The sequence below is a fragment of the Eucyclogobius newberryi genome, unplaced genomic scaffold (genome assembly GCF_026437365.1).
Source record: "Eucyclogobius newberryi isolate DKJ021-1_F unplaced genomic scaffold, fEucNew1.0.hap1 SCAF_7, whole genome shotgun sequence".
NCBI lineage: Eukaryota > Metazoa > Chordata > Actinopteri > Gobiiformes > Gobiidae > Eucyclogobius > Eucyclogobius newberryi.
In genome coordinates, this window is record NW_027316389.1 from 21,181,784 (window position 1) to 21,323,755 (window position 141,972).

Sequence of the window (141,972 nt, forward strand, 5' to 3'; positions counted from 1 at the left end):
CCATGTTTAGTCCTGACTCTGACACCAGCAGGAGGTCGGTCCATGTTTAGTCCTGACTCTGGCACCAGCAGGAGGCCGGTCCATATTTAGTCCTGAGTCTGGCACCAGCAGGAGGCCGGTCCAAATTTAGTCCTGAGTCTGGCACCAGCAGGAGGCCAGCCCATGTTTAGTCCAGACTCTGGCACCAGCAGGAGGCCGGTCCATGTTTAGACCTGACACTGGGCACCAGCAGGAGGCCGGACAATGTTTAGTCCTTACTCTGGCACCAACAGGAGGCCGGACCATGTTTAGTCCTGACTCTGGCACCAGCAGGAGGTCGGTCCATCTTTAGTCCTGACTCTGGCACCAGCAGGAGGCCGGTCCATGTTTAGACCTGACTCTGGCACCAGCAGGAGGTCGGTCCATCTTTGGTCCTGACTCTGGCACCAGCAGGAGGCCGGTCCATGTTTAGACCTGACTCTGGGCACCAGCAGGAGGCCGGACCATGTTTAGTCCTGACTCTGGCACCAGCAGGAGGACGGTCCATGTTTAGTCCTGACTCTGGCACCAGCAGGAGGCCGGTCCATGTTTAGTCCTGACTCTGGCACCAGCAGGAGTCCGGCCCATGTTTAGACCTGACTCTGGCACCAGCAGGAGGCCGGTCCATTTTTAGTCCTGACTCTGGCACCAGCAGGAGGCCGGTCCATATTTAGTCCTGAGTCTGGCACCAGCAGGAGGCCGGTCCATGTTTAGTCCTGACTCTGACACCAGCAGGAGGCCAGCCCATGTTTAGTCCTGACCCTGGCACCAGCAGGAGGCCGGTCCATGTTTAGACCTGACTCTGGGCACCAGCAGGAGGCCGGACCATGTTTAGTCCTGACTCTGGCACCAGCAGGAGGTCGGTCCATCTTTAGTCCTGACTCTGGCACCAGCAGGAGGCCGGTCCATGTTTAGTCCTGACTCTGACACCAGCAGGAGGCCGGTCCATGTTTAGTCCTGACTCTGGCACCAGCAGGAGGCCGGTCCATATTTAGTCCTGAGTCTGGCACCAGCTGGAGGCCGGTTCATGTTTAGTCCTGACTCTGACACCAGCAGGAGGCCAGTCAATGTTTAGACCTGACTCTGGCCACCAACAGGAGGCCGGACCATGTTTAGTCCTGACTCTGGCACCAGCAGGAGGTCGGCCCATGTTTAGTCCTGACTCTGGCACCAGCAGGAGGCCAGTCCATGTTTAGTCCTGACTCTGGCACCAGCAGGAGGCCGGTCCATATTTAGTCCTGAGTCTGGCACCAGCAGGAGGCCGGTCCATATTTAGTCCTGAGTCTGGCACCAGCAGGAGGCCAGCCCATGTTTAGTCCTGACTCTGGCACCAGCAGGAGGCCGGTACATATTTTGTCCTGAGTCTGGGCACCATCAGGAGGCCGGACCATGTTTAGTCCTGACTCTGGGCACCAGAAGGAGGCCGGACCATGTTTAGTCCTGAGTCTGGCACCAGCAGGAGGCCGGTCCATGTTTAGTCCTGACTCTGACACCAGCAGGAGGCCAGTCCATGTTTAGACCTGACTATGGCCACCAACAGGAGGCCGGACCATGTTTAGTCCTGACTCTGGCACCAGCAGGAGGTCGGTCCATCTTTAGTCCTGACTCTGGCACCAGCAGGAGGCCGGTCCATGTTTAGTCCTGACTCTGGCACCAGCAGGAGGCCGGTCCATATTTAGTCCTGAGTCTGGCACCAGCAGGAGGCCAGCCCATGTTTAGTCCTGACTCTGGCACCAGCAGGAGGCCGGTCCATATTTAGTCCTGAGTCTGGCACTAGCAGGAGGCCGGTCCATGTTTAGTCCTGACTCTGGCACCAGCAGGAGGCCGGTCCATATTTAGTCCTGAGTCTGGCACCAGCTGGAGGCCGGTTCATGTTTAGTCCTGACTCTGACACCAGCAGGAGGCCAGTCAATGTTTAGACCTGACTCTGGCCACCAACAGGAGGCCGGACCATGTTTAGTCCTGACTCTGGCACCAGCAGGAGGTCGGCCCATGTTTAGTCCTGACTCTGGCACCAGCAGGAGGCCAGTCCATGTTTAGTCCTGACTCTGGCACCAGCAGGAGGCCGGTCCATATTTAGTCCTGAGTCTGGCACCAGCAGGAGGCCGGTCCATATTTAGTCCTGAGTCTGGCACCAGCAGGAGGCCAGCCCATGTTTAGTCCTGACTCTGGCACCAGCAGGAGGCCGGTACATATTTAGTCCTGAGTCTGGGCACCATCAGGAGGCCAGCCCATGTTTAGTCCTGACTCTGGCACCAGCAGGAGGCCGGTCCATATTTAGTCCTGAGTCTGGCACCAGCAGGAGGCCAGCCCATGTTTAGTCCTGAATCTGACACCAGCAGGAGGCTAGCCCATGTTTAGTCCTGACTCTGGCACCAGCAGGAGGCCGTTCCATATTTAGTCCTGAGTCTGGCACCAGCAGGAGGCCAGCCCATGTTTAGTTCTGACTCTGACACCAGCAGGAGGCCAGCCCATGTTTAGTCCTGACTCTGGCACCAGCAGGAGGCCGGTCCATATTTAGTCCTGAGTCTGGGCACCAGCAGGAGGCCGGACCATGTTTAGTCCTGACTCTGGCACCAGCAGGAGGCCGGTCCATGTTTAGTCCTGACTCTGGCACTAGCAGGAGGCCGGTCCATATTTAGTCCTGAGTCTGGCACCAGCAGGAGGCCGGTCCAAATTTAGTCCTCAGTCTGGCACCAGCAGGAGGCCAGCCCATGTTTAGTCCTGACTCTGGCACCAGCAGGAGGCCGGACCATATTTAGTCCTGAGTCTGGCACCAGCAGGAGGCCAGCCCATGTTTAGTCCTGACTCTGACACCAGCAGGAGGCCAGCCCATGTTTAGTCCTGACTCTGGCACCAGCAGGAGGCCGGTCCATATTTATTCCTGAGTCTGGGCACCAGCAGGAGGCCAGACTATGTTTAGTCCTGACTCTGGCACCAGCAGGAGGCCGGTCCATATTTAGTCCTGAGTCTGGCACCAGCAGGAGGCCGGTCCATGTTTAAACCTGACTTTGACACTAACAGGAGGGCAGCCCATGTTTAGTCCTGACTCTGGCACCAGCAGGAGGCCAGCCCATGTTTAGTCCTGACTCTGGCACCAGCAGGAGGCCGGTCCATATTTAGTCCTGAGTCTGGCACCAGCAGGAGGCCGGTCCATATTTAGTCCTGAGTCTGGCACCAGCAGGAGGCCAGCCCATGTTTAGTCCTGACTCTGACACCAGCAGGAGGCCGGACCATGTTTAGTCCTGACTTTGGCACCAGCAGGAGGCCGGTCCATATTTAGTCCTGAGTCTGGTACCAGCAGGAGGCCGGTCCATGTTTTGTCCTGACTCTGACACCAGCAGGAGGCCAGCCCATGTTTAGTCCTGACTCTGGCACCAGCAGGAGGCCGGTCCATGTTTAGACCTGACTCTGGGCACCAGCAGGAGGCCGGACCATGTTTAGTCCTGACTTTGGCACCAGCAGTAGACTGGTCCATGTTTAGTCCTGACTCTGGCACCAGCAGGAGGCCGGTCCATGTTTAAACCTGACTCTCGCACCAGCAGGAGGCTTGTCCATGTTTAGTACTGAGTCTGGCACCAGCAGGAGGCCGGTCCATGTTTAGTCCTGACTCTGGCACCAGCAGGAGGCCGGTCCATGATTAGACCTTACTCTGGGCACCAGCAGGAGGCCGGACCATGTTTAGTCCTGACTCTGGCACCAGCAGGAGGCCGGTCCATTTTTAGTCCTGACTCTGGCACCAGCAGGAGGCCGGTCCATGTTTAGTCCTGACTCTCGCACCAGCAGGAGGCTAGTCCATGTTTAGTCCTGAGTCTGGCACCAGCAGGAGGCCGGTCCATGTTTAGTCCTGACTCTGGCACCAGCAGGAGGCCGGTCCATCTTTAGTCCTGACTCTGGCACCAGCAGGAGGCCAGTCCATGTTTAGACCTGAGTCTGGGCACCAGCAGGAGGCCGGACTATGTTTAGTCCTGACTCTGGCACCAGCAGGAGGCCGGTCCATATTTAGTCCTGAGTCTGGCACCAGCAGGAGGCCAGCCCATGTTTAGTCCTGACTCTGACACCAGCAGGAGGCAAGCCCATGTTTAGTCCTGAGTCTGGCACTAGCAGGAGGCCAGTCCAGATTTAGTCCTGAGTCTGGCACCAGCAGGAGGCCGGTCCATATTTAGTCCTGAGTCTGGCACCAGCAGGAGGCCGGTCCAAATTTAGTCCTGAGTCTGGCACCAGCAGGAGGCCAGCCCATGTTTAGTCCTGACTCTGGCACCAGCAGGAGGCCGGTCCATATTTAGTCCTGAGTCTGGCACCAGCAGGAGGCTAGCCCATGTTTAGTCCTGAATCTGACACCAGCAGGAGGCCAGCCCATGTTTAGTCCTGACTCTGGCACCAGCAGGAGGCCGTTCCATATTTAGTCCTGAGTCTGGCACCAGCAGGAGGCCAGCCCATGTTTAGTTCTGACTCTGACACCAGCAGGAGGCCAGCCCATGTTTAGTCCTGACTCTGGCACCAGCAGGAGGCCGGTCCATATTTAGTCCTGAGTCTGGGCACCAGCAGGAGGCCGGACCATGTTTAGTCCTGACTCTGGCACCAGCAGGAGGCCGGTCCATGTTTAGTCCTGACTCTGGCACTAGCAGGAGGCCGGTCCATATTTAGTCCTGAGTCTGGCACCAGCAGGAGGCCGGTCCAAATTTAGTCCTCAGTCTGGCACCAGCAGGAGGCCAGCCCATGTTTAGTCCTGACTCTGACACCAGCAGGAGGCCAGCCCATGTTTAGTCCTGACTCTGGCACCAGCAGGAGGCCGGTCCATATTTATTCCTGAGTCTGGGCACCAGCAGGAGGCCGGACTATGTTTAGTCCTGACTCTGGCACCAGCAGGAGGCCGGTCCATATTTAGTCCTGACTCTGGCACCAGCAGGAGGCCGGTCCATATTTAGTCCTGAGTCTGGCACCAGCAGGAGGCCAGCCCATGTTTAGTCCTGACTCTGACACCAGCAGGAGGCAAGCCCATGTTTAGTCCTGAGTCTGGCACTAGCAGGAGGCCAGTCCAGATTTAGTCCTGAGTCTGGCACCAGCAGGAGGCCGGTCCATGTTTAGACCTGACTCTGGGCACCAGCAGGAGGCCGGACCATGTTTAGACTTACTCTGGGCACCAGCAGGAGGTCGGTCCATCTTTAGTCCTGACTCTGGCACCAGCAGGAGGCCGGTCCATGTTTAGTCCTGAGTCTGGCACCAGCAGGAGGCTGGTCCATATTTAGTCCTGAGTCTGGCACCAGCAGGAGGCCGGTCCATATTTAGTCCTGAGTCTGGCACCAGCAGGAGGCCGGTCCATATTTAGTCCTGAGTCTGGCACCAGCAGGAGGCCGGCCCATATTTAGTCCTGACTCTGGCACCAGCAGGAGGCCGGTCCATATTTAGTCCTGAGTCTGGCACCAGCAGGAGGCCGGTCCATATTTAGTCCTGACTCTGGCACCAGCAGGAGGCCGGTCCATATTTAGTCCTGAATCTGACACCAGCAGGAGGCCAGCCCATGTTTAGTCCTGACTCTGGCACCAGCAGGAGGCCGTTCCATATTTAGTCCTGAGTCTGGCACCAGCAGGAGGCCAGCCCATGTTTAGTTCTGACTCTGACACCAGCAGGAGGCCAGCCCATGTTTAGTCCTGACTCTGGCACCAGCAGGAGGCCGGTCCATATTTAGTCCTGAGTCTGGGCACCAGCAGGAGGCCGGACCATGTTTAGTCCTGACTCTGGCACCAGCAGGAGGCCGGTCCATGTTTAGTCCTGACTCTGGCACTAGCAGGAGGCCGGTCCATATTTAGTCCTGAGTCTGGCACCAGCAGGAGGCCGGTCCAAATTTAGTCCTCAGTCTGGCACCAGCAGGAGGCCAGCCCATGTTTAGTCCTGACTCTGACACCAGCAGGAGGCCAGCCCATGTTTAGTCCTGACTCTGGCACCAGCAGGAGGCCGGTCCATATTTATTCCTGAGTCTGGGCACCAGCAGGAGGCCGGACTATGTTTAGTCCTGACTCTGGCACCAGCAGGAGGCCGGTCCATATTTAGTCCTGACTCTGGCACCAGCAGGAGGCCGGTCCATATTTAGTCCTGAGTCTGGCACCAGCAGGAGGCCAGCCCATGTTTAGTCCTGACTCTGACACCAGCAGGAGGCAAGCCCATGTTTAGTCCTGAGTCTGGCACTAGCAGGAGGCCAGTCCAGATTTAGTCCTGAGTCTGGCACCAGCAGGAGGCCGGTCCATGTTTAGACCTGACTCTGGGCACCAGCAGGAGGCCGGTCCATGTTTAGACCTGACTCTGGGCACCAGCAGGAGGTCGGTCCATCTTTAGTCCTGACTCTGGCACCAGCAGGAGGCCGGTCCATGTTTAGTCCTGAGTCTGGCACCAGCAGGAGGCTGGTCCATATTTAGTCCTGAGTCTGGCACCAGCAGGAGGCCGGTCCATATTTAGTCCTGAGTCTGGCACCAGCAGGAGGCCGGTCCATATTTAGTCCTGAGTCTGGCACCAGCAGGAGGCCGGTCCAAATTTAGTCCTGAGTCTGGCACCAGCAGGAGGCCAGCCCATGTTTAGTCCTGACTCTGACACCAGCAGGAGGCAAGCCCATGTTTAGTCCTGAGTCTGGCACTAGCAGGAGGCCAGTCCAGATTTAGTCCTGAGTCTGGCACCAGCAGGAGGCCGGTCCATGTTTAGACCTGACTCTGGGCACCAGCAGGAGGCCGGTCCATGTTTAGACCTGACTCTGGCACCAGCAGGAGGCCGGTCCATGTTTAGACCTGACTCTGGGCACCAGCAGGAGGTCGGTCCATCTTTAGTCCTGACTCTGGCACCAGCAGGAGGCCGGTCCATGTTTAGTCCTGAGTCTGGCACCAGCAGGAGGCCGGTCCATATTTAGTCCTGAGTCTGGCACCAGCAGGAGGCCGGTCCAAATTTAGTCCTCAGTCTGGCACCAGCAGGAGGCCAGCCCATGTTTAGTCCTGACTCTGACACCAGCAGGAGGCCAGCCCATGTTTAGTCCTGACTCTGGCACCAGCAGGAGGCCGGTCCATATTTATTCCTGAGTCTGGGCACCAGCAGGAGGCCGGACTATGTTTAGTCCTGACTCTGGCACCAGCAGGAGGCCGGTCCATATTTAGTCCTGACTCTGGCACCAGCAGGAGGCCGGTCCATATTTAGTCCTGAGTCTGGCACCAGCAGGAGGCCAGCCCATGTTTAGTCCTGACTCTGACACCAGCAGGAGGCAAGCCCATGTTTAGTCCTGAGTCTGGCACTAGCAGGAGGCCAGTCCAGATTTAGTCCTGAGTCTGGCACCAGCAGGAGGCCGGTCCATGTTTAGACCTGACTCTGGGCACCAGCAGGAGGCCGGTCCATGTTTAGACCTGACTCTGGGCACCAGCAGGAGGTCGGTCCATCTTTAGTCCTGACTCTGGCACCAGCAGGAGGCCAGCCCATGTTTAGTCCTGACTCTGGCACCAGCAGGAGGCCGGTCCATATTTATTCCTGAGTCTGGGCACCAGCAGGAGGCCGGACTATGTTTAGTCCTGACTCTGGCACCAGCAGGAGGCCGGTCCATATTTAGTCCTGACTCTGGCACCAGCAGGAGGCCGGTCCATATTTAGTCCTGAGTCTGGCACCAGCAGGAGGCCAGCCCATGTTCAGTCCTGACTCTGACACCAGCAGGAGGCAAGCCCATGTTTAGTCCTGAGTCTGGCACTAGCAGGAGGCCAGTCCAGATTTAGTCCTGAGTCTGGCACCAGCAGGAGGCCGGTCCATGTTTAGACCTGACTCTGGGCACCAGCAGGAGGCCGGTCCATGTTTAGACCTGACTCTGGGCACCAGCAGGAGGTCGGTCCATCTTTAGTCCTGACTCTGGCACCAGCAGGAGGCCGGTCCATGTTTAGTCCTGAGTCTGGCACCAGCAGGAGGCTGGTCCATATTTAGTCCTGAGTCTGGCACCAGCAGGAGGCCGGTCCATATTTAGTCCTGAGTCTGGCACCAGCAGGAGGCCGGTCCATATTTAGTCCTGAGTCTGGCACCAGCAGGAGGCCGGCCCATATTTAGTCCTGACTCTGGCACCAGCAGGAGGCCGGTCCATATTTAGTCCTGAGTCTGGCACCAGCAGGAGGCCGGTCCATATTTAGTCCTGACTCTGGCACCAGCAGGAGGCCGGTCCATATTTAGTCCTGAGTCTGGCACCAGCAGGAGGCCGGTCCATATTTAGACCTGACTCTGGCACCAGCAGGAGGCCGGTCCATATTTAGTCCTGAGTCTGACACCAGCAGGAGGCCAGCCCATGTTTAGTCCTGACTCTGGCACCAGCAGGAGGCCGTTCCATATTTAGTCCTGAGTCTGGCACCAGCAGGAGGCCAGCCCATGTTTAGTTCTGACTCTGACACCAGCAGGAGGCCAGCCCATGTTTAGTCCTGACTCTGGCACCAGCAGGAGGCCGGTCCATATTTAGTCCTGAGTCTGGGCACCAGCAGGAGGCCGGACCATGTTTAGTCCTGACTCTGGCACCAGCAGGAGGCCGGTCCATGTTTAGTCCTGACTCTGGCACTAGCAGGAGGCCGGTCCATATTTAGTCCTGAGTCTGGCACCAGCAGGAGGCCGGTCCAAATTTAGTCCTCAGTCTGGCACCAGCAGGAGGCCAGCCCATGTTTAGTCCTGACTCTGACACCAGCAGGAGGCCAGCCCATGTTTAGTCCTGACTCTGGCACCAGCAGGAGGCCGGTCCATATTTATTCCTGAGTCTGGGCACCAGCAGGAGGCCGGACTATGTTTAGTCCTGACTCTGGCACCAGCAGGAGGCCGGTCCATATTTAGTCCTGACTCTGGCACCAGCAGGAGGCCGGTCCATATTTAGTCCTGAGTCTGGCACCAGCAGGAGGCCAGCCCATGTTTAGTCCTGACTCTGACACCAGCAGGAGGCAAGCCCATGTTTAGTCCTGAGTCTGGCACTAGCAGGAGGCCAGTCCAGATTTAGTCCTGAGTCTGGCACCAGCAGGAGGCCGGTCCATGTTTAGACCTGACTCTGGGCACCAGCAGGAGGCCGGTCCATGTTTAGACCTGACTCTGGGCACCAGCAGGAGGTCGGTCCATCTTTAGTCCTGACTCTGGCACCAGCAGGAGGCCGGTCCATGTTTAGTCCTGAGTCTGGCACCAGCAGGAGGCTGGTCCATATTTAGTCCTGAGTCTGGCACCAGCAGGAGGCCGGTCCATATTTAGTCCTGAGTCTGGCACCAGCAGGAGGCCGGTCCATATTTAGTCCTGAGTCTGGCACCAGCAGGAGGCCGGTCCATATTTAGTCCTGAGTCTGGCACCAGCAGGAGGCCAGCCCATGTTTAGTCCTGACTCTGACACCAGCAGGAGGCAAGCCCATGTTTAGTCCTGAGTCTGGCACTAGCAGGAGGCCAGTCCAGATTTAGTCCTGAGTCTGGCACCAGCAGGAGGCCGGTCCATGTTTAGACCTGACTCTGGGCACCAGCAGGAGGCCGGTCCATGTTTAGACCTGACTCTGGCACCAGCAGGAGGCCGGTCCATGTTTAGACCTGACTCTGGGCACCAGCAGGAGGTCGGTCCATCTTTAGTCCTGACTCTGGCACCAGCAGGAGGCCGGTCCATGTTTAGTCCTGAGTCTGGCACCAGCAGGAGGCCGGTCCATATTTAGTCCTGAGTCTGGCACCAGCAGGAGGCCGGTCCAAATTTAGTCCTCAGTCTGGCACCAGCAGGAGGCCAGCCCATGTTTAGTCCTGACTCTGACACCAGCAGGAGGCCAGCCCATGTTTAGTCCTGACTCTGGCACCAGCAGGAGGCCGGTCCATATTTATTCCTGAGTCTGGGCACCAGCAGGAGGCCGGACTATGTTTAGTCCTGACTCTGGCACCAGCAGGAGGCCGGTCCATATTTAGTCCTGACTCTGGCACCAGCAGGAGGCCGGTCCATATTTAGTCCTGAGTCTGGCACCAGCAGGAGGCCAGCCCATGTTTAGTCCTGACTCTGACACCAGCAGGAGGCAAGCCCATGTTTAGTCCTGAGTCTGGCACTAGCAGGAGGCCAGTCCAGATTTAGTCCTGAGTCTGGCACCAGCAGGAGGCCGGTCCATGTTTAGACCTGACTCTGGGCACCAGCAGGAGGCCGGTCCATGTTTAGACCTGACTCTGGGCACCAGCAGGAGGTCGGTCCATCTTTAGTCCTGACTCTGGCACCAGCAGGAGGCCAGCCCATGTTTAGTCCTGACTCTGGCACCAGCAGGAGGCCGGTCCATATTTATTCCTGAGTCTGGGCACCAGCAGGAGGCCGGACTATGTTTAGTCCTGACTCTGGCACCAGCAGGAGGCCGGTCCATATTTAGTCCTGACTCTGGCACCAGCAGGAGGCCGGTCCATATTTAGTCCTGAGTCTGGCACCAGCAGGAGGCCAGCCCATGTTCAGTCCTGACTCTGACACCAGCAGGAGGCAAGCCCATGTTTAGTCCTGAGTCTGGCACTAGCAGGAGGCCAGTCCAGATTTAGTCCTGAGTCTGGCACCAGCAGGAGGCCGGTCCATGTTTAGACCTGACTCTGGGCACCAGCAGGAGGCCGGTCCATGTTTAGACCTGACTCTGGGCACCAGCAGGAGGTCGGTCCATCTTTAGTCCTGACTCTGGCACCAGCAGGAGGCCGGTCCATGTTTAGTCCTGAGTCTGGCACCAGCAGGAGGCTGGTCCATATTTAGTCCTGAGTCTGGCACCAGCAGGAGGCCGGTCCATATTTAGTCCTGAGTCTGGCACCAGCAGGAGGCCGGTCCATATTTAGTCCTGAGTCTGGCACCAGCAGGAGGCCGGCCCATATTTAGTCCTGACTCTGGCACCAGCAGGAGGCCGGTCCATATTTAGTCCTGAGTCTGGCACCAGCAGGAGGCCGGTCCATATTTAGTCCTGACTCTGGCACCAGCAGGAGGCCGGTCCATATTTAGTCCTGAGTCTGGCACCAGCAGGAGGCCGGTCCATATTTAGACCTGACTCTGGCACCAGCAGGAGGCCGGTCCATATTTAGTCCTGAGTCTGACACCAGCAGGAGGCCAGCCCATGTTTAGTCCTGACTCTGGCACCAGCAGGAGGCCGGTCCATATTTAGCCCTGAGTCTGGGCACCAGCAGGAGGCCGGACCATGTTTTGTTCTGACTCTGGCACCAGCAGGAGGCCGGTCCATATTTAGTACTGAGTCTGGCACCAGCAGGAGGCCGGTCCATATTTAGTCCTGACTCTGACACCAGCAGGAGGCCAGCCCATGTTTAGTCCTGACTCTGGCACCAGCAGGAGGCCGGACCATGTTTAGTCCTGACTCTGGCACCAGCAGGAGGACGGTCCATGTTTAGTACTGACTCTGGCACCAGCAGGAGGCTGGTCCATGTTTAGTCCTGAGTCTGGCACCAGCAGGAGGCCGGTCCATGTTTAGACCTGACTCTGGGCACCAGCAGGAGGCCGGACCATGTTTAGTCCTGACTTTGGCACCAGCTGGAGACTGGTCCATGTTTAGTCCTGACTCTCGCACCAGCAGGAGGCCGGTCCATGTTTAGACCTGACTCTGGCACCAGCAGGAGGCCGGTCCATGTTTAGTCCTGACTCTCGCACCAGCAGGAGGCTGGTCCATGTTTAGTCCTGAGTCTGGCACCAGCAGGAGGACGGTCCATGTTTAGACCTGAATCTGGGCACCAGCAGGAGGCCGGACCATGTTTAGTCTGACTTTGGCACCAGCTGGAGACTGGTCCATGTTTAGTCCTGACTCTGGCACCAGCAGGAGGCCGGTCCATGTTTAGTCCTGAATCTCGCACCAGCAGGAGGCCGGCCCATGTTTAGTCCTGACTCTGGCACCAGCAGGAGGCCGGTCCATGTTTAGTCCTGACTCTCGCACCAGCAGGAGGCTGGTCCATGTTTAGACCTGACTCTGGGCACCAGCAGGAGGCCGGACCATGTTTAGTCCTGACTCTGGCACCAGCAGGAGGCCAGCCCATGTTTAGTCCTGACTCTGGCACCAGCAGGAGGCCAGCCCATGTTTAGTCCTGACTCTGGCACCGGCACCAGCAGGAGGCCGGCCCATGTTCAGTCCTGACTCTGGCACCAGCAGGAGGCCGGTCCATGTTTAGTCCTGACTCTGGCACTAGCAGGAGGCCGGCCCATATTTAGTCCTGAGTCTGGCACGAGCAGGAGGCCGGTCCAAATTTAGTCCTGAGTCTGGCACCAGCAGGAGGCCGGCTCATGTTCAGTCCTGACTCTGGCACCAGCAGGAGGCCGGTCCATGTTTAGTCCTGACTCTGGCACCAGCATGAGGCCAGTCCATGTTTAGTCCTGACTCTGGCACCAGCAGGAGGCCGGCCCATGTTCAGTCCTGACTCTGGCACCAGCAGGAGGCCGGTTCATGTTTAGTCCTGAGTCTGGCACCAGCAGGAGGCCGGTCCATGTTTAGTCCTGACTCTGACACTAACAGGAGGGCAGCCCATGTTTAGTCCTGACTCTGGCACTAGCAGGAGGCCGGTCCATATTTAGTCCTGAGTCTGGCACGAGCAGGAGGCCGGTCCAAATTTAGTCCTGAGTCTGGCACCAGCAGGAGGCCAGCCCATGTTTAGTCCTGACTCTGGCACCAGCAGGAGGTCGGTCCATGTTTAGTCCTGACTCTGGCACCAGCAGGAGGCCGGTCCATGTTTAGTCCTGACTCTGGCACCAGCATGAGGCCAGTCCATGTTTAGTCCTGACTCTGGCACCAGCAGGAGGCCGGCCCATGTTCAGTCCTGACTCTGGCACCAGCAGGAGGCCGGTCCATGTTTAGTCCTGACTCTGGCACCAGCAGGAGGCCGGTCCATGTTTAGTCCTGACTCTCGCACCAGCAGGAGGCTTGTCCATGTTTAGTCCTGAGTCTGGCACCAGCAGGAGGCCGGTCCATGTTTAGTCCTGACTCTGGCACCAGCAGGAGGCCGGTCCATGTTTAGACCTGACTCTGGGCACCAGCAGGAGGCCGGACCATGTTTAGTCCTGACTCTGGCACCAGCAGGAGGCCGGTCCATGTTTAGTCCTGAGTCTGGCACCAGCAGGAGGCCGGTCCATGTTTAGTCCTGACTCTGGCACCAGCAGGAGGCCGGTCCATCTTTAGTCCTGACTCTGGCACCAGCAGGAGGCCGGTCCATGTTTAGACCTGACTCTGGGCACCAGCAGGAGGCCGGACCATGTTTAGTCCTGACTCTGGCACCAGCAGGAGGCCAGCCCATGATTAGTCCTGAGTCTGGCACCAGCATGAGGCCGGTCCATGTTTAGTCCTGACTCTGACACCAGCAGGAGGCCGGTCCATGTTTAGTCCTGACTCTGGCACCAGCAGGAGGCCGGTCCATATTAAGCCCTGAGTCTGGGCACCAGCAGGAGGCCGGACCATGTTTTGTTCTGACTCTGGCACCAGCAGGAGGCCGGTCCATATTTAGTACTGAGTCTGACACCAGCAGGAGACCGGTCCATGTTTAGTCCTGACTCTGGCACCAGCAGGAGGCCGGACCATGTTTAGTCCTGACTCTGGCACCAGCAGGAGGACGGTCCATGTTTAGTACTGACTCTGGCACCAGCAGGAGGCTGGTCCATGTTTAGTCCTGAGTCTGGCACCAGCAGGAGGCTGGTCCATATTTAGTCCTGAGTCTGGCACCAGCAGGAGGCCGGTCCATATTTAGTCCTGAGTCTGGCACCAGCAGGAGGCCGGTCCATGTTTAGTCCTGACTCTGGCACCAGCAGGAGGCCGGTCCATATTTAGTCCTGAGTCTGGCACCAGCAGGAGGCCGGTCCATGTTTAGTCCTGACTCTGACACTAACAGGAGGGCAGCCCATGTTTAATCCTAACTCTGGCACTAGCAGGAGGCCAGTCCGTATTTAGTCCTGAGTCTGGCACGAGCAGGAGGCCAGTCCAAATTTAGTCCTGAGTCTGGCACCAGCAGGAGGCCAGCCCATGTTTAGTCCTGACTCTGGCACCAGCAGGAGGACGGTCCATGTTTAGTCCTGACTCTGGCACCAGCAGGAGGCCGGTCCATATTTATTCCTGAGTCTGGCACCAGCAGGAGGAGGCCGGTCCATGTTTAGACCTGACTCTGGGCACCAGCAGGAGGCCGGACCATGTTTAGTCCTGACTCTCGCACCAGCAGGAGGCTGGTCCATGTTTAGTCCTGACTCTGGCACCAGCAGGAGGCCGGTCCATGTTTAGTCCTGACTCTGGCACCAGCAGGAGGCCGGTCCCTCTTTAGTCCTGACTCTGACACTAACAGGAGGGTAGCCCATGTTTAGTCCTGACTCTGGCACTAGCAGGAGGCCGGTCCATATTTAGTCCTGAGTCTGGCACGAGCAGGAGGCCGGTCCAAATTTAGTCCTGAGTCTGGCACCAGCAGGAGGCCAGCCCATGTTTAGTCCTGACTCTGGCACCAGCAGGAGGACGGTCATTGTTTAGTCCTGACTCTGGCACCAGCAGGAGGCCGGTCCATGTTTAGTCCTGACTCTGGCACCAGCATGAGGCCAGTCCATGTTTAGTCCTGACTCTGGCACCAGCAGGAGGCCGGCCCATGTTCAGTCCTGACTCTGGCACCAGCAGGAGGCCGGTCCATGTTTAGTCCTGACTCTGGCACCAGCATGAGGCCAGTCCATGTTTAGTCCTGACTCTGGCACCAGCAGGAGGCCGGCCCATGTTCAGTCCTGACTCTGGCACCAGCAGGAGGCCGGTCCATGTTTAGTCCTAACTCTGGCACCAGCAGGAGGCCGGTCCATGTTTAGTCCTGACTCTGGCACCAGCAGGAGGCCGGTCCCTCTTTAGTCCTGACTCTGACACTAACAGGAGGGTAGCCCATGTTTAGTCCTGACTCTGGCACTAGCAGGAGGCCGGTCCATATTTAGTCCTGAGTCTGGCACGAGCAGGAGGCCGGTCCAAATTTAGTCCTGAGTCTGGCACCAGCAGGAGGCCAGCCCATGTTTAGTCCTAACTCTGGCACCAGCAGGAGGCCGGTCCAAATTTAGTCCTGAGTCTGGCACCAGCAGGAGGCCAGCCCATGTTTAGTCCTGACTCTGGCACCAGCAGGAGGCCGGTCCATATTTAGTCCTGAGTCTGGCACCAGCAGGAGGCCAGCCCATGTTTAGTCCTGACTCTGACACCAGCAGGAGGCCAGCCCATGTTTAGTCCTGACTCTGGCACCAGCAGGAGGCCGGTCCATATTTAGTCCTGAGTCTGGGCACCAGCAGGAGGCCGGACTATGTTAAGTCCTGACTCTGGCACCAGCAGGAGGCCGGTCCATATTTAGTCCTGAGTCTGGCACCAGCAGGAGGCCGGTCCATATTTAGTCCTGAGTCTGGCACCAGCAGGAGGCCGGTCCAAATTTAGTCCTGAGTCTGGCACCAGCAGGAGGCCAGCCCATGTTTAGTCCTGACTCTGGCACCAGCAGGAGGCCGGTCCATATTTAGTCCTGAGTCTGGCACCAGCAGGAGGCCAGCCCATGTTTAGTCCTGACTCTGACACCAGCAGGAGGCCAGCCCATGTTTAGTCCTGACTCTGGCACCAGCAGGAGGCCGGTCCATATTTAGTCCTGAGTCTGGCACCAGCAGGAGGCCAGCCCATGTTTAGTCCTGACTCTGACACCAGCAGGAGGCCAGCCCATGTTTAGTCCTGACTCTGGCACCAGCAGGAGGCCGGTCCATATTTAGTCCTGAGTCTGGCACCAGCAGGAGGCCAGCCCATGTTTAGTTCTGACTCTGACACCAGCAGGAGGCCGGACCATGTTTAGTCCTGACTCTGGCACCAGCAGGAGGATGGTCCATGTTTAGTCCTGACTCTGGCACCAGCAGGAGGCTGGTCCATGTTTAGTCCTGAGTCTGGCACCAGCAGGAGGCTGGTCCATATTTAGTCCTGACTCTGGCAGCAGCAGTAGGCCGGTCCATGTTTAATCCTGACTCTGGCACCAGCAGGAGGCAGGCCCATGTTTAGTCCTGACTCTGGCACCAGCAGGAGGCCAGCCCATGTTTAGTCCTGACTCTGGCACCAGCAGGAGGCCGGTCCATATTTAGTCCTGAGTCTGGCACCAGCAGGAGGCCAGCCCATGTTTAGTCCTGACTCAGGCACCAGCAGGAGGCCGGTCCATATTTAGTCCTGAGTCTGGCACCAGCAGGAGGCCAGCCCATGTTTAGTCCTGACTCTGGCACCAGCAGGAGGCCAGCCCATGTTTAGTCCTGACTCTGGCACCAGCAGGAGGCCGGTCCATATTTAGTCCTGAGTCTGGCACCAGCAGGAGGCCAGCCCATGTTTAGTCCTGACTCTGGCACCAGCAGGAGGCCGGTCCATATTTAGTCCTGAGTCTGGCACCAGCAGGAGGCCAGCCCATGTTTAGTCCTGACTCTGACACCAGCAGGAGGCCAGCCCATGTTTAGTCCTGACTCTGGCACCAGCAGGAGGCCGGTCCATATTTAGTCCTGAGTCTGGCACCATCAGGAGGCCAGCCAATGTTTAGTTCTGACTCTGACACCAGCAGGAGGCCAGCCCATGTTTAGTCCTGACTCTGGCACCAGCAGGAGGCCTGTCCATATTTAGTCCTGAGTCTGGGCACCAGCAGGAGGCCGGACCATGTTTAGTCCTGACTCTGGCACCAGCAGGAGGCCGGTCCATGTTTAGTCCTGACTCTGGCACCAGCAGGAGGCCGGTCCATATTTAGTCCTGAGTCTGGCACCAGCAGGAGGCCGGTCCAAATTTAGTCCTGAGTCTGGCACCAGCAGGAGGCCAGCCCATGTTTAGTCCTGACTCTGGCACCAGCAGGAGGCCGGTCCATATTTAGTCCTGAGTCTGGCACCAGCAGGAGGCCAGCCCATATTTAGTCCTGACTCTGACACCAGCAGGAGGCCAGCCCATGTTTAATCCTGACTCTGGCACCAGCAGGAGGCCGGTCCATATTTAGTCCTGAGTCTGGCACCAGCAGGAGGCCAGCCCATGTTTAGTTCTGACTCTGACACCAGCAGGAGGCCAGCCCATGTTTAGTCCTGACTCTGGCACCAGCAGGAGGCCTGTCCATATTTAGTCCTGAGTCTGGGCACCAGCAGGAGGCCGGACCATGTTTAGTCCTGACTCTGGCACCAGCAGGAGGCCGGTCCATGTTTAGTCCTGACTCTGGCACCAGCAGGAGGCCGGTCCATATTTAGTCCTAGTCTGGCACCAGCAGGAGGCCGGTCCAAATTTAGTCCTGAGTCTGGCACCAGCAGGAGGCCAGCCCATGTTAAGTCCTGACTCTGGCACCAGCAGGAGGCCGGTCCATATTTAGTCCTGAGTCTGGCACCAGCAGGAGGCCAGCCCATGTTTAGTCCTGACTCTGGCACCAGCAGGAGGCCGGTCCATATTTAGTCCTGAGTCTGGCACCAGCAGGAGGCCAGCCCATGTTTAGTCCTGACTCTGACACCAGCAGGAGGCCAGCCCATGTTTAGTCCTGACTCTGGCACCAGCAGGAGGCCGGTCCATATTTAGTCCTGAGTCTGGCACCAGCAGGAGGCCAGCCCATGTTTAGTTCTGACTCCGACACCAGCAGGAGGCCAGCCCATGTTTAGTCCTCACTCTGGCACCAGCAGGAGGCCTGTCCATATTTAGTCCTGAGTCTGGGCACCAGCAGGAGGCCGGACCATGTTTAGTCCTGACTCTGGCACCAGCAGGAGGCTGGTCCATATTTAGTCCTGACTCTGGCACCAGCAGGAGGCCGGTCAATATTTAGAACTGAGTCTGGCACCAGCAGGAGGCCAGCCCATGTTTAGTCCTGACTCTGGCACCAGCAGGAGGCCGGACCATGTTTAGTCCTGACTCTGGCACCAGCAGGAGGATGGTCCATGTTTAGTCCTGACTCTGGCACCAGCAGGAGGCCGGTCCATGTTTAGTCCTGACTCTGGCACCAGCAGGAGGCCGGTCCAAATTTAGTCCTGAGTCTGGCACCAGCAGGAGGCCAGCCCATGTTTAGTCCTGACTCTGGCACCAGCAGGAGGCCGGTCCATATTTAGTCCTGAGTCTGGCACCAGCAGGAGGCCAGCCCATGTTTAGTCCTGACTCTGGCACCAGCAGGAGGCCGGTCCATATTTAGTCCTGAGTCTGGCACCAGCAGGAGGCCAGCCCATGTTTAGTCCTGACTCTGACACCAGCAGGAGGCCAGCCCATGTTTAGTCCTGACTCTGGAACCAGCAGGAGGCCGGTCCATATTTAGTCCTGAGTCTGGCACCAGCAGGAGGCCAGCCCATGTTTAGTTCTGACTCCGACACCAGCAGGAGGCCAGCCCATGTTTAGTCCTGACTCTGGCACCAGCAGGAGGCCTGTCCATATTTAGTCCTGAGTCTGGGCACCAGCAGGAGGCCGGACCATGTTTAGTCCTGACTCTGGCACCAGCAGGAGGCTGGTCCATATTTAGTCCTGACTCTGGCACCAGCAGGAGGCCGGTCAATATTTAGAACTGGGTCTGGCACCAGCAGGAGGCCAGCCCATGTTTAGTCCTGACTCTGGCACCAGCAGGAGGATGGTCCATGTTTAGTCCTGACTCTGGCACCAGCAGGAGGCTGGTCCATGTTTAGTCCTGAGTCTGGCACCAGCAGGAGGCTGGTCCATATTTAGTCCTGACTCTGGCAGCAGCAGGAGGCCGGTCCATGTTTAATCCTGACTCTGGCACCAGCAGGAGGCCGGCCCATGTTTAGTCCTGACTCTGGCACCAGCAGGAGGCCAGCCCATGTTTAGTCCTGATTCTGGCACCAGCAGGAGGCCGGTCCATATTTAGTCCTGAGTCTGGCACCAGCAGGAAGCCGGTCCATGTTTAGTCCTGACTCTGGCACCAGCAGGAGGCCGGTCCATGTTTAGTCCTGACTCTGGCACCAGCATGAGGCTGGTCCATGTTTAGTCCTGACTCTGGCACCAGCAGGAGGCCGGTCCATGTTTAGTCCTGACTCTGACACCAGCAGGAGGCCAGCCCATGTTTAGTCCTGAGTCTGGCACCAGCAGGAGGCCGGTCCATATTTAGTCCTGAGTCTGGCACCAGCAGGAGGCCGGTCCATGTTTTGTCCTGAGTCTGGCACCAGCAGGAGGCCGGTCCATGTTTAGTCCTGACTCTGGCACCAGCAGGAGGCCGGTCCATATTTAGTCCTGAGTCTGGCACCAGCAGGAGGCCAGCCCATGTTTAGTTCTGACTCCGACACCAGCAGGAGGATAGCCCATGTTTAGTCCTGACTCTGGCACCAGCAGGAGGCCTGTCCATATTTAGTCCTGAGTCTGGGCACCAGCAGGAGGCCGGACCATGTTTAGTCCTGACTCTGGCACCAGCAGGAGGCTGGTCCATATTTAGTCCTGACTCTGGCACCAGCAGGAGGCCGGTCAATATTTAGAACTGAGTCTGGCACCAGCAGGAGGCCAGCCCATGTTTAGTCCTGACTCTGGCACCAGCATGAGGCTGGTCCATGTTTAGTCCTGACTCTGGCACCAGCAGGAGGCCGGTCCATGTTTAGTCCTGACTCTGACACCAGCAGGAGGCCAGCCCATGTTTAGTCCTGAGTCTGGCACCAGCAGGAGGCCGGTCCATATTTAGTCCTGAGTCTGGCACCAGCAGGAGGCCGGTCCATGTTTTGTCCTGAGTCTGGCACCAGCAGGAGGCCGGTCCATGTTTAGTCCTGACTCTGGCACCAGCAGGAGGCCGGTCCATATTTAGTCCTGAGTCTGGCACCAGCAGGAGGCCAGCCCATGTTTAGTTCTGACTCCGACACCAGCAGGAGGATAGCCCATGTTTAGTCCTGACTCTGGCACCAGCAGGAGGCCTGTCCATATTTAGTCCTGAGTCTGGGCACCAGCAGGAGGCCGGACCATGTTTAGTCCTGACTCTGGCACCAGCAGGAGGCTGGTCCATATTTAGTCCTGACTCTGGCACCAGCAGGAGGCCGGTCAATATTTAGAACTGAGTCTGGCACCAGCAGGAGGCCAGCCCATGTTTAGTCCTGACTCTGGCACCAGCAGGAGGCCGGACCATGTTTAGTCCTGACTCTGGCACCAGCAGGAGGATGGTCCATGTTTAGTCCTGACTCTGGCACCAGCAGGAGGCTGGTCCATGTTTAGTCCTGAGTCTGGCACCAGCAGGAGGCTGGTCCATATTTAGTCCTGACTCTGGCAGCAGCAGGAGGCCGGTCCATGTTTAATCCTGACTCTGGCACCAGCAGGAGGCCGGCCCATGTTTAGTCCTGACTCTGGCACCAGCAGGAGGCCAGCCCATGTTTAGTCCTGATTCTGGCACCAGCAGGAGGTCGGTCCATGTTTAATCCTGACTCTGGCACCAGCAGGAGGCCGGCCCATGTTTAGTCCTGACTCTGGCACCAGCAGGAGGCCAGCCCATGTTTAGTCCTGATTCTGGCACCAGCAGGAGGTCGGTCCATATTTAGTCCTGAGTCTGGCACCAGCAGGAGGCCAGCCCATGTTTAGTCCTGACTCTGGCACCAGCAGGAGGCCGGTCCATATTTAGTCCTGAGTCTGGCACCAGCAGGAAGCCAGTCCATGTTTAGTCCTGACTCTGGCACCAGCAGGAGGCCGGTCCATGTTTAGTCCTGACTCTGGCACCAGCATGAGGCTGGTCAATGTTTAGTCCTGACTCTGGCACCAGCAGGAGGCCGGTCCATGTTTAGTCCTGACTCTGACACCAGCAGGAGGCCGGTCCATGTTTAGTCCTGACTCTGGCACCAGCATGAGGCTGGTCCATGTTTAGTCCTGACTCTGGCACCAGCAGGAGGCCGGTCCATGTTTAGTCCTGACTCTGACACCAGCAGGAGGCCAGCCCATGTTTAGTCCTGAGTCTGGCACCAGCAGGAGGCCGGTCCATATTTAGTCCTGAGTCTGGCACCAGCAGGAGGCCGGTCCATGTTTTGTCCTGAGTCTGGCACCAGCAGGAGGCCGGTCCATGTTTAGTCCTGACTCTGGCACCAGCAGGAGGCCGGTCCATATTTAGTCCTGAGTCTGGCACCAGCAGGAGGCCAGCCCATGTTTAGTTCTGACTCCGACACCAGCAGGAGGATAGCCCATGTTTAGTCCTGACTCTGGCACCAGCAGGAGGCCTGTCCATATTTAGTCCTGAGTCTGGGCACCAGCAGGAGGCCGGACCATGTTTAGTCCTGACTCTGGCACCAGCAGGAGGCTGGTCCATATTTAGTCCTGACTGTGGCACCAGCAGGAGGCCGGTCAATATTTAGAACTGAGTCTGGCACCAGCAGGAGGCCAGCCCATGTTTAGTCCTGACTCTGGCACCAGCAGGAGGCCGGACCATGTTTAGTCCTGACTCTGGCACCAGCAGGAGGATGGTCCATGTTTAGTCCTGACTCTGGCACCAGCAGGAGGCTGGTCCATGTTTAGTCCTGAGTCTGGCACCAGCAGGAGGCTGGTCCATATTTAGTCCTGACTCTGGCAGCAGCAGGAGGCCGGTCCATGTTTAATCCTGACTCTGGCACCAGCAGGAGGCCGGCCCATGTTTAGTCCTGACTCTGGCACCAGCAGGAGGCCAGCCCATGTTTAGTCCTGATTCTGGCACCAGCAGGAGGTCGGTCCATGTTTAATCCTGACTCTGGCACCAGCAGGAGGCCGGCCCATGTTTAGTCCTGACTCTGGCACCAGCAGGAGGCCAGCCCATGTTTAGTCCTGATTCTGGCACCAGCAGGAGGTCGGTCCATATTTAGTCCTGAGTCTGGCACCAGCAGGAGGCCAGCCCATGTTTAGTCCTGACTCTGGCACCAGCAGGAGGCCGGTCCATATTTAGTCCTGAGTCTGGCACCAGCAGGAAGCCAGTGCATGTTTAGTCCTGACTCTGGCACCAGCAGGAGGCCGGTCCATGTTTAGTCCTGACTCTGGCACCAGCATGAGGCTGGTCAATGTTTAGTCCTGACTCTGGCACCAGCAGGAGGCCGGTCCATGTTTAATCCTGACTCTGACACCAGCAGGAGGCCAGCCCATGTTTAGTCCTGAGTCTGGCACCAGCAGGAGGCCGGTCCATATTTAGTCCTGAGTCTGGCACCAGCAGGAGGCCAGCCCCTGTTTAGTCCTAACTCTGGCACCAGCAGGAGGTCGGTCCATCTTTAGTCCTGACTCTGGCACCAGCAGGAGGCCGGTCCATGTTTAGACCTGACTCTGGGCACCAGCAGGAGGCCGGACCATGTTTAGTCCTGACTCTGGCACCAGCAGGAGGCCGGTCCATGTTTAGTCCTGAGTCTGGCACCAGCAGGAGGCCGGTCCATATTTAGTCCTGAGTCTGGCACCAGCAGGAGGCCGGTCCATATTTAGTCCTGAGTCTGGCACCAGCAGGAGGCCAGCCCCTGTTTAGTCCTGACTCTGGCACCAGCAGGAGGCCGGTCCATATTTAGTCCTGAGTCTGGCACCAGCAGGAGGCCGGTCCATATTTAGTCCTGAGTCTGGCACCAGCAGGAGGCCAGCCCATGTTTAGTCCTGACTCTGACACCAGCAGGAGGCAAGCCCATGTTTAGTCCTGACTCTGGCACTAGCAGGAGGCCGGTCCAGATTTAGTCCTTAGTCTGGCACCAGCAGGAGGCCGGTCCATGTTTAGTCCTGACTCTCGCACCAGCAGGAGGCCGGTCCATGTTTAGTCCTGACTCTGGCACCAGCAGGAGGCCGGTCCATGTTTAGACCTGACTCTGGGCACCAGCAGGAGGCCGGACCATGTTTAGTCCTGACTCTGGCACCAGCAGGAGGCCGGTCCATGTTTAGTCCTGACTCTGGCACCAGCAGGAGGCCGGTCCATGTTTAGTCCTGACTCTCGCACCAGCAGGAGGCTGGTCCATGTTTAGTCCTGAGTCTGGCACCAGCAGGAGGCCGGTCCATGTTTAGTCCTGACTCTGGCACCAGCAGGAGGCCGGTCCATCTTTAGTCCTGACTCTGGCACCAGCAGGAGGCCAGTCCATGTTTAGACCTGACTCTGGGCACCAGCAGGAGGCCGGACCATGTTTAGTCCTGACTCTGGCACCAGCAGGAGGCCAGCCCATGTTTAGTCCTGACTCTGGCACCAGCAAGAGGCCGGTCCATGTTTAGTCCTGACTCTGACACCAGCAGGAGGCCAGCCCATGTTTAGTCCTGACTCTGGCACCAGCAGGAGGCCGGTCCATGTTTAGACCTGACTCTGGGCACCAGCAGGAGGCCGGTCCATGTTTAGACCTGACTCTGGTACCAGCAGGAGGTCGGTCCATCTTTAGTCCTGACTCTGGAACCAGCAGGAGGCCGGTCCATGTTTAGACCTGACTCTGGGCACCAGCAGGAGGCCGGACCATGTTTAGTCCTGACTCTGGGCACCAGCAGGAGTCCGGACCATGTTTAGTCCTGACTCTTGCACCAGCAGGAGGACGGTCCATGTTTAGTCCTGACTCTCGCACCAGCAGGAGGCTGGTCCATGTTTAGTCCTGACTCTGACACCAGCAGGAGGCCAGCCCATGTTTAGTCCTGACTCTGGCACCAGCAGGAGGCCTGTCCATATTTAGTCCTGAGTCTGGGCACCAGCAGGAGGCCGGACCATGTTTAGTCCTGACTCTGGCACCAGCAGGAGGCCGGTCCATATTTAGTCCTGAGTCTGGCACCAGCAGGAGGCCGGTCCAAATTTAGTCCTGAGTCTGGCACCAGCAGGAGGCCAGCCCATGTTTAGTCCTGACTCTGGCACCAGCAGGAGGCCGGACCATGTTTAGTCCTGACTCTGGCACCAGCAGGAGGCCGGTCCATATTTAGTCCTGAGTCTGGCACCAGCAGGAGGCCAGCCCATGTTTAGTCCTGACTCTGACACCAGCAGGAGGCCAGCCCATGTTTAGTCCTGACTCTGGCACCAGCAGGAGGCCGGTCCATATTTAGTCCTGAGTCTGGGCACCAGCAGGAGGCCGGACCATGTTTAGTCCTGACTCTGGCACCAGCAGGAGGCCAGCCCATGTTTAGTCCTGACTCTGGCACCAGCAGGAGGCCGGTCCATGTTTAGTCCTGACTCTGACACCAGCAGGAGGCCAGCCCATGTTTAGTCCTGACTCTGGCACCAGCAGGAGGCCGGTCCATGTTTAGTCCTGACTCTGGGCACCAGCAGGAGGCCGGACCATATTTAGTCCTGACTCTGGCACCTGCAGGAGGCCAGCCCATGTTTAGTCCTGACTCTGGCACCAGCAGGAGGCCGGTCCATATTTAGTCCTGAGTCTGGGCACCAGCAGGAGGCCGGACTATGTTTAGTCCTGACTCTGGCACCAGCAGGAGGCCGGTCCATATTTAAACCTGACTCTGACACCAGCAGGAGGCCAGCCCATGTTTAGTCCTGACTCTGGCACCAGCAGGAGGCCGGACCATGTTTAGTCCTGACTCTGGCACCAGCAGGAGGACGGTCCATGTTTAGTCCTGACTCTGGCACCAGCAGGAGGCCGGTCCATATTTAGTCCTGAGTCTGGCACCAGCAGGAGGCCGGTACAAATTCTTCCTGAGTCTGGCACAAACAGGAGGCCGGTCCATGTTTAGTCCTGACTTTGACACCAACAGGAGGGCAGCCCATGTTTAGTCCTGACTCTGGCACCAGCAGGAGGCCGGTCCATATTTAGTCCTGAGTCTGGCACCAGCAGGAGGCCGGTCCAAATTTAGTCCTGAGTCTGGCACCAGCAGGAGGCCAGCCCATGTTTAGTCCTGACTCTGGCACCAGCAGGAGGCCGGTCCATATTTAGTCCTGAGTCTGGCACCAGCAGGAGGCCGGTCCATATTTAGTCCTGAGTCTGGCACCAGCAGGAGGCCAGCCCATGTTTAGTCCTGACTCTGGCACTAGCAGGAGGCCGGTCCAGATTTAGTCCTGAGTCTGGCACCAGCAGGAGGCCGGTCCATATTTAGTCCTGAGTCTGGCACCAGCAGGAGGCCGGTCCATATTAAGTCCTGTGTCTGGCACCAGCAGGAGGCCGGTCCATGTTTAGTCCTGACTCTGACACCAGCAGGAGGCCAGCCCATGTTTAGTCCTGACTCTGGCACCAGCAGGAGGCCGGTCCATGTTTAGTCCTGACTCTTGCACCAGCAGGAGGCTGGTCCATGTTTAGTCGTGAGTCTGGCACCAGCAGGAGGCCGGTCCATGTTTAGTCCTGACTCTGGCACCAGCAGGAGGACGGTCCATGTTTAGACCTGACTCTGGGCACCAGCAGGAGGCCGGACCATGTTTTGTCCTGACTCTGGCACCAGCAGGAGGCCGGTCCATGTTTAGTCCTGACTCTGGCACCAGCAGGAGGCCGGTCCATCTTTAGTCCTGACTCTGGCACCAGCAGGAGGCCAGTCCATGTTTAGACCTGACTCTGGGCACCAGCAGGAGGCCGGACCATGTTTAGTCCTGACTCTGGCACCAGCAGGAGGCCAGCCCATGTTTAGTCCTGACTCTGGCACCAGCAAGAGGCCGGTCCATGTTTAGTCCTGACTCTGACACCAGCAGGAGGCCAGCCCATGTTTAGTCCTGACTCTGGCACCAGCAGGAGGCCGGTCCATGTTTAGACCTGACTCTGGGCACCAGCAGGAGGCCGGTCCATGTTTAGACCTGACTCTGGTACCAGCAGGAGGTCGGTCCATCTTTAGTCCTGACTCTGGAACCAGCAGGAGGCCGGTCCATGTTTAGACCTGACTCTGGGCACCAGCAGGAGGCCGGACCATGTTTAGTCCTGACTCTGGGCACCAGCAGGAGTCCGGACCATGTTTAGTCCTGACTCTTGCACCAGCAGGAGGACGGTCCATGTTTAGTCCTGACTCTCGCACCAGCAGGAGGCTGGTCCATGTTTAGTCCTGACTCTGACACCAGCAGGAGGCCAGCCCATGTTTAGTCCTGACTCTGGCACCAGCAGGAGGCCTGTCCATATTTAGTCCTGAGTCTGGGCACCAGCAGGAGGCCGGACCATGTTTAGTCCTGACTCTGGCACCAGCAGGAGGCCGGTCCATATTTAGTCCTGAGTCTGGCACCAGCAGGAGGCCGGTCCAAATTTAGTCCTGAGTCTGGCACCAGCAGGAGGCCAGCCCATGTTTAGTCCTGACTCTGGCACCAGCAGGAGGCCGGACCATGTTTAGTCCTGACTCTGGCACCAGCAGGAGGCCGGTCCATATTTAGTCCTGAGTCTGGCACCAGCAGGAGGCCAGCCCATGTTTAGTCCTGACTCTGACACCAGCAGGAGGCCAGCCCATGTTTAGTCCTGACTCTGGCACCAGCAGGAGGCCGGTCCATATTTAGTCCTGAGTCTGGGCACCAGCAGGAGGCCGGACCATGTTTAGTCCTGACTCTGGCACCAGCAGGAGGCCAGCCCATGTTTAGTCCTGACTCTGGCACCAGCAGGAGGCCGGTCCATGTTTAGTCCTGACTCTGACACCAGCAGGAGGCCAGCCCATGTTTAGTCCTGACTCTGGCACCAGCAGGAGGCCGGTCCATGTTTAGTCCTGACTCTGGGCACCAGCAGGAGGCCGGACCATATTTAGTCCTGACTCTGGCACCTGCAGGAGGCCAGCCCATGTTTAGTCCTGACTCTGGCACCAGCAGGAGGCCGGTCCATATTTAGTCCTGAGTCTGGGCACCAGCAGGAGGCCGGACTATGTTTAGTCCTGACTCTGGCACCAGCAGGAGGCCGGTCCATATTTAAACCTGACTCTGACACCAGCAGGAGGCCAGCCCATGTTTAGTCCTGACTCTGGCACCAGCAGGAGGCCGGACCATGTTTAGTCCTGACTCTGGCACCAGCAGGAGGACGGTCCATGTTTAGTCCTGACTCTGGCACCAGCAGGAGGCCGGTCCATATTTAGTCCTGAGTCTGGCACCAGCAGGAGGCCGGTACAAATTCTTCCTGAGTCTGGCACAAACAGGAGGCCGGTCCATGTTTAGTCCTGACTTTGACACCAACAGGAGGGCAGCCCATGTTTAGTCCTGACTCTGGCACCAGCAGGAGGCCGGTCCATATTTAGTCCTGAGTCTGGCACCAGCAGGAGGCCGGTCCAAATTTAGTCCTGAGTCTGGCACCAGCAGGAGGCCAGCCCATGTTTAGTCCTGACTCTGGCACCAGCAGGAGGCCGGTCCATATTTAGTCCTGAGTCTGGCACCAGCAGGAGGCCGGTCCATATTTAGTCCTGAGTCTGGCACCAGCAGGAGGCCAGCCCATGTTTAGTCCTGACTCTGGCACTAGCAGGAGGCCGGTCCAGATTTAGTCCTGAGTCTGGCACCAGCAGGAGGCCGGTCCATATTTAGTCCTGAGTCTGGCACCAGCAGGAGGCCGGTCCATATTAAGTCCTGTGTCTGGCACCAGCAGGAGGCCGGTCCATGTTTAGTCCTGACTCTGACACCAGCAGGAGGCCAGCCCATGTTTAGTCCTGACTCTGGCACCAGCAGGAGGCCGGTCCATGTTTAGTCCTGACTCTTGCACCAGCAGGAGGCTGGTCCATGTTTAGTCGTGAGTCTGGCACCAGCAGGAGGCCGGTCCATGTTTAGTCCTGACTCTGGCACCAGCAGGAGGACGGTCCATGTTTAGACCTGACTCTGGGCACCAGCAGGAGGCCGGACCATGTTTTGTCCTGACTCTGGCACCAGCAGGAGGCCAGCCCATGTTTAGTCCTGACTCTGGCACCAGCAGGAGGCCGGTCCATGTTTAGTCCTGACTCTGACACCAGCAGGAGGCCAGCCCATGTTTAGTCCTGACTCTGGCACCAGCAGGAGGCCGGTCCATGTTTAGACCTGACTCTGGGCACCAACAGGAGGCCGGACCATGTTTAGTCCTGACTCTGGCACCAGCAGGAGGCCGGACCATGTTTAGTCCTTACTCTGGGCACTAGCAGGAGGCTGGTCCATGTTTAGTCCTGAGTCTGGCACCAGCAGGAGGCTGGTCCATATTTAGTCCTGAGTCTGACACCAGCAGGAGGCCGGTCAATATTTAGTCCTGAGTCTGGCACCAGCAGGAGACCGGTCCATGTTTAGTCCTGACTCGGGCACCAGCAGGAGGCCGGTCCATATTTAGTCCTGAGTCTGGCACCAGCAGGAGGCCGGTCCATGTTTAGTCCTGACTCTGACACTAACAGGAGGGCAGCCCATGTTTAGTCCTGACTCTGGCACCAGCAGGAGGCCGGACCATGTTTAGTCCTGACTCTGGCACCAGCAGGAGGACGGTCCATGTTTAGTCCTGACTCTGGCACCAGCAGGAGGCCGGTCCATATTTAGTCCTGAGTCTGGCACCAGCAGGAGGCCGGTACAAATTCTTCCTGAGTCTGGCACAAACAGGAGGCCGGTCCATGTTTAGTCCTGACTTTGACACCAACAGGAGGGCAGCCCATGTTTAGTCCTGACTCTGGCACCAGCAGGAGGCCGGTCCATATTTAGTCCTGAGTCTGGCACCAGCAGGAGGCCGGTCCAAATTTAGTCCTGAGTCTGGCACCAGCAGGAGGCCAGCCCATGTTTAGTCCTGACTCTGGCACCAGCAGGAGGCCGGTCCATATTTAGTCCTGAGTCTGGCACCAGCAGGAGGCCGGTCCATATTTAGTCCTGAGTCTGGCACCAGCAGGAGGCCAGCCCATGTTTAGTCCTGCCTCTGGCACTAGCAGGAGGCCGGTCCAGATTTAGTCCTGAGTCTGGCACCAGCAGGAGGCCGGTCCATATTTAGTCCTGAGTCTGGCACCAGCAGGAGGCCGGTCCATATTAAGTCCTGTGTCTGGCACCAGCAGGAGGCCGGTCCATGTTTAGTCCTGACTCTGACACCAGCAGGAGGCCAGCCCATGTTTAGTCCTGACTCTGGCACCAGCAGGAGGCCGGTCCATGTTTAGTCCTGACTCTTGCACCAGCAGGAGGCTGGTCCATGTTTAGTCGTGAGTCTGGCACCAGCAGGAGGCCGGTCCATGTTTAGTCCTGACTCTGGCACCAGCAGGAGGACGGTCCATGTTTAGACCTGACTCTGGGCACCAGCAGGAGGCCGGACCATGTTTTGTCCTGACTCTGGCACCAGCAGGAGGCCAGCCCATGTTTAGTCCTGACTCTGGCACCAGCAGGAGGCCGGTCCATGTTTAGTCCTGACTCTGACACCAGCAGGAGGCCAGCCCATGTTTAGTCCTGACTCTGGCACCAGCAGGAGGCCGGTCCATGTTTAGACCTGACTCTGGGCACCAACAGGAGGCCGGACCATGTTTAGTCCTGACTCTGGCACCAGCAGGAGGCCGGACCATGTTTAGTCCTTACTATGGGCACTAGCAGGAGGCTGGTCCATGTTTAGTCCTGAGTCTGGCACCAGCAGGAGGCCGGTCCATATTTAGTCCTGAGTCTGGCACCAGCAGGAGGCCGGTCCATATTAAGTCCTGTGTCTGGCACCAGCAGGAGGCCGGTCCATGTTTAGTCCTGACTCTGACACCAGCAGGAGGCCAGCCCATGTTTAGTCCTGACTCTGGCACCAGCAGGAGGCCGGTCCATGTTTAGTCCTGACTCTTGCACCAGCAGGAGGCTGGTCCATGTTTAGTCGTGAGTCTGGCACCAGCAGGAGGCCGGTCCATGTTTAGTCCTGACTCTGGCACCAGCAGGAGGACGGTCCATGTTTAGACCTGACTCTGGGCACCAGCAGGAGGCCGGACCATGTTTTGTCCTGACTCTGGCACCAGCAGGAGGCCAGCCCATGTTTAGTCCTGACTCTGGCACCAGCAGGAGGCCGGTCCATGTTTAGTCCTGACTCTGACACCAGCAGGAGGCCAGCCCATGTTTAGTCCTGACTCTGGCACCAGCAGGAGGCCGGTCCATGTTTAGACCTGACTCTGGGCACCAACAGGAGGCCGGACCATGTTTAGTCCTGACTCTGGCACCAGCAGGAGGCCGGACCATGTTTAGTCCTTACTCTGGGCACTAGCAGGAGGCTGGTCCATGTTTAGTCCTGAGTCTGGCACCAGCAGGAGGCTGGTCCATATTTAGTCCTGAGTCTGACACCAGCAGGAGGCCGGTCAATATTTAGTCCTGAGTCTGGCACCAGCAGGAGGCCGGTCCATGTTTAGTCCTGACTCGGGCACCAGCAGGAGGCCGGTCCATATTTAGTCCTGAGTCTGGCACCAGCAGGAGGCCGGTCCATGTTTAGTCCTGACTCTGACACTAACAGGAGGGCAGCCCATGTTTAGTCCTGACTCTGGCACCAGCAGGAGGCCGGTCCATATTTAGTCCTGAGTCTGGCACAGGCAGGAGGCCCGTCCAAATTTAGTCCTGAGTCTGGCACCAGCAGGAGGCCAGCCCATGTTTAGTCCTGACTCTGGCACCAGCAGGAGGACCGTCCATGTTTAGTCCTGACTCTGGCACCAGCAGGAGGCCGGTCCATGTTTAGTCCTGACTCTGGCACCAGCATGAGGCTGGTCCATGTTTAGTCCTGACTCTGGCACCAGCAGGAGGCCGGCCTATGTTCAGTCCTGACTCTGGCACCAGCAGGAGGCCGGTCCATGTTTAGTCCTGACTCTGACACCAGCAGGAGGCCAGCCCATGTTTAGTCCTGAGTCTGGCACCAGCAGGAGGCCGGTCCATATTTAGTCCTGAGTCTGGCACCAGCAGGAGGCCGGTCCATGTTTTGTCCTGAATCTGACACCAGCAGGAGGCCAGCCCATGTTTAGTCCTGACTCTGGCACCAGCAGGAGGCCTGTCCATATTTAGTCCTGAGTCTGGGCACCAGCAGGAGGCCGGACCATGTTTAGTCCTGACTCTGGAACCAGCAGGAGGCTGGTCCATATTTAGTCCTGACTCTGGCACCAGCAGGAGTCCGGTCAATATTTAGTCCTGAGTCTGGCACCAGCAGGAGGCCAGCCCATGTTTAGTCCTGACTCTGGCACCAGCAGGAGGCCGGACCATGTTTAGTCCTGACTCTGGCACCAGCAGGAGGATGGTCCATGTTTAGTCCTGACTCTGGCACCAGCAGGAGGCTGGTCCATGTTTAGTCCTGAGTCTGGCACCAGCAGGAGGCTGGTCCATATTTAGTCCTGACTCTGGCAGCAGCAGTAGGCCGGTCCATGTTTAATCCTGACTCTGGCACCAGCAGGAGGCAGGCCCATGTTTAGTCCTGACTCTGGCACCAGCAGGAGGCCAGCCCATGTTTAGTCCTGACTCTGGCACCAGCAGGAGGCCGGTCCATATTTAGTCCTGAGTCTGGCACCAGCAGGAGGCCAGCCCATGTTTAGTCCTGACTCAGGCACCAGCAGGAGGCCGGTCTATATTTAGTCCTGAGTCTGGCACCAGCAGGAGGCCAGCCCATGTTTAGTCCTGACTCTGGCACCAGCAGGAGGCCAGCCCATGTTTAGTCCTGACTCTGGCACCAGCAGGAGGCCGGTCCATATTTAGTCCTGAGTCTGGCACCAGCAGGAGGCCAGCCCATGTTTAGTCCTGACTCTGGCACCAGCAGGAGGCCGGTCCATATTTAGTCCTGAGTCTGGCACCAGCAGGAGGCCAGCCCATGTTTAGTCCTGACTCTGACACCAGCAGGAGGCCAGCCCATGTTTAGTCCTGACTCTGGCACCAGCAGGAGGCCGGTCCATATTTAGTCCTGAGTCTGGCACCATCAGGAGGCCAGCCAATGTTTAGTTCTGACTCTGACACCAGCAGGAGGCCAGCCCATGTTTAGTCCTGACTCTGGCACCAGCAGGAGGCCTGTCCATATTTAGTCCTGAGTCTGGGCACCAGCAGGAGGCCGGACCATGTTTAGTCCTGACTCTGGCACCAGCAGGAGGCCGGTCCATGTTTAGTCCTGACTCTGGCACCAGCAGGAGGCCGGTCCATATTTAGTCCTGAGTCTGGCACCAGCAGGAGGCCGGTCCAAATTTAGTCCTGAGTCTGGCACCAGCAGGAGGCCAGCCCATGTTTAGTCCTGACTCTGGCACCAGCAGGAGGCCGGTCCATATTTAGTCCTGAGTCTGGCACCAGCAGGAGGCCAGCCCATATTTAGTCCTGACTCTGACACCAGCAGGAGGCCAGCCCATGTTTAATCCTGACTCTGGCACCAGCAGGAGGCCGGTCCATATTTAGTCCTGAGTCTGGCACCAGCAGGAGGCCAGCCCATGTTTAGTTCTGACTCTGACACCAGCAGGAGGCCAGCCCATGTTTAGTCCTGACTCTGGCACCAGCTGGAGGCCTGTCCATATTTAGTCCTGAGTCTGGGCACCAGCAGGAGGCCGGACCATGTTTAGTCCTGACTCTGGCACCAGCAGGAGGCCGGTCCATGTTTAGTCCTGACTCTGGCACCAGCAGGAGGCCGGTCCATATTTAGTCCTAGTCTGGCACCAGCAGGAGGCCGGTCCAAATTTAGTCCTGAGTCTGGCACCAGCAGGAGGCCAGCCCATGTTTAGTCCTGACTCTGGCACCAGCAGGAGGCCGGTCCATATTTAGTCCTGAGTCTGGCACCAGCAGGAGGCCAGCCCATGTTTAGTCCTGACTCTGGCACCAGCAGGAGGCCGGTCCATATTTAGTCCTGAGTCTGGCACCAGCAGGAGGCCAGCCCATGTTTAGTCCTGACTCTGACACCAGCAGGAGGCCAGCCCATGTTTAGTCCTGACTCTGGCACCAGCAGGAGGCCGGTCCATATTTAGTCCTGAGTCTGGCACCAGCAGGAGGCCAGCCCATGTTTAGTTCTGACTCCGACACCAGCAGGAGGCCAGCCCATGTTTAGTCCTCACTCTGGCACCAGCAGGAGGCCTGTCCATATTTAGTCCTGAGTCTGGGCACCAGCAGGAGGCCGGACCATGTTTAGTCCTGACTCTGGCACCAGCAGGAGGCTGGTCCATATTTAGTCCTGACTCTGGCACCAGCAGGAGGCCAGCCCATGTTTAGTCCTGACTCTGGCACCAGCAGGAGGCCGGACCATGTTTAGTCCTGACTCTGGCACCAGCAGGAGGATGGTCCATGTTTAGTCCTGACTCTGGCACCAGCAGGAGGCCGGTCCATGTTTAGTCCTGACTCTGGCACCAGCAGGAGGCCGGTCCATATTTAGTCCTAGTCTGGCACCAGCAGGAGGCCGGTCCAAATTTAGTCCTGAGTCTGGCACCAGCAGGAGGCCAGCCCATGATTAGTCCTGACTCTGGCACCAGCAGGAGGCCGGTCCATATTTAGTCCTGAGTCTGGCACCAGCAGGAGGCCAGCCCATGTTTAGTCCTGACTCTGGCACCAGCAGGAGGCCGGTCCATATTTAGTCCTGAGTCTGGCACCAGCAGGAGGCCAGCCCATGTTTAGTCCTGACTCTGACACCAGCAGGAGGCCAGCCCATGTTTAGTCCTGACTCTGGCACCAGCAGGAGGCCGGTCCATATTTAGTCCTGAGTCTGGCACCAGCAGGAGGCCAGCCCATGTTTAGTTCTGACTCCGACACCAGCAGGAGGCCAGCCCATGTTTAGTCCTGACTCTGGCACCAGCAGGAGGCCTGTCCATATTTAGTCCTGAGTCTGGGCACCAGCAGGAGGCCGGACCATGTTTAGTCCTGACTCTGGCACCAGCAGGAGGCTGGTCCATATTTAGTCCTGACTCTGGCACCAGCAGGAGGCCGGTCAATATTTAGAACTGAGTCTGGCACCAGCAGGAGGCCAGCCCATGTTTAGTCCTGACTCTGGCACCAGCAGGAGGCCGGACCATGTTTAGTCCTGACTCTGGCACCAGCAGGAGGATGGTCCATGTTTAGTCCTGACTCTGGCACCAGCAGGAGGCTGGTCCATGTTTAGTCCTGAGTCTGGCACCAGCAGGAGGCTGGTCCATATTTAGTCCTGACTCTGGCAGCAGCAGGAGGCCGGTCCATGTTTAATCCTGACTCTGGCACCAGCAGGAGGCCGGCCCATGTTTAGTCCTGACTCTGGCACCAGCAGGAGGCCAGCCCATGTTTAGTCCTGATTCTGGCACCAGCAGGAGGTCGGTCCATGTTTAATCCTGACTCTGGCACCAGCAGGAGGCCGGCCCATGTTTAGTCCGGACTCTGGCACCAGCAGGAGGCCAGCCCATGTTTAGTCCTGATTCTGGCACCAGCAGGAGGTCGGTCCATATTTAGTCCTGAGTCTGGCACCAGCAGGAGGCCAGCCCATGTTTAGTCCTGACTCTGGCACCAGCAGGAGGCCGGTCCATATTTAGTCCTGAGTCTGGCACCAGCAGGAAGCCGGTCCATGTTTAGTCCTGACTCTGGCACCAGCAGGAGGCCGGTCCATGTTTAGTCCTGACTCTGGCACCAGCATGAGGCTGGTCCATGTTTAGTCCTGACTCTGGCACCAGCAGGAGGCCGGTCCATGTTTAGTCCTGACTCTGACACCAGCAGGAGGCCAGCCCATGTTTAGTCCTGAGTCTGGCACCAGCAGGAGGCCGGTCCATATTTAGTCCTGAGTCTGGCACCAGCAGGAGGCCGGTCCATGTTTTGTCCTGAGTCTGGCACCAGCAGGAGGCCGGTCCATGTTTAGTCCTGACTCTGGCACCAGCAGGAGGCCGGTCCATATTTAGTCCTGAGTCTGGCACCAGCAGGAGGCCAGCCCATGTTTAGTCCTGACTCTGGCACCAGCAGGAGGCCAGCCCATGTTTAGTCCTGATTCTGGCACCAGCAGGAGGTCGGTCCATATTTAGTCCTGAGTCTGGCACCAGCAGGAGGCCAGCCCATGTTTAGTCCTGACTCTGGCACCAGCAGGAGGCCGGTCCATATTTAGTCCTGAGTCTGGCACCAGCAGGAAGCCGGTCCATGTTTAGTCCTGACTCTGGCACCAGCAGGAGGCCGGTCCATGTTTAGTCCTGACTCTGGCACCAGCATGAGGCTGGTCCATGTTTAGTCCTGACTCTGGCACCAGCAGGAGGCCGGTCCATGTTTAGTCCTGACTCTGACACCAGCAGGAGGCCAGCCCATGTTTAGTCCTGAGTCTGGCACCAGCAGGAGGCCGGTCCATATTTAGTCCTGAGTCTGGCACCAGCAGGAGGCCGGTCCATGTTTTGTCCTGAGTCTGGCACCAGCAGGAGGCCGGTCCATGTTTAGTCCTGACTCTGGCACCAGCAGGAGGCCGGTCCATATTTAGTCCTGAGTCTGGCACCAGCAGGAGGCCAGCCCATGTTTAGTTCTGACTCCGACACCAGCAGGAGGATAGCCCATGTTTAGTCCTGACTCTGGCACCAGCAGGAGGCCTGTCCATATTTAGTCCTGAGTCTGGGCACCAGCAGGAGGCCGGACCATGTTTAGTCCTGACTCTGGCACCAGCAGGAGGCTGGTCCATATTTAGTCCTGACTCTGGCACCAGCAGGAGGCCGGTCAATATTTAGAACTGAGTCTGGCACCAGCAGGAGGCCAACCCATGTTTAGTCCTGACTCTGGCACCAGCAGTAGGCCGGTCCATGTTTAATCCTGACTCTGGCACCAGCAGGAGGCAGGCCCATGTTTAGTCCTGACTCTGGCACCAGCAGGAGGCCAGCCCATGTTTAGTCCTGATTCTGGCACCAGCAGGAGGCCGGTCCATATTTAGTCCTGAGTCTGGCACCAGCAGGAGGCCAGCCCATGTTTAGTCCTGACTCAGGCACCAGCAGGAAGCCGGTCCATATTTAGTCCTGAGTCTGGCACCAGCAGGAGGCCAGCCCATGTTTAGTCCTGACTCTGGCACCAGCAGGAGGCCAGCCCATGTTTAGTCCTGACTCTGGCACCAGCAGGAGGCCGGTCCATATTTAGTCCTGAGTCTGGCACCAGCAGGAGGCCAGCCCATGTTTAGTCCTGACTCTGGCACCAGCAGGAGGCCGGTCCATATTTAGTCCTGAGTCTGGCACCAGCAGGAGGCCAGCCCATGTTTAGTCCTGACTCTGACACCAGCAGGAGGCCAGCCCATGTTTAGTCCTGACTCTGGCACCAGCAGGAGGCCGGTCCATATTTAGTCCTGAGTCTGGCACCATCAGGAGGCCAGCCAATGTTTAGTTCTGACTCTGACACCAGCAGGAGGCCAGCCCATGTTTAGTCCTGACTCTGGCACCAGCAGGAGGCCTGTCCATATTTAGTCCTGAGTCTGGGCACCAGCAGGAGGCCGGACCATGTTTAGTCCTGACTCTGGCACCAGCAGGAGGCCGGTCCATGTTTAGTCCTGACTCTGGCACCAGCAGGAGGCCGGTCCATATTTAGTCCTGACTCTGGCACCAGCAGGAGGCCGGTCCAAATTTAGTCCTGACTCTGGCACCAGCAGGAGGCCAGCCCATGTTTAGTCCTGACTCTGGCACCAGCAGGAGGCCGGTCCATATTTAGTCCTGAGTCTGGCACCAGCAGGAGGCAAGCCCATATTTAGTCCTGACTCTGACACCAGCAGGAGGCCAGCCCATGTTTAATCCTGACTCTGGCACCAGCAGGAGGCCGGTCCATATTTAGTCCTGAGTCTGGCACCAGCAGGAGGCCAGCCCATGTTTAGTTCTGACTCTGACACCAGCAGGAGGCCAGCCCATGTTTAGTCCTGACTCTGGCACCAGCAGGAGGCCTGTCCATATTTAGTCCTGAGTCTGGGCACCAGCAGGAGGCCGGACCATGTTTAGTCCTGACTCTGGCACCAGCAGGAGGCCGGTCCATGTTTAGTCCTGACTCTGGCACCAGCAGGAGGCCGGTCCATATTTAGTCCTAGTCTGGCACCAGCAGGAGGCCGGTCCAAATTTAGTCCTGAGTCTGGCACCAGCAGGAGGCCAGCCCATGTTTAGTCCTGACTCTGGCACCAGCAGGAGGCCGGTCCATATTTAGTCCTGAGTCTGGCACCAGCAGGAGGCCAGCCCATGTTTAGTCCTGACTCTGGCACCAGCAGGAGGCCGGTCCATATTTAGTCCTGAGTCTGGCACCAGCAGGAGGCCAGCCCATGTTTAGTCCTGACTCTGACACCAGCAGGAGGCCAGCCCATGTTTAGTCCTGACTCTGGCACCAGCAGGAGGCCGGTCCATATTTAGTCCTGAGTCTGGCACCAGCAGGAGGCCAGCCCATGTTTAGTTCTGACTCCGACACCAGCAGGAGGCCAGCCCATGTTTAGTCCTCACTCTGGCACCAGCAGGAGGCCTGTCCATATTTAGTCCTGAGTCTGGGCACCAGCAGGAGGCCGGACCATGTTTAGTCCTGACTCTGGCACCAGCAGGAGGCCGGACCATGTTTAGTCCTGACTCTGGCACCAGCAGGAGGATGGTCCATGTTTAGTCCTGACTCTGGCACCAGCAGGAGGCTGGTCCATGTTTAGTCCTGAGTCTGGCACCAGCAGGAGGCTGGTCCATATTTAGTCCTGACTCTGGCAGCAGCAGGAGGCCGGTCCATGTTTAATCCTGACTCTGGCACCAGCAGGAGGCCGGCCCATGTTTAGTCCTGACTCTGGCACCAGCAGGAGGCCGGCCCATGTTTAGTCCTGATTCTGGCACCAGCAGGAGGTCGGTCCATGTTTAATCCTGACTCTGGCACCAGCAGGAGGCCGGCCCATGTTTAGTCCTGACTCTGGCACCAGCAGGAGGCCAGCCCATGTTTAGTCCTGATTCTGGCACCAGCAGGAGGTCGGTCCATATTTAGTCCTGAGTCTGGCACCAGCAGGAGGCCAGCCCATGTTTAGTCCTGACTCTGGCACCAGCAGGAGGCCGGTCCATATTTAGTCCTGAGTCTGGCACCAGCAGGAAGCCGGTCCATGTTTAGTCCTGACTCTGGCACCAGCAGGAGGCCGGTCCATGTTTAGTCCTGACTCTGACACCAGCAGGAGGCCAGCCCATGTTTAGTCCTGATTCTGGCACCAGCAGGAGGTCGGTCCATGTTTAATCCTGACTCTGGCACCAGCAGGAGGCCGGCCCATGTTTAGTCCTGACTCTGGCACCAGCAGGAGGCCAGCCCATGTTTAGTCCTGATTCTGGCACCAGCAGGAGGTCGGTCCATATTTAGTCCTGAGTCTGGCACCAGCAGGAGGCCAGCCCATGTTTAGTCCTGACTCTGGCACCAGCAGGAGGCCGGTCCATATTTAGTCCTGAGTCTGGCACCAGCAGGAAGCCGGTCCATGTTTAGTCCTGACTCTGGCACCAGCAGGAGGCCGGTCCATGTTTAGTCCTGACTCTGACACCAGCAGGAGGCCAGCCCATGTTTAGTCCTGAGTCTGGCACCAGCAGGAGGCCGGTCCATATTTAGTCCTGAGTCTGGCACCAGCAGGAGGCCGGTCCATGTTTTGTCCTGAGTCTGGCACCAGCAGGAGGCCGGTCCATGTTTAGTCCTGACTCTGGCACCAGCAGGAGGCCGGTCCATATTTAGTCCTGAGTCTGGCACCAGCAGGAGGCCAGCCCATGTTTAGTTCTGACTCCGACACCAGCAGGAGGATAGCCCATGTTTAGTCCTGACTCTGGCACCAGCAGGAGGCCTGTCCATATTTAGTCCTGAGTCTGGGCACCAGCAGGAGGCCGGACCATGTTTAGTCCTGACTCTGGCACCAGCAGGAGGCTGGTCCATATTTAGTCCTGACTCTGGCACCAGCAGGAGGCCGGTCAATATTTAGAAGTGAGTCTGGCACCAGCAGGAGGCCAGCCCATGTTTAGTCCTGACTCTGGCACCAGCAGTAGGCCGGTCCATGTTTAATCCTGACTCTGGCACCAGCAGGAGGCAGGCCCATGTTTAGTCCTGACTCTGGCACCAGCAGGAGGCCAGCCCATGTTTAGTCCTGACTCTGGCACCAGCAGGAGGCCGGTCCATATTTAGTCCTGAGTCTGGCACCAGCAGGAGGCCAGCCCATGTTTAGTCCTGACTCAGGCACCAGCAGGAGGCCGGTCCATATTTAGTCCTGAGTCTGGCACCAGCAGGAGGCCAGCCCATGTTTAGTCCTGACTCTGGCACCAGCAGGAGGCCAGCCCATGTTTAGTCCTGACTCTGGCACCAGCAGGAGGCCGGTCCATATTTAGTCCTGAGTCTGGCACCAGCAGGAGGCCAGCCCATGTTTAGTCCTGACTCTGGCACCAGCAGGAGGCCGGTCCATATTTAGTCCTGAGTCTGGCACCAGCAGGAGGCCAGCCCATGTTTAGTCCTGACTCTGACACCAGCAGGAGGCCAGCCCATGTTTAGTCCTGACTCTGGCACCAGCAGGAGGCCGGTCCATATTTAGTCCTGAGTCTGGCACCATCAGGAGGCCAGCCAATGTTTAGTTCTGACTCTGACACCAGCAGGAGGCCAGCCCATGTTTAGTCCTGACTCTGGCACCAGCAGGAGGCCTGTCCATATTTAGTCCTGAGTCTGGGCACCAGCAGGAGGCCGGACCATGTTTAGTCCTGACTCTGGCACCAGCAGGAGGCCGGTCCATGTTTAGTCCTGACTCTGGCACCAGCAGGAGGCCGGTCCATATTTAGTCCTGAGTCTGGCACCAGCAGGAGGCCGGTCCAAATTTAGTCCTGACTCTGGCACCAGCAGGAGGCCAGCCCATGTTTAGTCCTGACTCTGGCACCAGCAGGAGGCCGGTCCATATTTAGTCCTGAGTCTGGCACCAGCAGGAGGCCAGCCCATATTTAGTCCTGACTCTGACACCAGCAGGAGGCCAGCCCATGTTTAATCCTGACTCTGGCACCAGCAGGAGGCCGGTCCATATTTAGTCCTGAGTCTGGCACCAGCAGGAGGCCAGCCCATGTTTAGTCCTGACTCTGGCACCAGCAGGAGGCCGGTCCATATTTAGTCCTGAGTCTGGCACCAGCAGGAGGCCAGCCCATGTTTAGTCCTGACTCTGACACCAGCAGGAGGCCAGCCCATGTTTAGTCCTGACTCTGGCACCAGCAGGAGGCCGGTCCATATTTAGTCCTGAGTCTGGCACCAGCAGGAGGCCAGCCCATGTTTAGTTCTGACTCCGACACCAGCAGGAGGCCAGCCCATGTTTAGTCCTCACTCTGGCACCAGCAGGAGGCCTGTCCATATTTAGTCCTGAGTCTGGGCACCAGCAGGAGGCCGGACCATGTTTAGTCCTGACTCTGGCACCAGCAGGAGGCTGGTCCATATTTAGTCCTGACTCTGGCACCAGCAGGAGGCCGGTCAATATTTAGAACTGAGTCTGGCACCAGCAGGAGGCCAGCCCATGTTTAGTCCTGACTCTGGCACCAGCAGGAGGCCGGACCATGTTTAGTCCTGACTCTGGCACCAGCAGGAGGATGGTCCATGTTTAGTCCTGACTCTGGCACCAGCAGGAGGCCGGTCCATGTTTAGTCCTGACTCTGGCACCAGCAGGAGGCCGGTCCATATTTAGTCCTAGTCTGGCACCAGCAGGAGGCCGGTCCAAATTTAGTCCTGAGTCTGGCACCAGCAGGAGGCCAGCCCATGTTTAGTCCTGACTCTGGCACCAGCAGGAGGCCGGTCCATATTTAGTCCTGAGTCTGGCACCAGCAGGAGGCCAGCCCATGTTTTGTCCTGACTCTGGCACCAGCAGGAGGCCGGTCCATATTTAGTCCTGAGTCTGGCACCAGCAGGAGGCCAGCCCATGTTTAGTCCTGACTCTGACACCAGCAGGAGGCCAGCCCATGTTTAGTCCTGACTCTGGCACCAGCAGGAGGCCGGTCCATATTTAGTCCTGAGTCTGGCACCAGCAGGAGGCCAGCCCATGTTTAGTTCTGACTCCGACACCAGCAGGAGGCCAGCCCATGTTTAGTCCTGACTCTGGCACCAGCAGGAGGCCTGTCCATATTTAGTCCTGAGTCTGGGCACCAGCAGGAGGCCGGACCATGTTTAGTCCTGACTCTGGCACCAGCAGGAGGCTGGTCCATATTTAGTCCTGACTCTGGCACCAGCAGGAGGCCGGTCAATATTTAGAACTGAGTCTGGCACCAGCAGGAGGCCAGCCCATGTTTAGTCCTGACTCTGGCACCAGCAGGAGGCCGGACCATGTTTAGTCCTGACTCTGGCACCAGCAGGAGGATGGTCCATGTTTAGTCCTGACTCTGGCACCAGCAGGAGGCTGGTCCATGTTTAGTCCTGAGTCTGGCACCAGCAGGAGGCTGGTCCATATTTAGTCCTGACTCTGGCAGCAGCAGGAGGCCGGTCCATGTTTAATCCTGACTCTGGCACCAGCAGGAGGCCGGCCCATGTTTAGTCCTGACTCTGGCACCAGCAGGAGGCCGGACCATGTTTAGTCCTGACTCTGGCACCAGCAGGAGGATGGTCCATGTTTAGTCCTGACTCTGGCACCAGCAGGAGGCCGGTCCATGTTTAGTCCTGACTCTGGCACCAGCAGGAGGCCGGTCCATATTTAGTCCTAGTCTGGCACCAGCAGGAGGCCGGTCCAAATTTAGTCCTGAGTCTGGCACCAGCAGGAGGCCAGCCCATGTTTAGTCCTGACTCTGGCACCAGCAGGAGGCCGGTCCATATTTAGTCCTGAGTCTGGCACCAGCAGGAGGCCAGCCCATGTTTTGTCCTGACTCTGGCACCAGCAGGAGGCCGGTCCATATTTAGTCCTGAGTCTGGCACCAGCAGGAGGCCAGCCCATGTTTAGTCCTGACTCTGACACCAGCAGGAGGCCAGCCCATGTTTAGTCCTGACTCTGGCACCAGCAGGAGGCCGGTCCATATTTAGTCCTGAGTCTGGCACCAGCAGGAGGCCAGCCCATGTTTAGTTCTGACTCCGACACCAGCAGGAGGCCAGCCCATGTTTAGTCCTGACTCTGGCACCAGCAGGAGGCCTGTCCATATTTAGTCCTGAGTCTGGGCACCAGCAGGAGGCCGGACCATGTTTAGTCCTGACTCTGGCACCAGCAGGAGGCTGGTCCATATTTAGTCCTGACTCTGGCACCAGCAGGAGGCCGGTCAATATTTAGAACTGAGTCTGGCACCAGCAGGAGGCCAGCCCATGTTTAGTCCTGACTCTGGCACCAGCAGGAGGCCGGACCATGTTTAGTCCTGACTCTGGCACCAGCAGGAGGATGGTCCATGTTTAGTCCTGACTCTGGCACCAGCAGGAGGCTGGTCCATGTTTAGTCCTGAGTCTGGCACCAGCAGGAGGCTGGTCCATATTTAGTCCTGACTCTGGCAGCAGCAGGAGGCCGGTCCATGTTTAATCCTGACTCTGGCACCAGCAGGAGGCCGGCCCATGTTTAGTCCTGACTCTGGCACCAGCAGGAGGCCAGCCCATGTTTAGTCCTGATTCTGGCACCAGCAGGAGGTCGGTCCATGTTTAATCCTGACTCTGGCACCAGCAGGAGGCCGGCCCATGTTAGTCCTGACTCTGGCACCAGCAGGAGGCCAGCCCATGTTTAGTCCTGATTCTGGCACCAGCAGGAGGTCGGTCCATATTTAGTCCTGAGTCTGGCACCAGCAGGAGGCCAGCCCATGTTTAGTCCTGACTCTGGCACCAGCAGGAGGCCGGTCCATATTTAGTCCTGAGTCTGGCACCAGCAGGAAGCCGGTCCATGTTTAGTCCTGACTCTGGCACCAGCAGGAGGCCGGTCCATGTTTAGTCCTGTCTCCTGCACCAGCATGAGGCTGGTCCATGTTTAGTCCTGACTCTGGCACCAGCAGGAGGCCGGTCCATGTTTAGTCCTGACTCTGACACCAGCAGGAGGCCAGCCCATGTTTAGTCCTGAGTCTGGCACCAGCAGGAGGCCGGTCCATATTTAGTCCTGAGTCTGGCACCAGCAGGAGGCCGGTCCATGTTTTGTCCTGAGTCTGGCACCAGCAGGAGGCCGGTCCATGTTTAGTCCTGACTCTGGCACCAGCAGGAGGCCGGTCCATATTTAGTCCTGAGTCTGGCACCAGCAGGAGGCCAGCCCATGTTTAGTTCTGACTCCGACACCAGCAGGAGGATAGCCCATGTTTAGTCCTGACTCTGGCACCAGCAGGAGGCCTGTCCATATTTAGTCCTGAGTCTGGGCACCAGCAGGAGGCCGGACCATGTTTAGTCCTGACTCTGGCACCAGCAGGAGGCTGGTCCATATTTAGTCCTGACTCTGGCACCAGCAGGAGGCCGGTCAATATTTAGAACTGAGTCTGGCACCAGCAGGAGGCCAGCCCATGTTTAGTCCTGACTCTGGCACCAGCAGGAGGCCGGACCATGTTTAGTCCTGACTCTGGCACCAGCAGGAGGATGGTCCATGTTTAGTCCTGACTCTGGCACCAGCAGGAGGCTGGTCCATGTTTAGTCCTGAGTCTGGCACCAGCAGGAGGCTGGTCCATATTTAGTCCTGACTCTGGCACCAGCAGGAGGCCGGTCCATGTTTAGTCCTGACTCTGGCACCAGCATGAGGCTGGTCAATGTTTAGTCCTGACTCTGGCACCAGCAGGAGGCCGGTCCATGTTTAGTCCTGACTCTGACACCAGCAGGAGGCCAGCCCATGTTTAGTCCTGAGTCTGGCACCAGCAGGAGGCCGGTCCATATTTAGTCCTGAGTCTGGCACCAGCAGGAGGCCAACCCCTGTTTAGTCCTAACTCTGGCACCAGCAGGAGGTCGGTCCATCTTTAGTCCTGACTCTGGCACCAGCAGGAGGCCGGTCCATGTTTAGACCTGACTCTGGGCACCAGCAGGAGGCCGGACCATGTTTAGTCCTGACTCTGGCACCAGCAGGAGGCCGGTCCATGTTTAGTCCTGAGTCTGGCACCAGCAGGAGGCCGGTCCATATTTAGTCCTGAGTCTGGCACCAGCAGGAGGCCGGTCCATATTTAGTCCTGAGTCTGGCACCAGCAGGAGGCCAGCCCCTGTTTAGTCCTGACTCTGGCACCAGCAGGAGGCCGGTCCATATTTAGTCCTGAGTCTGGCACCAGCAGGAGGCCGGCCCATATTTAGTCCTGAGTCTGGCACCAGCAGGAGGCCAGCCCATGTTTAGTCCTGACTCTGACACCAGCAGGAGGCAAGCCCATGTTTAGTCCTGACTCTGGCACTAGCAGGAGGCCGGTCCAGATTTAGTCCTTAGTCTGGCACCAGCAGGAGGCCGGTCCATGTTTAGTCCTGACTCTCGCACCAGCAGGAGGCTGGTCCATGTTTAGTCCTGAGTCTGGCACCAGCAGGAGGCCGGTCCATGTTTAGTCCTGACTCTGGCACCAGCAGGAGGCCGGTCCATGTTTAGACCTGACTCTGGGCACCAGCAGGAGGCCGGACCATGTTTAGTCCTGACTCTGGCACCAACAGGAGGCCGGACCATGTTTAGTCCTGACTCTGGCACCAGCAGGAGGTCGGTCCATCTTTAGTCCTGACTATGGCACCAGCAGGAGGCCGGTCCATATTTAGTCCTGAGTCTGGCACCAGCAGGAGGCCGGTCCATATTTAGTCCTGACTCTGACACCAGCAGGAGGCCAGCCCATGTTTAGTCCTGACTCTGGCACCAGCAGGAGGCCGGTCCATGTTTAGACCTGACTCTGGGCACCAACAGGAGGCCGGACCATGTTTAGTCCTGACTCTGGCACCAGCAGGAGGCCGGACCATGTTTAGTCCTTACTCTGGGCACTAGCAGGAGGCTGGTCCATGTTTAGTCCTGAGTCTGGCACCAGCAGGAGGCTGGTCCATATTTAGTCCTGAGTCTGACACCAGCAGGAGGCCGGTCAATATTTAGTCCTGAGTCTGGCACCAGCAGGAGGCCGGTCCAAATTTAGTCCTGAGTCTGGCACCAGCAGGAGGCCAGCCCATGTTTAGTCCTGACTCTGGCACCAGCAGGAGGACCGTCCATGTTTAGTCCTGACTCTGGCACCAGCAGGAGGCCGGTCCATGTTTAGTCCTGACTCTGGCACCAGCATGAGGCTGGTCCATGTTTAGTCCTGACTCTGGCACCAGCAGGAGGCCGGCCTATGTTCAGTCCTGACTCTGGCACCAGCAGGAGGCCGGTCCATGTTTAGTCCTGACTCTGACACCAGCAGGAGGCCAGCCCATGTTTAGTCCTGAGTCTGGCACCAGCAGGAGGCCGGTCCATATTTAGTCCTGAGACTGGCACCAGCAGGAGGCCGGTCCATGTTTTGTCCTGAATCTGACACCAGCAGGAGGCCAGCCAATGTTTAGTCCTGACTCTGGCACCAGCAGGAGGCCGGTCCATGTTTAGACCTGACTCTGGGCACCAGCAGGAGAACGCTCCATGTTTAGTCCTGACTCTGGCACCAGCAGGAGGTCGGTCCATCTTTAGTCCTGACTCTGGCACCAGCAGGAGGTCGGTCCATGTTTAGACCTGACTCTGGGCACCAGCAGGAGGCCGGACCATGTTTAGTCCTGACTCTGGCACCAGCAGGAGGCCGGTCCATGTTTAGTCCTGACTCTGGCACCAGCAGGAGGCCGGTCCATGTTTAGTCCTGACTCTCGCACCAGCAGGAGGCTGGTCCATGTTTAGTCCTGAGTCTGGCACCAGCAGGAGGCCGGTCCATGTTTAGTCCTGACTCTGGCACCAGCAGGAGGCCGGTCCATGTTTAGACCTGACTCTGGGCACCAGCAGGAGGCCGGACCATGTTTAGTCCTGACTCTGGCACCAACAGGAGGCCGGACCATGTTTAGTCCTGACTCTGGCACCAGCAGGAGGTCGGTCCATCTTTAGTCCTGACTATGGCACCAGCAGGAGGCCGGTCCATATTTAGTCCTGAGTCTGGCACCAGCAGGAGGCCGGTCCATATTTAGTCCTGAGTCTGGCACCAGCAGGAGGCCAGCCCATGTTTAGTCCTGACTCTGGCACCAGCAGGAGGCCGGTCCATATTTAGTCCTGAGTTTGGCACCAGCAGGAGGCCGGTCCGTATTTAGTCCTGAGTTTGGCACCAGCAGGAGGCCAGCCCATGTTTAGTCCTGACTCTGACACCAGCAGGAGTCAAGCCCATGTTTAGTCCTGAGTCTGGCACCAGCAGGAGGCCGGTCCATATTAAGTCCTGTGTCTGGCACAGCAGGAGGCCGGTCCATGTTTAGTCCTGACTCTGACACCAGCAGGAGGCCAGCCCATGTTTAGTCCTGACTCTGGCACCAGCAGGAGGCCGGTCCATGTTTAGTCCTTACTCTCGCACCAGCAGGAGGCTGGTCCATGTTTAGTCGTGAGTCTGGCACCAGCAGGAGGCCGGTCCATGTTTAGTCCTGACTCTGGCACCAGCAGGAGGCCCGTCCATGTTTAGACCTGACTCTGGGAACCAGCAGGAGGCCGGACCATGTTTAGTCCTGACTCTGGCACCAGCAGGAGGCCAGCCCATGTTTAGTTCTGACTCTGGCACCAGCAGGAGGCCGGTCCATGTTTAGTCCTGACTCTGACACCAGCAGGAGGCCGGTCCATGTTTAGACCTGACTCTGGGCACCAACAGGAGGCCGGTCCATGTTTAGTCCTGACTCTGGCACCAGCAGGAGGCCGGTCCATGTTTAGACCTGACTCTGGGCACCAACAGGAGGCCGGACCATGTTTAGTCCTGACTCTGGCACCAGCAGGAGGCCGGACCATGTTTAGTCCTGACTCTGGGCACCAGCAGGAGGCTGGTCCATGTTTAGTCCTGAGTCTGGCACCAGCAGGAGGCTGGTCCATATTTAGTCCTGAGTCTGGCACCAGCAGGAGGCCGGTCAATATTTAGTCCTGACTCTGGCACCAGCAGGAGGCCGGTTCATATTTAGTCCTGAGTCTGGCACCAGCAGGAGGCCGGTTCATATTTAGTCCTGAGTCTGGCACCAGCAGGAGGCCGGTCCATGTTTAGTCCTGACTCTGACACTAACAGGAGGGCAGCCCATGTTTAGTCCTGACTCTGGCACCAGCAGGAGGCCGGTCCATATTTAGTCCTGACTCTGGCACAGGCAGGAGGCCCGTCCAAATTTAGTCCTGAGTCTGGCACCAGCAGGAGGCCAGCCCATGTTTAGTCCTGACTCTGGCACCAGCAGGAGGACCGTCCATGTTTAGTCCTGACTCTGGCACCAGCAGGAGGCCGGTCCATGTTTAGTCCTGACTCTGGCACCAGCATGAGGCTGGTCCAGGTTTAGTCCTGACTCTGGCACCAGCAGGAGGCCGGCCCATGTTCAGTCCTGACTCTGGCACCAGCAGGAGGCCGGTCCATGTTTAGTCCTGACTCTGACACCAGCAGGAGGCCAGCCCATGTTTAGTCCTGAGTCTGGCACCAGCAGGAGGCCGGTCCATATTTAGTCCTGAGTCTGGCACCAGCAGGAGGCCGGTCCATGTTTTGTCCTGAATCTGACACCAGCAGGAGGCCGGACCATGTTTAGTCCTGACTCTGGCACCAGCAGGAGGTCGGTCCATCTTTAGTCCTGACTCTGGCACCAGCAGGAGGCCGGTCCATGTTTAGACCTGACTCTGGCACCAGCAGGAGGTCGGTCCATCTTTAGTCCTGACTCTGGCAACAGCAGGAGACCGGTCCATGTTTAGACCTGACTCTGGGCACCAGCAGGAGGCTGGACCATGTTTAGTCCTGACTCTGGGCACCAGCAGGAGGCCGGACCATGTTTAGTCCTGACTCTGGCACCAGCAGGAGGACGGTCCATGTTTAGTCCTGACTCTGGCACCAGCAGGAGGCCGGTCCATGTTTAGTCCTGACTCTGGCACCAGCAGGAGGCCGTTCCATGTTTAGTCCTGACTCTGGCACCAGCAGGAGGCTAGTCCATGTTTAGTCCTGACTCTGGCACCAGCAGGAGGCCGGTCCATGTTTAGTCCTGACTCTGGGCACCAACAGGAGGCCGGACCATGTTTAGTCCTGACTCTGGCACCAGCAGGAGGCCGGACCATGTTTAATCCTGACTCTGGGCACCAGCAGGAGGCTGGTCCATGTTTAGTCCTGAGTCTGGCACCAGCAGGAGGCTGGTCCATATTTAGTCCTGAGTCTGGCACCAGCAGGAGGCCGGTCAATATTTAGTCCTGACTCTGGCACCAGCAGGAGGCCGGTTCATATTTAGTCCTGAGTCTGGCACCAGCAGGAGGCCGGTTCATATTTAGTCCTGAGTCTGGCACCAGCAGGAGGCCGGTCCATGTTTAGTCCTGACTCTGACACTAACAGGAGGGCAGCCCATGTTTAGTCCTGACTCTGGCACCAGCAGGAGGCCGGTCCATATTTAGTCCTGAGTCTGGCACAGGCAGGAGGCCCGTCCAAATTTAGTCCTGAGTCTGGCACCAGCAGGAGGCCAGCCCATGTTTAGTCCTGACTCTGGCACCAGCAGGAGGACCGTCCATGTTTAGTCCTGACTCTGGCACCAGCAGGAGGCCGGTCCATGTTTAGTCCTGACTCTGGCACCAGCATGAGGCTGGTCCATGTTTAGTCCTGACTCTGGCACCAGCAGGAGGCCGGCCCATGTTCAGTCCTGACTCTGGCACCAGCAGGAGGCCGGTCCATGTTTAGTCCTGACTCTGACACCAGCAGGAGGCCAGCCCATGTTTAGTCCTGAGTCTGGCACCAGCAGGAGGCCGGTCCATATTTAGTCCTGAGTCTGGCACCAGCAGGAGGCCGGTCCATGTTTTGTCCTGAATCTGACACCAGCAGGAGGCCGGACCATGTTTAGTCCTGACTCTGGCACCAGCAGGAGGTCGGTCCATCTTTAGTCCTGACTCTGGCACCAGCAGGAGGACGGTCCATGTTTAGTCCTGACTCTGGCACCAGCAGGAGGCCGGTCCATGTTTAGTCCTGACTCTGGCACCAGCAGGAGGCCGTTCCATGTTTAGTCCTGACTCTGGCACCAGCAGGAGGCTAGTCCATGTTTAGTCCTGACTCTGGCACCAGCAGGAGGCCAGTCCATGTTTAGTCCTGACTCTGGCACCAGCATGAGGCCGGTCCATGTTTAGTCCTGACTCTGGCACCAGCGGGAGGCCGGCCCATGTTCAGTCCTGACTCTGGCACCAGCAGGAGGCCGGTCCATGTTTAGTCCTGAGTCTGGCACCAGCAGGAGGCCGGTCCATATTTAGTCCTGAGTCTGGCACCAGCAGGAGGCCGGTCCATGTTTTGTCCTGACTCTGACACCAGCAGGAGGCCAGCCAATGTTTAGTCCTGACTCTGGCACCAGCAGGAGGCCGGTCCATGTTTAGACCTGACTCTGGGCACCAGCAGGAGGCCGGACCATGTTTAGTCCTGACTCTGGCACCAGCAGGAGGTCGGTCCATCTTTAGTCCTGACTCTGGCACCAGCAGGAGGCCGGTCCATGTTTAGACCTGACTCTGGGCACCAGCAGGAGGCCGGACCATGTTTAGTCCTGACTCTGGCACCAGCAGGAGGCCGGTCCATGTTTAGTCCTGACTCTGGCACCAGCAGGAGGCCGGTCCATGTTTAGTCCTGACTCTCGCACCAGCAGGAGGCTGGTCCATGTTTAGTCCTGAGTCTGGCACCAGCAGGAGGCCGGTCCATGTTTAGTCCTGACTCTGGCACCAGCAGGAGGCCGGTCCATGTTTAGACCTGACTCTGGGCACCAGCAGGAGGCCGGACCATGTTTAGTCCTGACTCTGGCACCAGCAGGAGGCCGGTCCATGTTTAGTCCTGACTCTGGCACCAGCAGGAGGCCGGTCCATGTTTAGTCCTGACTCTCGCACCAGCAGGAGGCTGGTCCATGTTTAGTCGTGAGTCTGGCACCAGCAGGAGGCCGGTCCATGTTTAGTCCTGACTCTGGCACCAGCAGGAGGCCGGTCCATCTTTAGTCCTGACTCTGGCACCAGCAGGAGGCCGGTCCATGTTTAGACCTGACTCTGGGCACCAGCAGGAGGCCGGACCATGTTTAGTCCTGACTCTGGCACCAGCAGGAGGCCAGCCCATGATTAGTCCTGAGTCTGGCACCAGCAGGAGGCCGGTCCATGTTTAGTCCTGACTCTGACACCAGCAGGAGGCCAGCCCATGTTTAGTCCTGAGTCTGGCACCAGCAGGAGGCCGGTCCATATTTAGTCCTGAGTCTGGCACCAGCAGGAGGCCGGTCCATGTTTTGTCCTGAATCTGACACCAGCAGGAGGCCGGACCATGTTTAGTCCTGACTCTGGCACCAGCAGGAGGTCGGTCCATCTTTAGTCCTGACTCTGGCACCAGCAGGAGGACGGTCCATGTTTAGTCCTGACTCTGGCACCAGCAGGAGGCCGGTCCATGTTTAGTCCTGACTCTGGCACCAGCAGGAGGCCGTTCCATGTTTAGTCCTGACTCTGGCACCAGCAGGAGGCTAGTCCATGTTTAGTCCTGACTCTGGCACCAGCAGGAGGCCAGTCCATGTTTAGTCCTGACTCTGGCACCAGCATGAGGCCGGTCCATGTTTAGTCCTGACTCTGGCACCAGCGGGAGGCCGGCCCATGTTCAGTCCTGACTCTGGCACCAGCAGGAGGCCGGTCCATGTTTAGTCCTGAGTCTGGCACCAGCAGGAGGCCGGTCCATATTTAGTCCTGAGTCTGGCACCAGCAGGAGGCCGGTCCATGTTTTGTCCTGACTCTGACACCAGCAGGAGGCCAGCCAATGTTTAGTCCTGACTCTGGCACCAGCAGGAGGCCGGTCCATGTTTAGACCTGACTCTGGGCACCAGCAGGAGGCCGGACCATGTTTAGTCCTGACTCTGGCACCAGCAGGAGGTCGGTCCATCTTTAGTCCTGACTCTGGCACCAGCAGGAGGCCGGTCCATGTTTAGACCTGACTCTGGGCACCAGCAGGAGGCCGGACCATGTTTAGTCCTGACTCTGGCACCAGCAGGAGGCCGGTCCATGTTTAGTCCTGACTCTGGCACCAGCAGGAGGCCGGTCCATGTTTAGTCCTGACTCTGGCACCAGCAGGAGGCCGGTCCATGTTTAGTCCTGACTCTCGCACCAGCAGGAGGCTGGTCCATGTTTAGTCCTGACTCTGGCACCAGCAGGAGGTCGGTCCATCTTTAGTCCTGACTCTGGCACCAGCAGGAGGCCGGTCCATGTTTAGACCTGACTCTGGGCACCAGCAGGAGGCCGGACCATGTTTAGTCCTGACTCTGGCACCAGCAGGAGGCCGGTCCATGTTTAGTCCTGACTCTGGCACCAGCAGGAGGCCGGTCCATGTTTAGTCCTGACTCTCGCACCAGCAGGAGGCTGGTCCATGTTTAGTCGTGAGTCTGGCACCAGCAGGAGGCCGGTCCATGTTTAGTCCTGACTCTGGCACCAGCAGGAGGCCGGTCCATCTTTAGTCCTGACTCTGGCACCAGCAGGAGGCCGGTCCATGTTTAGACCTGACTCTGGGCACCAGCAGGAGGCCGGACCATGTTTAGTCCTGACTCTGGCACCAGCAGGAGGCCAGCCCATGATTAGTCCTGAGTCTGGCACCAGCAGGAGGCCGGTCCATGTTTAGTCCTGACTCTGACACCAGCAGGAGGCCAGCCCATGTTTAGTCCTGAGTCTGGCACCAGCAGGAGGCCGGTCCATATTTAGTCCTGAGTCTGGCACCAGCAGGAGGCCGGTCCATGTTTTGTCCTGAATCTGACACCAGCAGGAGGCCGGACCATGTTTAGTCCTGACTCTGGCACCAGCAGGAGGTCGGTCCATCTTTAGTCCTGACTCTGGCACCAGCAGGAGGACGGTCCATGTTTAGTCCTGACTCTGGCACCAGCAGGAGGCCGGTCCATGTTTAGTCCTGACTCTGGCACCAGCAGGAGGCCGTTCCATGTTTAGTCCTGACTCTGGCACCAGCAGGAGGCTAGTCCATGTTTAGTCCTGACTCTGGCACCAGCAGGAGGCCAGTCCATGTTTAGTCCTGACTCTGGCACCAGCATGAGGCCGGTCCATGTTTAGTCCTGACTCTGGCACCAGCGGGAGGCCGGCCCATGTTCAGTCCTGACTCTGGCACCAGCAGGAGGCCGGTCCATGTTTAGTCCTGAGTCTGGCACCAGCAGGAGGCCGGTCCATATTTAGTCCTGAGTCTGGCACCAGCAGGAGGCCGGTCCATGTTTTGTCCTGACTCTGACACCAGCAGGAGGCCAGCCAATGTTTAGTCCTGACTCTGGCACCAGCAGGAGGCCGGTCCATGTTTAGACCTGACTCTGGGCACCAGCAGGAGGCCGGACCATGTTTAGTCCTGACTCTGGCACCAGCAGGAGGTCGGTCCATCTTTAGTCCTGACTCTGGCACCAGCAGGAGGCCGGTCCATGTTTAGACCTGACTCTGGGCACCAGCAGGAGGCCGGACCATGTTTAGTCCTGACTCTGGCACCAGCAGGAGGCCGGTCCATGTTTAGTCCTGACTCTGGCACCAGCAGGAGGCCGGTCCATGTTTAGTCCTGACTCTCGCACCAGCAGGAGGCTGGTCCATGTTTAGTCCTGAGTCTGGCACCAGCAGGAGGCCGGTCCATGTTTAGTCCTGACTCTGGCACCAGCAGGAGGCCGGTCCATGTTTAGACCTGACTCTGGGCACCAGCAGGAGGCCGGACCATGTTTAGTCCTGACTCTGGCACCAGCAGGAGGCCGGTCCATGTTTAGTCCTGACTCTGGCACCAGCAGGAGGCCGGTCCATGTTTAGTCCTGACTCTCGCACCAGCAGGAGGCTGGTCCATGTTTAGTCGTGAGTCTGGCACCAGCAGGAGGCCGGTCCATGTTTAGTCCTGACTCTGGCACCAGCAGGAGGCCGGTCCATCTTTAGTCCTGACTCTGGCACCAGCAGGAGGCCGGTCCATGTTTAGACCTGACTCTGGGCACCAGCAGGAGGCCGGACCATGTTTAGTCCTGACTCTGGCACCAGCAGGAGGCCAGCCCATGTTTAGTCCTGACTCTGACACCAGCAGGAGGCCAGCCCATGTTTAGTCCTGAGTCTGGCACCAGCAGGAGGCCGGTCCATATTTAGTCCTGAGTCTGGCACCAGCAGGAGGCCGGTCCATGTTTTGTCCTGAATCTGACACCAGCAGGAGGCCGGACCATGTTTAGTCCTGACTCTGGCACCAGCAGGAGGTCGGTCCATCTTTAGTCCTGACTCTGGCACCAGCAGGAGGACGGTCCATGTTTAGTCCTGACTCTGGCACCAGCAGGAGGCCGGTCCATGTTTAGTCCTGACTCTGGCACCAGCAGGAGGCCGTTCCATGTTTAGTCCTGACTCTGGCACCAGCAGGAGGCTAGTCCATGTTTAGTCCTGACTCTGGCACCAGCAGGAGGCCAGTCCATGTTTAGTCCTGACTCTGGCACCAGCATGAGGCCGGTCCATGTTTAGTCCTGACTCTGGCACCAGCGGGAGGCCGGCCCATGTTCAGTCCTGACTCTGGCACCAGCAGGAGGCCGGTCCATGTTTAGTCCTGAGTCTGGCACCAGCAGGAGGCCGGTCCATATTTAGTCCTGAGTCTGGCACCAGCAGGAGGCCGGTCCATGTTTTGTCCTGACTCTGACACCAGCAGGAGGCCAGCCAATGTTTAGTCCTGACTCTGGCACCAGCAGGAGGCCGGTCCATGTTTAGACCTGACTCTGGGCACCAGCAGGAGGCCGGACCATGTTTAGTCCTGACTCTGGCACCAGCAGGAGGTCGGTCCATCTTTAGTCCTGACTCTGGCACCAGCAGGAGGCCGGTCCATGTTTAGACCTGACTCTGGGCACCAGCAGGAGGCCGGACCATGTTTAGTCCTGACTCTGGCACCAGCAGGAGGCCGGTCCATGTTTAGTCCTGACTCTGGCACCAGCAGGAGGCCGGTCCATGTTTAGTCCTGACTCTCGCACCAGCAGGAGGCTGGTCCATGTTTAGTCCTGAGTCTGGCACCAGCAGGAGGCCGGTCCATGTTTAGTCCTGACTCTGGCACCAGCAGGAGGCCGGTCCATGTTTAGACCTGACTCTGGGCACCAGCAGGAGGCCGGACCATGTTTAGTCCTGACTCTGGCACCAGCAGGAGGCCGGTCCATGTTTAGTCCTGACTCTGGCACCAGCAGGAGGCCGGTCCATGTTTAGTCCTGACTCTCGCACCAGCAGGAGGCTGGTCCATGTTTAGTCGTGAGTCTGGCACCAGCAGGAGGCCGGTCCATGTTTAGTCCTGACTCTGGCACCAGCAGGAGGCCGGTCCATCTTTAGTCCTGACTCTGGCACCAGCAGGAGGCCGGTCCATGTTTAGACCTGACTCTGGGCACCAGCAGGAGGCCGGACCATGTTTAGTCCTGACTCTGGCACCAGCAGGAGGCCAGCCCATGATTAGTCCTGAGTCTGGCACCAGCAGGAGGCCGGTCCATGTTTAGTCCTGACTCTGACACCAGCAGGAGGCCAGCCCATGTTTAGTCCTGAGTCTGGCACCAGCAGGAGGCCGGTCCATATTTAGTCCTGAGTCTGGCACCAGCAGGAGGCCGGTCCATGTTTTGTCCTGAATCTGACACCAGCAGGAGGCCGGACCATGTTTAGTCCTGACTCTGGCACCAGCAGGAGGTCGGTCCATCTTTAGTCCTGACTCTGGCACCAGCAGGAGGACGGTCCATGTTTAGTCCTGACTCTGGCACCAGCAGGAGGCCGGTCCATGTTTAGTCCTGACTCTGGCACCAGCAGGAGGCCGTTCCATGTTTAGTCCTGACTCTGGCACCAGCAGGAGGCTAGTCCATGTTTAGTCCTGACTCTGGCACCAGCAGGAGGCCAGTCCATGTTTAGTCCTGACTCTGGCACCAGCATGAGGCCGGTCCATGTTTAGTCCTGACTCTGGCACCAGCGGGAGGCCGGCCCATGTTCAGTCCTGACTCTGGCACCAGCAGGAGGCCGGTCCATGTTTAGTCCTGAGTCTGGCACCAGCAGGAGGCCGGTCCATATTTAGTCCTGAGTCTGGCACCAGCAGGAGGCCGGTCCATGTTTTGTCCTGACTCTGACACCAGCAGGAGGCCAGCCAATGTTTAGTCCTGACTCTGGCACCAGCAGGAGGCCGGTCCATGTTTAGACCTGACTCTGGGCACCAGCAGGAGGCCGGACCATGTTTAGTCCTGACTCTGGCACCAGCAGGAGGTCGGTCCATCTTTAGTCCTGACTCTGGCACCAGCAGGAGGCCGGTCCATGTTTAGACCTGACTCTGGGCACCAGCAGGAGGCCGGACCATGTTTAGTCCTGACTCTGGCACCAGCAGGAGGCCGGTCCATGTTTAGTCCTGACTCTGGCACCAGCAGGAGGCCGGTCCATGTTTAGTCCTGACTCTGGCACCAGCAGGAGGCCGGTCCATGTTTAGTCCTGACTCTCGCACCAGCAGGAGGCTGGTCCATGTTTAGTCCTGACTCTGGCACCAGCAGGAGGTCGGTCCATCTTTAGTCCTGACTCTGGCACCAGCAGGAGGCCGGTCCATGTTTAGACCTGACTCTGGGCACCAGCAGGAGGCCGGACCATGTTTAGTCCTGACTCTGGCACCAGCAGGAGGCCGGTCCATGTTTAGTCCTGACTCTGGCACCAGCAGGAGGCCGGTCCATGTTTAGTCCTGACTCTCGCACCAGCAGGAGGCTGGTCCATGTTTAGTCGTGAGTCTGGCACCAGCAGGAGGCCGGTCCATGTTTAGTCCTGACTCTGGCACCAGCAGGAGGCCGGTCCATCTTTAGTCCTGACTCTGGCACCAGCAGGAGGCCGGTCCATGTTTAGACCTGACTCTGGGCACCAGCAGGAGGCCGGACCATGTTTAGTCCTGACTCTGGCACCAGCAGGAGGCCAGCCCATGATTAGTCCTGAGTCTGGCACCAGCAGGAGGCCGGTCCATGTTTAGTCCTGACTCTGACACCAGCAGGAGGCCAGCCCATGTTTAGTCCTGAGTCTGGCACCAGCAGGAGGCCGGTCCATATTTAGTCCTGAGTCTGGCACCAGCAGGAGGCCGGTCCATGTTTTGTCCTGAATCTGACACCAGCAGGAGGCCGGACCATGTTTAGTCCTGACTCTGGCACCAGCAGGAGGTCGGTCCATCTTTAGTCCTGACTCTGGCACCAGCAGGAGGACGGTCCATGTTTAGTCCTGACTCTGGCACCAGCAGGAGGCCGGTCCATGTTTAGTCCTGACTCTGGCACCAGCAGGAGGCCGTTCCATGTTTAGTCCTGACTCTGGCACCAGCAGGAGGCTAGTCCATGTTTAGTCCTGACTCTGGCACCAGCAGGAGGCCAGTCCATGTTTAGTCCTGACTCTGGCACCAGCATGAGGCCGGTCCATGTTTAGTCCTGACTCTGGCACCAGCGGGAGGCCGGCCCATGTTCAGTCCTGACTCTGGCACCAGCAGGAGGCCGGTCCATGTTTAGTCCTGAGTCTGGCACCAGCAGGAGGCCGGTCCATATTTAGTCCTGAGTCTGGCACCAGCAGGAGGCCGGTCCATGTTTTGTCCTGACTCTGACACCAGCAGGAGGCCAGCCAATGTTTAGTCCTGACTCTGGCACCAGCAGGAGGCCGGTCCATGTTTAGACCTGACTCTGGGCACCAGCAGGAGGCCGGACCATGTTTAGTCCTGACTCTGGCACCAGCAGGAGGTCGGTCCATCTTTAGTCCTGACTCTGGCACCAGCAGGAGGCCGGTCCATGTTTAGACCTGACTCTGGGCACCAGCAGGAGGCCGGACCATGTTTAGTCCTGACTCTGGCACCAGCAGGAGGCCGGTCCATGTTTAGTCCTGACTCTGGCACCAGCAGGAGGCCGGTCCATGTTTAGTCCTGACTCTCGCACCAGCAGGAGGCTGGTCCATGTTTAGTCCTGAGTCTGGCACCAGCAGGAGGCCGGTCCATGTTTAGTCCTGACTCTGGCACCAGCAGGAGGCCGGTCCATGTTTAGACCTGACTCTGGGCACCAGCAGGAGGCCGGACCATGTTTAGTCCTGACTCTGGCACCAGCAGGAGGCCGGTCCATGTTTAGTCCTGACTCTGGCACCAGCAGGAGGCCGGTCCATGTTTAGTCCTGACTCTCGCACCAGCAGGAGGCTGGTCCATGTTTAGTCGTGAGTCTGGCACCAGCAGGAGGCCGGTCCATGTTTAGTCCTGACTCTGGCACCAGCAGGAGGCCGGTCCATCTTTAGTCCTGACTCTGGCACCAGCAGGAGGCCGGTCCATGTTTAGACCTGACTCTGGGCACCAGCAGGAGGCCGGACCATGTTTAGTCCTGACTCTGGCACCAGCAGGAGGCCAGCCCATGTTTAGTCCTGACTCTGACACCAGCAGGAGGCCAGCCCATGTTTAGTCCTGAGTCTGGCACCAGCAGGAGGCCGGTCCATATTTAGTCCTGAGTCTGGCACCAGCAGGAGGCCCGTCCAAATTTAGTCCTGAGTCTGGCACCAGCAGGAGGCCAGCCCATGTTTAGTCCTGACTCTGGCACCAGCAGGAGGACCGTCCATGTTTAGTCCTGACTCTGGCACCAGCAGGAGGCCGGTCCATGTTTAGTCCTGACTCTGGCACCAGCATGAGGCTGGTCCATGTTTAGTCCTGACTCTGGCACCAGCAGGAGGCCGGCCCATGTTCAGTCCTGACTCTGGCACCAGCAGGAGGCCGGTCCATGTTTAGTCCTGACTCTGACACCAGCAGGAGGCCAGCCCATGTTTAGTCCTGAGTCTGGCACCAGCAGGAGGCCGGTCCATATTTAGTCCTGAGTCTGGCACCAGCAGGAGGCCGGTCCATGTTTTGTCCTGAATCTGACACCAGCAGGAGGCCGGACCATGTTTAGTCCTGACTCTGGCACCAGCAGGAGGTCGGTCCATCTTTAGTCCTGACTCTGGCACCAGCAGGAGGCCGGTCCATGTTTAGACCTGACTCTGGCACCAGCAGGAGGTCGGTCCATCTTTAGTCCTGACTCTGGCACCAGCAGGAGACCGGTCCATGTTTAGACCTGACTCTGGGCACCAGCAGGAGGCTGGACCATGTTTAGTCCTGACTCTGGGCACCAGCAGGAGGCCGGACCATGTTTAGTCCTGACTCTGGCACCAGCAGGAGGACGGTCCATGTTTAGTCCTGACTCTGGCACCAGCAGGAGGCCGGTCCATGTTTAGTCCTGACTCTGGCACCAGCAGGAGGCCGTTCCATGTTTAGTCCTGACTCTGGCACCAGCAGGAGGCTAGTCCATGTTTAGTCCTGACTCTGGCACCAGCAGGAGGCCAGTCCATGTTTAGTCCTGACTCTGGCACCAGCATGAGGCCGGTCCATGTTTAGTCCTGACTCTGGCACCAGCGGGAGGCCGGCCCATGTTCAGTCCTGACTCTGGCACCAGCAGGAGGCCGGTCCATGTTTAGTCCTGAGTCTGGCACCAGCAGGAGGCCGGTCCATATTTAGTCCTGAGTCTGGCACCAGCAGGAGGCCGGTCCATGTTTTGTCCTGACTCTGACACCAGCAGGAGGCCAGCCAATGTTTAGTCCTGACTCTGGCACCAGCAGGAGGCCGGTCCATGTTTAGACCTGACTCTGGGCACCAGCAGGAGGCCGGACCATGTTTAGTCCTGACTCTGGCACCAGCAGGAGGTCGGTCCATCTTTAGTCCTGACTCTGGCACCAGCAGGAGGCCGGTCCATGTTTAGACCTGACTCTGGGCACCAGCAGGAGGCCGGACCATGTTTAGTCCTGACTCTGGCACCAGCAGGAGGCCGGTCCATGTTTAGTCCTGACTCTGGCACCAGCAGGAGGCCGGTCCATGTTTAGTCCTGACTCTCGCACCAGCAGGAGGCTGGTCCATGTTTAGTCCTGAGTCTGGCACCAGCAGGAGGCCGGTCCATGTTTAGTCCTGACTCTGGCACCAGCAGGAGGCCGGTCCATGTTTAGACCTGACTCTGGGCACCAGCAGGAGGCCGGACCATGTTTAGTCCTGACTCTGGCACCAGCAGGAGGCCGGTCCATGTTTAGTCCTGACTCTGGCACCAGCAGGAGGCCGGTCCATGTTTAGTCCTGACTCTCGCACCAGCAGGAGGCTGGTCCATGTTTAGTCCTGAGTCTGGCACCAGCAGGAGGCCGGTCCATGTTTAGTCCTGACTCTGGCACCAGCAGGAGGCCGGTCCATCTTTAGTCCTGACTCTGGCACCAGCAGGAGGCCTGTCCATGTTTAGACCTGACTCTGGGCACCAGCAGGAGGCCGGACCATGTTTAGTCCTGACTCTGGCACCAGCAGGAGGCCAGCCCATGATTAGTCCTGAGTCTGGCACCAGCAGGAGGCCGGTCCATGTTTAGTCCTGACTCTGACACCAGCAGGAGGCCAGCCCATGTTTAGTCCTGACTCTGGCACCAGCAGGAGGCCGGTCCATGTTTAGACCTGACTCTGGGCACCAACAGGAGGCCGGACCATGTTTAGTCCTGACTCTGGCACCAGCAGGAGGTCGGTGCATCTTTAGTCCTGACTCTGGCACCAGCAGGAGGCCGGTCCATGTTTAGACCTGACTCTGGCACCAGCAGGAGGTCGGTCCATCTTTAGTCTTGACTCTGGCACCAGCAGGAGGCCGGTCCATGTTTAGACCTGACTCTGGGCACCAGCAGGAGGCCGGACCATGTTTAGTCCTGACTCTGGGCACCAGCAGGAGGCCGGACCATGTTTAGTCCTGACTCTGGCACCAGCAGGAGGCCGGTCCATGTTTAGTCCTGACTCTGGCACCAGCAGGAGGCCGGTCCATATTTAGTCCTGAGTCTGGCACCAGCAGGAGGCCGGTTCATATTTAGTCCTGAGTCTGGCACCAGCAGGAGGCCGGTCCATGTTTAGTCCTGACTCTGACACCAGCAGGAGGCCAGCCCATGTTTAGTCCTGACTCTGGCACCAGCAGGAGGCCGGTCCATGTTTAGACCTGACTCTGGGCACCAACCGGAGGCCGGACCATGTTTAGTCCTGAGTCTGGCACCAGCAGGAGGCCGGTCCATATTTAGTCCTGAGTCTGGCACCAGCAGGAGGCCGGTCCATGTTTAGTCCTGACTCTGGCACCAGCAGGAGGTCGGTCCATCTTTAGTCTTGACTCTGGCACCAGCAGGAGGCCGGTCCATGTTTAGACCTGACTCTGGGCACCAGCAGGAGGCCGGACCATGTTTAGTCCTGACTCTGGGCACCAGCAGGAGGCCGGACCATGTTTAGTCCTGACTCTGGCACCAGCAGGAGGACGGTCCATGTTAAGTCCTGACTCTGGCACCAGCAGGAGGCCGGTCCATGTTTAGTCCTGACTCTGGCACCAGCAGGAGGCCGTTCCATGTTTAGTCCTGACTCTGGCACCAGCAGGAGGCTGGTCCATGTTTAGTCCTGAGTCTGGCACCAGCAGGAGGCCGGTCCATATTTAGTCCTGAGTCTGGCACCAGCAGGAGGCCGGTCCATGTTTAGTCCTGACTCTGGCACCAGCAGGAGGCCGGTCCATATTTAGTCCTGAGTCTGGCACCAGCAGGAGGCCGGTTCATATTTAGTCCTGAGTCTGGCACCAGCAGGAGGCCGGTCCATGTTTAGTCCTGACTCTGACACCAGCAGGAGGCCAGCCCATGTTTAGTCCTGACTCTGGCACCAGCAGGAGGCCGGTCCATGTTTAGACCTGACTCTGGGCACCAACAGGAGGCCGGACCATGTTTAGTCCTGACTCTGGCACCAGCAGGAGGTCGGTCCATCTTTAGTCCTGACTCTGGCACCAGCAGGAGGCCGGTCCATGTTTAGACCTGACTCTGGCACCAGCAGGAGGTCGGTCCATCTTTAGTCCTGACTCTGGCACCAGCAGGAGGCCGGTCCATGTTTAGACCTGACTTTGGGCACCAGCAGGAGGCCGGACCATGTTTAGTCCTGACTCTGGCCACCAGCAGGAGGCCGGACCATGTTTAGTCCTGACTCTGGCACCAGCAGGAGGACGGTCCATGTTTAGTCCTGACTCTGGCACCAGCAGGAGGACGGTCCATGTTTAGTCCTGACTCTGGCACCAGCAGGAGGCCGTTCCATGTTTAGTCCTGACTCTGGCACCAGCAGGAGGCTGGTCCATGTTTAGTCCTGAGTCTGGCACCAGCAGGAGGCTGGTCCATATTTAGTCCTGAGTCTGGCACCAGCAGGAGGCCGGTCCATATTTAGTCCTGAGTCTGGCACCAGCAGGAGGCCGGTCCATGTTTAGTCCTGACTCTGGCACCAGCAGGAGGCCGATCCATATTTAGTCCTGAGTCTGGCACCAGCAGGAGGCCGGTTCATATTTAGTCCTGAGTCTGGCACCAGCAGGAGGCCGGTCCATGTTTAGTCCTGACTCTGGCACCAGCAGGAGGCTGGTCCATGTTTAGTCCTGAGTCTGGCACCAGCAGGTGGCCGGTCCCTGAGGTCCTCAGAGTCCGAGATGGTTCATATGGCACTGACATATCCTAGATGTACTTTGGTGCTAGGCCATGGAGAGACTTGTACACAAGCAGAGCTGCTTTAAAGTCTCTTCTCTGAGACACAGGAGCCAGTGCAGAGACCTGAGAACAGGACTAATGTGTTGTTTTGCATCCACACACTGATCTGTTGGATGCAGTGACAGAGTGAATCCACTGGTCCATATTCACCTGCCGATAGTGAAACATAGATCTGAGTGTCGTCTGCATAATTGTGATAGGACACATTTTCACTGCGTATCAACTGACCCAACGGCAGCATGTAGAGATTGAACAGAAGGGGACCCAGGATTGACCCTTGGGGCACTCCACAGGTCAGGGTCATGTGGTCTGAGACACAGGACCTTAACCAGTTTAGAGCAATGCCAGTGATGCCCACCCAGTCCTCTAGTCTCTGTAAGAGGATCCCATGATCGACAGTGTCTAAAGCAGCACTCAGATCTAACAGAATTAAGACTGAGGCTTTGCCCGTGTCAGTGTTCAGGCGGATGTCATTTGTCACCTTGACAAGAGCAGTCTCAGTGCTGTGATGAGGTCTAAAACCTGACTGAAAAACATCAAATGAGTTGGTTATTAAGAGGAAATCTGTAAGCTGTTGGTAAACAACCTTTTCAAGGACTTTGCCCCAAAATGGCAGATTAGAGATGGGCCGGTTATTACTCAGTACTGCAGCATCAAGACTGCTCTTCTTTAGGAGAGGCTTTATGACCGCAGTTTTCAAAGACATTGGGAATGTTCCAGATTGAAGCGACATGTTGACTGTGTGAGTGAGTGGTGCAAGTAAACTGTTCAGCACAGACTTTAGAAATCTGGTGGGTAACACACGGAGGCAGCATGTAGATCAGGGGTGGGCAATTAATTTTTACAAGGGGCCACATGAAAAACCTGAGTCGTCTCCGAGGGCCACACCAGCGATAACTTAAACCTGCTCAATTTTCTTCCATTGTAAAATGCACTAAATTATTAATTTTAAATAGCTGGTACTGGTAATTAGAAAAATACAATTATTCTGTTTATATTTATATTAAGCTATGTGAAATTGTGGTGTATAGGTCAAAAAAAAATCATTAATCAGTACAATTTATTCTTAACTTCTTTAACTTTTCCTCAAACTGTGAATTACAACACATTTATAGAAACACATCAATACAACAAAACATATTTTAATGTTTCCACCTGATTTTGCCAATTCAGTGAGAATAATCCAGTCTGTTCTGGGCTTGACTAAGTGCAGTAATAGAGGATCTGTGTTTGGATTTGTTGAACTTCATCACTGAGAATGTCTGTTCACATGTGTAAGTAGATCCAAAGAGTACTAGAATCCTCTGAGCATGCCTCCTCAGGTGTGGAAAGTTCTCCACTTTGAGGGAGGAGTAAAAGTCCAGCAGTGAGACTGACCTGAAGTGATCTGCCAGAAGTGTGTCAGACTGCAGGTCAATGAGTTCCATCTGAACATCACTTGGTGCATTGTCCACGGAGTTGAAGGGAGAAGAAACAATGTGCATTTCACTCTCAAGAGTTTTAAAATCTTGTAATCGCCTTGAAAACTCTCCATGCAGTGCTTCTAACATGGTTGAGTACTTGTGGAGGTGATCAGTTGACCGTGTGGCTTCCTTTAGTGTTGGCAAGTCTGTCAGAATTTTGTCCTTCACTTGGCATGAGAGAAGCTGCAGCTTTCTCATGAAAGCCTTCACCGCACTGTACATCTCATGCACAAACAGGCCCTTGCACTGCAGTTTGACATTCAGGTCGTTCATTAGTGCAGTAACATCCACAGCAAATCCGAGGTCTGCCACCCGGTCTTCATCTGAAAACTCTGGCATGTTATGTCCTTTCTTCACACAGAATTCCTGAATCTGGTCTCTGAGGTCCCAGACACTTTTCAGTACTTTGCCCAGGCTGAGCCACCTGACAGCACAGTGATAGGGTATGTTGCCACGTTCAACGTCATTTTCTTCCAAAAGTGCAACAAATTGTCTGTGATTTAGTGCTCTTGCTCTGATGAAGTTAACCGTTTTTTTTACAACATCAACAACATGGTTCAATTTTAACATTGACTTACACAACACTTCCTGATGTATAATGCAGTGCAAAAATGTCAATTTCTGCTCAGGGTTCATTTCTGTCTTTATCCTGCATTCTCTTTAAAAGTCCAACATTCTTCCCTGTCAGATTTGGACAACCGTCTGTTGTCACACCTGTCAGCTTGTCCCATTTCAGTCCTAACCTGTCCAAACATGCATTTACCTCTGTGAGCAAGTCATTACCAGTGCTTGTCCCTTTCATTGACTGCATGGCTGCCATCTCTTCCGTGATTTGAAAGTCTGCAGTCATTCCACGTAAGAAGATGAGTAGCTGAGCGGTGTCACACACATCACAGCTCTCATCCAAAGCCAGAGAAAAACAGTCAAATTTGGCGGCTCGGTTCTTCAGCTGAAGCTCCAAGTTTCCAGCGATGTCCTCAACCTGCCTTGTTACGGTACGTCGGGGGAGTGACATGTTCTCAAATGCGCTCTTTTTCTCCGGGCATATCAGTGCAACAGAGTCCAATAAGCACTCCTTTATAAACTCTCCGTCTGTAAACGGCTTACTTTTTCTGGCAATTTTGTGGGAAATGACAAAACTTGTCCTGACTGCTTCATCTCTGTGGGTGTGAAGTTTGATAAATAGTCCTTGTTGGGCTTGCAGTTGTGCTAGCAATGCATCAGCCTCTGTTGCGCGCTCTTTATCAGACAGATTTCTGTATTTTTCCTCATGCTTGATTGTGTAGTGGCGACTCATATTATATTCTTTAAACACAGCGACATGTGTACCACAAATCAGGCACACGGCTTTACCTTTAATTTCTGTAAAGACATACTTGGCAGTCCATGTCTTATTGAAAACACGGCACTCCATGTCAACTTTTCTTTTCTTAGCATCAGCACACATTTTGAGGGCGGCATCTCTTTGTGCTGTTCACCTTCACGCACAGCTTACATACACGTACGCTACACAGAAGTGCGACACCTTTCAAAATAAAAGCGGCACAGTTGTATGGCACTGATTTTTTTTTTAAATTACGTTGTAATCAAATGGAATTTATGATTGGCCTCATGCGGGCCGGACAGAGAGGCGCAAAGGGCCGGATCCGGCCCGCGGGCCGTATTTTGCCCAGGTATGATGTAGATGAACTCGGACTGGTGATGATCTCATGGACAGTTTTGTCAGTTACAGGTGCAAAGTGAGTTAGCTCTAAGTGTCCAGGTGGTTTTAGGGTAATTTTTTGCATTGTGGGATTTATAGCATTTTTAATGCCCTGAACTTGGTCATTAAAGAATAATGCAAACTCATTACACTTGGATGTGGAAATGAGTTCTAACGGCAGCTGAGCTGGAGGGTTTGTTAATCTGTTTACTGGGGCAAACAGGATAATAAAAATGTCACTCACATGCTGAGTAAGACCAAAGGTTTAAAGAACAGGATCAAGCTCTTTTCACAGAGAATATGAATAACATTTCTCAGATATGTCCGCCTAACTGGCCTTTTGTTTTGTGTGATGTGACTACGGAGATAGCATTAGGGGAGGCAGTTGTCACACAGGGTTCCGGGGTCGTTTTCACCTTTATTATGACTATAAGTCCCAGCAACGCTGAGACCCAGTGCATCCTAGGAGAGATCAATCTCAGAGGATGGGAGCGGGCAAGCAGGTGGGAGTTTGATCAATACTGAGGGGTGACAGTTTGGGTGATAGACCAGGTGAAAGGAGGATAGGTGGGGGAGCTTTTATTGGTGTAGCAGGAGAGATGAAACTCCTGTGGGCCAGTTTTTATTTTTTTGTGTGAAAATAGACAAATTATAATATGTGTTTTGAATTAAGGAAGGATAATGCGCCAGAGCCTCTAGATCATATGGTGACAGGGTAACATTGTGCAGTTCTAGTTTGTTTGGAACATGTGTTGTTGTCTTTAATCCACTTTAATTTGTTTATTTTATTTATTTATTACTCATCAAAACATTTTGTTACTGCTTCTTTGTGTCATCATTCAAAGATCACTATTATAAGTCAGGAAAGGTGAGGAGTGCTATACCAGGATAATGATAAAGGCAGGAGAGACTAAGGGCCGTATTTTGCCCTCAGTCTCAGCGTTACCTTGGGCTTATTTCCAGACATATTCCATCGGAAGTCGAAACAAGAGGTGAGAATGCCAAATATTAGGAGGAGTGAAGAAAATTGAGGGCGTGGTGCATTCTGTGAAAGGCCAGAATCGTAAGGAATAAACCATAGTCCGCTGGAGTCGTGTTTCTGTCTCTATCATAAACAGCGCAGCGCCGTTACGCTACACAATAACAGACATGACACTGTGATACAAACCTAAATGAATGTTCTTTTGAAAGGTACAGTAGCTCTGTCAACGCTATGCTAAATCAAAGCCATCTGAATATGATTGACCACCAGTCTGTGGCTGTTTCTACACTATTATATTGGACAGTAAAATGTGTAATGGAGGAAGTAAGTGACAAGAAATCCATTCTGTCTCAATTAAGTCTGAGTAAGACTCTATACATTGTTTCTTCTTAGTTTTATTAATCCTATTTTAGAGTACCTCAAAGCTACATTTACCTGTGAAATTAATCCTGATGTTCCTGAAAAATCCAAGATGCTTTAAGGACACTCTTCTTCAAGAAAGAAGATCTTTCCTGAAAACTATGTATTCAGATACTATGACTCACAACACCACATGTGTTCAGAGCAGTGGACCTACGCTCCACATCCAAATCTGTCAAAGGCTTAATCCATATTAACTAAACACTTCCTTCTCTCTATAATAGGAAGTAAATATCAGCAAATTAATTTGAACAATATGAGACATCAGGCGTTCTGCTGCCTGTATCTAGAGCCAGGGTTTTGGTCTGGTCCATCTCTGGCTCTGTTTTCGCCCACTTGATCGAGCTCAATATCCATCACCAGCCGCTTTCTCGAGGCTCCAACCTCATCCTCAACAAACCTTTGACTGACGTAATAAACTCCTCCCAGGGATCTGCATCCAAAGAACATGACTCACGGTAGTTACACCAATATGTTTTACAGCCAGAGGGACTCTGGTGCAATCTGACACCCGTAATAAACTGTTAGCGTGCCTCATTTACCACAGCAGTGATACATTACACAGGGGATGACAAGTTGATTACTCCCCCTGTGGCAGCTGTGTAAACTGGATTATACTTTAGTGAGTATAATAAAATCACCACTATTTACAAACTGTAGAGACTAATGTTACTTTAACTAAGTCTCCGTCTAACACCTGTAGTGTTTTCTAAAGCCTCTAGACATTTAGGGACTGTGGGGGCCCTCATAAGATAAGATAAGATATTCCTTTATTGTCCACACATGGGGAAATTTCATTGTTGCAACGCAGGTAGATACAGAGGAAAAGGACAGATAACTTAAAGGAAGTTTGAAAAACACTCTTAATAGAAGAACTCTTATGAACAAAACTCTTGTAAAAACACTCTTAATAGAAGAACTCTTATGAACAAAACTCTTGTAAAAACACTCTTAATAGAAGAACTCTATCTAACAAACTGAGTTATAAATTGCTAATAATATTACATTTTAGATATACCAGAATACTGAAAACTATTTAGTTTTTTGTTTGAGGGCCCCAGACTCCAATAAGGATTGGGATTTATAAAATTGTATTTACAGGTACTGTAATTATATTTAAAAATATATATACTAGTCACTTTCAGGTTGTATTACAGACATCAAACCACTATGCATTACAGTATTTATAATTTCAAAGTGGGTAGGGAGTATGGGGGCAACACTGAGCATTTCTGCTTATGACACCCAAATGTTTAGCAGCGGCCCTAATCTCATAAGCCATATATGACATTTAACTGTCATTGAAACATACTTTGTAAGAACATATTCATATGCAATTACTGTCGTGATCACATGCAATGGTATTTATGTATTTATTTATTATTTATTTGTCTATGGGAGTTTTTATTTATTTATAGGAGATCTTCTACTGAAAGTGTTTTTCAGACTTCCTATAAGTGATCTGTTCTTCTGTATCTGCCTCTGGATCTACCTGCGTTGCACCAATTTCCCCATGTGGGAAATTTCCCCATGTGGGACAATAAAGGAATATCTTATCTTATCTTATCTTAACATCAGAGCAGATATAAGGAGTCTGACAGGACCCTCAGAGTGTGTGGCTGAACTGTTCCGGCTTGTGGTGAGTTCAGCTTCTGCCATTACAAGAACACATGCTATTTTGTTTATTAACTTTAAATTATGAATTAATTGATTCAGTATTATTAGTACTAGTATTAAGTATTATTCATTATTGTATTTCAAGACTTTGCTAAATAGCTAATCACTACTTATCACTTATTACTGTCTCAACAGGACTGGAGAATAGAATATTCTTTTCTCATAGAACGTTTTAAGGTATGTACAAAACATTAAATGTTTTCTTTTTGTGTGGGTTAGCCCTAGCTCTAACATACCTACTGCACTGTGTTGGAAGGATTTTTTGTCACGTTCTATTGAATTGTTGCGTACACCAGACGGTTCTTACCGATAGGCCAATATTTAAAACATTGATAGAAAACAACAATAGTATTTTTTTTCAAAAAACAGATATTCCAAATGTTAAAATGTTAAATTTATAGGTGGATATTTTCTTGAACCTAGCTCTCTAGTCTGCAGAAGTGTTTGGATGCTTCCTTTAGACATTCAATTTCACTTTAGTTTCTATTTTTCCTCAAACATCAGGCGATCCATAGCTGATTGCAACCTTAAATCACATATTAGTACAAATGAGTACAATTATCCTATGAATGTATTCAAGACAAAGAACCATTCAATGAAAAACTTTATCTTTCAGAACTAAAACGCCACCATGAGTACGGACGCGGGGATGGCCATTTATGGCAAGGCTGCCATTTACCTCCGTAAACCAGAGAGGGAAAGAATCGAGGCTCAGAGCGCACCCTTTGATGCCAAGTCTGCCTGCTATGTTTGTGATGTCAAGGAGCTGTACCTCAAAGCAACCATCCTCAAGAAGGACGCTGGCAAAGTCGCTGTCAAGCTCTTGCTGACTGAAGAGGTTAGTGTATTTTAATGAAAATATAACTCAACAACAGAATTAACAATGCCCTACTTACACGTTCTGTCATAGGAGAGGACAGTTAAAGAAGATGAAGTCTTCCCCATGAATCCTCCCAAGTATGACAAAATTGAGGACATGGCCATGATGACCCATCTCAATGAGGCCTCTGTGCTTTATAACCTCAAAGAGCGTTATGCAGCATGGATGATCTACGTAAGACACATTTTATTTAACAGATGCTAACACATAAGCTCTGCATTAAGAACAAGTTAATTAATGTTAGTGTGCACATTTCTTCAGACCTACTCTGGGCTGTTCTGCGCCACTGTCAACCCCTACAAGTGGCTGCCAGTGTACGACCAAGAGGTTGTGACTGCCTACAGAGGCAAGAAGCGTATGGAGGCTCCACCCCACATCTTCTCCGTTTCTGACAACGCTTATCAGTTTATGCTTTGTGGTATGGCTCATTGACAGAAAAACTTAAAGTAATGTTCAAATGATACATAAATGGATAATTGTTAATATGTATTTTGGTTTATATCTTAACAGATAGGGAGAACCAGTCTGTCTTGATCACGTAGGTTTCTCATTTGTTATTGTGCTGAATTATTACATGGATTCACATATGGTTCTTACAAGTCTGTTTTCATCCTCAGTGGAGAATCTGGTGCTGGAAAAACTGTGAACACAAAGCGTGTCATTCAGTACTTTGCAACAATTGCCGTTAGTGGTGGAGAAAAGAAGCCTGAAGGAAAGATGCAGGTTTGTTTCGGTTTAAATTTACTGAAAACTTATTCAGGACAAAAAATGTGAATTCAAAAGATTTAAACGCAATCTTCATTTTCTTTGCAGGGTTCTCTTGAGGATCAGATTATTGCAGCCAACCCTCTGCTGGAGGCTTATGGTAATGCCAAGACTGTGAGAAATGACAACTCCTCTCGTTTTGTAAGTATTACAACATTAGATTTTTTTAAATTTTTTATTTAATATTAAAACATTATTTGACTTTAATCAAACAGGGTAAATTCATCAGAATTCATTTCAAAACAACTGGTAAACTGGCTAGTGCTGATATTGAAACTTGTAAGTACAGTTTTGCCATTAGAGTGGGTTGTAAAATGATTTATTGTGTTTTTTTTAACAAAGTTCCCGACTCTTCTAGATCTGCTGGAGAAGTCTAGAGTGTCATTCCAGCTTTCCGATGAGAGAGGTTACCACATCTTCTACCAGATGATGACCAATCACATGCCTGAGCTCATTGGTGAGTAAAATCCAGATAAAGCATAAATACATAGGATTTTCTTTTTTGGTCTCTAAAACATCTTGTCTGTTTCTTGAAGAAATTTCTCTCCTCACAACCAACCCATACGATTTCCCTATGTGCAGCCAGGGTCACATCACTGTTGCCAGCATTGATGACAAAGTTGAGCTGGAAGCAACTGATGTAAGTGACTCAGAAATCACAAAGACTATACAGAAAAGAATAGCATGTAATTATGGGAATTTATTGAAACCAGAATGCCATTGACATCCTGGGATTCTCCCATGAGGAGAAGATGAGCATCTTCAAAATGACTGGTGCTGTCCTCCACCACGGTAACATGAAGTTCAAGCAGAAGCAGCGTGAGGAGCAGGCTGAGCCAGATGGCACAGAGAGTAAAAGCAGCATAATGTCTTCTGAAATAGTCTTCTGAAATGATTATTATACTGGTTTGATATATATGAACACAACATATGTATATCGTTATAGATGCTGACAAAGTTGCTTACCTGCTGGGTCTGAACTCTGCTGACATGCTTAAGGCTTTGTGCTACCCCAGAGTCAAGGTCGGAAATGAGTTTGTCACCAAGGGACAGACTGTGCCTCAGGTAAAGTGAACATTTGAGAGGCAATCGATGTTACAGTTTTGTAAAGAGTTGGCTAACACAAGTTCTTTTAGGTGATGAATGCTGTCCCTGCTCTGGCCAAGTCCATCTATGAAAGGATGTTCTTGTGGATGGTCATCCGCATCAACCAGATGTTGGACACCAAGCAACAGCGAAACTACTACATTGGTGTCTTGGACATTGCTGGCTTTGAGATCTTTGATGTAAACTCAAATCTAAAATGTAAATCCATTTGGTTACGTGTGGGTGCTCATAGAAATACTTGTCTTGTCAGTACAACAGCATGGAACAGCTGTGCATTAACTTCAATGAAAAACTGCAACAGTTCTTTAACCACACCATGTTTGTCCTGGAGCAAGAGGAATACAAGAAGGAGGGTATCATCTGGGAGTTCATTGATTTTGGAATGGACTTGGCAGCCTGCATTGAGCTGATTGAAAAGGTAGGCTATTGGTTTTTTCTTTGATGCTATTCAGGGCCTTTTGTAATCCAAGTATTTCCATTTTAATATTGTAACTTCTAAGTCCAGTTCAAGTCCTAATAAAAATAACACTACAAAACAGAGGAATTTTAGTTTCTAAATAGATGTGTCTTGACTTCCTTCTAGCCCATGGGCATCTTCGCCATCCTTGAGGAGGAGTGCATGTTCCCCAAGGCTTCTGATACAACCTTCAAGAACAAGCTGTATGATCAGCATCTTGGTAAAAACAAAGCGTTTGAGAAGCCCAAGCCAGCCAAGGGCAAGGCTGAAGCCCACTTCTCCCTGGTGCACTATGCCGGTACTGTGGACTACAACATCACTGGCTGGCTGGACAAGAACAAGGATCCACTGAACGAGTCTGTGCTGGGGCTGTACCAGAAATCTTCAGTCAAACTTCTGGCTATTCTCTATCCTCCTGCTGAAGAGGGTATGATAACTGATCATTTATTCATAGTTTCATATTACTTATATCTGATCTTTAATTTTTATAAACAGAGGTTAAGGGAGCCAAGGGAGGCAAGAAGAAGGGTGGCTCTATGCAGACTGTGTCCTCACAGCTCAGGGTAAAGATTCACAAAAAAACATTAAATTGAGGTTGAGGTAAGTTTATTTATCTATTTCTGTTAAACTCTTTATATGCTTGTTTTAGGAGAACTTGGGCAAGCTGATGACTAACTTGAGGAGCACCCATCCTCACTTTGTGCGTTGCCTGATTCCCAATGAATCCAAGACTCCAGGTAAAAATAATTGTGCTGTGACACCGGATTGTCTAATTATTTCCCAAAAACTCTTTGCTGACTATTATTTTGACTCCAGGACTGATGGAGAACCACCTGGTTATCCACCAGCTTAGGTGCAATGGTGTACTGGAGGGTATTAGAATCTGCAGAAAGGGTTTCCCCAGCAGAATCCTTTATGCTGACTTCAAACAGAGGTATCAGTGAACTTTGTGAAAATATGTGTTTGTTTGAAGACAAACGAAACAAGTTATTTCCCTTAAAAGATACAAGGTGCTGAATGCCAGTGTCATCCCTGAGGGTCAGTTCATTGACAACAAGAAGGCTTCAGAGATGTTGCTGGGATCCATTGATGTTAATCATGATGAGTACCGATTAGGAACCACAAAAGTAAGAATATCAGTAAATATAGTTTCTGGCATAGGTTACTTTAGGTTTGCCATGTTAGAATCCCAAAAAATGTTGTATTGTTATACATTGTTTTCATACTATGTTGGTGTTATGTTGATAGGTGTTCTTCAAGGCTGGTCTTCTGGGTGTTCTTGAGGAGATGAGAGATGAAAAACTTGCATCACTTGTCACCATGACACAGGCTCTGTGTCGTGCTTACCTTATGAGAAGCCAGATTGCAAAGATGTCAGAGACAAGGCATGTCCAAACAATACTAAGGAATTAGCTATAATACCAGATATACATTTGGACTAATATGTTGAAATTTCACAGGGATGCCATCTTTACCATTCAGTACAACATCCGCTCATTCATGAACGTCAAACACTGGCCATGGATGAAGGTGTACTACAAGATCAAGCCCCTCCTGAAGAGTGCTGAGACTGAGAAAGAGCTTGTCCAAATGAAGGAGAACTATGGGAAGATGTCCACTGATTTGGCTGCTGCTCTTGCCAAGAAGAAGGAACTTGAGGAAAAGATGGTATCTCTTCTGCAGGAGAAGAATGATCTGCTGCTCCAAGTGGCTTCTGTGAGTACACAGGCAACTTTTACCACAAATTGATACATTATAGTAACAAACAATTGTTTTGTCCTTCAGGAATCTGAGAATCTCACAGATGCTGAGGAGAGGTGTGAAGGTCTCATTAAAAGCAAGATTCAGCTGGAGGCCAAACTGAAGGAGACAACTGAGAGCTTGGAGGATGAAGAGGAGATCAATGCTGAACTAACAGCCAAGAAAAGGAAGTTGGAAGATGAATGCTCTGAGCTTAAGAAGTATATTGATGATCTTGAGCTTACCCTGGCTAAAGTGGAGAAGGAGAAACATGCCACTGAGAACAAGGTTTGACAAGATTATTCCACACATCACACACTTCATAAACATATATGATTCTTAAAGGCGTAATGGACGATTTTTTTTGCCCAAATCTGAGTCTCATTTCCTCGTGGCGTGGATTGCCGATTAGTCCTGCGCACCTACCGCTCACCTGCAGCCGCGTTGGCTCGTCCCCAGGAGAGAAGCACGTTTCTCCGTGGCTGAGCGCATTGATCTATAGTTCAAATCAAATCATCAAATCAAATCAATTTATTTTTGTAAGGCCCAAAATCACAACAGTGAGAAATGAATCAACAATGTCTGTGGTGGCGATGGAGTCAGACAATGTCTGTGGTGGCGAGGGACGATGTCCCAGGGTCCTCTGTCCTTAGACTCTCCTTCTCGGCCAGGAAAAACTACAAAAAAAAACCTCAGTGTACGGGACAAAATTAAGACCGAGAAAGACCGTTCGAGCTGACTCAGAAGAGACGAAAAATCTACAGGAGACGAGAGATGCGATGCGATCCGTCGCGCTAATAAACAAATGCACGTGTGTGATGTATCAGTCCACATAGGGGGAGTGCGCATGTGCACTTCCACCTGAGTTCTCAAATCGCCTTTAAGTGTATATTTTTGAAAACCCAAAGGTGAAGAACCTGACTGAAGAGATGGCCTCTCAAGATGAGAGCATCGCCAAGCTGACTAAGGAGAAGAAAGCTCTCCAGGAGGCTCACCAGCAGACACTGGATGACCTGCAGGCTGAGGAGGACAAAGTCAACACTCTCACAAAGGCTAAGACCAAGCTTGAGCAGCAAGTTGATGATGTATGTTAGCTTTCTACTTGACTCATCCATTTATTAATAAGAAACTTTAAACTTTTAAATATATATATTTTTATATCAAATTGCTTTTCCCCAGCTTGAAGGGTCTTTGGAGCAGGAGAAGAAGCTCCGTATGGACCTGGAGAGAGCCAAGAGGAAGCTGGAGGGTGACCTGAAACTGGCTCAAGAATCAATCATGGATCTTGAGAATGACAAACAGCAGTCTGACGAGAAGCTGAAGAAGTAAGATAAGATAAGATATTCCTTTATTATCCACACATGGGGAAATTTCATGTTGCAACGCAGGCAGATACAGAGGAAAAGGACAGATAACTTATAGGAAGTTTAAAAAACACTCTTAATAGTAATAGAATAGTAATAGAAGAACTCTTATAAACAAAACTCTTATAAACAAAAACTCCTATAGACAAAACCTCTCATTTCTTAATAAGGAATGGAGGGGAAAAATAAAGATAAAAAAATAAAAACAGCTAGCGTAAGACAAGATAATACTACTACTACTAATAATAATAATAATGGTAAAATAAAAACTCTATTTTCATTAGTTATAAGCACATGAATGTGACATTATTGCATGTGAGTACGACAGTAATCGCACATGAATATGACGGTATTGCACATGGTTAAGTCAGTATTGCACGTGTTCAGGGCTAACAGTGTTTGTTATAAAGTCACACAGCAGTAGGTCTGAGTGAATGTATTAAATTACTCTGGCTGATGAAAAACAAACATTTTAAAACTTCTTCTCCTCCAGGAAAGACTTTGAGATCAGTCAGCTTCTTAGCAAGATTGAGGATGAGCAGTCTCTGGGAGCTCAGCTTCAGAAGAAGATTAAGGAGCCTCAGGTAACCTGTCATTTAGGCTGGTTCCAAAAAATAATAATGGATACTCTTTTATCGTGAACGCTTTGATCTGTTCACAGGCCCGCGTTGAGGAGCTGGAGGAAGAGATTGAGGCTGAGCGTGCTGCTCGTGCAAAGGTTGAGAAGCAGAGAGCAGATCTGTCCAGGGAACTTGAGGAGATCAGTGAGAGGCTGGAAGAAGCTGGTGGTGCTACTGCTGCTCAGATTGAGCTGAACAAGAAGCGTGAGGCTGAGTTCCAGAAGCTCCGTCGTGACCTTGAGGAGTCCACTCTGCAGCATGAAGCCACTGCCGCTGCTCTGCGCAAGAAGCAGGCTGACAGTGTTGCTGAGCTAGGAGAGCAGATTGATAACCTCCAGCGTGTCAAGCAGAAGCTTGAGAAGGAAAAGAGCGAGTACAAAATGGAGATTGATGACCTCTCCAGCAACATGGAGGCGGTGGCTAAAGCTAAGGTAGTGTGATGATGGTTACTATGTGAACAGACATCAAGTCATGAAAATTGCTAATAGTAAATTACAAATAAATCTTTAGGAAATCCTGGAAAAGATGTGCCGCACTCTTGAGGACCAACTAAGTGAAATTAAGACCAAGAATGATGAAAACGTTCGCCAAATGAATGACCTGGGTTCCCAGAAAGCTCGCCTCCTCACAGAGAATGGTAAGACAAATGTCAGGTAAATAATTCTGCTTTTTCTGACCAATTATTTACATCTTAGTTGAGTTTGGCCGCCAAATTGAAGAGAAGGAAGCCCTGGTCTCTCAGCTGACCAGAGGCAAACAGGCCTTCACACAACAGATTGAGGAGCTCAAGAGGCAGATTGAAGAGGAGGTTAAGGTATGAAACACATGGTTGTTTGAAACCAGACAATGGTATTGTGAAGCATCATAACATTAACTGTTCACACAGGCCAAGAACGCCCTTGCCCATGGACTCCAGTCAGCCCGTCATGACTGCGATTTGCTCAGGGAACAGTTTGAAGAGGAGCAGGAGGCCAAGGCTGAACTTCAGCGTGGCATGTCTAAGGCCAACAGCGAGGTAGCTCAGTGGAGAACAAAGTATGAGACTGATGCTATCCAGCGTACTGAGGAGCTTGAGGAATCCAAGTGAGTCTAAAATTGGTGGCACAACATTCCAATGCAGATTAATTAATGCAGATATTAATTTTTACTCATCATATTTACTCTTTAAAGAAAAAAGCTTGCCCAGCGCCTACAGGAGGCTGAGGAGCAGATTGAGGCTGTTAACTCCAAGTGTGCTTCTCTGGAGAAGACCAAACAGAGGCTGCAGAGTGAGGTGGAGGATCTCATGATTGATGTGGAGAGAGCTAATGGTCTGGCTGCCAACCTAGACAAGAAGCAGAGAAGTTTTGACAAGGTACAGACTCTTTTCTTATTTGATCAATTTGTAAATTTTCTGTTATATTTAAGACTCTTTTTTTAAATTTGTGAAATCTAGGTCTTGGCTGAATGGAAGCAGAAGTTTGAGGAGGGTCAGGCAGAGCTTGAGGGAGCTCAGAAGGAGGCCCGCTCACTGGGAACTGAACTTTTCAAGATGAAGAACTCCTATGAGGAAGCTCTTGACCAGTTGGAGACCATGAAGCGTGAAAACAAGAACTTGCAGCGTGAGTTTTAACCCAGGATTATTGACATCTATAGTGGAGATTTGAAGACAAATATGTTATTTACATTTATTACATTTATTTCCCCGTAGAGGAGATCTCTGACTTGACTGAGCAGATTGGTGGGACTGGAAAGAGCATCCATGAATTGGAGAAGTCCAAGAAGCAGGTTGAGACGGAAAAGATTGAAATTCAGACTGCCCTTGAGGAAGCTGAGGTAACACATATGTGACTGACAGTGGATAAACCAGTCACAAGTCTCCCCAGAGACATTTTGAGTAATTCAAAGCTATAAAATTATGTCTCACTCATGTAGATCTGATAATATTTTAATAAGTTGTGGTCATTTGAATGTATACACCTCTCAAAACCTTTTACTGTGAAAACGGGGCTCAAACATTCCTGACCTGAGTGAGCCCAGAGTCACAGGGGAGCTTATTTGCATCTCACTGAGATAAACCTTCCCCCTGTCACACTGACAGCACTTTCCCCCTACAGCTGTCACTAAAGACTCAAGAGGAGTGTTGTTATTGATGTAGTGTTATTTTTATTAGGACTTGAACTGGACTTAGAAGTTACAATATTAAAATGGAAATACTTGGATTACAAAAGGCCCTGAATAGCATCAAAGAATCTGAATCAGAATAGGATTTATTGCCATTTGTCGATAAACAGAATTCATCATTAACCAATTATAATTTTTTTGAACACAATGTGAAAGTTATTTTCACGTTAACAAATCACATCTCTACCATCCAGAAGTCTGAGTTGAATTTAAATATTTACTTTTGATTCAGCACCGGAGGATTAGCTAACTTTTGATTTAGCAATTCGGGGCCCGGGGCTAACAAAAGCCTGGAGCTACAGCTTAGCCCCCGGCTAGCCGGACGCAAAAGCCGGTGTAGCCTCCAAAAAGTGATGAAAAACACAAAAACTAACACCATAAAACACACCCCGAAAGACTCTCACAACCCACAAGTCAAGACATACAGAACACGCCAAAAAATACACCACAGAGGCCGGTAACAACAACAGGCTAGTAGCTAGCTAGCTCGCTAACAGCTCCGAACATGAATAGAAAACCCAAACTACTTACGCCATGAGGAACTGGCAAGTATTTCTGCAGACTTCATTCCCTCCGATGATATAGGTGGTCCTGGCAGACTTTCGCTTTGTTTGGGGCTTTTTTTGTAGAAGTCGTCATCTCTATGTCCAGCATCAATGCGGCAAGCACGCAAACAACCAGGGCGTGCCTGCCTTGCATAAGTAGCCATCTGCTCGCAGCCCATTGGCTAACTACAATAACACAGCCTGCTGCTGTGGTCCAAGTAACACCCCCAAAATTCCTGACAGAGAAGGTTGAAAACAAGCCATCTATCACGGCTTAATGTATACTTTTAATACTGCCAATACAGTTTTCTGATACATGGAGTGGCTACTTCATGACTCCAACTTCAACATTCTGCAAAAAAACGAAAATCACTAATTTGGGGGAAAAAAGCTTCTCCGTTTGGTCCGGGCCGACTTGTGGCGGTTTTACGCGCGGCGGGTCACATATACTAACACAAAAAGTTTTTTTTTTTCTGAAATTATTTGTAGCAAGAGAATAAGCTGTATTTCTATTTATGTATTTTGATTTGTTTCAGGGAACCCTTGAACATGAAGAGTCTAAGATTCTCCGTGTCCAGTTGGAACTTAACCAAGTGAAGGGTGAGATTGACAGGAAGCTGGCAGAGAAAGATGAGGAAATTGAGCAGATTAAGAGGAACAGCCAGAGGATCACTGACTCCATGGAAGGCACTCTGGACTCTGAGGTCAGAAGCAGAAATGATGCCCTCAGAATTAAGAAGAAGATGGAGGGAGACTTGAATGAGATGGAGATTCAGCTGAGCCATGCCAATCGCCAGGCTGCTGAGTCCCAGAAACAGTTAAGAAATGTGCAGACACAGCTCAAGGTATTGCATTTGTCGCAGGATGGTTATGTTGCTATAATCCATTTACAATGACTTACTCACTCTTATCCAATCAGGATGCCCAATTGCACCTTGATGATGCAGTCAGAGCTCAGGAAGACTTCAAAGAACAGGCTGCCATGATTGACCGCAGAAACGGCCTGATGGTGGCTGAAATTGAAGAACTCAGGGCTGCTCTGGAGCAGACAGAAAGAGGGCGCAAAATCGCTGAACAAGAGTTGGTTGATGCCACCGAGCGTGTTGGACTTCTGCACTCTCAGGTACAGAGATTTTACAAATTGACTCAAATGTATGACATTCATTACATAAATGTATTTCACCCTGGAGAGACAAAGAGACCACGAGAATGGACTGTTTAGCAAGCTTTATTCGTGAGTTATTTGGCGCTCAGACCCCGGTGGAAGACGTTGCGATCATGGGCACTCCATGATCTATTTGTATTAGATGTCTCCCCCCGGAGCCTGGAGACTGGTGGTGGTAGATGTGAAGAGAAGGTAGAGGATGAGGGGAATGTAGAGGAGGAGCTGGGGAGGTGGTGGGTCGCAGTACGGTTTGAGCGGCCGAGCCATCTGCCTGAGGGCTTAAATGCGACTGCCTGGGCGCTGATTGGAGCGGGGAGGAGTGACTTGAGAGCGTTGATTGGGGATGAGGAGCAGGTTCGGGGGCCATGATGCAGACGTCCCCTGACCTTTCACCCTCCTTCTTTGGCCAGGAAAAACTGCATAACCTCTTTGGGATGAGCGCAGAAACCTGGGAGAGTCCATGGTGAAGTGAGGGATCTGACTCTCACAGACGGACAGGCGGGCGCCCGCTTGAGTGCGATGATGGCGCTGGGGAGAGGGGTCCTTCCATGGTGGCCTTGACGTAGATGGGTGGAGTTAGGTCTTCCAGGCTGAATTTACGCAGGCTTCATGTGTTATACTGAGGTTCAACATGAATATTTGTTGTTTTCTTTCTTTTAATACTTCATAGAACACTAGCCTGCTGAACACCAAGAAGAAGCTTGAAACTGATCTGGTTCAGATCCAGAGCGAAGTTGATGACACTGTTCAGGAAGCAAGAAATGCTGAGGACAAGGCCAAGAAGGCCATCACTGATGTAGGTTTTTTTAGGCATAATTTTGGACTTGATTAAAAGGTAAAAGTCCATTATTAAAGTCTAATGTGTTTACCAGGCTGCCATGATGGCTGAGGAGCTGAGGAAGGAGCAGGACACTAGAAGAAAAATCTGGAAGTTGCTGTCAAAGACCTGCAGCACCGTCTGGATGAGGCTGAGAATCTGGCCATGAAGGGTGGCAAGAAGCAGCTCCAGAAACTGGAGTCCAGGGTAAGACTGACATTGTGAAAACCAAATCAAAATGTAATCAATCCTTTAACAAAACTTTTAAGAAAAACAAGACGTTTTGACTCTCTTCTTAGGGATCTTCTCAAAATAGATTGAAGCTTAAAAGTCTCTGGACCCCCTCCCCCCCTCAAAAGAAATAGGATAGACCCTACTCACCTCTAGTCCCTGAACATCCTTTGGTGTGTTTATCAGTAGAAGTAATGAACTCACGCATGTTACTTTACTCAATCCACATGGTCCACGGGCCCTACGGCACATCCCATTTAACCCAAATAGTGAGATGACTATATTGAGATAGTCTCAAGAAGATGAGAGAGTGAGAAACTAATGTTTCTTGTTAAAGCCTGTGTTTAGACCTTAGACATGTCAGAATGACAGAAGCAGTTCACGCGCTTTCATCTCAGTGAGAATCTCACGTCTTCTGTGATTGGCCGAAACCTCATGCGGGGTTTGTGTTGGTCCTTCTTCCGGTCAGTGCGTAGCACTTTTCTAGAGCCAAATCTCTTGATCATTTGCTGCGCCGCGTCTTGTCGCAAAAAAGCTTTTCCAACTTTTCTGCGACGCCCGCCGAACGAGCACCCGCCCCGCTCCCCGTACGGGCCACGGTGCGCCGTGCTCCCCCGCACGCACCCGCGTGCCTCGCCCGCACCCGCCGCCTAATGCTCGTTGCGGATAGTTTTTAAGCATTTCATAACAATTACTGCCCCAATATTGAGTATTGAAGCTTCAAAGCAACAAAAAGACGAAATGTAGGTTCAACCCCCCCAAGACGAAAAATATTAAGTCTTTTCAGCGTCAACCCATTTTGAGATGATCCCTTAGAGTCAACTCTCATTCAGCAGATTGAGAATGATGAGAGACGAAACACCTTGCTTTTCTAAAACAGTGCCAAGATGACTACAACTGTAGCTTTTTCTACAAAACTTTGAATACTATGAATCATACTTTCTAAAGGTGCGTGAGCTTGAGACAGAGGTTGAAAATGAACAGAGACGTGGAGTAGATGCTGTTAAGGGCGTCCGCAAGTATGAGAGGAGAGTCAAGGAGCTCACCTACCAGGTATGTAAGCCAAATGTAAACTGTATTTATTCTTCTTAACCTATTTTATTTTCAATTACTAACTATTGCTTTTGTGTTTAAGACTGAAGAGGACAAGAAGAACAACACCAGGCTCCAGGATCTGGTTGATAAGCTGCAGCTCAAGGTGAAAGCCTACAAGAGGCAGGCTGAGGAAGCGGTAAGAGCTCAACATTTACATTTATCTTATTCAAAAACATACAGCATTTCTTAACTATATTACATTCATGTGCTGCAGGAGGAGCAGGCCAACGTACATCTGTCCAAGTGCAGGAAGGTTCAGCATGAGATGGAGGAGGCAGAGGAGCGTGCTGACATTGCAGAGACCCAGGTTAACAAGCTGAGAGCCAAGACCCAGGACAGTGGCAAGGTAAATAATTTAGTTTTTTTGTTTTGTATATTGTGCAAAATAGACCAAACCTCCATAATTTTCTTGCAGGGAAAAGAAGCAACTGAGTAATGCCTTGTATTTACGCATTTATTGGGTTAATATTACATTTACTGTATAAAAAATGGCAATTATTCCAATAAACCTTTAAAATCAGCTCTAAATGCCATGTGTGATTGTTAACTTCAGTTTTGTGGAGATTTGTATTTATTCAATGTTTCTTTGAAAAGGATCATTGCATGCTGTGTATTTTGACACCCACTTAGAAAAAATGCCACTTATACTGCTGTGTTCAGCCCAAACATAGATTGGAAACTATACACACAATGCCAGTATCCATGGCTTCACATGAGTTATAATAGTTATAAGTCTGTAAGTAGATATATTTACTTAGATATAATTTCAATGAGATAGATATTTCTGATATATTTTCATGATATTTTTTTTCTGTGGGGCTGGATAATCTTCAAAAAAAAAACTGAAATGTAATTAGGAACAGATCTGACAATATAGGGTTTTGAGGGAAGACAATTAGGTCACTATTATTCCTAAGTTCTATTCCTTTTATTTATTTTTTACATTTTTCAAATTCATAAACATATGAAAACAAACTCAAAGATCGAGAACAAGACCAGAAAGAAAAGGCTTAAACCAAAACAAGCATCCAAGTCATCCACTAAAACAGAACCATTAAAAGAGAAATCATGACACACAGAACCCAAACAAAACGTCCCATTCAGTCTGTTGAATTTGTCTATTTTCAAATTAATTCCGAAAGTAATCTTAAACCATTTTACGAATGTCCAAAGTAATGTCTGTCCAGTCCCTGATTAACGGTGTAATATGTGTCATAAGAGTATGTTCCAGAGGTAACCGTTTATTGCGTCCATGGCAGGAGTCCTCAGGCCCAAGTACATAGTTCCAAAACCAAGTGGAATGGCAATGTAAAAAAGATAGCGGTTTGCCTCCTGCCGCCACAGTTTCTCCAACAGTCTGTATTTCCCAGTGAATAATGGGCACTTTGACATGGTGTTGAGAAAAAAATGTCATATATTCTTTGAAAAAGTCTCTCCAAAAATGTGATTTTGTAGTCCTCCACTGGGATTTATAAACATCTTCCCACTTGTAGCACGTCAAAAATAAGACCACTCTCTCTTTCCCATTTGTTTTTACTGTATTTAGTTGAGTAGCTGTCCAGATTAGTAGAGATCCAAGTATGATTCCCCTTGAAAGTTCTGATTTATAAGCCTTGAACATCTCAGTCAAAGGTCTATGATTGTCTTTCCTTGCTTGATTTCTTGCTTATAGTAACTCCTTATTTGTAAAAATCTATTAAAGTCTTGTTTCTCCAAGCCAAAGGATTCCTTCAACATATTAAAGCTTTTCCTGTGATGATCTTTTACAATCTGGTGAAAAACCTTAATATCTTTTGTAATCCAGACCTTGAATCTCACGTCAGTTCTATTTGGTACAAAACCTTGAACATAAGCCAACCAGTTTAAGATTTTAATATATTTGTGTAGTTTGTCTGTCCTGATTACCTCCTTCCATGTTGTAAGAACAGATTTTACCCAGGGATCCCTCATTTCCTCCAATTGACTCAATCGTCGGTCATCTGCCAGTAAGGCCAGTACAGGAACCTCTGGAACAACATTAATCTTTGCCATTGAGCTTCATATTTCGGGTCACACCAACAGCAACGCTCTGATTTGAGCTGAAATAAAGTATTTGTTTTAACAAGGTAAACACCCCAGCCTCCTTTTTCTTTTTATACAATTAAGGTTTTGAATCAAATTCACCAGGGGTGCCACATGTTTTCAGCTCACAAGCTACTTTTATATTAAATAAAGCCCGAAGATCTTTCTATAGATCTAAATTATTGTATAGTTTAGTATTATTTTATTGTCATTATTAAACAGGTTTTTATTTTTGTTTAACCATAATTAGGATATAAAAACACAATGTAGGCTTTTATTAATAGCCTAATATTGTTTATCATATACAAATGTGCAATATAAAAAGAGATGATCTGCTATTTAACTAGACAATATTTAATACAGCTGAGTATTTTGAAAATAAAATATACTGACCACAACTACGCTAAATGATAGACGGTTGAGCTTAACCAGAACTTCCTCTCTCCTCCTGCTTCTTTCCTTGACTCTCTTTCCTCCTCCTGCTCCTTGCTTTGACTCACTCCTCCTCCTCCTCCTCCTCCTCCTGCTGCTCCTTGACTCTCTCCTCCTCCTGCTTCTTGCCTTGACTCTCTCCTCCTTCTGCTCCTTGCCTTGACTCTCTCCTCCTCCTCCTGCTCCTTGACTCTCTCCTCCTCCTCCTCCTGCTGCTCCTTGCCTTGACTCTCTCCTCCTCCTGCTCCTTGCCTTGACTCTCTCCTCCTCCTGCTCCTTGCCTTGAGTCTCTCCTCCTCCTGCTCCTTGCCTTGACTCTCTCCTCCTTCTGCTCCTTGCTTTGACTCTCTCCTCCTCCTCCTCCTGCTGCTCCTTGACTCTCTCCTCCTCCTGCTCCTTGCCTTGACTCTCTCTTCCTCCTGCTCCTTGCCTTGACTCTCTCCTCCTTCTGCTCCTTGCCTTGACTCTCTCCTCCTCCTCCTGCTCCTTGACTCTCTCCTCCTCCTCCTCCTCCTGCTTCTTGCCTTGACTCTCTCCTCCTCCTGCTCCTTGCCTTGACTCTCTCCTCCTCCTGCTCCTTGCCTTGACTCTCTCCTCCTCCTGCTCCTTGCCTCAACTCTCTCCTCCTCCTGCTCCTTGCCTTGACTCTCTACTCCTCCTGCTTCTTGCCTTGACTCTCTCCTCCTCCTGCTCCTTGCCTCAACTCTCTCCTCCTCCTGCTCCTTGCCTTGACTCTCTACTCCTCCTGCTTCTTGCCTTGACTCTCTCCTCCTCCTGCTTCTTGCCTTGACTCTCTCCTCCTCCTGCTCCTTGCCTTGACTCTCTCCTCCTCCTGCTCCTTGCCTCAACTCTCTCCTCCTCCTGCTGCTCCTTGACTCTCTCCTCCTCCTGCTTCTTGCCTTGACTCTCTCCTCCTCCTGCTCCTTGCCTTGACTCTCTCCTCCTCCTGCTCCTTGCCTCAACTCTCTCCTCCTCCTGCTGCTCCTTGACTCTCTCCTCCTCCTGCTTCTTGCCTTGACTCTCTCCTCCTCCTGCTCCTTGCCTTGACTCTCTCCTCCTCCTGCTTCTTGCCTTGGCCACGCTCCGGCCTTGCTGCATGCGCTGTGTTTCAAGCCCACAGTTGTGTTCTTGCTGAAACTCATGGAAAAGGCCAAAATAATTATGCATGGTAAAAGATGCATAATTATTCGGCCCGCGCTCCGGCCCTCGCTGAGGCCCGCGCCCGCGCTCCGGCCCTCGCTGAGGCCCGCACTCTGGCCCGCGCTCTGGCCCGCGCCCCGGCCCGCGCTCCGGCCCACGGCCCGGCCCGCGCTCCGGCCCTCGCTGAGGCCCGCGCTCCGGCCCACGCTCCGGCCCGCGCTCAACATATGTTGTCCGGCCAACATATGCTGTACCGATGCTCTGCAGTGGAATCTTTGGAATGTGGTCATTGACATTTATGTTCAATATACAGATTCCACTGTGTCCACTGTTTTGTATTTTTGGAATAAGAGCTCATGACTCGTGTAAAAAAATTGACAATTTTGTATTACTTGGTTTTATATTAGTCAAACCTATTTTAACGACTGGAAAGAGCGTAAGATTGCGTAAGAAGCTGCTCTTCTTCTAGACATTGATCCTGAGATAAAAAAAAGATGGCCCATTGAATACAGTTAAACTCCACATGGAACAAAGTGAACAAAACTAAGGTTAATCGTTATATACTATAAAATATGTGTGCATATGAATAAACGTGGGTATTTGTAGCCATAAGTGTATAATTGAAAATGTATGTGCAAATGTATGTTAACATCCAGGAACCCACTTTTTATTATTATTATTGGCTCGAGCCATCCCATGGAATGGAATGCGACGAGTCTTTGTTCTTGCCAGGTTTATTATTAGGCCCGAGCGCCACAAGCTGGCGAGAGGCCTATTAATCTCGTAAGGCCGCGCTTGCCCACTTCCAAACACTCACTAACGCACTCCTTCATGCACGCCCCGTGCATACTAATTAGTAGTAGGAAAATGGAACATTACCGTTGTAAACGGGCGAAGCCCGTGCAAAAGTGCGCACTAAACGAGCACTTTACATTGGGATGACGACCTTCGCGGTCGTCATCCGCATATAAAGCACTCATTTGCGCTAAGTACCTCACAAATACGTTCCCCATCTCTTGCATTTTCCGTGCATATAAGCATGTAATGCAAAAATTGAACATTATTACTGTATAGAGGGCCAAAAACACAAAGTGGGCGGAACGAAAGTACCCGTCAGTGACCAGTGACCCACACCATGAGGTTAGGGTTAGGCGAGCGCTTTCCGAAAATGTATAGTTTATGATATTTGAAAAATGGGAAACATTGTTTTCGCATCGGAATATTCTTCTTCTTCTTCTTCTTCTTCTTCTTCTTCTTCTTCTTCTTCTTCTTCTTCTTCTTCTTCTTCTTCTTCTTCTCGGGACCAACCCCCCTATTTTTCACCCAGTGAACATTGACGAAAAGTCACAAAAATTTGTACACCTCTAAAAATCGTGCCTCTCTACATTCTGGCTATTTCCTTTTTCTAAAATTAAAAAATTGGCGCGTCAGCGCCCCCAAATGTACCAAAAATGCATTGAGAGATGGGAAATGACCCAAAAAAAATCTGATCGTAGAATCATGAAATTTGGCGCAGAGGTAGATTGTGACAAGAGAAGTAAAAAATATTATTACGGCAACGCCGTCCGCCCAACCAAATGTCGGCCATTTTGCTTCAAAAATGGCTAAACATGACTTCGGAGTTTTTCCAAACGTCGTACTTTTACGAACTCCTCCCAGGGCGTTGGCCCTAAAAAGCTTAAATTTGGTGAAAATGCTACTGAGGAGTGGGACATCAAAAGTTATTCAAATTACATTGATACCTGTCACGGTCTCTGTGCGGCGAAGCTGCAAACTGTAGCAAGAATTTCAGAAATCTCCCAAATTTAATATTTCTGCCGTTTGCGCAGATAAAGTCTGAATTGCGTCAAATTAGAATAAGTTGTTAAACTCTTTGCCCTAAACCTACTTGAAGTGAAATACATTAATTTGGAGCCACAGCGCCCCCTACAGATTTAATATGGAGGTTAAATATTTAGTTTTGCGAAATTATATGAAATTTGACACACAACTCAATTTTGGCCCCATCAAAAAAGTCAATGAGACCAATGTCATAATTGTTACGGCTTTGCCAACAATGACCGAAACCTCCCATGTTATTCCAATGGGGAAATTGCCAGAACATGTTTACACTTTAGACTTTCACAAACTCCTCCCAGGGCATTAGCCCTATTAACCTGAAATTTGGTGAGACTCATATTCAGGGGTAAAAGTTATACACATTTTTATTCAAAGAGTCACGGTGTCTGTGCGGCGAAGCCGCACATTTTGCCAAGAATTCAAAATAAAATTGCTTTTTGATGGTAAAACAAAGGGGAGAAGATGTGACAGCGTCACAGATTCAGCAGTAGGCATAATAAAAGGACAATTGGGGCGCGTTAGCGCCCCCCTCCTCTTGCGGCGTGGCGGCGGCGGCGTGGCGAGGGCCGATCATTGTCGCTTGCGGCTATATTTATTATTATTATTATTAGGCCCGAGCCGAAGGACGAGTATCGTCCCGGCGAGGGACTTACTATAATTGATACCGGGGAGTGGAAAAATGCAAAAATCGAGTACTAAACAAAGACGGATATGCTCGTGAGTGGTATCGAAAATTAGAACTCCGTGAGCTCTAATTTTGAGTGAAGGTTTCGTGAAAAAATATTGAAAGTCGACTCAGTAGCGCCACCTCAAAAATCAAATAACATTGGGCCAATGGGAGCCCGAAGCCAAAAAGTTGATGTAGGTGGGGGATTAGAGGTGTGCTCTTTGCGGTGGCAACTAGGGCGAGGGCCTTTGTCGCTGCGTGCGGCTTTAATTATTATTATTATTGGCTCGAGCCTTCCAGAATGGAATGGATCGAGACATTGTTCTTGCCATGGTTTCTTATTATTATTATAGTTTTGCATGGTAAAATGTTGCCACAACTCGCAACTTCCAATAAAATGGAGGTTGCGAGAACTCCCGTCGCAACAGTGCCGACTAGTTCAAAAAAGAAAAAACATGAAACGCTTAATCTTTGGCCTAGGCACATGAGACTTGGGACAGTGATAGAGCTACCTTTGACCTCTGACCTTTGACGAATAAAACACACCTGGCAGCATCGCTGTATGATAAACAGGAAGTCAGCCATGTCGAATCAAAGTGACGCCGCCACGTTTGACTTTTTTTTTTCAAAATTGTACTTGTCCTAGGTTTTTTGTCCGATCAAGCTCAAAACAACACTTTTTGCATCTAGAGACATTGAAATTTTATGAAAATTCCCAAAAATGTTGATATTCCTTACGGTCTTCGCGTCCTTCAAACTACCCCTAACCCTTAAGGACAAGTCACGCCTATTCGAATTGATCTACGGAGCTCATATTTCACTCACTAATGTGTTTTTATGGTCTGAGTGGAAATAATTAATACCCATGTAACACATTTACTCTATAGCGCCCCCTACCCATTGCGTGAAAAACTCAACATTGTCTGATTTGTTTGAAACTCATGGGTTATTTTCTCCTTAAGAAGCCATGAAAAAAAGTGCATGGCAGATATTGTATGTTTTCACAATTGGCCAGCAGGGGCGCAATAAATGCCTTCACTTCCTCTTCCTCTTTTATTTTGATGGAACATTTCCTCTCGTGCCGCCAGCATACTTGGTGCCCTAGGCAAGCTACTCCCCTGGCGCACCCCCTCCTAGCCTGTTCTGTCTATCCAGAGGTGATATCCCTGACTTGCTAGAATACGTAACGCACTGCTTTTGATTTTTCGATTTTCTCCTTTATTCTCTTGATTTATTTGTCAATTCCAAAATAGTGTTTGGATACACAGAAGGGGGCGCAAAAAACTCCGCCAAGCAAAAAAAAAAAAAAGAAATTGAAATTGAAAAAAAAAAAAATCCAGAGCGCCCCAGGCACTCGCCTATACGGCCTAGTGGAAGGGCCGGCCCTGCGTGACGCGGTCTTAGCATTAGCGTTAGCATCAGCATTAGCGGTAGAAGGTCCGAACCGAAGTCCAGCTTGTGTCGACATTTTCATATGGTTTCAATAATACTTATTGTTAATTTCCAATGCAGGAAATGAACTGGGTGCATAACTATCTTTTTTTTAAAGTACAAAGTGGAATAACTACTAGTTCTCTTAAATAACTTATAAAAACTTAAATGTGCAAACAGAGCATTGACTTAACATTCACTCATCTTTTTTCTTTTCCAGAAAAAAAGTCCACATCTTCAGAAAACAAGTGGCTTTTTAGGGGGAGAAATGCAAATAGAACTGAGTTGCAGGGTCAGTTTTCTCAAAATGCTCTCTTCGGATCAGGTTTCTCAAAATGCTCTCTTCGGATTAGGTTTCTCAAAATGCTCTCTTAATGCAGCATTTCCCTGCAGATCAATGAGCTCAAGCTGTAGAGCTTCTGCATGTGCCACTTGAATGTTTGAGTTGCTTCCTTCGAAAATCCTCTGACTTCTCTGATGAGCAAAGGATTCTGAATTAACAGGAGGAGCTCCTGCCCAAAACTTCATTAATGATATTGCACGCTTTACAATAATCAAAATGGTGAAGGTATGTGGCAGTTGCGTGCAGCAACCGGGAAGATAAACGGAGAGAAGTTCTATCGTTTGTCACTCACTCGCGCAGCAGAGGGAGCGGTGTGCGGTGGAGCTGACAGCTGTTCAACCCCGTACAGATGCGCTGAACCCCGGGCATGCCGTATTGGAGTATTTATTGGAGTAACTGCGCCGTGTCAATATAGCCACGGCCGTACACAAAAAAAAATGCTCCATGAAAATGGAGCATTTGGTGACGGCTGGTCTAAGAGAATGCAGTGTCGGGGCAATCGCCATCAAAACACAGTCGCGCGGGAAGGCGGTTGCGCAGGTGGCGAGAGCCATCATTGCCGCTACCGCGGCTTTAATTATTATTATTATAAAAAAAATTGGGGGGGGGAGTATTTATTTATTTTATTTGAATATTTTTCCCTGTATAATTTGTGTGTTGCTTTTGTCATAATTTGCCTCACCAAAAAGCAAAAATATGAATAAAAAATAAAAATTAATTTGGGCCACTGAGCAAACAAAACACGGCGTTTTAGGAAAAGGGAAAAATAGGGTTTCCTGTTAATCATCTATGAAAAAAAATAGCTAATGTCACATCCTGTATATGTGTACGTGTGTGTGTCCCTTGTCAGCTTTGTCAAAAATGTACAATATTTCAATCTTAAAATTTGACTGAACGGCTTGAGTGACATAAACACAAATTAATTCATTATGACAAGTTAATTAGTCCATATATCTATCTATCTATCTATCTATCTATATATATATATATATATATATATATATATATATATATATATATATATATATATATATATAATAGGATGTATATATATATATATATATATATATATATATATATATTCACCGATTACTTGATTAATCGAAGAAAAATCATTAGGTTACCTCGATTACTAAAATAATCAATAGCTGCAGCCCTACGCAACATAAAACACTGTATTATAATAAATAGTAAAAAGCATAGAAAAGGCTAAAAATGAGAGCATGCAATATAAAATGTGTAAAATAATAAATATATTATATATACAACAACAGGATCAAAACGATAGTGCAAACAGTGGATAGGATGTATTTACATGAATATTAAAGTGGCAGGTGTTATTAAGGTGCTATGAAGTGTTCATGAGTCCATCGGCAGAGCAAAAGACCTCCCGTCCTTGTGGCCTGGTCTGGATGGACAGTAGCCTCCTGCCTGAAGGGAGTGGCCTCCTGCCTGAGGGGAGTGGCCTCCTGCCTGAGGGGAGTGGCTCAAAGAGTCCGTGTCCAGGGTGACATGGCTCGGCTGTGATCCAACCTGCACGTCCAAGAGTCCTGGAGTCGTAAAGGTCCTGCAGAGATGGAAGTCTGCAGCCGATCACCTTCTCAGCAGAGGGCGCTGTAGTCTCTGTTTTTCCCTGGCTGTGGCTCCAGCGTACCTCACGGTGATGGAGGACATGAGGATGGACTCAACGATGGCCGTGTAGAACTGCACCATCATCTGCACTGGCAGCTTGGCTTTCCTCACCTGCCACAGGAAGTACATCCTCTGCTGGGCCTTCTTGATGATGGAGCTGATGAAGCTGATGGTGGGCTCCCACTGAGGTCCTGGGTGATGGTGATGCAGAGGAAGCGGAAGGAATCCACAGAGGTGATGGGGGAGTCTGTGATGGGGAGCTTCCACTTGCGGTCCTGGGTGATGGTGGTGCCAAGAAAGCGGAAGGATTCTCCAGTGGTGATGGGGGAGTCTGTGATAGTGGGGGGGGGGCTGGTCCATGATCATCTCAGCTGTTACGCTGCACCAGGACACCAGCCGGTCCACCTCCTTATGATGGTCATTAAATTGCCTGCGATGCAGATAATGTTGTATTATATTTGACCAAACCATTTCGTACCTAATTTGTGGATAGGTCCAATGTCTGGATATAAATTAAATAGACAAAAAATGGCGACCTCCTTTGAACTTTAGAAATATCCATCAATTTAATTGGCAGACATAATCTCTTAGCTATTTTGGTGCAGTGGTCTTTAAGGGTTTATCAACAAAAAACATTTTAAAAAATGTTTGGGGTGAAATAATGAATTTAATTAATTTTGGAATAATGTTGTAACAACAAAATGTGGGAAAACTGAATACATTATGGATACACTCTACAGGGCACAGGGGTTTACCAATGAGCAGGGGAGACTAAATATAATAGTTAGTTTGAATCAGGCATGTTGTGAAAAGCTGTACATGATGAAGACACCTTGTGATGTTGAAACGTGTTGACCGTTGATCTAATGAAGGACTTTTAATTTTTCACATGATGTAGAATGCCACGGATACTTAAATTTGGTTCCTCGTGCAGTTTGTAGCAGCAAAACATCTACGGTAATGTTGCCTTTGGTCCAGTCATGTGGATGTGACATTTGTTCAAGCCATTTTTCATTGTTTCATCACATTTTTGGACAAAATTGTGAAGGACAGCTGAAAAGTGTGAGGCCAAACAAGACAGAAACAGATGGCATGAGTTTGTGAACTTGCGAAGCCAGCAGGTTTTTTTAAGAGTGTAAGCAAAAACACATGTCAGGCCCATAGCCAGCGTTGTAACATTTTTAGAACATGTATGCTGTAGTTGCATAAAAGTTGTGTGGGACTTGACATGTGAACCTCTGACTGAGCCCCACTTGGGTTGTTCACACTTGTCCATGTTTGGTTCTGGTTTGAGCCCAGTTTAGTCCTGGTGTATACTTGTGTTGGTCCTGTTCTTGTCCTGGTTTAGACCACGTCTTTTCCAGGTCATGTTCCGGGTTTAGTCCTCTTTAAGTCCCATTATCAATGTGGTGTGTGTCCAAATGTGGAAAATCCACATCCTTTTGAGCCTCCTTTTAGGGAAGCACGGACATACATCTTCTTAACTCATCTTACAGACCAGAGTTATTCCTAGAACGCAGTTACTTGATATGGTTACATCCAACAGCAGGGTGTCCAAACTGTGGCCCAGGGGCCATTTGTTGCTTGTCTTGAGGCGTCCTGCTGAATAGGCCCAAATAATCATAAGCTAATTTTTATTGTAAACTTTACCATCATTAACTTGAATAACAGACATTACACTGTGATACAGACCTGAAATGAATGTTCTTTTGAAAGGTACGGTAACTCTGTCAAAGCTATGCTAAATCCAGCCATCTGAATATGATTGACCACCAGTCTGGGGCCCTCTGTTTCTTTATGGTCCTTGAGAAAGGTTTGGACACCCCGGTTCTACAGCACAACCCAATTATAAAAACTAAAAAGCCCATTTATATGTCATTTTATGTGCTGTTTCTAGTGTCATATCTTACATTGTAGTGTATTGAACAAGATCATGACAGCAGGGAATTGAAGCTGACAGTTTCTACACTATTATATTGGACAGTAAAATGTGTAATGGAGGAAGTAAGTGACAAGAAATCCATTCTGTTTCAATTCAGTCTGAGTAAGACTTTATACATTGTTTCTTCTTAGTTTTATTAATCCTATTTTAGAATACCTCAAAGCTACATTTACCTGTGAAATTAATCCTGATGTTACTGAAGAATCCAAGATGCTTTAAGGACGCTCTTCTTCAAGAAATAAGATCTTTTCTGTCTTAGAGTGGCTCAGGGCTCGTCAATGGGAAACTGTAAAACTATGAATTCACATACTATGACTCACAGGACCATGTGTACAGGACAGTTGGTTGTGGCTGCATTAGTACAGACCTTTATGAAAGGCCTTACTTTGCTTCTTGATTCAAATTGCAGTTAAGAAATGTTCCAATACTTGTGAGATAAACCTTGGAGAGGAGCGGAAGGCATCTGAGGGACATTGTCTTTCTGTTTTGTGCACCTGATTTGTCCTCACTAGTTTGTTGTATTGCCTTGGTATTCTAGGCAAAAGCAGGCGAAATAGCAGTGACAGACGACACGGTGTCAGTTTTGTCGCGTGTTTCCCATCAATGGAGTTCCCTACTCAGATGACATATGCATTAGGAAGCCAACAATTAAAAAAATAGTGCGAGTACTGCAAACTTTTACTCTTGAGTGTACATATTTAGATACATGTTGAAGTTCCCCTACTCTCTCTGCGCGTGCGCGGACTCTGGCATCACGCACGAGGAAGAATGTGCCGACGTAAACAAGGCTGAGAGCAGCTCGATAACAGGCCCCTCGGCTTCTGGGGCCCAACTGTTGCTGTCTCTCTCAAAATGCCTGCAGGAGTCCACTATTGATAGTTTAAATGTATGCTTTTGAGATTACTTTTTCAAGTGTGAAAACTCAATTCTTAACTTTTCCCATCCTGCCTAAAGGAAGATGTCCGGTGGCCCTCTGGAGACCCACATTCCAAATCCAATGGGTGTCTCTTCATTGCTGGAGCAGTTGAAAATGTTTAGCTCGCTGTCTAAGTCGAGTTAGGAATCACTAAACTGAGGGCCAAAGATGTTCAAATAAACAGACGATTAACTTGTTGGCATTTATTTCCAGACACTGCCTTGATTCGAGCTTCATTAGGATGTTCTCACATAAGAAGCGTACGCACTGGAGACAGTCGCAGTGGAGAGTCTACTGTAGTAGTCCTTTTCTTTTTATTCAATTCATTGTGTTTGTACCTGGTCCCTGACAAGTAAAGATTAAATTAAAACTAGTCCTGATTTAAGACAATGTAAGCATTTTCCTTGTCTGGGTCAGATTCTATCTCCATTGCTGTCTTCCTAAGCTGTGGACAAAAACACAGAATATTTACTGGAATGTTATTATTTAGACATAGACTGTACGATAGGGACACGCGCTGGAATAGTTTTTTAATTCAACTGTTTTTGACTTTTTTTCGGCTGGATTTGAGCGTTTTTCGTCGTGTTGTTGTGACGTGAGCTAGCTCCGAGCGAGCCCACCAGCCCCCCTCCCCCCCGCGCCCTCCGGCCGCGCTAAAGTTCGGCGTGTCGTCGGTACACGTTTATATACACGTTTATATGAAAGAGGAACTTCACGAACGATCGGGACACGCACTGGAATCGCTTTAAATTAACTTGTTTTGACTTTATTCGGCTGGATTGAGTGTTTTCGTCGTGTCGTTGCGATGTGTCTTGGCTCCGGCCCCGCCCCCCGGCTCCGGCCCCGCCCCCCGGCTCCGGCCCCTCCCCCCGGCTCCGGCCCCGCCCCCCGGCCGGTGCCGTACCGCGTTTCCACAAAGGAAGAACTCATGAAACTGCGGAGAACAGTCGTCTTACCCGGAGATCGTCACGTTATCCCGTCGCAATACTGACCTAACCTAATACTGATGTGCAATTCTGTCGTATGTGCAATTGCTGTTGGAATTCATGTGCAATTCATGTGCTGTCGTGACACATATTCATGTGCAATTACTGTCGGGATCACATGCAATGGTAATTATTTATTTGTCTATGGTAGTTTTTATTTATTTATAGGAGATCTTCTACTGAAAGTGTTTTTCAGACTTCCTATAAGTGATCTGTTCTTGTGGATCTACCTCTGTATCTTCCTGCGTTGCACCAATGAAATTTCCCCATGTGGGACAATAAAGGAATATCTTATCTTATCTTATCTTATAGTCGCCCAAAGCCATGCATCACTAGGATTTATTATTTTTATTGTGTTTTTTTTTAGCTTAACATTGTGTTGCCTAGTGTTGAAATCATGCCTATGTTTTATAATAAATTTATTACAATATCCTGTAATAAACAAATAAACTAAATAATAACAATAATTTCATTATGAATGTTGATTCTTGTGCACTACAACACTTGGGCCTCTGGGTTTAGGGAGGCTGAGGCTCCATCAAACTGCTCACGCAGAACACTGCCTTTTATCACATCAATGAGATGCAAATAGAACTTTACAAAGAAGAAACACCACGCACCTCCAGAACATGAGTTCTGTGAGTTATTCAATTACAAAGATAAACCAAACTTAGTGTATGTAACTTAGTGTATGTAACAAAACTGAGCAATAAATCATACCAGTGTAGACAAATAAGCACTCATTTATTTCACCATGAATTCAAAAAGCATCAATTTAAATCAAGTGGATTGTACCCCACCTAAGGCCCGAAGTCACTGGGATAGGCTCCAGTTTTTAAAGACTGATTCAAAGAAACAACAACGTAATTGATTATGTCATTATCATTCAAGATAATAATTTAATTGTATCACATTAAGCTCTTGTTAAATGTAATAAAACCTATGACATTGATTTCTGAGAACTGCATATCCTCTAAATTTAGAAGATCATTAATATTCCTTCTGCCTCCGCGCTCGGGTATCTATCTTGGTTGTATATGTCATGTGAGTCATTAAACTATGCTACGTAAGCAGACCAGAGCAGATATAAGGAGTCTTACAGGACCCTCAGGACCTCAGCACCTCCAGGAGTGTACGACTGAACTCCTCCGGCTTGTGGTGAGTTCAACTTCTACTATTACATGGAGACAAATTATTATTTTAATATTACTTTTATTCTTGTGTTTCAAGACTTTGCAAAATAGTTTAGAAGTAATCACTAAATTACTGTCTCAACAGGACTGGAGAATAGAATATTCTTTTCACATAGAAAGGTTAAGGTATGTACAATTGACAATTGATGTACCAATTGATACCTACTGCACTGTGTTGGGGGGGGGGGGGGGGGGGGGGGTTGTCACGTTCTATTGAATCGTTGGTTCCACCAGACGGTTCTTAACTCTAGGCCAATATTTAAAAGGCATGGATAGAAAACATCTTTGCAATAACTTTATTTTTGACAAAAAACAACCAATATCTCTCACATTGAGATCATACACATTGCTTTCTGTTAGGGCCAATAAAATAAATAGTGTGTTTCCAGTAACATTGAAAAAAATATATATATTTTAAAATCCTCGCACAGGTTTTGCAGACAGTTTTCTTTTCTCAGAAGCAAGCGCTTTGAATTGAAGAGGCCTTATTGGTATGCAGATATTGAATAAACTAGTTCTCTACATCTATACTAGTCCAACCACAGGAAAAAAGCCATTAGCAGACAAACAACAGAGCAGGCAATGCTCTGTTGTTGTCTGCGCGGCGCGGACCCGCTGTTGCCCTGAGCGCGAGTTCGATGAGCTGTAGATCCACTCGTCCCAAAAGGTTTTCCAAAGCACCATTGCTTGTAAGTGTCCAGCCGTACGTTAGAGTCTTGTTGACCAAATGAATCACTTGCTTATAGGCATTTCCAGCAGTAGTTGGAACTTAGAAAGTGGCGAACGAACCCGTGACAGGTTGCCAGTGTCTGCGTCGCACTATTTTTCTTATTGTCACTACGTGATGTGAGCACTTTTTGACCGTCACGCAAAATATCTTCACCGCTGCTATGTCGGACGTATCTGTCGCCACTGCCATGGCAGCCAGTGGCTCGACCAAGCCGGTCTGCACGCTTAGGTAAAACGAAAGTGCAGCGATTTTCATATCTTACAATCCCCACAGATGATTTTTTTCCCACAGCTTTTGGATTCTCTTTAGCAATTTGACATTCTCGAAACATACGGCCAGTAAATATGCGATAAAATGTTAAAGGTCGAGTTTTGACATTCAGGTCGGTCGGGTTACCAGAAAACATTTTGGCCTTAGAAGAAGTGTGCAGAGGTGTTTGGATATTTCCTTGAAATTCCATTTCACTGTAGTTTCTATTTTTCATCAAATATCATCCAGTCTGTAGCTGATTGCAACATTAAATCACATATTAGTACAAATGAGTACAATTATGCTATGAATGTACTCAAGACTAGAACCATTATCTTTCAGAACTAAACGCCACCATGAGTACGGACGCGGAGATGGCCCTTTATGGCAAGGCTGCCATTTACCTCCGTAAACCAGAGAGGGAGAGAATCGAGGCTCAGAGCGCACCCTTTGATGCCAAGTCTGCCTGCTATGTTTGTGATGTCAAGGAGCTGTACCTCAAAGGAAGCATCCTTAAGAAGGACGCTGGCAAAGTCACTGTCAAGCTCTTGCTGACTGAAGAGGTGAGTGTATTTTAATGAAAATATAACTCAACAACAGAATTAACAATGCCCTACTTACACGTTCTGTCATAGGAGAGGACAGTTAAAGAAGATGAAGTCTTCCCCATGAATCCTCCCAAGTATGACAAAATTGAGGACATGGCCATGATGACCCATCTCAATGAGGCCTCTGTGCTTTATAACCTCAAAGAGCGTTATGCAGCATGGATGATCTACGTAAGACACATTTTATTTAACAGATGCTAACACATAAGCTCTGCATTAAGAACAAGTTAATTGATGTTAGTGTGCACATTTCTTCAGACCTACTCTGGGCTGTTCTGCGCCACTGTCAACCCCTACAAGTGGCTGCCAGTGTACGACCAAGAGGTTGTGACTGCCTACAGAGGCAAGAAGCGTATGGAGGCTCCACCCCACATCTTCTCCGTTTCTGACAACGCTTATCAGTTTATGCTTTGTGGTATGGCTCATTGACAGAAAAACTTAAAGTAATGTTCAAATGATACATAAATGGATAATTGTTAATATGTATTTTGGTTTATATCTTAACAGATAGGGAGAACCAGTCTGTCTTGATCACGTAGGTTTCTCATTTGTTATTGTGCTGAATTATTACTTGGATTCACATATGGTTCTTACAAGTTTGTTTTCATCCTCAGTGGAGAATCTGGTGCTGGAAAGACTGTGAACACAAAGCGTGTCATTCAGTACTTTGCAACAATTGCCGTTAGTGGTGGAGAAAAGAAGCCTGAAGGAAAGATGCAGGTTTGTTTCGGTTTAAATTTACTGAAAACTTATTCAGGACAAAATGTGAACTCAAAAGATTTAAACGCAATCTTCATTTTCTTTGCAGGGTTCTCTTGAGGATCAGATTATTGCAGCCAACCCTCTGCTGGAGGCTTATGGTAATGCCAAGACTGTGAGAAATGACAACTCCTCTCGTTTTGTAAGTATTACATTAGAAAAAAAAAAAAATAATAATTCTGAATATTTGTGTGATATTATTTTATAATTTGACTTTAATCAAACAGGGTAAATTCATCAGAATTCATTTCAAAACAACTGGTAAACTGGCTAGTGCTGATATTGAAACTTGTAAGTACAGTTTTGCCATTAGAGTGGGTTGTAAAATGATCTATTATGTTTTTTTTAACAAAGTTCCTGACTCTTCTAGATCTGCTGGAGAAGTCTAGAGTGTCATTCCAGCTTTCCGATGAGAGAGGTTACCACATCTTCTACCAGATGATGACCAATCACATGCCTGAGCTCGTTGGTGAGTAAAATCCAGATAAAGCATAAATACATAGCATTTTATTTTTGGTCTCTAAAACATCTTGTCTGTTTCTTGAAGAAATTTCTCTCCTCACAACCAACCCATACGATTTCCCTATGTGCAGCCAGGGTCACATCACTGTTGCCAGCATTGATGACAAAGTTGAGCTGGAAGCAACTGATGTAAGTGACTCAGAAATCACAAAGACTATACAGAAAAGAATAGCATGTAATTATGGGAATTTATTGAAACCAGAATGCCATTGACATCCTGGGATTCTCCCATGAGGAGAAGATGAGCATCTTCAAAATGACTGGTGCTGTCCTCCACCACGGTAACATGAAGTTCAAGCAGAAGCAGCGTGAGGAGCAGGCTGAGCCAGATGGCACAGAGGGTAAAAGCAGCATAATGTCTTCTGAAATAGTCTTCTGAAATGATTATTATACTGGTTTGATATATATGAACACAACATATGTATATCCTTATAGATGCTGACAAAGTTGCTTACCTGCTGGGTCTGAACTCTGCTGACATGCTTAAGGCTTTGTGCTACCCCAGAGTCAAGGTCGGAAATGAGTTTGTCACCAAGGGACAGACTGTGCCTCAGGTAAAGTGAACATTTGAGAGGCAATCGATGTTACAGTTTTGTAAAGAGTTGGCTAACACAAGTTCTTTTAGGTGATGAATGCTGTCCCTGCTCTGGCCAAGTCCATCTATGAAAGGATGTTCTTGTGGATGGTAGTCCGTATCAACCAGATGTTGGACACCAAGCAACAGCGAAACTACTACATTGGTGTCTTGGACATTGCTGGCTTTGAGATCTTTGATGTAAACTCAAATCTAAAATGTAAATCCATTTGGTTACGTGTGGGTGCTCATAGAAATACTTGTCTTGACAGTACAACAGCATGGAACAGCTGTGCATTAACTTCACCAATGAAAAACTGCAACAGTTCTTTAACCACACCATGTTTGTCCTGGAGCAAGAGGAATACAAGAAGGAGGGTATCATCTGGGAGTTCATTGATTTTGGAATGGACTTGGCAGCCTGCATTGAGCTGATTGAAAAGGTAGGCTATTGGTTTTGAACAACAAAACAGAGGAATTTTAAGAAAGTATTTTAGTTTCTAAATAGATCTGTCTTGACTTTCTTCTAGCCCATGGGCATCTTCGCCATCCTTGAGGAGGAGTGCATGTTCCCCAAGGCTTCTGATACAACCTTCAAGAACAAGCTGTATGATCAGCATCTTGGTAAAAACAAAGCGTTTGAGAAGCCCAAGCCAGCCAAGGGCAAGGCTGAAGCCCACTTCTCCCTGGTGCACTATGCCGGTACTGTGGACTACAACATCACTGGCTGGCTGGACAAGAACAAGGATCCACTGAACGAGTCTGTAATTCAGCTGTACACGAAATCTCCTGTCAAACTTCTGGCTATTCTCTATCCTCCTCCTGTTGAGGGTACGATAACTTACCATGTATTTATAGTTTCATGTTACTTAAGTCTGATCTTTTCTTATCTTTTATAAACAGAGGTTAAGGGAGCCAAGGGAGGCAAGAAGAAGGGTGGCTCTATGCAGACTGTGTCCTCACAGTTCAGGGTAAAGATTCACAAAAAAACATTCAATTGAGTTTTTTTTTTATGTTTATTTATGTATTTCTTTTATATGCTTGTTTTAGGAGAACTTGGGAAAGCTGATGACTAACTTGAGGAGCACCCATCCTCACTTTGTGCGTTGCCTGATTCCCAATGAGTCCAAGACTCCAGGTAAAAAGAATCATGCTGTGACACCGGATTGTCTAATTATTTCCAAAAAACTCTTTGCTGACTATTATTTTGACTCCAGGACTGATGGAGAACCACCTGGTTATCCACCAGCTTAGGTGCAATGGTGTACTGGAGGGTATTAGAATCTGCAGAAAGGGTTTCCCCAGCAGAATCCTTTATGCTGACTTCAAACAGAGGTATCAGTAAACTTTGTGAAAGTATGCATTATTTTAAAAGACGAACTAAACAAGTTATTTCCCTTAAAAGATACAAGGTGCTGAATGCCAGTGTCATCCCTGAGGGTCAGTTCATGGACAACAAGAAGGCTTCAGAGAAGCTGCTTGGATCTATTGATGTTAATCATGATGAGTACCGATTCGGAACCACAAAAGTAAGAATATCAGTAAATATAGTTTACGACACATACGACTTGGACTTAGAGAAACAATATTAATCAATAACGGATATTGATGCAAACAAATAAATTAGCAAAAATGACTAAATTGTTTGAATCAGTTAGAAAAATAAAATAAGTTTTAATGTTATACGTTGTTTTCATACTATGCTGGTGTTATGTTGATAGGTGTTCTTCAAGGCTGGTCTTCTGGGTGTTCTTGAGGAGATGAGAGATGAAAAACTTGCATCACTTGTCACCATGACACAGGCTCTGTGTCGTGGTTACCTCATGAGAACGGAGTTTGTAAAGATGACAGAAAGAAGGTACTTTAAAAAAATACTAAGGAATTAGCTATAATACCAGATATACATTACACCAATATGTTGAAATTTCACAGGGATGCCATCTTTACCATCCAGTACAACGTCCGCTCATTCATGAACGTCAAACACTGGCCATGGATGAAGGTGTACTACAAGATCAAGCCCCTCCTGAAGAGTGCTGAGACTGAGAAAGAGCTTTCCCAAATGAAGGAGAACTATGGGAAGATGTCCACTGATTTGGCTGCTGCTCTTGCCAAGAAGAAGGAACTTGAGGAAAAGATGGTATCTCTTCTGCAGGAGAAGAATGATCTGCTGCTCCAAGTGGCTTCTGTGAGTACACAGGCAACTTTTACCACAAATTGAAACATTATAGTAACAAACAATTGTTTTGTCCTTCAGGAATCTGAGGGTCTCAATGATGCTGAGGAGAGGTGCGAAGGTCTCATTAAAAGCAAGATTCAGCTGGAGGCCAAACTGAAGGAGACAACTGAGAGGTTGGAGGATGAAGAAGAGATCAATGCTGAACTAACAGCCAAGAAAAGGAAGTTGGAAGATGAATGTTCTGAGCTCAAGAAGGATATTGATGATCTTGAGCTTACACTGGCTAAAGTGGAGAAGGAGAAACATGCCACTGAGAACAAGGTTTGACCAATTTATTCCACACATCACACACTTCAAAGACATAATATGATTCTTAATTGTGTGTTTTTGAAAACCCAAAGGTGAAGAACCTGACTGAAGAGATGGCCTCCCAAGATGAGAGCATCGCCAAGCTGACTAAGGAGAAGAAAGCTCTCCAGGAGGCTCACCAGCAGACACTGGATGACCTGCAGGCTGAGGAGGACAAAGTCAACACTCTAACAAAGGCTAAGACCAAGCTTGAGCAGCAAGTTGATGATGTATGTTAGCTTTCTACTTGACCCTTCTAGCTATTAATAAGAAACTTTGAAATATATATATTTTTATATCAAATTGCTTTTCCCCAGCTTGAAGGGTCTTTGGAGCAGGAGAAGAAGCTCCGTATGGACCTGGAGAGAGCCAAGAGGAAGCTGGAGGGTGACCTGAAACTGGCTCAAGAATCAATCATGGATCTTGAGAATGACAAACAGCAGTCTGACGAGAAGCTGAAGAAGTAGGTCTTAGTAAATGTATTAAATTACTCTGGCTATATGAAACATCATGATTTTAAAACTTCTTCTCCTCCAGGAAAGACTTTGAGATCAGTCAGCTTCTTAGCAAGATTGAGGATGAGCAGTCTCTGGGAGCTCAGCTTCAGAAGAAGATTAAGGAGCTTCAGGTGACGCGTCTTTTGGGCTGGATCAAAAAAGGCAATATTAATCTTCTTTTATCGTGAACGCTTTGATCTGTTCACAGGCCCGCGTTGAGGAGCTGGAGGAAGAGATTGAGGCTGAGCGTGCTGCTCGTGCAAAGGTTGAGAAGCAGAGAGCAGATCTGTCCAGGGAACTTGAGGAGATCAGTGAGAGGCTGGAAGAAGCTGGTGGTGCTACTGCTGCTCAGATTGAGCTGAACAAGAAGCGTGAGGCTGAGTTCCAGAAGCTCCGTCGTGACCTTGAGGAGTCCACTCTGCAGCATGAAGCCACTGCCGCTGCTCTGCGCAAGAAGCAGGCTGACAGTGTTGCTGAGCTAGGAGAGCAGATTGATAACCTCCAGCGTGTCAAGCAGAAGCTTGAGAAGGAAAAGAGCGAGTACAAAATGGAGATTGATGACCTCTCCAGCAACATGGAGGCGGTGGCTAAAGCTAAGGTAGTGTGATGATGGTAACTATGTGAACAGACATCAAGTCATGAAAATTGCACATAGTAAATTACACATAAATCTTTAGGGAAACCTGGAAAAGATGTGCCGCACTCTTGAGGACCAACTAAGTGAAATTAAGACCAAGAATGATGAAAACGTTCGCCAAATGAATGACCTGGGTTCCCAGAAAGCTCGCCTCCTCACAGAGAATGGTAAGACAAATGTCAGGTAAATAATTCTGCTTTTTCTGACCAATTATTTGCATCTAAGGTGAGTTTGGCCGCCAAATTGAAGAGAAGGAAGCCCTGGTCTCTCAGCTGACCAGAGGCAAACAGGCCTTCACACAACAGATTGAGGAGCTCAAGAGGCAGATTGAAGAGGAGGTTAAGGTATGAAACACATGGTTGTTTGAAACCAGACAATGGTATTGTGAAGCATCATAACATTAACTGTTTACACAGGCCAAGAACGCCCTTGCCCATGGACTCCAGTCAGCCCGTCATGACTGCGATCTGCTCAGGGAACAGTTTGAAGAGGAGCAGGAGGCCAAGGCTGAACTTCAGCGTGGCATGTCTAAGGCCAACAGCGAGGTAGCTCAGTGGAGAACAAAGTATGAGACTGATGCTATCCAGCGTACTGAGGAGCTTGAGGAATCCAAGTGAGTCTAAAATCGGTGGCAAAACACATCAATGCAGATTAATCAATGCACATATTCATGTTAACTCATCATATTTACTCTTTAAAGAAAAAAGCTTGCCCAGCGCCTACAGGAGGCTGAGGAGCAGATTGAGGCTGTTAACTCCAAGTGTGCTTCTCTGGAGAAGACCAAACAGAGGCTGCAGAGTGAGGTGGAGGATCTCATGATTGATGTGGAGAGAGCTAATGGTCTGGCTGCCAACCTAGACAAGAAGCAGAGAAACTTTGACAAGGTACAGGCTATTTTCCTATTTGATCAGTATGTTAATTATCTGTGATACTTAAGTCTCTTTTTTTCAATTTGTGAAATCTAGGTCTTGGCTGAATGGAAGCAGAAGTTTGAGGAGGGTCAGGCAGAGCTTGAGGGAGCTCAGAAGGAGGCCCGCTCACTGGGAACTGAACTTTTCAAGATGAAGAACTCCTATGAGGAAGCTCTTGACCAGCTGGAGACCATGAAGCGTGAAAACAAGAACTTGCAGCGTGAGTTTTAACCCAGGATTATTGACATCTATAGTGGAGATTTGAAGACAAATATGTTATTTACATTTATTACATTTATTTCCCCGTAGAGGAGATCTCTGACTTGACTGAGCAGATTGGTGAGACTGGAAAGAGCATCCATGAATTGGAGAAGTCCAAGAAGCAGGTTGAGACAGAAAAGATTGAAATTCAGACTGCCCTTGAGGAAGCTGAGGTAACAAATATACTAATCACAAAAATGTATTTATTACCCTGAAATATCTTGTAGCAAGAGAAGAAGTTGTATATCTATTTATGTATTTTGATTTGTTTCAGGGAACCCTTGAACATGAAGAATCTAAGATTCTCCGTGTCCAGTTGGAACTTAACCAAGTGAAGGGTGAGATTGACAGGAAGCTGGCAGAGAAAGATGAGGAAATTGAGCAGATTAAGAGGAACAGCCAGAGGATCACTGACTCCATGCAAGGCACTCTGGACTCTGAGGTCAGAAGCAGAAATGATGCCCTCAGAATTAAGAAGAAGATGGAGGGAGACTTGAATGAGATGGAGATTCAGCTGAGCCATGCCAATCGCCAGGCAGCCGAGTCCCAGAAACAGTTAAGAAATGTGCAGACACAGCTCAAGGTATTGCAAGACATTTGTCGCAGGATGGTTATGTTGCTATAATCCATTTACAATGACTTACTCACTCTTATCCAATCAGGATGCCCAATTGCACCTTGATGACGCAGTCAGAGCTCAGGAAGACTTCAAAGAACAGGCTGCCATGATTGACCGCAGAAACGGCCTGATGGTGGCTGAAATTGAAGAACTCAGGGCTGCTCTGGAGCAGACAGAAAGAGGGCGCAAAATCGCTGAACAAGAGTTGGTTGATGCCAGCGAGCGTGTTGGACTTCTGCATTCTCAGGTAAAGAGATTTTACAAATTGACTCAAATGTATGACATTCATTACATAAATGTATGTGTTATACTGAGGTTTAACATGAATATTAAAGCCGCAAGCGGCATCCAACGGCCCTCGCGGGCCGCCGGCCTTCCGACTCTGCGCTTTCGACTTGATAAAGATGGCGCCCTTATTGTGTGTTGAATTAAAAAAGAACTTGACAGACGGGGACACATTGGACATGGCCAATCCAGTGCAAATGAACACAAATGTCAGTCAAATGTGCTGCTCCGCCGCACAGAGACCGTAGCACTCAGAATATAAATATGGATAACTTTTGATGCCCCGCTTGTGTGGATGATATTTCCCAAAGTAAAGCTTGATCGAGCTATTGCCCACGGAAGAGTTTGTTAAAGTGTGAAGCATAAATGTGAACATTTCAGAGATTTGGCGTTTTCCCATTTGTGACAGTATATTTGCAGCTTCACGGCACAGAGACCGTACCACTTAATATCAAAATATGACAAATTTTTGATGCCCCGTTTGTGTAGATGATTTTCCCCAAATATGAGTTTGATCGGGCTATCGCCCTAGGAGGAGTTCGTTAAAGTGTGAAGCGTAAAAATGTGGTGATTTGAGCGATGTTGCGATTTTCCCATAAGGATAACATGGGATGCTTCTGTCATCGCTACGGTTACGCCGTACAAAATATGACTTTGGCTCTCATACTTGTATGATCAGGATGGCAAATTAGAATTTTGTGCAAAATGTCATGTCATTTGGAAAAACTCTATTGTTTATAGGCCACTCTGAAGGCCAAATAGTCAGAATTCTGGGAAACGTTTGCGGCTCCGTCGCACAGAGACCGTAAAAGTTATCCTTAAAATTTGGATAACTTTAGATGGCCCACTTGTCTAGAGGACGTACACCGATTTGGAGGTTGGTGGACAAAACGCACTGGGAGGTTTATGTCATCGCTACGACTACGCCGTAAAAAATTAGGCATTTTTGTGATTGGCTTTTGTGATCGGGACGGCAAAATAGAATTTTGGGTAAAGTTTAGACAATTTTGGTAAAACTAATTTTTGAGCTTCAATGTTAATTTAAAGGTCACTCTGTAGGGGGCGCTATCGCGGCCATTTCAATTTTGTCAGCCTAAACTGGTCCAAACTAGAAAGTTTAACAACTGATTCAAATTTGGTCATAATCGGACTGGTTTTGATCAAATGGGAGCAATTTTTAGATCTGCAATATTCCAAAATAAGTTGTCCAACTTTGCGGCTGCGCCGCACACAGACCGTAAAAGGTATCTCAAAAAATTGGATAACTTTAGATGCCCCACTTGTCCAGAGAACGTACGCCAATTTTGAAGTCGGTGGGCAAAACGCCCTAGGAGGAGTTCGTCAAAGTTTGACGTGAACAAAATGGCTAACACAGCGTGTTTTCATTTTCAAAGGAAGATGGCGGCCATAGGGTAAGTCTGGGGGCGTGGCCACAATAATATATTTTTTTTTGTCTTCACAAGAGGAATGCGTGTCCCGAATTTGTAGCTTTACGCCAAAGTTGACCTCGGGGCGTCTCCTATGGGCGCAATGTATTTTGACTTTTGTCGGTGGCGCTGTCGCGCCATTTTTTAACGAAAAAAAAAATGGCCCAGAAAAAATAAAATTTTTCGCCGATTCTGAATTTTGGGCAAAGTTTGGTGAGTTTTTGAGCATGTTCAGGGGGTCAAATTAGAGCTCAAAAAGCAGAAGAACAAGAAAAATAATAATAAAAAAAAATAAGAATAATACTTTTAGCAAAAACAATATAGCCGTTTCCACTATAACAACAAATGATACATCGTTTGAAAGCTCTAAGCCTTCCCGATGCCGCCATGGGGAGGAATCATCATTACGAGCGCTTACGCGCTCGTCACTCCCTATTCCGTCGGGATGCCCCGCCCACTCCCCATAGACTTCCATTGATTTGAGCAGATACAAGCATGGCCCATGCCTGCGGCATGGACTCTCGCGTTCAGGACGGTGCCAGGAGGGTTTTTGGAGGAATGCAGCGCTTCGCGCTGCTGTTGTCAACAATGAGTGAATGGGCTACGCCCATTCACTCATTGTCAACTATTTCTGTCATAGCAGGAGTAAGTATGCATGATCCATGCCTTCGGCATGGGCTAGTTCACTGTACTTGCCAGGGGCGACGGGGTACCAAACATGCGGGCTGCCTTCGGCAGCGTTGCGGGAGCAATAGGCCCTCCGCCCTACTGGGGCTCGGGCCTAATTTGTTGTTTTCTTTCTTTTAATACTTCATAGAACACTAGCCTGCTGAACACCAAGAAGAAGCTTGAATCTGATCTGGTTCAGATCCAGAGCGAAGTTGATGACACTGTTCAGGAAGCAAGAAATGCTGAGGACAAGGCCAAGAAGGCCATCACTGATGTAGGTTTTTTAAGGCATTATTTTTTGACTTGATTAAAGTTAATAGTCCATTATTAAAGTCGAATGTGTTTACCAGGCTGCCATGATGGCTGAGGAGCTGAAGAAGGAGCAGGACACTAGTTCTCATCTGGAGAGGATGAAGAAAAATCTGGAAGTTGCTGTCAAAGACCTGCAGCACCGTCTGGATGAGGCTGAGAATCTGGCCATGAAGGGTGGCAAGAAGCAGCTCCAGAAACTGGAGTCCAGGGTAAGACTGACATTGTGAAAACCAAATCAAAAAGTGACTCAATGAATCTGTCAACAAAACTTTGAATACTATGAATCATACTTTCTAAAGGTGCGTGAGCTTGAGACAGAGGTTGAAAATGAACAGAGACGTGGAGTAGATGCTGTTAAGGGCGTCCGCAAATATGAGAGGAGAGTCAAGGAGCTCACCTACCAGGTATGTAAGCCAAATGTAAACTGTATTTATTCTTCTTAACCTATTTTATTTTCAATTTCTAACTATTGCTTTTGTGTTTAAGACTGAAGAGGACAAGAAGAACAACACCAGGCTCCAGGATCTGGTTGATAAGCTGCAGCTCAAGGTGAAAGCCTACAAGAGGCAGGCTGAGGAAGCGGTAAGAGCTCAACATTTACATTTATCTTATTTAAAAACATACAGCATTTCTTAACTATATTACATTCATGTGCTGCAGGAGGAGCAGGCCAACGTACATCTGTCCAAGTGCAGGAAGGTTCAGCATGAGCTGGAGGAGGCAGAGGAGCGTGCTGACATTGCAGAGACCCAGGTTAACAAGCTGAGAGCCAAGACCCGGGACAGTGGCAAGGTAAATAATTTAGTTTTTTTTGTATACTATATGTTTACTTCTAACACTATACTTTTCTTGCAGGGAAAGGAAGCAGCTGAGTAATGCCGTATATTTATGCATTTATTTATTTATTATTGCATTTATTGGATGACAAATGGCAATTATTCCATTAAACCTTTAAAACTTTGCTCTAAAGACCATCCGTCCTTTTTTACATGAGTTTTGTGGTAATCTGAATCCATGCACACACTGCCAGTATTAATGGATTCACATGAGTGTGAATAGCTCAAATGGCATATGTATTTACAAACTTTTTTACAAACTGAGGTGTAAAATTTGTATTAAAACATTCTCTGGGGTTTAGGGTGGGTGCACAGTAGCAGAGCAGTTAGCGCTCTTGCCTCCCAAGAAGGAGATCGTGGGATCACTTTGGGCTTTTAAAGTTGGAAGTGTGTTTTATAAATAAACCTTATTATTAATATTGACAAACTATAGATTAAACAAAGCAATGACCATAATAACTCTTTGATTGTTATTTCAATAAAGGCATATACAAGAAGTAATGACCACATTTTATGTTACAGCCTAGCCTGATCCCAAAAATAGTTACCGGTACATGAAATACCCCAAACAATACCCCATAATTAGAAATCTTTGCAAATATATTCCAAAAAAAAAAAAAAAAAAGCACATGAACATACTTATTCACAGCGTTGGCCATGACCAATTTTTCCACTGATCATCCTTGAGAGGGTTCTTAAACTTGATTGGAGTGCACCTGTGATGCCAGTTGATTGGACATGATTTGTAAAAGCACAGACCTGCCTATAGAGGTCATTAACCGACTTCACAAAACCACGTGATCGCATACTGTGCCGCCATGTGGTCCGTTTCTTGGTGTTGTATTTTGCGCTGATAGTGTGGAGTGTGGAGTGTGGTGATACAAAACATAAATTATGGAGACCCCAGTACTTTCAGATTACGCAAACCCCTTGGACGAGCTACACAAAGGTTGCGGTCAATCAGCTCACCAGATCCATATTTGATGCCTGAAACGATGTTTTTTGACCCGTTTTCATCGCTGACTCTTCCAGACATCTTGTACTCTGACATTTACAACTACCATGTACATACGAAGTCGGCATATTCTCTGAAAGCTTGAAAAACTTCAAGAGTTTGGAAGCGTACAAGTATTTTGTCGCTGGATGGGTGAAACAAATCTTGGTACACGAAAACACAGCTGGAATCTATGTTGTGATCGGAAAGGTGAGTCACAATTTCAATTCTTGCTTTATGTGCGTATGTTGATTCTCTAAAGAGTCCGCCCATCCAGACCGCCGCGGCAGTAGTAGCGACTAGAGATGCACCGATCAATCGGCCGCCGATTAAAAAAGCCGGTTTTAGGTCGAATCGGCCAGAATCGGTGACCGGCCGGTCCATGACGTAATTGCCGTTTTTTGGCCAATCCAAACTGACCCGCATGCGCGGTGCGTAGCAGCTCAACGCGCCCAGAGCAAAACAGCTAAAAACTACAAGACTCTTGAAGTGTATTAAAACTAGGTCCATGCAAAGTTAGGCCTCATTCTGAGACTGGCTTTTAGGAATATGTGTGTTTCTACCAAAATGTCTATTCCACGGAATGTAAGGGGCCCACATCTGATTAACTACCGAATGGGAGATGTCTCCATTGGCTGCGAGGCCTTGAGATGCCTTGTGTACATCTGTGTAAGCGCATGATCTCATTTCTGTAACTTCTCCCCTGGTGCTACCCAAATAAGGATACCTTTACATCTTGTTCTCTCATTGGCTAATCCGTTGGTACATGGATAGGGTCATACCTGTCAGATATTGTTTATCGGTCTTTGTGCGTTTTCAGTATATAAAGGCGAGATACGCCCAGAGACGAGGTTCGTCTTCCTGATCACCAGCGGACCCAGGGCGCTGTTTTCTGCTGTCCTGTATTTGACACTGCTTTCTCTGTAAATAAACTACCTTGAAAAGTTTGCAGAGCTTTGTCAGCGTGAATCCTTTGTCTACACCCTACGCCCCAAACGAGCATTGATCAAGTCACCACACTCTTTCAGAGCGCGGCGGCCAAAGTGTCCAGTTTACACTCAAAGTCTATGTAAACGCGCGTCGAACACCTCCTGCTTTTTCGCCGCGGCGCGCGGAGCGGAGGGTGCGTTTTGGTGTTTTCCGCTCTAGACAAAAGCTTTGACAAGCATAAGCTTCAAAGCGTTAAAATTGTTCGTGGCAGTAAAGTTCAGATTTGTTCAACTTTGGTGGAACACAAGAAGGAGCGAGCCTGGAGGAGGATCAGAGGAGACTGGACTGTGGGGTAAGTTATTATAACTTTGAGACGATTACAATCTACGTGTTGATAGCTGATGCGGTCAAAATAATTTGCGCTGGTGTTCATGTGTTCTGAATAAACACATGAACACATGACGAGTTCATGTGTTTATTCAGAGTTATCTGCAGAAGAGTAGGGACACATGAAGGGGCCAGAGGAAGCAGCAGCAGGGCTGTCAGAAGAGTTAGTTGTTGTTGTTGTTCTGCTCAACTAGCAGAGCTAGGCTACAAGCTAATGCTAACAAGAGATCTCATCCACCTGAAATGAGACTTTAAAAATACTTTGATGCATTTGAGACATACATTGAGTAGATACAAAACTTAAATTACTGACTCGAACAGCGAAATGAGTGACTATAATCTAATGTCAGGACTATTTAATTGTCCCACAGCCTCAAAGAAATGTTTACACAATCAGCTGTGCTCTAGAATCTATAGTGCTCAACTCATTGTGCTTCTAGTGAGTGTGTGAAGTTATCAAAGAGCTGATGAAACTGGAAAATGATATTGGCAACTTATGTGCCTCATTTAATATGCTGTATTATAATAGTAAAAGTTTGAATAATATTGCAGTAAATGTACTGGGCTAAAATATAACTGCTGTATAATGTTCTTTTTGAAGATCTGGATTTGCCTTCAGACCTCCCTGTTGCCCCTGCTCCTGTTGCTCCTGCCCCTGCCCCTGTTGCTCCTGCTCCTGCTCCTTCAGGGGATGCTGGCCCTTCTGCTGCACCCACAGATGTGTAAATGGATGGTTGGATTACAATTTGTTTTTTAGCCTGTGTCATCTAAATTGCAATGTGTGTGTTTTTTTGTAGAAGCACGAGGAAGAGGACCTGGAGCCAGAGTCCTCCAGCTTTGAGAGGGAGGTGCTGGCAGCGCTCTGGGACTGACCCTCCTCATGTTCCACCTGCTTCCTCTCCTGCAGAGGGTTCCAGCTCATTCAAAAGAATGTGTAAAATTACAAATGTATAAATTGCTATATGAAAATAGTTCATTTGATTTCAATCTGGAACCATTGGAGCTGCATCTTCTGCAGGAGAAATGGACTCCTTTTTCCTCTGTGTCCCCCACTCTTCTCCAGGCCATATATTAGTTAGTATATAGTTCTGTATATATATATATATATATATTATGTTTATATATAGTTATTTATTCTATTTTTCCACAAAATAAATCACATTTAATATTCTAAAACGTGTGTCCTGTATACATGCACCTTTTTCACATATATAATACTGGGTAGTTTGTGGGAAAATCCGTGTGCTAGATAGAAAATCAGTATCGGAAAAATCGGTTTTGGCAGGTCAGACCTCCTTAAAAACCGGAAATCGGTATCGGCCAAGAATTTTGGAATCGGTGCATCTCTAGTAGCGACGTAGCAACGTAGCAACCCCAAACACCTAAATCATACAAATAGCAACTTACCAGCTATGAAATGACTACTACATAGTCTGTGGTGATAGTTTGGTTCCCAATTCAAACGTTTTATCGCAGCTGTCCATCGCGGTCGTCTTTCCGGGTTTCTCGGTATCCGATAGAACTTCAGATCTCTTTGTTTATCTTCCCGATTGCTGCACCCAATTGCCACATATACCTTCACCATTTTGATGATAGTAAATATATTATACCGATATTGAGCCTCTTTGAGCCGTGTTTCGTCGTAAATTGAAGCAGAAAGACGGCAGTATTGAATTGGCTTGTTGTGGTAAACACGCACTACAGACGGACAATATGGCGAAACATTCTCACCGACCTTATCATAAAACTCAAGTAACTGGTCTCAGGGCGACTGCTTGCTGCTCTGTTGCTGTCGCGTCCGTGCTGCTTTTTGTTCTGATGCGCATGCGCAGCGGGGTGCGACACAAATCTCCATCTGTCTGCAGTGCCGGCCGCTAAAGGCCTCTACAACTTCGGAGCTCTCACACCTTCTAGGCATAAGGCTCTGGTTGTGCAACATAACTGTGTGTTTTTTGCCTGGAAGTATCTAGAAATCTGACACCTTATTGAACGAAATTAAAAAAAATGAACGTGCCGTTCACAGACACCAGAATGAACGAGTTCACAGTACCGTTCGTCGGCAGTAATACAGTACGTTCAGTTCACGTTCACCAAATTTATGAACGCGTTCATGAACTTTCGTTCAATGAAGGCGTTCAGGCACAACACTGCACACAGGGATGTTCTCACATCAGAATCAGAACAAGTTTATTGCCGGTCAGTGAACAAAATTCATGGGCTAGGAACTTGCTTTGGTGATTTGGTGCAACATACAACAGTGAACAATAATGAGGCAAAAAAATATATAAGAAGCGACAGTCGCAGTGGAAAGTCTGCTGTACTGTAGTAGTCCTTTTATTTTTATTCAATACATGTGTTTGTATGTGGTCCCTGTCAAGTAAAGATCAAATTAAAACTAGTCCTGAGGTAAGACAATGTTGGCATTTTCTTGGTCTGGGTAAGATTGGTCCTCCAGTGCTAGTCTGCCTAAGCAGTGGACAAAAACACAGAATATTTACTGGACTCTTATTGGAAAGCTCTACATTTTATATTTAATTTCCATGAAGAGGATGTTAAATGTAAAAAAGTAAAACATCTTATTCAGCCTACAAACCTGAGCCAGAGAGAGTTCTAAACTTTCACAATGTGTGCTGAGTTTGTTAAGAGGCAATCTAATTTATTATGTTTCAAAGTCATTTGTAATGTGCAACGTTTTAGACACGTTAGGTTTTTTTTTTGGTGGCAAATCTATGGAGCTTCCAGATCCCGCCCACTTCATAGTTACAGATGTAAACTTCTCATTCATTTTTTTCCATAGAGGTTTATCTTTCAGAATCGTTATTGAACTCATGGCAACATAGTGTTAAAGTCATGCCCGCACAGTTAGCCCATGTTTTTTAATTTATGTATTACATTATCCTGTAATAAACAAATAAATTAAATAATAATATTCTTGTGCACTACAACACTTGGGCCTCTGGGTTTAGGGAGGCTGAGGCTCCATCCAACTGCTCACGCAGAACGCTGCCTTTTATCACATCAATGAGATGCGAATCGAACTTTACAAAGGCAGAAGAAACATAAGCAGGCAAAAATTTGGATGTCAAGGATGTTTAGTCATTGTGTGGACACCATGCACCTCCAGAACATGAGTTCTGTGAGTTATTCAATTACAAAGTATAAACCAAACTTAGTGTGTGTAACGTGGTGTGTGTACACACACATCTGTAACAAAACTGAGCAATAACAGGTTAGGCTAGGTTAGGTGTCTTTGTTTGTACCCTTGGGTAAATTGGTTTGCAGTGATTAAGAGACATTAAACATACATGCACACAATATAAAAAACAGACATAATGGATTAATCAATTGTTTAATCACACAGAGGGAGCTTGTTTCAGAGGACAATAGCTGCAGGGACGAAACTGTCTCTATATCTTTTGTTCCTGCATTTTTGCACAACCAGTCTTTGCCCCGACTGAAACAGAGCGTCCAGGGCGTGGCTCCAGTCCTGCATTATACTGGAGCTTAGTTTCTACAACATGCTGGTATATATAGACTCCATACTTCGTTGTGGCTGTCCGATAAGCTTGCCAGCCAATTTCACAATCTGAGAAAGTGCATTTTTGTTCTTCACTGACACATTTCCAAACCAAGAGGACACAGAAGGCTAAGATTGACTCAAAGAAAGCTGAATAAAACAAAGACATACGAGTCTTGTCCACATCAAAAGTTGCCAGTTTCCTGAGGCAGTGCAGGCGCTGCTGTCCCTTCTTGCACACTGCCTCACAGTTGGCATCAAAGTTGAGACCAGAGTCAATGATTATGCCCAGGTGCCCGGATTGTGCCATAGTCTGACCATTGACTGGGACCACCTCAGCTGTGTGCTTTTTCTAAAATCAGCGACCATATCATAGAGTCAGATCACAGCTGACCCTTCTCACCCTGGACACGGACTATTTGCGCCACTTCTGTCAGGCATGAGGCCCCGGTCAATCCGGACCAGAACCTCCCGCCATAAGAACAGTTTATTTCCCTCTGCCATTGGACTCATGAACACTTCTTAAATACTGTCATTTAACTATAATTCAATCAATCACTCACTCACTGCAGTGTTCACTTTCTGCACTACATCTGTACATTTAACTGTACATTTTGTGTACAGAGTAAACATATTTTTATCCTAGTATTTTTAAATTGTTTTTCTTTAATGACCCATGACTGGTTGCCCCCTCCTGGAGCAGGCTCACAATGACAGAGTCATCAGCATGTTTAAGAATAAACCTGTTGTCATAGTGGCTCTGCAGCATACTGGTATACAGGAGGAACAACAAAGGTGAAAGGACACATCCCTGTGGTTGGTCAGTGGAACTACAGACCAGGTCAGATAGCACTCCATTCACCCTTGTAGTTTGTATCCCATCAGTTAAAAAAGTGAGAATCCATTCCACAAGATTCTTTAAGAGACAATTGATTAAATTATGGGGCTGGGTAGTGTTAAAAGCTGAGGTAAAATCCAAAAATAAAAGCCCGGCATGAGCTTTGTGTCCATCCAGGTGGTTAAATACCAGATTCAATCAAGTAACAGTAACATCCTCAACTCCCCTGTGTGGCCTGTATGCAAACTGTAAAGGGTCAACCAGCCCCTCTGTAGACCTCAGGAGTTAAGCTCTAAATATTTTCTCAAATGTTTTCATTACAATTGACATAAGGGCAACAGGTCTATTGTCTGTACATGTTTTTGGGCGATTTTGTTTTCGAGCAGGGACAAGCGAGGCATATTTCCACTCTTTGGGCACAGTCTGCTCTCTTCAAGTGGTGTTACATATAGAGATACAGAGATATACAATGAAGGTTGGGGCTTCTACCGCACATGTTCTAAGCAGACGCCCACAAATGTTGTCTGGGTCAGCGATTTTGTTTACTTCAATTATTTTTGTGGCTCTTTCTACTTGAACCTTTTAAATATTAAAGTGCTGAGTGTCCATATGTGCATAAGTTGCCATTTTAGTCTCTGAATTTCAGAGTTAGAATCTTCAGTATTGAAGTAGTTATAAAAATTGAATTAGAATGTATTAAACATTCAACAATGTTGACACATTTCTTTGACTATACATTTTAAAAGAAAATTAAAATCAAGTGCATTGTCACAAGCTCACAAAAACAATAACATTTAATATGATTGAAGATATTTTTTTAATTTGATCATAAGCTCTTGTTAAATGTAATAAGTTATGATGTTAACAACAATGTTGTTAACATGTTTAACAATGGGCTAAACATATATTCCAGAAAATAACTCTTGAGAACTGGATACCTTCTAAATTTAGAAGAGCACAAATATTCCTCTTGTCACAAGCCATATTTGGTATGTAGCCGTCATTGAACCATGCATTGTAAGCAACCCAGAGCAGATATAAGGAGATTGAAAGGACCCTCAGAGTGTGTGGCTGAACTGCTCCGGCTTGTGGTGAGTTCAACTTCTCCTATTACATGGAGACAAATTATTATTTTAATATTACAATTATTCTTGTATTTTAAGACTTTGCAAAATAGTTCAGAAGTAATCACTAAATTACTGTCTCAACAGGACTGGAGAATAGAATATTTCACATAGAAAGTTTAAGGTATTTGCAACTGATAAATTGAACATTCAATGCTTTATTTTTGTATGCAACATACCTACTGCACTGTGTTGGGGGGGATCACCAGACTGTTCACCAGACGGTTCTTAACTATAGGCCAATATTTAAAAGGCATGGATAGAAAACAACTATGCTAATAACTTTGTTTTTTGTTAAACAACAACCAATATTCCAAAAGGTAGACATTTTCTTGAACCTAGCTCTCTAGTCTAACATGAACACATTGCTTTATGTCAGAAGAAGTGTGCAGAGGTGTTTGGATAATTCCTTGAAATTACAATCCATTTCACTGTAGTTTCTATTTTTCATCAAACATCATCCAGTCTGAGGCTGATTGCAACAATAAATCGCATAAAACAAATGAGTGCTATAATGTAATTTATAGAGGCTTAGTTAGCTTTATAACCAAGAATCTAGTTATAAAGACAATTATGCTATGAATGTATTCAAGACAAGAACCATTCAATAAAAAACTTTATCTTTCAGAACTAAACGCCACCATGAGTACAGACGCGGAGATGGCCATTTATGGCAAGGCTGCCATTTACCTCCGTAAACCAGAGAGGGAGAGAATCGAGGCTCAGAGCGCACCCTTTGATGCCAAGTCTGCCTGCTATGTTCAAGATGTCAAGGAGCTGTACCTCAAAGCAACCATCCTCAAGAAGGACGCTGGCAAAGTCGCTGTCAAGCTCTTGCTGACTGAAGAGGTGAGTGTATTTTAATGAAAATATAACTCAACAACAGAATTAACAATACCCTACTTACACGTTCTGTCATAGGAGAGGACAGTTAAAGAAGATGAAGTCTTCCCCATGAATCCTCCCAAGTATGACAAAATTGAGGACATGGCCATGATGACCCATCTCAATGAGGCCTCTGTGCTTTATAACCTCAAAGAGCGTTATGCAGCATGGATGATCTACGTAAGACACATTTTATTTAACAGATGCTAACAAATAAGCTCTGCATTAAGAACAAGTTAATTAATGTTAGTGTGCACATTTCTTCAGACCTACTCTGGGCTGTTCTGCGCCACTGTCAACCCCTACAAGTGGCTGCCAGTGTACGACTCAGAGGTTGTGAATGCCTACAGAGGCAAGAAGCGTATGGAGGCTCCACCCCACATCTTCTCCGTTTCTGACAACGCTTATCAGTTTATGCTTTGTGGTATGGCTCATTGACAGAAAAACTTAAAGTAATGTTCAAATGATACATAAATGGATAATTGTTAATATGTATTTTGGTTTATATCTTAACAGATAGGGAGAACCAGTCTGTCTTGATCACGTAGGTTTCTCATTTGTTATTGTGCTGAATTATTACATGGATTCACATATGGTTCTTACAAGTCTGTTTTCATCCTCAGTGGAGAATCTGGTGCTGGAAAGACTGTGAATACAAAGCGTGTCATTCAGTACTTTGCAACAATTGCCGTTAGTGGTGGAGAAAAGAAGCCTGAAGGAAAGATGCAGGTTTGTTTCGGTTTAAATTTACTGAAAACTTATTCAGGACAAAATGTGAACTCAAAAGATTTAAACGCAATCTTCATTTTCTTTGCAGGGTTCTCTTGAGGATCAGATTATTGCAGCCAACCCTCTGCTGGAGGCTTATGGTAATGCCAAGACTGTGAGAAATGACAACTCCTCTCGTTTTGTAAGTATTACATTAGAAAAAATGTCTGAATATTTGTGTGATATTATTTTATAATTTGACTTTAATCAAACAGGGTAAATTCATCAGAATTCATTTCAAAACAACTGGTAAACTGGCTAGTGCTGATATTGAAACCTGTAAGTACAGTTTTGCCATTAGAGTTGGTTATAAAATTATATATTGTGGGTTTTTTAACAAAGTTCCCGACTCTTCTAGATCTGCTGGAGAAGTCTAGAGTGACATTCCAGCTTTCCGATGAGAGAGGTTACCACATCTTCTACCAGATGATGACCAATCACATGCCTGAGCTCGTTGGTGAGTAAAATCCAGATAAAGCATAAATACATAGCATTTTATTTTTGGGCTCTAAAACATCTTGTCTGTTTCTTGTAGAAATTTCTCTCCTCACAACCAACCCATACGATTTCCCTATGTGCAGCCAGGGTCACATCACTGTTGCCAGCATTGATGACAAAGTTGAGCTGGAAGCAACTGATGTAAGTGACTCAGAAATCTCAAAGACTATACAGAAAAGAATAGCATGTAATTATGGGAATTTATTGAAACCAGAATGCCATTGACATCCTGGGATTCACCCATGAGGAGAAGTTGAGCATCTTCAAAATGACTGGTGCTGTCCTCCACCACGGTAACATGAAGTTCAAGCAGAAGCAGCGTGAGGAGCAGGCTGAGCCAGATGGCACAGAGGGTAAAAGCAGCATAATGTCTTCTGAAATAGTCTTCTGAAATGATTATTATACTGGTTTGATATATATGAACACAACATATGTATATCGTTATAGATGCTGACAAAGTTGCTTACCTGCTGGGTCTGAACTCTGCTGACATGCTTAAGGGTTTGTGCTACCCCAGAGTCAAGGTCGGAAATGAGTTTGTCACCAAGGGACAGACTGTGCCTCAGGTAAAGTGAACATTTGAGAGGCAATCGATGTTACAGTTTTGTAAAGAGTTGGCTAACACAAGTTCTTTTAGGTGATGAATGCTGTCCCTGCTCTGGCCAAGTCCATCTATGAGAGGATGTTCTTGTGGATGGTCATCCGCATCAACCAGATGTTGGACACCAAGCAATCGCGAAACTACTACATTGGTGTCTTGGACATTGCTGGCTTTGAGATCTTTGATGTAAACTCAAATCTAAAATGTAAATCCATTTGGTTACGTGTGGGTGCTCATAGAAATACTTGTCTTGACAGTACAACAGCATGGAACAGCTGTGCATTAACTTCACCAATGAAAAACTGCAACAGTTCTTTAACCACACCATGTTTGTCCTGGAGCAAGAGGAATACAAGAAGGAGGGTATCATCTGGGAGTTCATTGATTTTGGAATGGACTTGGCAGCCTGCATTGAGCTGATTGAAAAGGTAGGCTATTGGTTTTGAACAACAAAACAGTAATTTTAAGAAAGTATTTTAGTTTCTAAATAGATGTGTCTTGACTTCCTTCTAGCCCATGGGCATCTTCGCCATCCTTGAGGAGGAGTGCATGTTCCCCAAGGCTTCTGATACAACCTTCAAGAACAAGCTGTATGATCAGCATCTTGGTAAAAACAAAGCATTTGAGAAGCCCAAGCCAGCCAAGGGCAAGGCTGAAGCCCACTTCTCCCTGGTGCACTATGCCGGTACTGTGGACTACAACATCACTGGCTGGCTGGACAAGAACAAGGATCCACTGAACGAGTCTGTAATTCAGCTGTACCAGAAATCTTCAGTCAAACTTCTGGCTATTCTCTATCCTCCTCCTGTTGAGGGTACGATAACTTACCATGTATTTATAGTTTCATATTACTTATATCTGATCTTTATTTTTTATAAACAGAGGTTAAGGGAGCCAAGGGAGGCAAGAAGAAGGGTGGCTCTATGCAGACTGTGTCCTCACAGTTCAGGGTAGAGATTCACAAAAACATTCAATTAAGGTATATATGTTTATTTATGTATTTCTTTTTTATGCTTGTTTTAGGAAAACTTGGGCAAGCTGATGACTAACTTGAGGAGCACCCATCCTCACTTTGTGCGTTGCCTGATTCCCAATGAATCCAAGACTCCAGGTAAAAATAATTGTGCTGTGACACCGGATTGTCAAATTATTTCCAAAAACCTCTTTACTGACTATTATTTTGACTCCAGGACTGATGGAGAACCACCTGGTTATCCACCAGCTTAGGTGCAATGGTGTACTGGAGGGTATTAGAATCTGCAGAAAGGGTTTCCCCAGCAGAATCCTTTATGCTGACTTCAAACAGAGGTATCAGTGAACTTTGTGAAAGTATGCGTTCTTTTAAAAGACAAACTAAACAAGTTATTTCCCTTAAAAGATACAAGGTGCTGAATGCCGGTGTTATCCCTGAGGGTCAGTTCATGGACAACAAGAAGGCTTCAGAGAAGTTGCTTGGATCTATTGATGTTAATCATGATGAGTACCGATTCGGAACCACAAAAGTAAGAATGTCAGTAAATATAGTTTACGGCACATACCTTAAGGTCTGCCACATGCAACTTGGACAGAGAAACGATATTAATACAAGATTGTTTCAATCAGGTAGATAAATAAAAAAAATTGTTTTCATACTATGTTGGTGTTATGTTGATAGGTGTTCTTCAAGGCTGGTCTTCTGGGTGTTCTTGAGGAGATGAGAGATGAAAAACTTGCATCACTTGTCACCATGACACAGGCTCTGTGTCGTGGTTACCTCATGAGAACGGTGTTTGTAAAGATGATGGCAACAAGGCATGTCCAAAAAGTACTAAGGAATTAGCTATAATACCAGATATACATTTGGACTAATATGTTGAAATTTCACAGAGATGCAGTCTATACCATTCAGTACAACGTCCGCTCATTCATGAACGTCAAACACTGGCCATGGATGAAGGTGTACTACAAGATCAAGCCCCTCCTGAAGAGTGCTGAGACTGAGAAAGAGCTTGTCCAAATGAAGGAGAACTATGGGAAGATGTCCACTGATTTGGCTACAGCTCTTGCCAAGAAGAAGGAACTTGAGGAAAAGATGGTATCTCTTCTGCAGGAGAAGAATGATCTGCTGCTCCAAGTGGCTTCTGTGAGTACACAGGCAACTTTTACCACAAATTGATACATTATAGTAACAAACAATTGTTTTGTCCTTCAGGAATCTGAGGGTCTCACAGATGCTGAGGAGAGGTGTGAAGGTCTCATTAAAAGCAAGATTCAGCTGGAGGCCAAACTGAAGGAGACAACTGAGAGGTTGGAGGATGAAGAAGAGATTAATGCTGAACTAACAGCCAAGAAAAGGAAGTTGGAAGATGAATGCTCTGAGCTTAAGAAGGATATTGATGATCTTGAGCTTACCCTAGCTAAAGTGGAGAAGGAGAAACATGCCACTGAGAACAAGGTTTGACCAATTTATTCCACACATCACACACTTCAAAGACATAATATGATTCTTAATTGTGTGTTTTTGAAAACCCAAAGGTGAAGAACCTGACTGAAGAGATGGCCTCCCAAGATGAGAGCATCGCCAAGCTGACTAAGGAGAAGAAAGCTCTCCAGGAGGCTCACCAGCAGACACTGGATGACCTGCAGGCTGAGGAGGACAAAGTCAACACTCTCACAAAGGCTAAGACCAAGCTTGAGCAGCAAGTTGATGATGTATGTTAGCTTTCTACTTGACCCTTCTAGCTATTAATAAGAAACTTTGAAATATATATATATTTTGATATCAAATTGCTTTTCCCCAGCTTGAAGGGTCTTTGGAGCAGGAGAAGAAGCTCCGTATGGACCTGGAGAGAGCCAAGAGGAAGCTGGAGGGTGACCTGAAACTGGCTCAAGAATCAATCATGGATCTTGAGAATGACAAACAGCAGTCTGACGAGAAGCTGAAGAAGTAGGTCTTAGTAAATGTATTAAATTACTCTGGCTATATGAAACATCATGATTTTAAAACTTCTTCTCCTCCAGGAAAGACTTTGAGATCAGTCAGCTTCTTAGCAAGATTGAGGATGAGCAGTCTCTGGGAGCTCAGCTTCAGAAGAAGATTAAGGAGCTTCAGGTGACGCGTCTTTTGGGCTGGTTCAAAAAAGGCAATATTAATCTTCTTTTATCGTGAACGCTTTGATCTGTTCACAGGCCCGCGTTGAGGAGCTGGAGGAAGAGATTGAGGCTGAGCGTGCTGCTCGTGCAAAGGTTGAGAAGCAGAGAGCAGATCTGTCCAGGGAACTTGAGGAGATCAGTGAGAGGCTGGAAGAAGCTGGTGGTGCTACTGCTGCTCAGATTGAGCTGAACAAGAAGCGTGAGGCTGAGTTCCAGAAGCTCCGTCGTGACCTTGAGGAGTCCACTCTGCAGCATGAAGCCACTGCCGCTGCTCTGCGCAAGAAGCAGGCTGACAGTGTTGCTGAGCTAGGAGAGCAGATTGATAACCTCCAGCGTGTCAAGCAGAAGCTTGAGAAGGAAAAGAGCGAGTACAAAATGGAGATTGATGACCTCTCCAGCAACATGGAGGCGGTGGCTAAAGCCAAGGTAGTGTGATGATGGTTACTATGTGAACAGACATCAAGTCATGAAAATTGCACATAGTAAATTACAAATAAATCTTTAGGGAAACCTGGAAAAGATGTGCCGCACTCTTGAGGACCAACTAAGTGAAATTAAGACCAAGAATGATGAAAACGTTCGCCAAATGAATGACCTGGGTTCCCAGAAAGCTCGCCTCCTCACAGAGAATGGTAAGACAAATGTCAAGAAAATAAGTTAGCTTTTTCTGACCAAATATTTGCATCTAAGGTGAGTTTGGCCGCCAAATTGAAGAGAAGGAAGCCCTGGTCTCTCAGCTGACCAGAGGCAAACAGGCCTTCACACAACAGATTGAGGAGCTCAAGAGGCAGATTGAAGAGGAGGTTAAGGTATGAAACACATGGTTGTTTGAAACCAGACAATGGTATTGTGAAGCATCATAACATTAACTGTTCACACAGGCCAAGAACGCCCTTGCCCATGGACTCCAGTCAGCCCGTCATGACTGCGATCTGCTCAGGGAACAGTTTGAAGAGGAGCAGGAGGCCAAGGCTGAACTTCAGCGTGGCATGTCTAAGGCCAACAGCGAGGTAGCTCAGTGGAGAACAAAGTATGAGACTGATGCTATCCAGCGTACTGAGGAGCTTGAGGAATCCAAGTGAGTCTAAAATCGGTGGCAAAACACATCAATGCAGATTAATCAATGCAAATATTCATGTTTACTCATCATATTTACTCTTTAAAGAAAAAAGCTTGCCCAGCGCCTACAGGAGGCTGAGGAGCAGATTGAGGCTGTTAACTCCAAGTGTGCTTCTCTGGAGAAGACCAAACAGAGGCTGCAGAGTGAGGTGGAGGATCTCATGATTGATGTGGAGAGAGCTAATGGTCTGGCTGCCAACCTAGACAAGAAGCAGAGAAACTTTGACAAGGTACAGACTCTTTTCTTATTTGATCAATGTGTTAATTATCTGTGATCCTTAAGTCTTTTTTTTTTAATTTGTGAAATCTAGGTCTTGGCTGAATGGAAGCAGAAGTTTGAGGAGGGTCAGGCAGAGCTTGAGGGAGCTCAGAAGGAGGCCCGCTCACTGGGAACTGAACTTTTCAAGATGAAGAACTCCTATGAGGAAGCTCTTGACCAGCTGGAGACCATGAAGCGTGAAAACAAGAACTTGCAGCGTGAGTTTTAACCCAGGATTATTGACATCTATAGTGGAGATTTGAAGACAAATATGTTATTTACATTTATTACATTTATTTCCCCGTAGAGGAGATCTCTGACTTGACTGAGCAGATTGGTGAGACTGGAAAGAGCATCCATGAATTGGAGAAGTCCAAGAAGCAGGTTGAGACAGAAAAGATTGAAATTCAGACTGCCCTTGAGGAAGCTGAGGTAACAAATATACTAATCACAAAAATGTATTTATTACCCTGAAATTGTTTGTAGCAAGAGAAGAAGCTGTATTTCTATTTATGTATTTTGATTTGTTTCAGGGAACCCTTGAACATGAAGAATCTAAGATTCTCCGTGTCCAGTTGGAACTTAACCAAGTGAAGGGTGAGATTGACAGGAAGCTGGCAGAGAAAGATGAGGAAATTGAGCAGATTAAGAGGAACAGCCAGAGGATCACTGACTCCATGCAAGGCACTCTGGACTCTGAGGTCAGAAGCAGAAATGATGCCCTCAGAATTAAGAAGAAGATGGAGGGAGACTTGAATGAGATGGAGATTCAGCTGAGCCATGCCAATCGCCAGGCAGCCGAGTCCCAGAAACAGTTAAGAAATGTGCAGACACAGCTCAAGGTATTGCATTTGTCGCAGGATGGTTATGTTGCTATAATCCATTTACAATTACTTACTCACTCTTATCCAATCAGGATGCCCAATTGCACCTTGATGATGCAGTCAGAGCTCAGGAAGACTTCAAAGAACAGGCTGCCATGATTGACCGCAGAAACGGCCTGATGGTGGCTGAAATTGAAGAACTCAGGGCTGCTCTGGAGCAGACAGAAAGAGGGCGCAAAATCGCTGAACAAGAGCTGGTTGATGCCAGCGAGCGTGTTGGACTTCTGCATTCTCAGGTAAAGAGATTTTACAAATTGACTCAAATGTATGACTTTCATTACATACATGTATGTGTTATACTGAGGTTCAACATGAATATTTGTTGTTTTCTTTCTTTTAATACTTCATAGAACACTAGCCTGCTGAACACCAAGAAGAAGCTTGAATCTGATCTGGTTCAGATCCAGAGCGAAGTGGATGACACTGTTCAGGAAGCAAGAAATGCTGAGGACAAGGCCAAGAAGGCCATCACTGATGTAGGTTTTTTAAGGCATTATTTTTTGACTTGATTAAAGTTAATAGTCCATTATTAAAGTCGAATGTGTTTACCAGGCTGCCATGATGGCTGAGGAGCTGAAGAAGGAGCAGGACACTAGTTCTCATCTGGAGAGGATGAAGAAAAATCTGGAAGTTGCTGTCAAAGACCTGCAGCACCGTCTGGATGAGGCTGAGAATCTGGCCATGAAGGGTGGCAAGAAGCAGCTCCAGAAACTGGAGTCCAGGGTAAGACTGACATTGTGAAAACCAAATCAAAAAGTGACTCAATGAATCTGTCAACAAAACTTTGAATACTATGAATCATACTTTCTAAAGGTGCGTGAGCTTGAGACAGAGGTTGAAAATGAACAGAGACGTGGAGTAGATGCTGTTAAGGGCGTCCGCAAATATGAGAGGAGAGTCAAGGAGCTCACCTACCAGGTATGTAAGCCAAATGTAAACTGTATTTATTCTTCTTAACCTATTTCATTTTCAATTTCTAACTATTGCTTTTGTGTTTAAGACTGAAGAGGACAAGAAGAACAACACCAGGCTTCAGGATCTGGTTGATAAGCTGCAGCTCAAGGTGAAAGCCTACAAGAGGCAGGCTGAGGAAGCGGTAAGAGCTCAACATTTACATTTATCTTATTCAAAAACATACAGCATTTCTTAACTATATTACATTCATGTGCTGCAGGAGGAGCAGGCCAACGTACATCTGTCCAAGTGCAGGAAGGTTCAGCATGAGCTGGAGGAGGCAGAGGAGCGTGCTGACATTGCAGAGACCCAGGTTAACAAGCTGAGAGCCAAGACCCGGGACAGTGGCAAGGTAAATGATGTTGTTTTTTTGTATACTATATGTTTACTTCTAACACTATACTTTTCTGATTAATATTTACAAAATAAACTAACACTTCATACTTTTCTTGCAGGGAAAGGAAGCAGCTGAGTAATGCCGTATATTGATCCATTTGTTTTTTATTATTGCATTTATTGTATGACAAATGGCAATTATTCCATTAAACCTTTAAAAATCTGCTCTAAAGACCATCCATCCTTTTTTTACATGAGTTTTGTGGTAATCTGAATCCATGCACACACTGCCAGTATTAATGGCTTCACATGAGTGGGAATAGCTCAAATGGCATATGTATTTACAAACTGAGGTGTACAATTTGTATTTAAACATTCTCTTAAAGTTGGAAGTGTGTTTTATAAATAAACCTTATCATTAATATTGACAAACTATAGATTAAACAAAGCAATGACCATAATAACTCTTTGATTGTTATTTCAATAAAGGCATATACAAGAAGTAATGACCTCATTTTATGTTACAGCCATAGTTACCGATAAATTAAATACCCAGTTGATTGGACATGATTTGGAAAAGCACAGACCTGCCTATAAAAGGTCCCACAGTTAACAATGATGTCAGAGCACAAACCAAGCCATGAAGTCAAAGGTATTGCCTGTAGACCTCCGAGACAGGATTGTATCAAGCCACAAATATGAGGACGGGAATGGGAAAAATGTCTGCAGCATTAAAAGGTTACTATGAGCAAAGTGGCCTCCATCATCTGTAAATGGAAAAGGTTTGGAACCATCAAGACTCTTCCTAGAGCTGGGCCCGGAAAAAGTGAGGAAATGGGGGGGAAAAGGGCCTTAGTCAGGGAGGAGACCAAGAACACGATGGTCACTCTGACAGATCTCCAGCATGTCTCTGGGGAGAGAGGGGAACCTTCCAGAGGAACAACCATCTCTGCAGCACTCAGGCCTGTATGGTAGAGTGGCCAGATGGAACTTCTCAGTAAAAATTACCGCTCCTCAGTAAAAATGCACATGAAAAAACGGCATCTGAAGGACTCAGACCATGAGAAACAAAATTCTCTGCTCTGATGAAACAATGATTGAACACCTTGGCTTGAATAGCCAGCGTCATGTCTGCAGGAAACCAGGCACCGCTCATCACCTGGCCAGTACCCTCCCTACAGTGAAGCGTGGTGGTGGCAGCGTCACGCTGTGGGATGTTTTTCAGTGGCAGGAATTGGGAGACTAGTCAGGATGAATGATGAATGCAGCAGTGTCCAGAAACATTCTTGATGAAAACCTGCTCTATAGCGCTCTGGACCTGAGACTGGGGCGAAGGGTCATCTTCCAACAAGACAAAGGCCCTAAGCACACCGCCAGGTAGGGATGCGTACCGCCACGACGGACCGGATCTGGACTTGTAAAAACGTTTCGGTTCAGGTCCAAAAAAACCGAAACCCCGGCGATTCGGTTCTGGACTCATTAAAAATCTACCACTCACATTCTATATCCTTTACGTTCTAGAATCTAAACCATCCTTAACCTTCCATAGATCGCGAAATTCGCGCTAGAAAAGACGTAAACACTGACATCGCTGTCAATGGCGCGCCCGGAGCCATCAGCGACGCACGCGTCTTCCGCGCGGCAGAAGTTGAAGCCGGCGCAATGAGTTTGAAGACGCGAGAGACCGAACATTGAGGCAGCTGTAAGAGAGCTGGCTTTATTTGAAGCGTTTTAAGCCGCCTCGTGCGTCGCCGCTTGTGCCGCTCCGTGAGTTAGTTTAACACGTTAAAGGAGCGGGTTGTGCTTTGGTTTGGGTGTAAATATTGTAACTTCTCGCTCAGGTCAGTAATGCTGGTTTAGTGCTCACAATTTGTCACTTTATTTCTTGAACAGAGTTGGTTACTGTTGGCCGTAACCATGGTGATGGAACAGGAACATCAGAAACCACCTCGTCTCCTGAGCCCGCTCTTAGCTCCGCCCCAGAGACCGCGCACGCGCACTAGAGACTAGAGTCGCTACAATATGAATGAAATAACTGTATTATGTTGTGGTGTGATGTAGCATTTATTTAGGTGGGTTAATGTGCAATATACATATTTATACATCTAAGTAAATACTAAGTCAAAGTAATATTGTTTAATTGCTGGATTCATTAATTGGAGCTTGTATTTTGTAATAGTATTTGTATTCTACAGTTGTTAAATATGGTCTTGTGTTTAATGCTGCTAATATGATGTATTGTGTGTAGTGTAAAATATTTTCATATTCTGTTTTTGATACTGCTAAGTTGATTGATTTATAGTGGTTCTAGTTGACTTTTATGCTAGTTTTTGAAGGTTTTTACCTGACTTTGATGCCAATGGATCTGCAAAATTAAAGAGTGGAAATGTATCTAAAGGCATTAAACTTCAAGTGTGGGAACAGCCCAGGCAAACCAGTAATACACTTGACAAACATAGTATCAGCTGAAACAGCTGCCCCAATACCAATACTCAACTTGCTCTTGTTCGGGAGTTGTTCCTCTAGTAAAAGAGTAAAATACATGAATGTGTGTTAGCTAGCAGCTTGTGATTTGTAAGTTGTATTTTCTGTTAATAAACAGTGAATAAACCAGATAAATTGAGTTTATTTCAGTCTGCAGTTAAGCCTTGTGCTTGATAGTCGTCCTTGTTCAAGTGTCTTCAACTCAATTTAGCCAAGTAGCTTGTGTTATGCTGTTTTAACATTATGCAAAAATGGCATGAGTTCAGCCGGACTCATTAGGTCCGGACCTGAACCTAAACCTCTGGATTCGAATCCGGACTTGAACATGAACGTGGGTTTAGGTATGCATCCCTACCCTTGACCCAGACTGACTCTGTCAACAATAATCAACATGCTCTTGTTGTTGAGTTGAGTCGTTCCTCAAGTAATGTGCGTTAACTATTAAGCTATAGTTTAGCAGTTAGCTAGTAGCTTGTGATTTGTAAGTTGTAACTTCTGTTAAAAAACAGTGAATAAAGCGGACAAGTTGAGTTAATTTCAATCTGCAGTTAAGCCTTGTGTTTGATAGTCGTCCTTGTTCAAGTGTCTTCAACTTAATTCAGCCAAGTAGCTTGTGTTATGCTGTTATAACATTATGCAAATATGACAGGGTTCAGGTCCGGACCTAATGAGTCCGGACCTGAACCAAAACTCTGGATTTGAATCCGGACTTGAACCTGAAAACGGGGGTAGGTATGCATCCCTACCGCCAGGATATTAAAGACAAGATAAGATAAGATAATCCTTTATTGTCCCACATGGGGAAATTTCATTGGTGCAACGGAGTGATTACAGGACAACTATGTGAATATCCTTCACTGGCCCAAACAGAGCCCAGACTCGAACCCAATTGAACATCTCTGGAAAGGTCTGAAAATGGCTGTGAACTGATGCTCACCATTAAACTCTCAAAAAATAGGGGCGCCAACCTTGTAGCATTATACTCAAAAAGACTTGAGGCTGTAATTAGTGCCAAAGATGCTGTGAATACTTTAGTATAATTATTTCTTCTGTTTCTTTATTTAATACATTTATAAATAATTAAAACAACTGTCTTTTGTGTTGTCATTATCGGGCATTGCTTGTAGAGTTTTGACGCAAATAATGAATTTAATCCATTTTGGATAAGACTTTAACATAAATTGTGGAATTCATTCCGGATGCAGGGCACAGGGCTTTATCGAAGTATGCAGAGCTTGTTAGAAGTGGGTAGTTCTTCCAGTTTTACTTTTAATGTTTTGCGGAATTAACTGATATTGACTTGCACATTTTGTTTGTTGAATGTATTTGACTTTGTTGGGTTTAAAAGAAAGTAGTCAAGTATTCTGTGGAACAAAGGCAGCAAATAAATAGAAGATTCTAAGCAGGGAAAAAAGATGGTTTGAAAGGAGGAGTTAAAGAGGCAATGTTTGTTAAAAAAAGAAGGCCGTAGCTAGAGAGCCGTGGCGCGGTCAAATGGCCACGCAGTTTCAGGGGCCTTATAGCCTCATGGCTAACCCTAACCCTAACCTTAACCCTAGCCTTAACCCTAACCTTAACCCTAACCTTAACCCTAACCTTAACCCGGCGCGGTCTAAAACGGCGCTAAAACGCGGTCAAATAGAGCAGCAGTTTCAGGAGCCGTGGCGCGCGGCACAAAAATAACATGGCAGTTTCGGACACGCGCCGCGGCTCTGCAGACACTCCCAAAAAAGAAATACCATCATTAAATTGGAATGGGGGGCTAAGATTTAACTTTCCTGTTGTTTATAATGGAATTTTGAATCCCTGGAGAGATAGACGCCCAGGGCATTCGGATGCTAATCAGGTACTCAGCGAGGAAAGAAAGTGAGTCAGGGACAAAAGAGGCCGATAGTCCATTAAATGACATGATAGTAATCAGAATCAGAATAGGGTTTATTGCCATTTGTCGATTCACAGATATAGGAACTTGTCCTAGTGATTCGGTGCAACACAAACAACAAAACATTGAACACTGAATACTAAACGGCATGATATGTACATAATGAAATATAAAGTATAAAGTTATAAAGTTATGTAGTGCAATAGGAAGTGGTGATATGTACATAATAAAATATAAAGTTAAGTAGTGAAATAGGAAGTGATAGTGCAGTGAGTGCAAGGTGCTTAGGTGGTGTTCATGAGTTCAACGGCAAAGGGAAATAAACTGTTCTTGTGATGGGAGGTTCTGGTCCGAATGGACCGCAGCCTCCTACCTGAGGGGAGCGGCCTCCTAGTTTGTGTCCAGGGTGAGAAGGGTCACCTTTGATCCGACCTGCTCGTCCCAGAGCCCTGGAAACGTACAGGTCCTGCAGAGATGGAAGTTCGCGGCCGATCACCTTCTCAGCAGAGCGCACAATGCGCTGTAGTCTCTGTTTGTCCCTGGCTGTGGCTCCAGCGTACCACACGGTGATGGAGGAGGTGAAGATGAACTCAACGATGGCCGTGAAGAACTGCACCATCATCTCCGCTGTCAGATTGGCTTTCCTGAGCTGCTGCAGGAAGTACATCCACTGCTGGGCCTTACAGGTAAGAGAGCCGATGGTGGGCCCCCATTTGAGGTCCCGGGTGATGGAGGTGCCAAGAAAGCGGAGGGAGTCCACAGTGGAGATGGGGGAGTCTGAGATGGTGAGGGGGGGCTGTGACTTTCCTGAAGTCCACGATCATCTCCACTGTCTTCTGGGCGTTGAACTCCAGGTTATTACCGCTGCACCAGGACACCAGCAGGTCCACCTCCCTCCTGTAGACAGACTCATCTCTGTCCGAGATTAGCCCAATGAGGGTGGCGTCGTCCGCAAACTTAATTAGTTTTACGGAGTCATGGCTGGAGGTGCAGCAGTTTGTGTTCAGAGAGAAGAGCAAGGGAGAAAGAACGAGATATTCTTCCCCAGCCGCACGCATTGCCTCCAATCCATCAGGGAGTCAGTGATCCACCTGCGGGTGGAGTCAGAGGCAGGGGAGAAGTCTGAGCCCACTCCACACAGAGGCGGGGTTGTTGTTTGAAAACTGCTGCCTCAGACGCGTATTATAACGGGCTCTAGCTCTCGACACCAAATCCGTACTTTTTCTCTTTGTAGCGCTCTCCATCACCTGCCCTGTGCGCTGCCTCCTTCTGCCTCAGTTTGGGTGTGAACCAGGGTTTGTCATTGTTGAAGGTGACTTTGGTGTGTGATGGTATAATGCTGTCCTCACAGAATAGAATGTATGACGTCACAGTGTCCGTGTATTCATCCAAATTATCTGTGGCAGCTCTGAAAACTTCCCAGTCTGTAATGTCCAAACACGCACGTAGCTCCACCACTGCCTCGTTGGTCCACCTCTGATGAAGACACTCGAGCAGCTGGTCCTGGACCACCTCCGCTCCACCGTGAGCTCAGCCATGGAACCGCTGCAGTTTGCATATCGGCCTGGCATCGGAGTGGAGGACGCCGTCATCTCCCTGCTGTACCGCTCTCTCTCTCATCTGGAAAAGCCTGGCAGTGCTGTGAGGATCCTGTTCTTTGATCTCTCCAGCGCCTTCAACACCATCAGCTCCTGAGGGACAAGCTGGAGACTGCTGGTGTGGAGTACGACCTGGCAAAGTGGATCCTGGACTACCTCACAGACCGACCCCAGTTTGTGAGAGCCCGGGACTGTGTCTGACACTCGGACCAGCAGTGTAGAGGCGCCCCAGGGTACCGTCTTCGCGCCCTTTCTCTTCACCCTCTACACTGCAGACCTTAGACACAACAAGGGCAGCTGTGTCCTGCAGAAGTTCTGATGACTCTGCCATCATCTGACTCATCATGGACGACAATGATGCGGAGTACAAGGGTACGGGGGACTGGCGCAGGACTTTGTGGACTGGTGTCAGCGGAACCACCTCCTCATCACCGCGGGATAGACCAAGGAGATGGTGGTGGACTTCCGCAGACGCCACTCCACTGCCCCCTCACCAGTGAACATCCAGGGAAGGAACATTGAGAGAGTGGACTCATACAAGTACCTGGGTGTTCATCTGAACCACAAACTGGACTGGACTCATAACACAGACGCACTGTACAGGAAGAGCCAGAGTCGGCTCTACCTCCTGAGGAGACGCAGGTCTTTTGGAGTGACAGGGCCACTCCTGAAGACCTTCTACGACTCTGTGGTGGCATCAGCTCCTGTACGGTGTGGTCTGCTGGAGCAGCAGCATCACAGAGAGGGAGAGGAAGAAGCTGGACAGAGTCATCAAGAAGTCCAGCTCCGTCCTGGGCTGCGCTCTGGACTCGGTGCAGGAGGTGGGTGACAGAAGGGTCCTGGCTAATCTCACATCTATGCTGGACCATGAGTCTCACTCCCTGCAGGACACTCTGTCCGCTCTGGAGAGCAGCCTCAGTGAGAGACTGATCCACCCTCGCTGTGTGAAGGAGAGGTTTCGCAGTTCTTTCCTTCCTGCTGCTGTCAGACTTTACAACAAACACTGCTAGCCCTGCTCACGTGTATACTACCATACCCATGAGCAATATTGACTTAACCATGTGTGATAAAATGTAAATATATGATTATATTTGTGTGTTAAAAGTTATCTGCATCATTAGCCTGAGGGGAGGGAAAGGCATGTATTTCTAATAACATGTGTGAAGATGTTGTAGAAGCAGCCGTGAGGAATGTTCCTCCCATCCTGGGGACCAGATGGGTAGAACATTCACCAAGGTTTTTATCTCTAAAGATAATACCAAAGAGTCGTAAAAGACAAGTGCCTTGATGTGAAGCTGACCAATGAGAAATGTGACCCGCCTTTTTTAAGTGTGATTTTAATAAAATGACTTGTAAGAGGGAGGAACGCTGAGAGTGATTTTGGAAAGTCGTTCAGGTTGCTTACAACATCTTGACGCGGCTAAGCCTTCCTCTCCCTTGCAAGCCACACAAAAGACTGACGTTTCTGTGTCGTTTAATATTCTAAGTTGAATTATGTTCTCTGACTGTTAAGTAATAGCATTGATTCATGTGTAATTTCTTGACATTTTAGTGATCCTGCGAGCCGGACGACAAGCTGTTCTTCGTGGAGAGTGAACTGCAAATCGGTGAAGTCTGTGCACAGCTAAAGGAAGTCCACTTTTCCCGTGGCCGCCCATCAGCGCCTCATTCTCCGCGGGAACAGCCCGTCGTTTCGAGTCAGCGGAGAACAGACGACAAAGAGGTCAGAAAAATTTTGTGTGTGAAAAAGAGTTAGCCATAAAACGTTTTATGCATTTAGTTTGATATTTACTGGAAAAATATTGTATGCTTTATGCGCAGTTAGGTATTACTGAGGAAATACCCAGTTTCATATTACTGAGGAAATATTTTAGGCTCTTATGCCCAGTTTAGGTATTACTGAGGAAATACCCAGTTTCATATTACTGAGGAAATATTGTAAGCTTATGGACGAGATAAGTTTCTCACATAAGCAAGGAGTTTAAATTGCTCACCACGAGTTAAGTTTCTCACCGAAAGTGATTTAATGTATGCTTTGTGTACGAGTTTGTTACTGACATAAAGACGAGTGAATGTAAGCGCTGTGCACGGGCGTGGTAAGTAAGGAAGTGTGAATGTGTGAATGAGGATTAATAAGTGATTAACTAACAAATGAGAATCACAATTAATCATACAAGGGTCACAAGACGTTATTCTGAGAGTTCTAAAATTTGCAGTCATGGGTGAATCTTAAACACCACGTTTATGTCCGGAGGAATCTAATATGGAATTTCTCTAGAAGCTTGACATTGACCGTGACTGTAAAGCAAGTAGCATTTCTCTCAGACGACCGAGACCACATAATGCCAAAATTATCACCCCAAACTGTAAAAAGACAAAGGAAAAGTCATAAGAGGATTTTGGAGGGAGACTTCCAGTATGCTCAGATGACGTGGCAGAGAGGGGGAGATAAGGGGGGTCAACAACACAGGAGAATGGGGAGAAAGCAGTTCAGAGGACGCTCTGAAGTAAGGTTAGGAACTAAACCCAGTTGGTTTTAAATTTTAGTATTTGAACAAATTTAAGGGTTTTGTTTGATTGACAACGATCAATTATAAAGATTTGATTAAACTTGATAAGAGATGAAGATGAATTCAGATTTTTATAGCTGGCCAATTTTTTGGGGAATGTGATCACAGACAGGACACTTCCTGTCCCCGACATAGAAGACAAAAGTTGTGTTTTTATGGTATCGTTTTTTATGTGCACAGAACAAAGCTATGTTTTGTTTTGTTTTGTTTTATTTTTGGACTTGACGAAAATTATCTTTTTGGACTTAATGCATGACTAAGATGAAAGGACAGGACGAAAAGACAGAAGTGTTTTTAAATTTAGAATCAAATGCAGGCACAGGCCTGGGAGTGATAATGTGGGTAAATTAGTGACTACTAATGTTTTTGGACATAGGAGTAGAACGGGTAGTAAGTAAAGTGATAGTAAAAGTTATATCAGTAACTTATTTATTTGTATTATCATGAGGAAACCTCGTATTGCATGTAGACGTAAGTGAGGGAATAAGTTAAATAGTGACGTCCGATGTCCTCCTTGGAAAGACATGAATGGGTCATTAACTAAAGACAACAGGACACCAAGTCATAAAGATAGTCAGAGATAAGGGGTTATTGACTGGCAAAGAATCTGGAGGACTCAGGATGGAGCAGATGTTGTTATCTTTACGGATCACAGGGACACCAAGAGGTTACACCTCAGGGAGGGTTGACGTGATGAGTAATAGGAAAAGTTAACATTAACAGGGAAAGAATTTGACATTCTAAAGTAAATGCCTGAAGGATTGTGGAGATTCAATCAAGAATTGAATAGATTTAAATAAGACAATATCATCTAAATTTAGACGCTATAGAAGTTATGAAAACCAGTGATAACAGGAACTTAACATTACAGGACTCAGGACGGAGTCAGGACGGACCCGGGGGGAGGAGTGTAATGCAGAAGAATACATTTTACGAGACCCGCAGATTACCTAAAGATAGTGAAAACTAAACAGGGGGATGGGTAATCAATACATGAGTTTAGAAGCAGAATGACAGGGACATTATAAAGGATAACAGGGGAATCCCAGGGGATGCAGCGTCTGATAGTTATATCAGAAGAAAGAGAAAGAAAAAGCAGGTTTAGAAATTTGGAAATGGGTGTTTCCTCCGTTACAAGAGGAAGACAGAGGGAAACAGAGGGGAAGACAGAGAGGAAGATGTGATGACGTGACAAAGAAAAGACAAAGAAAGTAGGCAGCAAGGGTTGATAAAAGAGACTTGTATTATGGACAAGGGGAAGGTTTAGAATCATTTTGATTTTAATACACATATAGACTTGCTAGAACAAACTAATACACAATGTTTGTAAAGCACCACATGAGCAGGTGTGAGAGATTGAGTTTGGAACTCACCTGAAGCACATATAGAAGATTAGCACATATTACATTAGATGGGTGACCTTATGCAGGCCACACAAACAGAGGAGATGTGAAATGTTATGTTAATTATATAAAGAAAATTCTAAGTTGTGAACTGACCCTTATGGCCAGCTCAACGGGGAATTATTGAGATAATTATTACTGTTTGATGTATTTTGAATTACACCCACACACACATACATACATACGCGCGCACACGTGGATTGAAACATTTAGAGTTTGAGACTTTTAGAGTTTGAAACTTTTAAAGTTTGAAACATTTAGAGTTTGAAACATTTAGAGTTTGAAACAAATGGTGGTAAAACAGATTTACAAGTTGCAGATCGCAGAGGCAGTGTCGGATTACAGACACACAGCGGTGGACAACACAGCGGCGGACAACACAGCGGCAGATCCATAAGATCTACAAGACGCAGGACTTCGGTGTATTCTTCATTTTTGTATGCAGTGAACACAGAGGCCACAGTGCGTAAAGTGCTATACTCTGCTACAATGAACGGGAGCCAGAGACAGCAAAAAGACGTACGTGTTATCATCATCGCAGCGACGGCGGTAATATGGGTGCTGACACCTGTATTATGCATCGGACAGTCGGGGCCACGTGAGAGAACAAACAGCAAGCCAAAGGCACTCTGGGCACCCAACCCATGTTCTAATAGATCAGCATCCACTTGGGTGCCACAATTGTGTATACCTGTGAATGAAACATACATTTTTGAAATTCCATACGCAGATCTGAAATACAGGGGGGAGAAAATAAGTCATCAAATTGATGTAGAAGAGTATGAAATGTATATGATGGTGGGGCAGCAAGATAGTAGCTGGGAAAACACAATGGCATATTCAGGAAAATCATGGGAGCCATACGCTACTACAGCCGCCGCACAAAGATGGAAAGGTAAAATAGAAATGGCTCAGACTAGTGGTAATGTGTTAATAACGGTAAATCTACACAATCATCAAAATAAGACAGAATGTGAAGTATTCAGACTGTATTGGTGGGTTCCAGGACCAGCTCTGGATCCATTCTGTCATATTCTTGTATGTGTTGTAGCGATCTCAAGCAATCAGGCCCAGGCTCAGACACTAGACACAGTAGGAAGGGCAATGCGGGGATCCATAATAGTACCAATAAAAAGCAATTAACGCCAGACACCTTTCTATACATGGCAACGGGTGCACATATTGCAACAAATATGTGGATACAAGAAGCATTAGCAGTGGCAAGACCTCTGCGAAGGGATTGCATAATATGCATGACAGCACGACCACAGTTATTATTAGTAGATGCGATAATAGTAAACACGACATGCATCCAACACCTAGCCAACAGAACCATGAATAATAAACTATGTGCCAATTATGACAGAGCATTTCCAAAATTGACAAATAATATGCAACCGCCATTGTTTACATTACCTAAAAGCGCCTTTTTTGTCTGCTACAACATAACTACATGCAAAGTTAATGAAATATGCCTCAAGATGGGAAATGTACCAGTTCATATGTGTAACCTAACTGTGCAGATAGCGGGAGGAGGTCTCTTGGATACCCAACGCCAGGATGTATGGTGGTGGTGTGGGGACACCGTGCTGAGAGGACACTTGGAAGCAAAGGGAGTAGGACTCTGTGCCTATGTATCGCTCTTGTGGCCAGCCGCGGTCATAACAAGCATCACCCAGAACCATACTGAAAGGTCAAGGCGAGACGTTAGTGGACAATCTGGTATGCTCCCAGTAGCACCTGATACTACGTATATTATAGATCCTATTGGGGTACCCAGAGGAGTCCCTGATGAGTATAAGCTGGCTGACCAAATAGCAGCAGGGTTTGAGGGCCTTCAGCTTGTCTCTGCGATATTTCCCATCACGCTGCACAAAAATGTGGACAGAATTAATTATCTGTCTTTCCAATTACAAAGGTTGACTAATCTGACTCACAATTTAGGACTTGCTCTCGGGTCACAGTTGCATCACACCGCTTTAATGGCGTGGCAAACTCGAATGGCAGTAGACATATTATTAGCTGAAAAGAAAGGAGTTTGTTCGATTTTCAAAGGTCAATGTTGTACATTCATTCCTAATAATACAGCCGCAAACGGCTCAGTCACAAACACTCTGTCACAATTGAGAACTATGTCTAAAAAAAATGAAAGAACACACTGGAATAGACAATAAAATCTCAGAATGGTTAGAAAGCTGGTTCGGCAGGTGGACTGGTATCGTGGTTCCGGTACTGACCTCACTGTTGGTAATAATTGCCTGTTTTGTGTTTTGTGGATGTTGTTGCATACCAATGTGTAGACACACTATAGAACGTACAGTGGAAGAAGCGATCACAAGCCGAGGGCATCATAGTTATGCCTTAGTAGCTATAGAAGAAGATGAAACTGACAAGTATTAATGTGCATGACCCTTTGAGTGTAAAATGTATTATGTTCACACCAATATGAAAAACATGTTGAAAACTGAAAAGAGTGATGTGTTCGGATATGAGAAAGTGGGCTAATGCTTTGATAAACAGGAGGGAAATGTGATAAAATGTAAATATATGATTATATTTGTGTGTTAAAAGTTATCTACATCATTAGCCTGGGGGGAGGGAAAGGCATGTATTTCTAATAACATGTGTGAAGATGTTGTAGAAGCAGCCGTGAGGAATGTTCCTCCCATCCTGGGGACCAGATGGGTAGAACATTCACCAAGGTTTTTATCTCTAAAGATAATACCAAAGAGTCGTAAAAGACAAGTGCCTTGATGTGAAGCTGACCAATGAGAAATGTGACCCGCCTTTTTTAAGTGTGATTTTAATAAAATGACTTGTAAGAGGGAGGAACGCTGAGAGTGATTTTTGGAAAGTCGTTCAGGTTGCTTACAACATCTTGACGCGGCTAAGCCTTCCTCTCCCTTGCAAGCCACACAAAAGACTGACGTTTCTGTGTCGTTTAATATTCTAAGTTGAATTATGTTCTCTGACTGTTAAGTAATAGCATTGATTCATGTGTAATTTCTTGACACCATGTGCAATACTGACTTAATCATGTGCAATACTGTCATACTCATGTGCAATTACTGTCATACTCATACGCAATAATGTCATATTCATGTGCATATAACTGCTGTAAATAAGAGTGTTTACTTTACCACTATTATTAGTATTATGTTATCTTATTTTTTTATTTTCATCTTTTTATTTTTTCCCTCTATTCCTTATTAAGAATATGAGAGGTTCTGTCTATAGGAATTTTTCTATTACGAGTGTTTTTTAAAGCTTCCTATAAGTTATCTATTCTTTTCTTCTGTATCTACCAAAATTTCCCCCTTGTGTGGACAAATAAAGGCTTATCTTATCTAATCTTATCTCTTAGAAGTCCTCACTACAGGTTTGGAGAGCTTCAGCCTCTGTCTAGTAAACAAAGAGGCTGGTATGATTTCTTTTGTTAGGGTGAGGTAGGAGGTCGAAACACAACTTAAACGTGACATAGTGTTTCCTTTATTTGTGATACAGTCAAATCTGGACTTAGCCTCTGTTATTGAACAACAACAACAAAAAACAACAACAACCACAACTACAACCAAACCACCCAGAACACAACGCAGATCCTCTAAAAGGTGGACCGGTCAGCCACAGTTTATGAGGATCAAATAAATAGACTTTGTGCAATTAGCGCTTAATTCCAGACACGGACATGAGCCTTGATTCGAGCCACACAGGGATGTTCTCACATCAGAATCAGAACAAGTTTATTGCCGGTCAGTGAACAAAATTCATGGGCTAGGAACTTGCTTTGGTGATTTGGTGCAACATACAACAGTGAACAATAATGAGGCAAAAAAATATATAAGAAGCGACAGTCGCAGTGGAGAGTCTGCTGTACTGTAGTAGTCCTTTTATTTTTATTCAATACATGTGTTTGTATGTGGTCCCTGTCAAGTAAAGATCAAATTAAAACTAGTCCTGAGGTAAGACAATGTTGGCATTTTCTTGGTCTGGGTAAGATTGGTCCTCCAGTGCTAGTCTGCCTAAGCAGTGGACAAAAACACAGAATATTTACTGGACTCTTATTGGAAAGCTCTACATTTTATATTTAATTTCCATGAAGAGGATGTTAAATGTAAAAAAAGTAAAACATCTTATTCAGCCTACAAACCTGAGCCAGAGAGAGTTCTAAACTTTCACAATGTGTGCTGAGTTTGTTAAGAGGCGATCTAATTTATTATGTTTCAAAGTCATTTGTAATGTGCAACGTTTTAGACACGTTAGGTTTTTTTTTTGGTGGCAAATCTATGGAGCTTCCAGATCCCGCCCACTTCATAGTTACAGATGTAAACTTCTCATTCATTTTTTCCATAGAGGTTTATCTTTCAGAATCGTTATTGAACTCATGGCAACATAGTGTTAAAGTCATGCCCGCACAGTTAGCCCATGTTTTTTAATTTATGTATTACATTATCCTGTAATAAACAAATAAATAAAATAATAATATTCTTGTGCACTACAACACTTGGGCCTCTGGGTTTAGGGAGGCTGAGGCTCCATCCAACTGCTCACGCAGAACGCTGCCTTTTATCACATCAATGAGATGCGAATCGAACTTTACAAAGGCAGAAGAAACATAAGCAGGCAAAAATTTGGATGTCAAGGATGTTTAGTCATTGTGTGGACACCATGCACCTCCAGAACATGAGTTCTGTGAGTTATTCAATTACAAAGTATAAACCAAACTTAGTGTGTGTAACGTGGTGTGTGTACACACACATCTGTAACAAAACTGAGCAATAACAGGTTAGGCTAGGTTAGGTGTCTTTGTTTGTACCCTTGGGTAAATTGGTTTGCAGTGATTAAGAGACATTAAACATACATGCACACAATATAAAAAAACAGACATAATGGATTAATCAATTGTTTAATCACACAGAGGGAGCTTGTTTCAGAGGACAATAGCTGCAGGGACGAAACTGTCTCTATATCTTTTGTTCCTGCATTTTTGCACAACCAGTCTTTGCCCCGACTGAAACAGAGCGTCCAGGGCGTGGCTCCAGTCCTGCATTATACTGGAGCTTAGTTTCTACAACATGCTGGTATATATAGACTCCATACTTCGTTGTGGCTGTCCGATAAGCTTGCCAGCCAATTTCACAATCTGAGAAAGTGCATTTTTGTTCTTCACTGACACATTTCCAAACCAAGAGGACACAGAAGGCTAAGATTGACTCAAAGAAAGCTGAATAAAACAAAGACATACGAGTCTTGTCCACATCAAAAGTTGCCAGTTTCCTGAGGCAGTGCAGGCGCTGCTGTCCCTTCTTGCACACTGCCTCACAGTTGGCATCAAAGTTGAGACCAGAGTCAATGATTATGCCCAGGTGCCCGGATTGTGCCATAGTCTGACCATTGACTGGGACCACCTCAGCTGTGTGCTTTTTCTAAAATCAGCGACCATATCATAGAGTCAGATCACAGCTGACCCTTCTCACCCTGGACACGCTTTTAAATTGTTTTTCTTTAATGATCCATGACAGGTCGCCCCCTCCTGGAGCAGGCTCACAATGACGGAGTCATCAGCATGTTTAAGAATAAACCTGTTTCCATAGTGGCACTGCAGTATACTGGTGTACACCCTTGTGGTTGGTCAGTGGAACTACAGACAGCACTCCATTCACCCTTGTAGTTTGTATCCCATCAGTTAAAAAAGTGAGAATCCATTCCACAAGATTCTTTAAGAGACAATTGATTAAATTATGGGGCTGGGTAGTGTTAAAAGCTGAGGTAAAATCCATAAATAAAAGCCCGGCATGAGCTTTGTGTCCATCCAGGTGGTTAAATACCAGATTCAATCAAGTAACAGTAACATCCTCAACTCCCCTGTGTGGCCTGTATGCAAACTGTAAAGGGTCAACCAGCCCCTCTGTAGACCTCAGGAGTTAAGCTCTAAATATTTTCTCAAATGTTTTCATTACAATTGACATAAGGGCAACAGGTCTATTGTCTGTACATGTTTTTGGACGATTTTGTTTTCGAACAGGGACAAGCGAGGCATATTTCCACTCTTTGGGCACAGTCTGCTCTCTTCAAGTGGTGTTACATATAGAGATACAGAGATATACAATGAAGGTTGGGGCTTCTACCGCACATGTTCTAAGCAGACGCCCACAAATGTTGTCTGGGTCAGCGATTTTGTTTACTTCAATTATTTTTGTGGCTCTTTCTACTTGAACCTTTTAAATATTAAAGTGCTGAGTGTCCATATGTGCATAGGTTGCCATTTTAGTCTCTGAATTTCAGAGTTAGAATCTTCAGTATTGAAGTAGTTATAAAAATTGAATTAGAATGTATTAAACATTCAACAATGTTGACACATGCACACATTTCTTTGACCATACATTTTAAAAGTATAAATTAAAATCAAGTGCAAAAATCACAAGCTCACAAAAACAATAAAATCAAATTTATCGAATATGATTGTTTAATTACATCATAAGCGCTTGTTAAATGTAATAAGTTATGATGTTAACAATAAAATAATATTTTAGGGGCTAAACATATATTCAAGAAAATAACTGAGAACTGGATACCCTCTAAATTTAGAAGAGCACAAATATTCCTCTTGCCACCGTACTCAAGTATCTCACAAGCCATATTTGGTGTGTAGCCGTCATTGAACCATGCTTTGTAAGCAACCCAGAGCAGATATAAGGAGACTGACAGGACCCTCAGAGTGTGTGGCTGAACTGCTCCGGCTTGTGGTGAGTTCAACTTCTCCTATTACATGGAGACAAATTATTATTTTAATATTACAATTATTCTTGTATTTTAAGACTTTGCAAAATAGTTCAGAAGTAATCACTAAATTACTGTCTCAACAGGACTGGAGAATAGAATATTTCACATAGAAGTTTAAGTTTAAGGTATTTGCAACTGATAAATTGAACATTCAATGCTTTATTTTTGTATGCAACATACCTACTGCACTGTGTTGGGGGGGATCACCAGACTGTTCACCAGACGGTTCTTAACTATAGGCCAATATTTAAAAGGCATGGATAGAAAACAACTATGCTAACAACTTTGTTTTTTGTCAAACAACAACCAATATTCCAAAAGGTAGACATTTTCTTGAACCTAGCTCTCTAGTCTAACATGGACACATTGCTTTATGTCAGAAGAAGTGTGCAGAGGTGTTTGGATAATTGCTTGAAATTACATTCCATTTCACTGTAGTTTCTATTTTTCATCAAACATCATCCAGTCTGTAGCTGATTGCAACAATAAATCACATATTAGTACAAATGAGTACAATTATGCTATGAATGTACTCAAGACTAGAACCATTATCTTTCAGAACTAAACGCCACCATGAGTACGGACGCGGAGATGGCCATTTATGGCAAGGCTGCCATTTACCTCCGTAAACCAGAGAGGGAGAGAATCGAGGCTCAGAGCGCACCCTTTGATGCCAAGTCTGCCTGCTATGTTTGTGATGTCAAGGAGCTGTACCTCAAAGCAACCATCCTCAAGAAGGACGCTGGCAAAGTCGCTGTCAAGCTCTTGCTGACTGAAGAGGTTAGTGTATTTTAATGAA

General features: G+C 48.9%; 3 protein-coding genes and 2 pseudogenes across 3 annotated transcripts in view; 4 read left to right on the top strand and 1 right to left on the bottom strand.

The window, feature by feature from the left end:
• Positions 1-62,201: 62,201 nt before the first annotated feature.
• Positions 62,202-63,792, bottom strand: LOC140348479 (general transcription factor II-I repeat domain-containing protein 2A-like; annotated as a pseudogene).
• A 3,399-nt stretch (positions 63,793-67,191) lies between these two features.
• LOC140348794 (myosin heavy chain, fast skeletal muscle-like) lies at positions 67,192-107,357 on the top strand. The gene is made up of 41 exons (XM_072434891.1): positions 67,192-67,238; positions 67,412-67,453; positions 96,129-96,349; positions 96,422-96,565; positions 96,653-96,809; positions 96,902-96,929; positions 97,009-97,114; positions 97,203-97,295; positions 97,381-97,444; positions 97,524-97,622; positions 97,701-97,804; positions 97,878-98,016; positions 98,111-98,229; positions 98,301-98,450; positions 98,522-98,692; positions 98,780-99,080; positions 99,153-99,220; positions 99,300-99,387; positions 99,467-99,584; positions 99,655-99,778; positions 99,971-100,107; positions 100,182-100,437; positions 100,507-100,749; positions 100,830-101,006; positions 101,094-101,239; positions 101,314-101,404; positions 101,482-101,871; positions 101,951-102,077; positions 102,136-102,254; positions 102,327-102,523; positions 102,611-102,794; positions 102,876-103,041; positions 103,131-103,255; positions 103,357-103,665; positions 103,745-103,948; positions 106,231-106,356; positions 106,433-106,603; positions 106,694-106,798; positions 106,881-106,976; positions 107,055-107,186; positions 107,250-107,357. The coding sequence occupies exons 3-41, from the start codon at positions 96,143-96,145 to the stop codon at positions 107,268-107,270; spliced, it is 5,802 nt and encodes a 1,933-aa protein (XP_072290992.1). The 5' UTR covers positions 67,192-67,238; positions 67,412-67,453; positions 96,129-96,142; the 3' UTR covers positions 107,271-107,357.
• On the top strand, positions 67,890-80,747 carry LOC140348796 (myosin heavy chain, fast skeletal muscle-like; annotated as a pseudogene).
• An 8,587-nt stretch (positions 107,358-115,944) lies between the features above and the next one.
• Positions 115,945-124,682, top strand: LOC140348798 (myosin heavy chain, fast skeletal muscle-like). Its single transcript, XM_072434894.1, has 38 exons — positions 115,945-116,085; positions 116,173-116,329; positions 116,422-116,449; positions 116,529-116,634; positions 116,723-116,815; positions 116,889-116,952; positions 117,032-117,130; positions 117,209-117,312; positions 117,386-117,524; positions 117,619-117,737; positions 117,809-117,958; positions 118,030-118,200; positions 118,286-118,586; positions 118,655-118,722; positions 118,796-118,883; positions 118,963-119,080; positions 119,151-119,274; positions 119,427-119,563; positions 119,639-119,894; positions 119,964-120,206; positions 120,287-120,463; positions 120,553-120,698; positions 120,773-120,863; positions 120,941-121,330; positions 121,410-121,536; positions 121,595-121,713; positions 121,786-121,982; positions 122,070-122,253; positions 122,335-122,500; positions 122,590-122,714; positions 122,816-123,124; positions 123,199-123,402; positions 123,517-123,642; positions 123,719-123,889; positions 123,980-124,084; positions 124,167-124,262; positions 124,341-124,472; positions 124,576-124,682. The coding sequence occupies exons 1-38, from the start codon at positions 115,975-115,977 to the stop codon at positions 124,594-124,596; spliced, it is 5,562 nt and encodes a 1,853-aa protein (XP_072290995.1). The 5' UTR covers positions 115,945-115,974; the 3' UTR covers positions 124,597-124,682.
• Positions 124,683-141,282: 16,600 nt separating this feature from the next.
• Positions 141,283-141,972, top strand: part of LOC140348797 (myosin heavy chain, fast skeletal muscle-like) — a 9,587-nt gene continuing 8,897 nt past the window's right edge. The window contains exons 1-2 of the mRNA XM_072434893.1: positions 141,283-141,298; positions 141,733-141,953. Of these exons, the coding sequence (XP_072290994.1) occupies positions 141,747-141,953 (207 nt within the window). The 5' untranslated portion in view covers positions 141,283-141,298; positions 141,733-141,746. The remainder of the gene's footprint in view (positions 141,299-141,732; positions 141,954-141,972) is intronic.

Excerpts from the sequence above, each read along its gene's own strand:
- LOC140348798 (XM_072434894.1), top strand. The coding sequence starts at position 115,975 with ATGAATCCTCCCAAGTATGACAAAATTGAGGACATGGCCATGATGACC. Across the intron at positions 116,086-116,172 it reads ATGCAGCATGGATGATCTAC|ACCTACTCTGGGCTGTTCTG; the intron begins GTAAGACACATT and ends ACATTTCTTCAG. Across the intron at positions 121,714-121,785 it reads AGATTGAAGAGGAGGTTAAG|GCCAAGAACGCCCTTGCCCA; the intron begins GTATGAAACACA and ends CTGTTCACACAG.
- LOC140348794 (XM_072434891.1), top strand. The coding sequence starts at position 96,143 with ATGAGTACGGACGCGGAGATGGCCCTTTATGGCAAGGCTGCCATTTAC. Across the intron at positions 97,115-97,202 it reads AGCCTGAAGGAAAGATGCAG|GGTTCTCTTGAGGATCAGAT; the intron begins GTTTGTTTCGGT and ends TTTTCTTTGCAG. Across the intron at positions 99,779-99,970 it reads ACCGATTCGGAACCACAAAA|GTGTTCTTCAAGGCTGGTCT; the intron begins GTAAGAATATCA and ends TTATGTTGATAG.